At 37.0% G+C, this 144,179-nt stretch overlaps 4 protein-coding genes across 5 annotated transcripts in view; 3 read left to right on the top strand and 1 right to left on the bottom strand.

Annotated features, from left to right (window-relative positions):
- Window positions 1-13,290: 13,290 nt before the first annotated feature.
- On the top strand, window positions 13,291-23,379 carry LOC143549019 (pathogenesis-related thaumatin-like protein 3.5). Its single transcript, XM_077040035.1, has 3 exons — window positions 13,291-13,376; window positions 13,796-14,459; window positions 23,206-23,379. Exons 1-3 carry the CDS (start codon window positions 13,313-13,315, stop codon window positions 23,318-23,320), a joined length of 843 nt encoding a protein of 280 aa, XP_076896150.1. The 5' UTR covers window positions 13,291-13,312; the 3' UTR covers window positions 23,321-23,379.
- A 2,697-nt stretch (window positions 23,380-26,076) lies between these two features.
- On the top strand, window positions 26,077-86,401 carry LOC143549015 (replication protein A 70 kDa DNA-binding subunit B-like). Its single transcript, XM_077040032.1, has 11 exons — window positions 26,077-26,124; window positions 26,223-26,490; window positions 26,588-26,678; window positions 29,470-29,612; window positions 29,707-29,791; window positions 29,899-30,034; window positions 30,148-30,323; window positions 30,419-30,539; window positions 30,649-30,717; window positions 86,153-86,230; window positions 86,339-86,401. Exons 1-11 carry the CDS (start codon window positions 26,077-26,079, stop codon window positions 86,399-86,401), a joined length of 1,278 nt encoding a protein of 425 aa, XP_076896147.1.
- Window positions 86,402-108,596: 22,195 nt separating this feature from the next.
- LOC143549014 (uncharacterized) lies at window positions 108,597-111,873 on the bottom strand. The gene is made up of 4 exons (XM_077040031.1): window positions 110,837-111,873; window positions 110,006-110,295; window positions 109,575-109,633; window positions 108,597-109,469 (listed from the first exon to the last, which is right to left on the bottom strand). Exons 1-4 carry the CDS (start codon window positions 111,871-111,873, stop codon window positions 108,597-108,599), a joined length of 2,259 nt encoding a protein of 752 aa, XP_076896146.1.
- A 31,232-nt stretch (window positions 111,874-143,105) lies between these two features.
- Window positions 143,106-144,179, top strand: part of LOC143549018 (uncharacterized) — a 1,880-nt gene continuing 806 nt past the window's right edge. Inside the window, exons 1-2 of one of the 2 annotated variants that reach the window (XR_013138062.1) lie at window positions 143,106-143,919; window positions 144,007-144,179. The exon at window positions 144,007-144,179 is cut by the window's right edge and continues 806 nt beyond it. Coding sequence is in view for 1 of the 2 variants with exons in the window: in XM_077040034.1 (XP_076896149.1) it covers window positions 143,837-143,919; window positions 144,041-144,179 (222 nt within the window). In the remaining variant the exon portion in view is untranslated. The remainder of the gene's footprint in view (window positions 143,920-144,006) is intronic. The other variant, XM_077040034.1, reaches the window with a different exon arrangement.

The following is a 144,179-nucleotide window of genomic DNA, read 5'->3' as shown; positions in this document are numbered from 1 at the left end:
CAAGATTGAAGATATTAGGACCTTAGGATATTTATTCAAACAATAAATACGATGTAATTGTTTTGATTATTATAATTGTGTACTTGTTTTGATATTAATGAATTAAATAATTATTGTCACTTTAATTAGTGTCTTTTGAGCTACTGTCCAATCAATACGTTACGCCCCGGCATGTTCCGCCTTTGGTCAGGGTGTGACAGCGCGTAACCCGGTGCAACCAACTAAGCTTTGTACTTGTTTATCGTTTCATTCGCATTTCGTTTGATTTTGAACACCCACTTCAAGCCGATACATTTTGCATCCGTTGGAAGTTCGTCTAACTTCCAAGTTTCATTATCGTTTATCAAATCGATTTCGGTATTCATAGCACGAAACCATTTTTGGTTCAACTTAGCCTCAAAAGAGCTACTCGGTTCGCCAGGTGCAGTTAGGATTAATTAATTTCTCATAATCGAATTAACCTGTAGCAGATAATCTTCTTGTAATCTTTTTGGTAAAACTGAGACCCGAGTTGATCGTCTTAGAGCCGTTTGGGCCACATTTTCACTCGTATAAGCATGTGACCCATTACTCGTTGACTGGACTTGCGAGTGGGTCGAGGAATTAGGTCCGTAATGACTCTGTTCTGCTGAACCGCTGGACTCAGGTTGACCTGATGATGCAGGTTCGGAGCTTGGGATGCCCGGGTTGATACTAGACGTTTCTTCAATATTGGGCTCAATTTGACCTGCTCCATTGTCAACCGCACCCCTAAACCATATAAAACATACCCAGCTCGTAGTCATTTGTCACAACTTTCTTTACCCAGTTCAACCTTTTATTTTCTTCAAACACACCGTCCCGACTAATAACTATTTTTCGGGTATTTGGATTGAAAAGAAGATATGCTTTTGAACTCGTGTCTAACCCGAGATACACGAGTTGTCTCGGCCTGTCATAAAGCTTCTTTAGATTTATACTATCAACTTTAGCATACACCATGCACCCAAATACTCGAACGTGTTCAATAATCGTTTTTTTTTCTTGAACCGTTATACGGTGTTTTACCAACCAAAGCCTGGGTTAGGACCCAATTGATCAAAATGTCGAATGTCGGACCGCTTCTCCCCATATATAATTCGTTAATTCATCGCCTTTAGAATACTCCACACCCTCCCCATTAAAATTTGGTTTCATCTTTCTACCACCCCATTTTTGTGGCGTGTACGGGGCGTTAAATGCCGAATAATTCCACTATCATCGCTGAACATATTAAAATCACGTGAATTGATTTCTCCTCCCCTATAGGTTCAGAGAGTTTTCATTGGTAAGCTCGCCTTCGTGTCTATTAGGGCTTTAAACCTCTAAAAACTGTTACCGAAGACAGTGGATAAGGTTATTGGACCGCACAAATTGCCATGAACCAACTCCAAAGGTTGGGTTGCTCTAAACGAGGATGTGGCCTGAAACGAACGCCTCACTTTTTTACCCACCAAACACGATTCACACAACTGATTTTTGTGATCAGCATGTGGTAAAGGACGAAGTAGATCCTTTTTAGACATCAATTTCATTAACTCAAAATTGATGTGTGATGTGCGAATATATGTATATATATATATATATATATATATATATATAATCACGAATCACAACTAAGTTTTAAAAACCAAACAACATATCCTAGTTCAGACAAACGGCGAGTGAACCGGTCACGTATAGTAAAGAAAAGGAAAATCCGGATATCGAACTCGAAGACACGTGAAAACGACTCAAATTATAAACCCTAATCCAAGTCCTACCTTAATATTTAATTGATTTTATTTAATTAATTTAAACTAACTTAACTTATCTTAACGAAACTAACTAGAAAAATTAACGAGGTTTTAATGAATATTGGTAAACGACTACCTAGGCAATAATCCTATTGACAGTTCAATGGCTAACGGAATTAATTAATCACAAAACACCGGGTTCTTAAAGAAAATCAACTAAGGCTCATTAAAGTTCGCTAGATTACCTCTCGGTCTCACCAACTAACCCTCACAAATCTAAGAAGATTGAATAAATGCACCGGGAAAATGATTACTAAGGTACCATAATGACGCATCTCCTCTCGGACTCAACGATACAAAACCCGCTTAAAATTGGTACTAGCAATTCTATGGATAAAGGGGTGACAATATTTAACTCGATCTAAGACACATATTTGCACGCAAAAGTAAACCGGACAAGACCAAAACTCGTTCTCGCGCAATTCTAACCTAACCGAATAAAGACGCGAGACAAACCGACTCCCTACTAACTCTCGGTCACAAGGAAGGTGAACCTATTGAATTTTAATAATTAATTACACTCAAAATTCCTATGGTAGTACTAACCACAAATATATTAAAAACACCAAGTCTATTACCTAAACGTAGGACCCTAACCGAATGACACACAATCAATCAATCAAAGTAATACGTGGAATCACAAACAATAATTATATAAAAACAATATTTTAACACATCAAAGATCGAATTATATAAAACTTTTCAATAATAATACGTCATGTGATCAATTAAAACCAAATAAACCGTCAAACAAAATCAATATTCGTCTCAACCTAGGTAGTTTAAATAGTTTAGCTACACATAATAACAAAAGAATCAATATAACTTGTAGCAAAACTCATCTCTGGAAATTCTTGAATGAAGAAAATAATGTTTAATATGTAAAACCAAACGACAAACGAACCTCTTGACTTTCTTCTTCCTCCTTAACTCTCACAAAACCCCCCCAAAACACTTTTCTGTCCATACCTTGCTGCTTCGATCGGAACCCTTGATAAGGGTTTTATATTTATTTATTTTATTGTTGCTTTTTGCTAACCAACAACATTGACCATCCAACAAGAGTTGGTGTATATATTTTTTTCTTTACTTCTTGGGTGTTGTTTTCACCGATCGGACCAAAGACACCCACTTGGGTTTTTATATTATCTTTTGCTTCTTTTTGATGATGCTGTCGCACATAATTAATTCCCAAGCCCATGGTTTTTTTTTATTTATGTTATTATATATAATAATACATGAAAGGCTTTTCATAAGTGGGCTTAGATCGAGTTTCAACTTAGTTCTTCAAGATTTGATCAAAAATGCCCTTTAAGTCTTGCAAAAACTTGGTTGTTTTTCTCTTTAAAACCCGCAACCTACGAAAGATACATAACTTTGTAAGATCGTGTCAAAACAAGTTAATAAACATTAAATATTAGATATAAAAGTGACTAAAACAATGATAAAAGGTGTGGAAAATATGTGTGTTTTACAACACATCAAGCATCCCCAAACTTAAGACTTTTTCGTCCCTGAAAAAGCAATCAACACAGGTTCATAACTAAGTGAAAACAACAAACCCCCAGATTATTTAACATTATCAAAACAATAGAAACAGCTCGACATATTGACCACGATTGCCGGTGTATTTGTCCACTTTAAACCCAGCCACTAACCAATCAAGCCCCCCCATTGCATTAAGTGTTTAAAGTTCAAAATCCATGGCTACACCTACCCCATCTCAGATAATGAGAGCTAGAAAATCTAGAGTTGAAGCAGACTAGTTCGACAAATCACCATAAGCCAATGACTCATTGATTGTACTAAGTAGATGCACTCGGTGAAATTTTGATCGATGAATGGTCATGTGGAGGCTGTCACACCCCAACCTAGGCGGAAATGTCGGGGCGCGAACTGATTGTCACAGCTCTCAAGGTTACTTTAATGCACAATATTTAAATGACAATATCTATTAATTGAATTCAATTATCAAATAAATCAAATATAAACAAGTACATAATTCATACAACAATACAAATTTTATATTCCTTGATTAAAATATTCTTCTAGCTAAATTCTTCACTAAGTCTTCACCAACCTGCATATGCGTATAAAATAAAGTTTTGTCAACAACACATGTTGAGTGAGCAACACACCAGGTTAGTTGTACATATAGTATGTAACATCCTAAATATTATAATGTTAAATAAAGAAAGTTACGTTTAGTGATTTCGCGTTATTAATTAAATTAATATCGAGTAAAGAACGGATCATGGACTTAGATTAATTAAGATGGGTTAAATGAGAATGGGCCTTAGGTCCATGGGCTTTAAGGGATATAAATATCCCCTAAACCACCATAAAACCCTAAACCTCATTTCATTCCATCTTAATCTCTGCACACTCAAAAACACACACATCCTCCACCTCACACGGCCGCGAGAGAGAGAGCAGGATCCGAGACCAAAATCAAGCCAAACATTATTAGATCTTCGATATACGAGATAGCCACGCAAACCGAACATATAAAGGTAAGATTTCGATCTTAAAGTTCATGTTTTTATAGACGGCTTGCCATGAAACTTGAAACGATGATAGATCAGGTATAAACGAAATGTAAAGTAGTGAAATTGATTCTAGGACGAACCTAATAAACCCATAAACATGTACGGTTCGTTTAAGATAAACCGTAGATCTTGTATTGAACGTTCATGAAATTAAAGGTCCAAACTTTACGTGTTTTCGGGTCAAATCTTATCCAAAAACGACCATAGGAATGATCGCGGGCTAGTCAAATACCATACCCATGGATTTCTCAGTAAAACGATGATGATTTTGGGGGATTAAGATTGAACAGAGGCGCAGCTGGGCAACTTCGCCTGCAAGCTTAACTTCGCCTGCAAGCTAAGTTCGCCAAGCCATAACTTCGCCTAAAGTAAGTTCGCCTAATTGATAACTTCGCCTAAAGCAAGTTCGCCTAATTGATAACTTCGCCTAAAGCAAGTTCGCCTAATTGATAACTTCGCCTATTGCAAGTTCGCCTAATTGATAACTTCGCCTAAAACTAAGTTCGCCGAGCCTTAACTTCGCCTGGTGATAAGTTCGCTCAATGCTTAACTTCGCTTAATGTTAAGTTCGCTTATTGTTAAGTTCGCTTAATGATAAGTTCGCTGGAGTTAGAAAATTAGAAAATAAATTAAAAACCTAATGAAAAACGTGTTAAGACGGTTATTGGAAATAAAATTTTTCCAAGCTGACCTGGCAGCTCGACCCCAGCCAGGGGCTCTGCCTATCGGACCCTGCTAGGGGCTGCCACCCCTAGACCCCGCTGCCATGGGCGCTGCCCCCGGACCCCAGTTCGTTGTGGGTTATTTAAAGATAGAAATACAACATGAGTAGTAGTAGTTAATTGATACATGTAAATATTATACAGTTAGCCGTGCACAACTCAAGAAGGGAATAACGATTAACGGAGAGCGTAACAGGATTCAGGTGAGTTTCTAGCCCCATTTATGTGTTATGTTTTCGGGGCTGTGTGCATACTCAATATGTTTGTTAATACGCTTATCCTAAGAGATAAGTGTATGCCTTATGTGAATAATGTGAAATGTATGGATGATTGCTTGCTGGTACGTGAACGATCTTCGGATATTGCACGTACTGTCAGGTTGTAACGCTATGTATAAGGTAAAGTATGATATGTATGCTTATGTGTATGAATGTGATAAAGTTAATAATAGAAGGAAAGGATGGTTGTATGGTTGTATGGTTACGAAGAGGGTACCGAGCCCTAATAATACTCGAGGTATGATGTATGGTTGTATGGTAACGAAGAGGGAATCGAAACCTACTAATATTCGATAACTAGGGAACCGAACCCTACTAATATTCGAGGAAAGAAGGTACCGAGCCCTAATAATACTCGAGGAAAGAGGGTACCGAGCCCTAATAATACTCGAGGAAGGAGGGTACCGAGCCCTAATAATACTCGAGGAATGTAGGGCGTAATGCTCTTTATAACGTAAGATATGAAAGCAAGTTAATACAAAAGAAAGTATGAAAGTATGAAAATATGAAAGTATGAATGAAAGAATATAAGTTTGTGTGTACTGTATAATGTATGATTAACTAGAACTCACTCAGCGTAGCTGACTTTTAGTATGCACGCAGGTGAGTAGAATGAGGCAGCTCGTTTGAGGAGACACGTGGCACTGAATAAGAGGCTGGCATCGGAAGACTCAAGACGTTTAAGTTTAATGTTTCGTTTATTTTGAAAGACAAAATGATATTTTAAGACAAGACGTGTTTTGTTATGAAATGTTTTATGAAAGCTTTTATATTCCGCGAATGTTTTAATTAACTCTGATATTTAGAACTGCGTTTATGAGTAAATCCAACACGAAAGTAGGGCTACCGGTAACGGGGCCTTACATAGTATTTATATAACAAAATACGTAGCTGCAACAAGTCATATGAGAATAACAAAATAACCAAATGAGCAAGTATAACTGAGATGTCGAGAAGCACAAAGGCTAACGACTGGCGTTTGATCATACTAGACTGAGATTATGTTGGACCTCTCCGAATGCGAAAGAATACAAAGCAAGTAAGCACATAAACAAGTAAGGTATAAGTTGTTAACACATAAGACAAAGTTGCAGTTTTGTGTATAAGTATACATGAAAAGTATATTTACGCATATGTCCCCAAAACATTGAAAGCGATAAAATAGGGGAATGTAGTACTCACCTCGATAGACGAACAAAAGATGATTAAAATAATGAGAAGGCGGGATCAGTCAAACGTGAACGTTAAAGCCTAACGAGAAATAAGAGCAAACGGATACACTAAGTATAGTACGATATTTATTACAACAACTAGTTAAATAATATATAAAAATATATATAAGGTTTTATTATACAAAATAATTATTTTAGTTTATAAAAACACAACTTAATAAATATTATTTGTAGTTTTATAAAATTAGTTTACTTGATTTATATATTCATTAAAACATTAGTTTTTAAGTTATAATATATACACACACCTTTATGTATATATATGAATGAAAACGTGAATTAACGAGTATTACAAAGCCGGTTTTTAATAAAGTAATTTATTTAATAATAATAATAATTATTATTATACAAAAAAATGATTTTAATAAACATTTATCAAAAATAAAAGGAAACGGGATGACAGAGGTTCTAACCCGTGACCTCTTCCCCCATAGCCAACATGTTTAACCAACTGGGCTACCAGCTTCAAGTGATTAAGAAATAGTTTCCATAAATTAAAAACATCAACAGATTATAACAGTTTGATTGAGCAAAACCCTAGAATCTGAATTAATCAAATCGATTATATTGAATCAAATTAACTATGGGGTTAAGATAGAACGTGATGTCACGATCAAAACCATAACAAGAATTACCTCGAATGATGAACATACGCGGTTAATCAGACAGAAAACAGGGCCGACTTAGCGAGGTCAAGAACACGATTAAAACAACAGTGTTAATCTAATTCGTTGGGGGATTCAAAGGACGCTGGTATAAGGATCGTAACTGCAGGTTTAATTGAATTATCGAGAACGTTTGCATGTATAATTGAATCCATATGATGTCGGCTATACATAATAAGGAAAACGAACCAGAATTGATCAAGTTAACTAAATTAAATTGTCGGTAGAGCCGAAGATGGAAGGTATAACGCGTTGCTTGATTAAATTTCCAAAATAGATGCGTGATTTAAGGTCCAAGTAAGCAGATTTGTTAATTCGGGTTCAAGAAATATAAAGTGGATCCGGGTTTGGTTTATGGATCTCCAGATAAAGAATATGGGTTATATTGGTATTTACAATCTGGACCCTGGGGTTTGAGTATGGATACAAATGAGATAAAATTATATAGTTTGGGCTAAAAGTGTTAAAACAAAAAGATATATTTATAAATAAATAAATAAATAATAAGTTAATAATAATACATTAATATTTAAACAAATTTAAACTAGATAAATGCAATATATTAAATAAAATAACCCGAACATGAAAACGGATCGTGTAGTATAGATTTGGAAAACCCGAGTTGTTACAGAGGCCGTACGAGTTATTCCTAAATATTATTGGACTTTGTCCTATATATCCCTAATTCGATATTTATTGACTAAGAACCTTGAGCCCCAATAGCGATAACCTCAGAGTCACTATCCCTTTAGCAACGCGTAAACTATCAGTCCCGTCTAGTATGTGCATCTTTGGCCCCTTTTACTAACTTTGGATGTTTTTTTTGCATCTTTTATTTTTTTATTTTTATTTATTTTTTCATGCTTTTGCAAAAAAAATTTTGCACCTAAATAAATATAACTATTTTCTAAGCTCGTAAAAAGATGGACATGTGGTGGTGTGCGGGTTTGAGTGCATCTAAATCTTACCATCTCAAAGTTTTTAAATTATGGTAATCCTCCCTAAGCATCGAAATTTGGTTTCACCGTTTTTCAAATTATTAGATATATAAAATTTGCTAAAGAGAACTATCAAAGCTAGTTGGGCCTACCGACACATCCCAAATCAGATATGCAAACCATCTCTTCTTTTATTATTATTATTATTATTATTATTATTATTATTATTATTATTATTAATAATATTATTATTATTATTATATTTTTCAAAACCTCCGAGAGTTTGCTAACACAACGGTAATAATATCATTTCCTGCTTAACGTAGAAGAAAAACAATTTTCAAGGGACATTTTTCTTTAAAACTTTTTTACTTTTGTTTTTCAAATTCAGTCGCCCCAGTCACTTTCAGTTTTTGGGTCAATGGTTATCCCGTATGTCTACAGGTAGATAACGGGACCAAACATATACAAGTATATGTCCCTCGAACTTAAGTAGCCGACATAATTTTCAACGAAAGAACAAAACACACAACAGTCGCCCCAGTCACTTTCAGTTTTCAGGTAAATGGTTATCCCATATGTCTACAAGTAGATAACAAGACCAAACATATACAAGTATATGTCCCTCAAACTTGAGTAACCGACATAATTTTCAGCGAAAGAGTGCAAAAATGTTATTATTACAAAAAAAAAATTTGAATATATTTTTTTCTTCTACAACTAAGTAAAATAAACTCTCACCCCACACTTAGAACGAAATCGTCCTCGATGAGAACAAGGAAAAGAAATAAAATAAAACTAAAACTTAAAATATTCAAGAGTAAAACAGAGAACAGGTTACTCCCCTGGTTTATATGCAGAATCTTCACCAACTGTGTATCTATCGAGCGACCATATAACATTTCATTCGCGGCCGCAACCTCAGAAGAACCAGTTCCAAAACGCCATCAGAGCTATTATGCGCATAACAATACTTGCAATAACTCAAAATCGCTCGCATGTAGCGGCGTACAAAATAGAAAACAAAAACATAAGAAATAAACATATTTTTGTGATTTTGTAAATTTTTTATTTTTTATATTTTTTTATATGTTTATATTTTTATTTATTTATTTTTAAATTTTTTTAATTTATAATAACTAAATAAATAAAACAAGTAATAATGAAAATCATAATACACACTCTACAACTCGGGCCGTCTGCCGAGTGATGCATCCAACACGACTACGCCTCGGTGAGTTGGTCAAGGTAGATAACCCCAACTGTCTGATCAGCAACAGGCTCGCCTATATAGTGCTTCAACCCGTGACCGTTTACCTTAAATTTACCGCTCTTATCCTGTATTTCAATAGTGCCATACGGGAATACCTCTGTGACTGTGAACGGTCCCGACCATCGGGAATTCAGCTTCACCGGAAATAACCGTAATCGGGAATTGTATAGCAATACCCGATCCCCACACTTGAACTGCTTATTTCACTTCAACTTACGATCATGCAGTTCCTTTGTCCGCTGCTTATAACTATATGAATGTGCATATGCATGATCCCGCTACTCTTCTAACTCATGTAACTGATGGAAACGATTCTCGCCTGTGGATGAAAGTTCGAGGTTAACTGTTTGAAGCATCCAAGAAGCACGGTGCTCCAACTCAATAGGTAGATGACAGGTTTTCCCATAATCATCCGAAATGGTGTGGAACCGGTCGGAGTTTTGTACGCTGTACGGAAAGCCCACAAAGCATCATCTAATTTTTCGGATCAATCCTTTCGGTTTAGCCCAACCGTCTTATCAAGAATGCGTTTGATGCCCCGATTACTCACCTCTACCTGTACACTAGTCTGTGGGTGGTAGGCAGTCGCAAGCCGATGGGTGAACCCATAGATTTGCAATGCATTCTCCATCTGCGCGTTGCAGAAGTGAGTACCTTGATCGCTGATTAAGGCTTTTGGTACACGAAAACGAGATAAAAGATTTTCAGAAATCTCACTACAACTCGGGCGTCGTTAGTGGGCAATGCTCTGGCCTTGATCCACTTGGAGACGTAATCAACTGCCACAAGTATGTACTTGTTCCCTCTAGACGACAGGAACGGGCCCATAAAATCAATACCCTAAATGCCAAAAAGCTCGCAAACCTGAATAGCATTTTGGGGCATCTCATTTCGGGATGAGATGTTACCGAAACGCTGGCATCAGTCACAACTTTTAACGAACATATGAGCATCTTTGAAAATCGAAGGCCAATAGAATCCTGAATCGAATACCTTTTAGCAGTAAGAACAACACCATGGTGACCTCATGTCGGTCACTCATGACAGTGGCTCAAAATCCGCCACCCCTCTTCAACATCTACGCATCTCCTCACCGCTGATCAGCACCTATATGAAAAAAACGAGTCATCCTAGATGTAGAACTTTACGTCAGCAAAGAATTTCTTCTTTTGCTGGTGAGACATCCTCCTAGGGAGGGAACCATCAACGAGGAAGTTTGCGATATTGGCAAACCACGGGTAGCCGTAATCTTGGGCTTTGACAAATATGAGATTCTCTATCGTGAAATGGTCACTGACGTTGACCCCAACATATCCAATCTCGGCTCTCTCAAGACGTGACAAGTGATCGGCAGCTACATTCTCAACCCCCTTTTTATCACGGATTTTGATATCAAACTCCTGAAGCAGCAGGATCCATCGGATGAGACGAGGTTTAGCGTCCTGCTTGCTGAAAAGATAACGAATGGCAGCATGATCCGTGTAGACGACTGTTTTGGAATATAATAAACCATTATAGAAAGTCTTGTTCACCCGATTTTCGTAGGAAAAAAATTGAGCCTTCTGCCTTGATTTAAACAAATGACTCATCTCCGAAACTTAATCCTCCCGGTTATGCTCTAGTTTAATTCCAAAAAATATAACCGGTTTCCCGTCACATGATTACTAGTCCCATTACCCAAATACCGTACATCGTACAGTCTTGTATTTCTTTGGTATTAGGTTTTGTTCATTTAAGAATACAACTTGATGTATATACAATGAATCATCAAAAATTTCACGGGCTTCGGTTTTATTTACTTCTTGACCCTTTTGAACTCGGTCCGAGCGATCGAATGCAAAGTGACCAAACTGGTCACATCGGTAACATAAAATCTTTGACTGATATTTCTTCACCTTTTTCTTTCCCCCGACTTGATGACCTTTGTTCGATACTAGGGAATATGTCTTGGCCATTAAAATGGGCTCGATCGTAATCTCGACCTCCTCATCCTCACCCCTTATTAGATCAAAATTTCCATGACTTGATGAATCATATTTATCGAATAAAAGTTTACCTTGGTCACCCTTTTGTATTTCATCTTTTCGGATTCGTTCCTCATAAGCCCGGAGGCGGCCTACAACATCTTCAAATCACGTTTATTGAGATCCAAGACTTGCTCAAGCGAAGCAACCATCTGAATATACTTCGATCTTGGGAGACTTTTAATAAACTTCTTTACCAACCTCACTTCAACTATAACTTCGTCGAGAACCGCAGATTTTGAGGCAATGCTCGATAGCTTTCCCGCAAAGTTACATGTGGATTCCGACTCGTTTATAGTTACCTATGGAATCTGACCCAATCAGCATCATATTATCAAATGGAATCTGACAAGGTTTGGAGACATGCTTCCCTAACCTGTTCGGTACTTAAGTGTCTGGGTTTAATCGAATCCCACATAGCATTAGCGGTTTTTTGATCTCCAATTTGCATAAACAATGTTTCGGGTACATATTGAAACAAGGCCATAGCCATGTCATTTTGGTCTTCATTAGAGACACCTGGGTTAATGGTGTCCCAAACTTTGGATCTCTTAAGACTACTTTCATCCTCATAGCCCACACGTTATAGTTCGTTGTAGTTAACATTGGGCATTGAACGGAAGACGACCCGTTCTCTTTCCCCTTTTGAGGCGGTGGTGGAGTCAAGTCGCCCATGGCTACTCAAACCCAATTTGTTTAAACAAGGTAGCAATTGAATGAACCAAAATTAAAAAAAAAAATTAACCCCACTCAAAGAGCTTTAGTAACTTTTAAGCAAACTGATTTCGGAGATCGAACCAACTTGTTCGATCAACAACGGCAACAACTTCTTTGGGAAATCAAACCAACTGGCAACTTGTTCAATCGAAACACCTTCTTTGTTGGCTGAATCGTTAATTATTGCATTCTTGAACCGAGCTCTTATACCATTCAAGATTGATAAATGATAATTAACAAACAACTTAGAAATAATCAACTTATATTATAACCAGAAAAATACAACTCAAAAACTGATTACAACAACTTTGGTTGTGATGGTGGTGATTGTTGTGATATATATGTAACACTAACTCTCCATATGTATTTATAGTAGTCACCCAACTTTGTCACCAATCATTATTTCTCAACCACTCAACTTAGTCAACTTGGTCATCAAGGAAATGAAAGAAAGTTTCATAATACCTCTTAGACTTTAACCGGCTTGTCAAAATCTTTTGAGCCCAGTTCACCGACTTATAACCCGAAATAGAAATTAACCCAACGGCTAGACTCAAAAGCTTTTTCGTCCATTACCTTGAAAAGTAACTAGTCTTTTAAAAATGATTATAAACAAAAATTTCATTAACATAATATTTCAACTTTAGTTAACAAAAAGAGTTATAGTTAGGTTCCTATGTATTTGAATATCAAACAACACTTTTATAAGTTTACATTTTTATCCGTGAACTTTATAACAGAGTTAGAATATGACCATGAATTTAGTAATACAATACTGAAAAATTATTTACTATAAGCAATTAACATTTCTATCTCTAAACGTTAATAGAGTTACATTTTTCTTTGACTAAAAAATTTGCAAGAGTATTGGAGGTGTGGAAAACAGTAACGAATATCTCATGCTTGGGACAAAGGGTTAGAATTGGAATCTAATTAACGTTGTTTTACAACCTAAAATATGGTGATTGCTTTCTGATTTAGGTTTACTCCAGACACACGTATTCCATTTTTACTACCCCAAGCCAAACCACATGCATGCATTTTACCCTCTTATCATATTCATCGTGCCTAATCGTCCCACGTACCATCCCAAAATTAACATGGCCATGGCACCACCGTCTTTGTTGTGTGCCTTCTTCCTTTGGTTCTTGCTTATTTCTTCAGGTACAATCACCGATCACGACAGACCTTGATCATTTGTATTTAAATGATTAATACGGTTGTTTCCAGTGACGAACCCAAGATTTATTTATTTTTTTACCATTGGGGTCGGTCTTTGTCTTTCGGTACTTGGATGTTTCTTAAGTCGAAGTCCAAATTTTCAGTTTGGGTGGTCATATAAATTAATACTTGTAAAACTGATAGTTGCAATTAGGTTTTTTAGTTGATAATGTAACACGTACACGGTACAACACTCAATAACCATTTTGAAAATATTACGGTAGTACCTCAAACTGATTATATACTTGTTTCACTTTTCACTTTTCATTCTAAATCAATTCAAAAATGTTATATATACCAGGTCCATCTATTTATAGTTTTAATCGATCAGTTTCTAACATAATAAAACAAATTAATTACAGGACATATACTCTCCGAATGTGCAAGGGTTTTCACCATAATCAACGACTGCGAGGAGACGATCTGGCCAGCGATCACACCTGGTGAGAGCTTCGGCGGTGGAGGATACGCATTACGCGCCGAAGAATCAAGAGTCCACACCGCCCCCGTCGGTTGGTCAGGTCGGATATGGGGCCGAACCAAGTGCAAGTTCGACAGCAATGGCAACGGAACATGTCTAACTGGAAGATGCGGCTCGTCCCTTCAGTGTTCAGCCTCCGGAGAAACCCCATCAACCCTTGCCGAATTTACCCTCACAACGCAGGAATTTTACGATGTTAGCCTTGTTGATGGGTTTAACTTGCCAATGTCCGTTCGACCGGTTAATGGTAAGGGAAACTGCAGTGTTGCGGGTTGCGTGGGTGATTTACGACAGAATTGTCCTTCGGAACTGGCTGTTAAGGCCGGTGGTAAGACAGTGGCTTGTCGGAGTGCTTGCGACGTGTTCAATACTGATGAATATTGTTGTCGGGGTGTTTATGGGAATGCTGCAACGTGCCAACCGACATATTACTCGAAGAAGTTTAAGGATGCATGTCCGACCTCGTATAGTTATGCTTATGATGATCCAACGAGTATTTTTACTTGTTATGGGGCTGATTACACCATCACCTTCTGTGCATCCAAGTAATTTACTAACCCTTTTTATGTGTTTTTTTTATATTTTGGAATTTGGTTTCTAAGTTTAGGATATACTCAAAAGGTTTAAGTCAAAAGCGTCTTTTATTCAACTTTTTGTTGGTTTTTAAGATGTTAATACATAGTTACAGGGTAAAATTAAAATAAATATAAACGAAGAATATATGAGAAGGATTTGGGATTATCTATAAAAAATTTAAAAATAAATTATAAAAATAATAATAGATAAATTATAACTTAAAATATATATAAAAAACGAAAGAATTTAAAAAACTAAAATGTTTCTGCCATCATTTCCGTAAAAAAAATTGACGAAAAGTCACAATGACGAAAATAAACAAAAGACACAGTTATAACTTAAAAAAGACACAATAAATCGAAAATAATAACACAATGCTGAATAAAATATAGCACAATGTTGAGTAATATAATAAAATATAAGGAAAAAAAGATACAATGTCAATGAAAAAAGACACAATCAATGACGAAAATAAACATAAAATACAGTGGCAAACAAAAAGACACAATGATCTTTTTCACTTACCATTGTGTCTTTTTTTTTATTTTTTTTTAGAACGAGAAACACGGTGAAAACATTTTTGTGTTTTTATTTTTTTTTTGTTTTTTTATTAAATTTTGAGTTATGATTTTTTTATTATTTAAGGAGGTTTTTTTTTGCTACAAATCTTTCTAATTTTGTTCCCACATATAAAATAATTTGACCCAATAGTTACATACTAGATTTTTTATTAAAAGAAAAAAATTGTACTTAGAAGACGATAGTTAAAAGGTAAAATTCTCAAAATAGTCGTTTATGAATACGTTTTTCAGGTTTTATGTGTCATTACCAACAAAATCCCAAAATATGTAGTATAAACTAGTCGTGACGAATAATTTATGATTAACCACGAGTAGTTTGTATAACCAATTAAAACTTGCCACATGTCTATATACTAACCGTAACGACCAGTTTCACTAATCATCTACTCGTGAAGATTAAATAAGTTTAAAGCCACGTAATCAACGCCCACGAGTAAATAAGATATCATTTAGTAGCGACGAGCATATTCTAAAACCTTAAGAGTCGCGATTAGTTTATCAAACTAACCACGACGATGAGTTTGATTACCAAATGCATCTAACTGGTTTGTTTTACGAAACACTAAACGGAATAGTTAGTTTGTTTGGTCAACTAGTCGTTACGAGTAGATATTGGTCAACGACTACTTTATATTCATTATACGAGTATTTAGTGGTAATTAACTCGTATCGATAAGTTTACATGGTAAACATTACGCATACGAGTAGTTCATATGTAGTTAACTCGTCGTGACTAGTTTACATTCCCGATACGAGTATTTTATTAGTAATTAACTCGTTCTGATAAGTTTACTTGATTTACATTACCTATGCGAGTAATTTATTTGTAGTTAACTCGTCGTGTCTAGTTTACATTGTTAACATTCCTATACGAGTAGTTAATTAGTAACTAACTCGTCTTGGCTAGTTTAACATAACAATCTACTCGTCTCCTTACTTTATAGTCTAAACTAGTCGTTACAATGTTGTTTTGAAGTTGTTGGGTTTATATAAATGTCATGTTCTTGTTGTTTTGAACCCGCACATCAATGAAGGAGAAAATTGATAATATTGTAGTTTGTTACGGTGGAAACTGGGAAGAAACAAAAGGAGCTACTGAGTACATTCTCAGTAGCTCCTTTTGTTTCTTCCCACTTTCCGCCGTAACAAACTACAATATTATCAATTTCCTCCTCCATTGATGTGAGGGTTTAAAACAACAAGAACATGACCCCCAACAACTTCAAAACAACATTGTAACGACTAGTTTAGACTATAAAATATGTAGACGAGTAGATTGATATGTTAAACTAGCCAAGACGAGTTAGTTACTAATTAAATACTCGTATAGGAATGCTAACAAGGTAAACTAGACACGACGAGTTAACTACAAATAAATTACTCGTATGGGTAATGTAAATCAGGTAAACTTATCAGAACGAGTTAATTACTAATAAAATACTCGTATCGGGAATGTAAACTAGTCACAACGAGTTAACTATATATGAACTACTCGTATGCGTAATGTTTACCAGGTAAGCTTATCAAGACGAGTAAATTACCACTAAAATACTCGTATAATGAATGTAAAGTAGTCGTTGACCAATATCTACTCGTAACGACTAGTTGACCAAACAAACTAACCATTCCGGTTAGTGTTTTGTAAAACACACCAGTTAGATGCATTTGGTAATCAAACTCATCGTCGTGGTTAGTTTGATAAACTACTTGCGACTCTTAAGGTTTTAGAATCTGCTCGTCGCGACTGAAGGATATCTTATTTACTCGTGGGCGTTGTTTACGAGGCTTTAAACTTATTTAATCTTCACGAGTAGATGATTAGTGAAACTGGTCGTTACGGTTAGTTTATAAACACGTGACGAGTTTTAATTGGTTATACAAACTACTTGTGGTTAATCATAAACTATTCGTCACGACTAGTTTATAATACATATTTTGGGAATTTGTTAGAAATGACACTTAAAACCTGAAAAAAGTGTTTATAAACGCCTATTTTAGGAATTTTCCCTAGTTAAAATCATAGCAATTTTTTTCAGCTTCAACTGTCACAAAACAATTTTCTATCATTATGTTTTAAGTAATGTAAAACGCAAATTACAGAAGTCGATATGTTGGATTACGGTTAACTGAAATTTAGAAAGAAAAAATATTAGTATCCTCTTTAATTTGTCATTAAGGTTATTTTAATAATTCATTTGTTAAAATACTATTTAGAGGTGGGTCAACGAGTTCTAAGATGTGCCAGAAGTAGTTGTTTTTTAGTGGTCGCTTTTTTTCGAAAAGTAAACTTTTATAAATAAACGAGAATACCAAGAAAACCGCTACCTCCACGACAGAAGCGCAGCCACCAACAAAACAAAACAAGAAACTATATGATCAAAAATTTACACCACATGGACCAATTCATATATCTATTTTTTGGTCTATTTTTGTACCAAAGAAACCCGTTTGACTTTATATCTCCAATTAAATCTTCGATCTTCACCTGTTTACCTTCAAACATATAATCATTTCTAGCTTTCCATAATCTCCAACAAGTAATTATAACAATACCATGAAATACCTCCTTCTCACGTTTGCTCAACTTAACCGATTTATGGAGATCTAACAAATCTCTAACCGTAAACCCATAAATAGGGAAAACTTTACACCAACGACTTATATGCTCCCACACAACCGTTACGATTAAACATCCTGTGGTAATATGGTCAGCGGACTCATCACCTGACTCACATAAAGGGCACCAAATATTCTCGACCGGGATATTCCTTCATTCAAGGGCCACTTTTAATATGCAGATTTGTTTTCTTAACCATTATTATATATAGAAAAGGTTTGAATAAAATTAAATTAATGTACGAGAATCAAGTAGTTAATTATATATACAACATAATAAGCATACGCAGTACAAAAAAAACTATTTTTTTACATTAAACTACATATAATAATAGATCGTATTAATAGCCTACAATTGTAAAATTTCCACAAACACAGTGTCCTACATAATAGATGAATCTATGTATGTAATACATGAATCTGCGTGTGCAATACATTATTCAAGTATTTAACGCATATGAAAAAATATGATTAAAGTAATTAATATGTTATTTGAATAAAATAATATTTATTTAACATTACCTTGTTTAAAAGGATGAATTAAAATAATAATTAAAAATGTTTGTGTGTAACTTTGAATTAGTTAGCCAAAGTTATACATAAATACTATTAGTTACTTAAGTTTCACTTAAAAAACTCTACAAATGTAGATCAAGTTGCCCTTTTCATTAAATCTTTGTACATTAATCTCTTTCAAAATTACAAGTTTGCCACAACTAATACAATCCATTGATTATACATAATTAATGGCTTAGATTAATTTCTCGTGCTTCTCACTTTAATTTCCTTTCTCGCATGATACATCTCATATATATCTAGAATATATATAAACGAAACATTTAAAAGCTCTCTAGTTGCTCCTTACATTTTTTCGAGCCACTAGATTGCTTATTTGTAAATGGAGTCTTCTCATTCATTTGTCCCGAATTCACGGGTATAAGTTTCACCAAACCCAAATATTTCTTAAACGGGTTATAAATCTCATTAAATTAAAAATTAATCTCACCAAATATTTGATGTGAAAATCTTATAAAACAGGGGTATACTAAAAATTAATATATGATTTCTTTATATATATAATAATGGTTCAAATAAGAATACGGAGTTTTAATAATGAATGGTAAGAACCAACAAAATTTTAACATTTGGCATTACAAATGATGGTGAAAGAATAATTCTAGGAAACTATGTCGGTTATTGGTAATTTTAAATCTAAACCATTGATTAACATGGTCCAATGACTATGATTTGTTCCTAGTCTTTCTAAGAAACTACTTATTTTTAGGATAACCCTCCCATATATATATATATATATATTATTTATAATTAAAAAACCATTTTATAAGCGGATAATGAGTCTCCTCAAACCCAAATAAATTTTAAACCGGGTTATAACATCTCATTTATACGTGAAACTCTTTCATCAATAAATAATAAGTATATTATTATCTTCTGTATAATAAATAAATAAAAATTCCAAAAAATATATAAATATTATAAACGATGTAAAACAACCTCGTATATAATAGGAATATACTAAAAATTAATATCTTATTTCTGTAAAAAAAGATATATATTATTTATAATTAAAAAATAATTTTATAGTAAAAAAATAAGCGGGTCATGGGTCTCACCAAATCTATATAGCTTTTAAACCAAGTTTTAGCATTCCATTTATTTGTGAAATACTTTCATTATCAATATTAAGTATATTATTAACTTTTGTAAAATAAATAAAATTAAAATCCAAAAAATATATAAATGTTATAAACGAATAATGTAAAACAACCACCATAATACGGGAGATAAAAGCTAATGTGTGTGTGTGTATATATATATATATAAGATTAGGATCTCTATATATATATATAGGGTTAATGTATAAAACAAAAGTTTTGTGAGAAAGATAAGAATGAATGTACACCATTGGATTTAGGATCTAGTGGTTGAGATTGTGTAAGGCCCCGTTACCGGTATCCTACTTTGAATGTTGGATTTACTCATTAGCATAGTTCTAAACATCAGAGTTAATTAAAACTTTCGCGGAATAATATAAAGTCAACCATTCATTACAAACACCCACAACTTGTCTTTTAGAAACATAACATAAGACATAGTATTTCAAACATCACGACAAATCTTCAGATGCCAGCCTCTTCAATCTTGCCATGTGTCCCACTCAAACCATCTGCCTCAGTCTGTTAACCTGCGTACATACTAAAAGTCAGCTACGCTGAGTGAGTTCTAGTTAATCAGATGACATACAATACATTCACATACTTACATATGCACCCGAAAGTACATACCTTCATATTTACTTACATACTTACATTCATACGTACTTTCATTCTTCCATTCATACATACATACATACTTTCATTCATACACATATGTTTTAAAGAGTATTCCGCCATATAACCTTCGCCGATATTATTAGGGTCGGTTCCCTACATTCGCCGATACTATTAAGTTCGGTTCCCTACATTCGCCGATACTATTAGGGTCGGTTCCCTACATTCGGCGATACTATTAGGGTCGGTTCCCTACATTCGCCGATACTATTAGGGTCGGTTCCCTACATTCGCCGATACTATTAGGTTCGGTTCCCTACATTCGCCGATACTATTAGGTTCGGTTCCCTACATTCGCCGATACTATTAGGGTCGGTTCCCTACATTCGGCGATACTATTAGGGTCGGTTCCCTACATTCGCCGATACTATTAGGGTCGGTTACCTACATTCGCCGATACTATTAGGGTCGGTTCCCTTTTCTAACTATACCTTTCGAACCTTTCAGTACATTCATAAATATAACTTCCATACGTCCATACATCATTTATACATCATATATCTGACAATCATATCTTTACACTATCCCTTGACGTTACATGCAATATCCGAAGATCGTTCATGCATCGTCAAGTATTCATTCATACATAAATCATATAAGACATAAACTTACCACTTAAGGTAAGTGTATTAACTAATCACATCGAGTATGCACACAGCCTCGAAAACATAACAAGGAATGGGGCTAGAAACTCACCTGAACGCGATTACGTTCACCGTTTATAGTTAATCCTTTCTTGAGCTGTGCACGACTAACTGTAATATAATTCCATACATTGAACACAGATCTAGCTCTTCTCATCGTTTACTTAATTAATCTTACGTATCTAAGCCGATTTTACTTCATTGAACCTTTATCGGTTCGTTAATCGTTACTTGTTAACCTTTAAAGGTATCGTTCATAAACTATTAAAGTCCAAAGGTCATTTTGTAATTATATAATTCTTCTTTAAGTCCAAGGGTTGTTCTGTCATTTCATTAAACTTCTAGTTCGTTACTTATTCTTAACGAATTGACTTATCATAGCGAACTGGTTCTTGTAACGAATTGAACCCTTTAACGAATTGATTATTAAACGAATTGGACCTTTTAACGAACTGGTCCTTTTGACGAATCAGTCCATATAACGAATCAGTCCGCCTAACGAATTGGTCCTTCTAATTCGTTATCTCTTTTAACGAATGACTATAACGAATCAAGGGTAATTCGTTATCTTTTCCCCTTAACGAATTGAACACAAACTTAGTCTAGTTCATTAGGTTTCCTTTAACGAACCACCAGGCGAATCACCCCTAGTTCGTTAACTCCCCATTAACGAATTAGGGTTAGGTCAGAGAATGTCAGGAACATTCTCTGACATTCCCTCTTACCTCGTACATACGTCCGGCGCCGCCGCCGAAAAAACGCGGCTTCGCCGGAAAAAACGAGATATGGCTCGTATTTCCACCGTTTTCTCCGTTTTTCGTCCCGTTCAATCCAGATCTGAGCTAGGGTGACTCCTAAGCTCATCTTAGGTTCGGTTTATACCCGATTACACCCGGATCTCGTGACTCTAACGGTTTAACGGTGTCGGCTCGTCGTTTCGTGACTAAATCTAATGGGTATTAGTTCATACAACATCATACTATCATTACCTCGGATCGGCATCGGTTTTCTATCTTGGATCGACTAGAGAAAGGAGAGAAACTAGAGAGAGAGAGAGAGAGAGAGAGTTAGAGCTTAAGTGTGTGTTTTGGTGGTGTATGGAATGTGTGGGAAATGAAATTAAATGGGTAATTATGACTTATATAATTATGGATCATGGGCTTAGGCCCATGGTCTTTCCTTCCTTCATAACCCAAGTCCATAACCCATATCCATTTAACCCAACACTAGCCCATTATTTATGCTTTATTATATAGATAGAAGATATATATATAGGGGATGGTTCAAGAGAGAAATGAAATTACTGCGAGAAATAAATATGGGTCACTAGTTTTATTTTAGGTTTTAAAAGCTTCAAGATTAATTAAGAAACTATATATGCATCTCTCTTCAATTAATATATATATTAAATTAATATAACTAATTAAATTACTATAATTGAAAAATATTAAGAATTCATTTATTTTCTATCCGAATTTTTATCCTACACAAGTACAATTTATCCTACACAAGTACAATTTATTCATACGTTAAAATTTCTTTCTATCCAACTCAATATATAAATATCCATCAACACGTAGTTATATTGTGATAAATAATTTAAAAAACTATTTTACATGTGTTAGCATTAAATATCAACAAAAAAACATACAATATACACAATAATATATAGCTTACACTTGTTCTGAGAATAAGAAAATATATAAACACACAAAATTCATCATCAATAAAATACACATGCACACGAAAACATATAACCTACACATGAAAACTTTATCCTACACAAATACAATTTATTTATACATTAAAAAAATTTTCTATTTAAAACCAATTTCTTCCAACTCAACTTATCAATATCCATCAATACGTAGTTACATTGTGATGAATAATAGAAAAACCTATCTTACATATGTTTTGCATTAAATGTGAAATATACAACCTACACAATAACATATAACCCACACTTGTTCTAAGAATAAGAAAACATAACCTACACACGAAAAACATATAACCTACACACGTGTAGGATATGTGTGTATTTGTGTAGTTTATATAATTGTTGATGTCGAATTTAATATGTAAGTTGCATGCTTTTTTGTATATTGTACGTTTTTATTGCTCAAAACAAGTGTAAGTTATATAATTTTGTGTAGGTTGTATATTTATTGTTTATATTTAATGGACACAATTGTATGACATTTTTTTATTATTTATGAAAACTAAATTAATGTTTTTATCTTTTTAATTATTTTAGTAAAATTATGTAGATATATTAATTAGAGAGAGTTTATCATGTTTATATTAGTTGTATTAATTGGAGAGAGAGTGTGCATTTATTGTTACATTTATATCCTTTTCATTTATATTTAAACTTTTAAAACCTAAAATAAAACTAGTATTCATTTCTCGTATTTCTCACAGTAATTTCATTTCTTTCTTGAACTTAAACATATATATATATATATATATATATATATATATATATATATATATTATATTTACATATAAGATTTTCTCTTTTAGGAACCGTCCTCAATGCTCATATCATAACAATAAGTTGCCTTGCATCGGTTCCACTATAGGGTTCTCTAAGAGTTTGATGCTGGCTTTAATGCTTCTTTTTTTACCGTTGTTATAAATAAATCAATTATACGTACTTGTTATATCTTTGTAAAAGCAACTTTTTCGATTGCTTTTTATGACCTGTTTAATCTACATTTTCAAAAATGATGTTGTTTCGAATTGTTGGAAAACTAAGGGTTTAAGCAATTTTAGTGGGTTACTTGGTTTGTGTTGTCTTTCAAGATATTTTACTTTTTTTTTTACCTCGGTTGAGTTGTGAAATTTATAAACGAGTAATTTAACTTGTGGTTTTCAATATCGATCCTTTTGTTAAACATCTTATAAGATTTGTTAAACATGTGATAAGAAAGAAAATTCTAATATGCATTAAACATAAGAGAGTAGTTATTGTTAAGACTTAAAATATTAACGTAAAAATCAAAACTTTGGTAGCTTATTAATAATTCCGTTAATTGACTACCTCCGAATCTTTGAGAGTTATAGAGTGTGTTTGGTTCATTAAAAAGACACATTTTAATGGTTCACGGGGTTATGGGTAAATTCTATCAATTCAGATGCTACCTCTTAATTAGTGAACTCTCTTAATGACTTAACACAATATTGACAAACACTCTCTAACTTATAAACTAGAAACAATGAAGCCGAGGCAGTTAAAATTCACTATACAAACTTTTTTTTACAAGAAATAAAGATATAACACTTTTTATTTAACCATCATGAAAAACTATGTTATTTTCATTAAAAACCACTAGGTGTGTTCCGTTTGTGTGTTGCGCGAGAAACTCGGTAACAGCCTCGAATTTTTAAATGCAAATACATACACACACATCATAACGACTATTACTTCGATACAAAAATGATTAAAATTTATCTTTTCTCTAGTTATCCAAAAAAACATGGTATTGGTTCGGCTGATTACGATATCGACGCGGTACTGTACTCAATCTATAGCTTACAATACAAAAAAAAAATATATTCTATTGTGAATATAATTTCGTTGTCAACGAAACGTATATACTTTATTGCGAATACACCTTCGTTTTAACAGTGTGACATGTATAAAATAAACATGTCATAACGACATACTAAAAAATGTAAAAAACTTCGTATGGTGGTCATTAAAAACATGTCGTAACGGCAACTTAAAAATCTAAAAAAACTTCGTATGGTGGTCATTAAAAAAGATGAGTAACTTAAATATAAATATCTTTAAATACTATTAAAGCAAAACCATTGCTCCACATGGCCTTCTACTAGGCTGTCCACATAGGCAATCCAGTCTGCAAATTTTCATTCTCAGATTCTCTATTATGCTGTCTCGTGTCCTCTCTATTATGCTGCCACGTTACTTGTTCACCAAACACCCAAAAAACAAAACCCGGTCTAATTTTCATAACCCATAACCAATTCCAGACCTCATTTTTCTCTCTAACCTCTTCACGAATATACGGACCCTAATTCCGCCGCTCAGATCCAACATCCAACATCGGTCCATGGTTGCACATAGATTTATTAAAGATTATAATATCCGATGAATATATTTCGGCCAATTTGTTATAAGGATATTTTGTGTTTTCTGAGATTTACCGGCCAATTTGTTATTGATTTGTTTAGTGAGTATTAAGAAGTGAAGATCCGTCCAATTTCTGAATTTATTTCCGCCCAATATTTTATTGTTTTCTCTGTCCAATTCTTAAATTTTCCGGCCAATCTGTTCTTATTGTTTTGTTTACTAAATATTAAGAATTGAATTTCCGTCCGATTTCTGAAATTTTTTTCCGTCCATTTTGTTATTGTTTTCTTTACTACATATTAACATGCCATTTTCAGCCATTTTTTTAATATTTTTCCGGCCAATTTTGATACATTTTTTTTCGACCAACTTTTATCCATCCAGATTTTTGTTTGGTGGCATACTAATTATAATTTACTAAGTTTTTAGTAATATTTACTAAATTATAAATTTACTAAATTATAATATTGATTTTTTTAAATATTTATTAAAGTATAATATTGATCTTCCAAAGATAATTTATTCTAGAATTTTTTTAAAATATAGATATACATTAACTTAATCCGTTATTAGTTGATCTTTTGAATATAATTTGAAATTCAAATTATATTTAAGGCTTTGACTATAAAAACGATAATTAAGGAAATAATTTATGTTTTTATTATTGTTATTATTTTATTCCTAAATTAGTCAATGTATTATTATTAAATATTAACTTATTGTTTTTGGAAAACCTTAAACATGATAATATTAAAAGTTATTATACAATAATACATTCTAATAATATTTTTTTATAATCAATTTGTTATTTTTAGATATTATTATTTGAATATAAATTACTTTTTTAATTTATAATATACAATGTATAATTATTCTAATATTCTAATAATAGTATTTTTTATAATCAATATGTTATTTTTGGAGATAATAATTTACAATAAACCTGTTTATTATATTCAAACTTAAGTTTAGAAAGTTTCTATACATAATACGTTTAACAAAATTAATATTGTAAAAATCCTACTATATAATATCTAATCACATAATCATTTTTCATAATTTTCATAATCGTAGCTCTTTTATTCCATTCATATCATCTGCAATGTAAGCTCCTACACTATTAATAATTGTGTTTTTTTATCCGCCACTTTATTTAACTGTTTTATATTTTCATTGTAAGCATATTTCAATGGAAGCTCAAACCTTTACCATGCTAAATGACATCGATGTTCTGAAAACATTAACATCAACTCTTAAGGTTAGAGTTCTGAGGCTTTTGAGTATCAAATATAACAAAAATGTCAACGAGGGTTTTTTTGATTGAGATGGTTTTAATGGATGAAGATGTAAGTATCTATTTGTTAATATGTATATATGTTACACTTCTACAGTTAATTATTGATTCAGTTTTAATTCTCATAAATATTTATATCTTTAATGACAGGAGAATCGAATTCAATCCACCATTTACAAACATGGTATATTTCGTTTCATAAGATTCTTGAAGGAAAGCTCTACTCTAACTATTGTCAATTCTAGCGTTGGTCTAAATGGATCAAACCATAGAGTCATTGACTGTGCCAACAAATTAGTGTTGGGACTAAACACTCATGTGAATCCATGTCAAGAGTTTGAAGGTCGCATGTTTGGATTCAAAATGATTTCATTTGAATCAATAATCAATAAACAAATTTCTTTGAAATCCACAATTGGTATAATACTATTTGTATTCAAATAAATTATTTATTAATTTTAGCCTAAGATTTCCAATAGATCGGTTATATATATTTTTTATTTTGTTTGTGTTAGATATCATTGATCACGTCGTTCATGTCTTCAAGAGCAATGTTTCAAACGTCAAAGACAAAAACAAGCGTACTATGGAGTTATGTGATTTAAGGTACGACTATTTACACTACATTTGGTGACAGAATATAACATCCCGTTTTCTCGTTTCGGTTATGAAATAAAATATGAGTTACTATGACTTGGGCTTGTGTTGGGTTAAATAGATATGAGTTATGGACTTGGGTTAGAAGGAAATTAATAAGGACCATGGGCTTAAGCCCATGACCCGTTATATATAAACCACAATTACTCCATAATCCATTCATTTTCACATATTCCATACACCACCCAAACATACACTTAAGCTCTCTCTCTAGTTCTCTCTCTATCTTAGCCAAACCCAAGAGGAAAACCGAACATCGACCGGAGGTAATGATAGTATGATATTGTATGGATCCAAACCAGCTAGATCTAGTCGCGAAACGACGAGCCGACACCCTAAATTGTTAAAGTCACGAGATCCGGATGGAATCTGGTATAAACCGATCAAAAGATGAGCTTAGGGGTCACCCTAACTCAGATTTGGATCGAACGGGACGAAAAACGTTGAAAAACGGTGTAAAATGGGGTAAAATACATTTTTCCGGCACGGCGGCGCTGGAAAGGCGGCGTACGAGGAATAAGATGTCAGAGAATGTTTCTGACATTCTCTGACCTAACTCTAGTTCGTTAGCGGTGACATAACGAATTAGCAAGCAATTCGTTATTCCCATTCGTTAAGACGAGATAACGAATTAGAAACAGTTCGTTAAGCCATTCGTTAAGTAATTCGTTAACGGAGAACTGGCGAATGAACCCCCAGTTTGTTATAAAGGTTCAATTCCTTATACAGACCAGTTTGTTATAAAGGTTCAATTCGTTATACAGACTAGTTCGTTATAAAGGTTCAATTCGTTATACAGACCAGTTCGTTATAAGGTTCATTTCGTTATAAAGGTTCAATTCGTTATGAAGTCAAGAAGTAACGAATGAGCCTCATTCGTTAAAGAACTGGCTAACGAATTAAAGTTTAAAAGAATGACAGAAAGGTCCCTGGACTTGTAATAAAATGGATTATTTACAAAGAAGCCCTCGAACTTTTGAGTTAGCTAATAAAATAATAATTTAGAATTCTAATGGAAGCAATTCGTTATGCCCATTCGTTAAGACGAGATAATGAATTAGAAGCAGTTCGTTAAGCCATTCGTTAAATAATTCGTTAACGGAGAACTGACGAATGAACCCCCACTTCGTTATAAAGGTTCAATTCGTTATACAGACCAGTTCGTCATAAAGGTTCAATTCGTTATACAGACCAGTTCATTATAAAGGTTCAATTCGTTATACAGACCAATTTGTTATAAGGTTCAGTTCGTTATAAAGGTTCAATTCGTTATGAAGTCAAGAAGTAACGAATGAGCCTCATTCGTTAAAGAACTGGCTAACGAATTAAAGTTTAAAAGAATGACAGAAAGGTCCCTGGACTTGTATTAAACTGGATTATTTACAAAGAAGCCCTCGAACTTTTGAGTTAGCTAATAAAATAATAAATTAGAATTCTAATGGAAAATGTGTTACGATAGTTAATGAAAATAAAATTTTTCCAAGCTGACCTGGCAGCTTGACCCCAGCCAGGGGCTCTGCCCCTTGGATTCTGCTAGGGGCTGCCGCCCCTAGACCTCTCTGCCAGGGGCGCTGCCCCCGGACCCCCGTTCATTGAGGGTTATAGTTAAACTAGAAATACGACATGGGTAGTGATAGTTAATTGATGCGTGTAATTTTTATACAGTTAGTCGTGCTCAACTAAAAGAAAGGTATAACCATTAACGGTGAGCGTAACTGAGTTCAGGTGAGTTTCTAGCCCACTTCCTTGTTATGTTTTCGGGGCTTTGTGCATAAGCGATGCGATAGTTAATACACTTACCTTAAGTGGTAAGTGTATGACTTGTATGATCCATGTATGAATGAATGCTTGAAGGTGCTGTGAACGATATTCGGATATTGCATGTACCGCTAGGTGGTAGTTTAAAAATATGATTGCTATATATGATGTATGAATGATCCATGTATGTTATATTATATATGAATGATTGATAGTACGTGAACGATCTTCGGATATTGCACGTATTGTTAAGGAAAGTATGGAAAGAAATGTATGGTATGGTTGAACGGAACAAAGAGACCAGACCCTAATAATATCTGTGAGGATAGGGACCAGACCCTAATAACATCTGTGAGGATAGGGACCAGACCCTAATAATATCTGTGAGGATAGAGACCATACCCTAATAATATATGTGATGTTGGGGACCGGACCCTTATAATATCTGTGAGATTATAGGGCAGAAGGCTCTTTAAGTAGTATGGATAGTTTTACATGTACTATGAAGGTAAAGAAAGTATGAAGAATGAATGTATGAACGTATGTAAGAAAGTAATGTGAACAGGTTAAGTATGAATGGTGTACACACCTTCGGGAATCTGTGTAGGTATGTGAACTAATTGTACGTTGTATGATTAACTAGAACTCACTCAGCGTAGCTGACTTTTAGTATGCACGCAGGTGAGTAGGATGAGACAGCTGGCTTGAGCGGGGACACATGGCAGAAGATAAGAGTTGGGCATCTGAAGACTCATGATGTATTACATTTAATGTTTTAATTTTGAAAGACAAGAATGTTTTAAGACATGTTATGAATTATTATGTAATGTTTAATATTCTGCGAATGTTTAATTCTAACTCTGATATTTAGAACTATGTTTATGGATAAATCCAACGTCCAGTGTAGGGCACCGGTAACGGGGCCTTACACATAATTTAGTTAATATACTTTATACTGTATTTAACACTTCTCTTATTTCAGTGGCAATTATGTATATCTTACATTATGTGATCATTATGCCTCTGAGCTCTCTAAATATGTCGTTGATCATTTTGATGAAGCGCAGACCATTATTGTACTACAGTTTGGTAGGGTTAAGTATTACACCGGTTCTGATGGTAAAGGTTACCATGTCTATTGTTTTAAAATTAATTGAGCTTTAAAAATATCATGTTAAACAAAATTTTCATTTAATAATATTAATTTTTGTTGAGAAAGTTTATGTGTCCAATTATTTTGGATCCAATGTTAGCCGTTTGTTCATAAACGACTTTTTATTTGAGATAGAAGAATACAAAAACAGGTATATTATTAAATCATTTTCTATTATTGTGTTTAGTACATATATTTTGTTATACAAATATTAGATTATCTTACTTTTGCTTAAATTTGTAAATTTTAAATTTGTAGTTTGTTGGGTTTGCTAAATGGCAATGATGTCGGTGTTCGTAAACCTATTCCAGTGAAGATACTTTCATCTGTTGATGATGAGTTTTTGAAAGCCACAAATTTGTTTAACATTTGTGATATTTGTACCATTATATTTGTAAGTTAATTATTAAATTCTCTATTGTATACTATTTATGTATGAATATTTATTGAATATTGAGGCCATTTGTCCAGATACAAAGTGATTAAGTGATTTTTGCCTATTTGCAGCCTAAGAATATCATTATCCTTGGTACAATTAAGGCCATTTGTCCAGATACAGAGTGGTATTACAGTGGATGTAATACTTGTAACCGTAAACTCATGGAAAATAACGGTGAAGGGGGAAGGCTATATGAATGTAAAACCGAAAGATGCAATGTCTTAGGTGTTCTTCCTACACCTAGGTACTTATCAATTAATAAATTCAAATGTGTACATTGAATCCAATAGATAATTATATGTTTTTCTTGCTATTAACATATTTTTAAAACTTATTTAGGTTCAAGATCAAGATAAGGGTTCAAGAACCGACTGGAGTTGTGGCATTGACTCTCTTTGATAGAGATGCTAAAATGTTGATCAACAAAACATCAACTGAATTGATTGATTCTCAAAAGGAGGTTTGTTTTCAATTACTATATTTTATTGATTATATATCAATTATTATATTATATTGTTTGTTTAACAATGATTAATATTTAATTTTTGTTTCATCTTATTTTATTATAGAATGTGGTTGAAAACGATGGTTTCCCTGCTGAGTTGGATTGTCTTTTAGAAAAGAAATTCGCTTTTAAGGTCGATGTTGCGGACTTCAGTTTCAGAAACAATGTTCAAGACTATGGTATAAACAAGCTGATGTGCTAAAAGTAGTCAAATAATTATTAACTTAAAATAATAATCTAGACACTAAGTAATAATTCTAGACTCTTAAACTTAACTTAAACTACTAACCGGCAAGTGTACCGGTCGACTCTAGTACAACTAAGTAAGTTCGGATATCGAATACACGAGACTCTATAAATTACGTATACTAGCTAATTGGACTCAACTACAAGACATGACTATTTAATAATAATGTTTGTAGAGGGTTTTTAAACTAATTATTAATAAACTAAACCTAACCCTAATTGATTAAAATATAATAAACCATAATCATTACTTAAAACCTAATTAATTAAATATTATAAACTTAACCCTAATTAAGTAAAGTATAATAAACTATTAAAACACTTAGATTAACTCAGATGATGAATATAACTACCTATGCTAGAATCCCCAATGTTACGGCAATCAATCAAATGGGAAACTTAAGTTATGGAACTGGGATCGTAAATCAATCAAAGATAGTTAAGAAGACTCAATTGACTTAATAGACTAATCTAACAATCAAACCTAGACGGAATCCTTACGAAGAACTAAATCTAGCATTGCTGACCAACAAAGATCTCTCAATAACCTATCACCTTATAGCTTTCTAGGCTAGCAGCTCACTTTTATCTATTTAATTAGTTTTATTGTTTCTATAATCTTAATGCATATCAATCATAAACTAGTCAGAACACACAGTAACTGACCTAACAAAACCCTATCCTATGAAACAATCACCAAGGGTAATGTGAAACAATAAATCCAAGTAAACAAAACCAAGCAATCATACGCATCAATTAATTCAAACTCAACAATTTACTTAAAACATAATATCCATAACGAACAAAAATCCCAAACAAAATCAAACCGAACAAAGGTTCATCACGACCTAGGTAATTTATGAAGTTTAGCCAAGCATCGTATAATCTAAATCAAACAAAACAATTAAAACTGAAAACATGATGAAATAATGAGAAACGAAAGATTAATGGTGATAAAACTCATAGTCTTCGATCTTGAACGTCCAACTCTTCACCGGCTATTCTCGTGCTTTCAAAATCACCACAAGACTCGAAAGTATGCTCTTTCAAACTCCAAATTCTTCTGGTGGCAGCATGTATGTTCAGGTTAAGTTAGAATGTTTTTATACTGAAAATAGGGCCCAAAACCTAATAAAAAAGTCCAAAAATAACATCAGCACCCTCTAGGTGCCGCGCGACGCGGCGTGTCACAATAATGGGGCCGGTCAGACCGGCCCAGTCTGACCGGTTCTCTGTCTGGTTCCTTCCTGACGCGTTCCGGATCTCCGTTTTGGCTCTTTTTAACTCGTTTTTCGCCCTTTTCGATCACGATCAACTTCCATTGCCTACAAAACAAAAAAGTGTTAGTAGTATACAAATTTCGACTAAAAACGAATAGAAACTATTATAATACTAAATAAATTATACACGGGAAATATAAACATTTAGCATTATATCAAATATCCCCACACTTATTTTTTTTTCGTCACTGAAAAAGTTTGATGCAGTTGGATCATAATCGGAAAATACAGTCTTAAAAACATATAGGTTAATTTAAAGCTCATATAAACGCAAAAACCGCGATCACCGATATTGTTGTTCACTTAAACCCATACCTTAATCTTTACCGGGACAAATAAGATCCGACAATAAAATTACTCAGTGGTTTACATAAATAAGACCCGCTTATTTTCAGCTTTTACCAGATCAGACCCCCCCCCCCAACTTGACTTAAACCTCTAAATTAGCAGATTTAAAACGTTTGTTGCTCTTTTTTTTAATTGAATAGTTAAGACGATCAAGGGTATTGTTTATCCACCTAAGCTTAAGCATCAAAGTCTACCAAGCAGCCATTAGATATGATTACGGTACAATTAATTAATAGCTAGTGTTCCCCACAACATGACATACCCCCGTTATCAAGCAATACCTCGAACCATCTCCATAGGGGAGCATGAAAAATTTCATCTGTAGGGCTTACATGTAGCGTGTCCCTTGTGGTCCGTTTCTTAATGGTAAAGAGACGCGAGCAAGGGGACCCCACATGGCTAACTACGTGGATGATCAAGTCAGTAGTGTATTTGTACTTTTTGTACGTAGTGATCATGGTTTATTGACTTATAAGGGTTTGCTCTTTTTAGCTTTATTTAAATATCCACAACCCCACTTAGGAATTGTGAATACCCAGATGAATAGATTGCATACAGACTCATGGTCTCCAGACCCGAGGCATCCCATCAATACAAGAATTAAGGTTATAAAACCATACGCCAATGAAGTGTAAAACACTAAAACTAAGCAGTTTAAGATTTATATCACATGCTACACGGCATACTCTAACGTTAAACCTACACAAGCATCATATGATAACGTATTCAGATTTTTAAAATTTTATAATATTTCCACTTTTCATACCAATAATTGAGGCTTGAGTATGGCCCAACCTTTCATTACTTATCTTCCATGGAAAAAACGCTTTACCCACAAAATATTTCCGTTTTAACCATTTTATCAAATTGCCCTTTCATTCTCAAGCCTGAGCCTACCGACACATCCCAAGTTAAGTGCGTTTTCTTTCATATTATCTCATATTATTAGTAGTTTGAAAAACCGATTTCCGATAAATATCATCATCTCCCACTTTTACGCAAAAAACTAAATTCAAGGGACATTTTAAAAACATTTTTCATTTTTTTTTAAATTAACTACGACTGATAGAAGACTACGACTCAAATATCCTATCCCCACACTTAAATTTTGAATTGTCCTCAATGCAAGGATAATGACGACTGAAATAAAAATAAAGTTGGACTACAAAAAACTAAAGACATAAAAAATAAAAACTAAAGCAAAATAAAAAGTTAATAAGCTAGATAATGGAAAAGACTTAGTTGGTGATATGCGCATGAAACATGATGGCAAGGGTCTTCTTCCATGAATGCCCTCCATCTACGAACGTGCACAATAAATGGTAACTCTTTCTCTCATCCACGAACGTAAGCGGCAAAACAAAACAAACATATCTAAAAATGTATCTTATCAAACTAATAGATATTATGCACTTAAAGTACTTCACCAACCCACAAATATATAAATCATGAATAATCAGGAGCAAATAAATAAATATAAAGTATACGGCTCAGCTGCTCCAACCCCACACTTGTCCTTTTCATTAAATTTTTCTTTGGGGATCGTCTCTCTAGCTCATACAATCTTCAAACTAGCAAAACTTAAAAACACAAAACAAAGAAAAACTACAAAAACTACGTTAGTGACGCGATGAATTAAACAAGACTCGGACAACTAGACCTTAAAAAATGACTCAAAATACCAAACTAAACACAAGGAATCACACCGGAATGATAACATAGGGAATTTGTGAAAAATTGGTGGAATTGGTGAAGAATGGGGGTAGGGTTCGTGGCTTTTGGGTGAGGGTGAAAGGGAGATTTGAAAAATTAGTGAAAAGGTGATATAATATGGGTTAAAAAAACAAAAAAAATCTGCTTATGACCCTAGGCGCCGCGCGACCAGGGGATGGGTGCCTGGCCGCGCGGCGCGACGCCCAATTTTTTCCCATATCTGCCGCGTTGCGCGGCTTGGGTCATGTATCCCCTTCGCGTGGCGCGTCGGGGTGTTTCAACAAAAACTTTTGACGTTTTTTGAAGCCTTTTTTCCTTAGAAAATATTTTTATAAAATTACCAACTCTTTGTTCTGCCCATTTTATGTCATTTTTAAGTGTGAAACTTACCTGACATCTCTTCAATTCTCGTAAATTCCTCTCTCCATGATGGTGATGATTCCTTGAAACGACTCAACAATGCAACACAAAACTAAGAAAAACTAACGTTAGTGACTCAAAGAAAATAAGAATAAAATCAAGGAAAATCTACAAACTCTACACTTGAGTTTTCACTAAAGAACCCATGTTATGCGAATCATGTGGCGGACCAAGTGGATTGTAAGGCCCCGTTACCGGTGCTCTACTTTGTACGTTGGATTTACTCATAAACACAATTCTAAATATCAGAGTTAATTAAAACTTTCGCGAAATTGTAATATTAGTCAACCATTTATTAAAAACATTCATAACTTGTCTTTTAATCATAACATAAACGATAATATCAAAACATCATGACGAATCTTCAGATGACAGCCTCTTCAATCTTGCAAGGTGTCCTGCTCAAACTAGCTGTCTCAATCTGTTAACCTGCGTGCATACTAAAAGTCAGCTACGCTGAGTGATTTCTAGTTAATCAGACGACATACAATACATTCACACACTTACGTATGTACCCGAAGGTACATACCTTCATACTTACTTACGTACTTACATTCATACGTACTTTCATTCTTCCTTTCATACTTACATACATACTTTCATTCATACACATATGTTTTAAAGAGCATTCAACCCTATACACTTCGCCGATATTATTAGGGTCGGTTCCCTACATTCGCCTATATTATTAGGGTTGGTTGTCTACATTCGCCGATACTATTAGGGTCGATTCCCTACATTCGCTGATACTATTAGGGTCGGTTCCCTTTTCTAACTATACCTTTCGTACCTTTCTATACATTCATAAATATAACTTCCATACGTCTATACATCATTCATACATCATATATATGACAATCATATCTTTACACTATCCCTTGGCGGTATATGCAATATCCGAAAATCGTTCATGCATCGTCAAGCATTCATTCATACATAAATCATATAAGACATACCCTTATCACTTATGGTAAGTGTATTAACTAATCACATCGAGTATGTACACAGCTCCGAAAACATAACAAGGAATGGGGCTAGAAACTCACCTGAACGCGATTACATTCACCGTTTATAGTTAATCCTTTCTTGAGCTGAGCACGACTAACTGTATAATCATACATATATTAAATATGGTTCTAGCTCTTCTTATCATCTGCTTAATTTATCATACGTATCTAAGTCGGTTTTACTTCATTGGATCATTAACGGTTAGTTAAGCGTTACTCATTAACCTTTAAAGGTGTCTTTCATTAACCATCAAAGTGCAAGGACTATTATGTAATTATCTCATTCTTTTCTAAGTCCAGGGACTGTTCTGTCATTATGTTAAACTTCTAGTTCGTTACTTGGCTCTTAACGAATTGGGTTATCATAACGATGTGGTTCTTGTAACGAATTGAACCCTTTAACAAACTGGTTATTAAACGAATTGGACCTTATAATGAACTGGTCCTTTGACGAATTAGTCCATATAACGAATCGGTCCGTGTAACTAATTGGGCCTTCTAGTTCGTTATTTCCTTTAACGAATGACCATAATGAATCAAGGGCAATTCGTTATCTTTTTCCCTTAACGAATTGAATACGGACTAGAGCTAGTTCGTTATGCTTCCCTTAACGAATTACTGGCGAATCACCCCTAATTCATTAATTCCCCGTTAACGAATTAGGGTTAGGTCAGAGAATGTCAGAAACCGGGGCCATATTCCGGCACCGCCTTTCCGAAAAACCGGGATCACCCCTATCCTTTACCTCGTACCCATATTCCGGCGCCGCCTTGCCGGAAAACCGGGATCTCGCCGGAAAAGCGAGATCTCGATTATTTCACCACTGTTTTCACCGTTTTTCATCCCATTCGATCCAGATCTGAGCTAAGGTGACCCCTAAGCTCATCTTAGATTCGGTTTATAGCCGATTCCACCCGGATTTCGTGACTTAAACGGTTTAACGGTGTCGGCTCGTCGTTTTGTGACCATATCTGACGGGTTTAAGCTCATACAACATCATACTATCATTACCTTGAATCGGGATCGGTTTTCTATCTTGGATCGGCTAGAGAAAGGAGAGAAATTAGTGAGAGAAAGAGAGAGAGAGAGCTTAAGTGTGTGCTTTGGTGGTGTATGGAATATGTGTGAAATGAAATTAAATGGGTAATTATGACTTATATAATTATGGATGTGGGCTTAAGCCCATGGTCCTTCCTTCTTTCCTTCACAACCCAAGTCCGTAACCCATATCCATTTAACCCAACACTAGCCCGACTCATAATAACTCATATTTCATTTTATTAACCGAAACTCGAAAACGGTATGTTACAAGTCTTCCCTCCTTAAAGAGGTTTCGTCCCTGAAACCTAACTATTACATAAATAAATTTGGATACAACTTGCGCATCTCATCCTCAGCTTCCCATGTAGCGTCCGATCCCTTGCGATGCTTCTATATCACTTTCACTAGTGGAATTATTTTACGATGAAGATGTCTTTCCTTGCAGTCAACTATCTCGATTGGTTGCTCAATGTAGTTTAACTGTTCATCAACCTCAATGTTATCGGCTAGACATTTTCTCATATGAGAGACATGAAACATGGAATGAATTCCTTCCAACTCTTCTGGTAAATCTATCTTGTAAGCCACTTCACCTACTCGATCCAAAATTTTGAACGGTCCAATGTACCTCGGACTCAGTTTTCCTCTCTTTTCTAAAACGAATAATTCCCTTCCGAGACCTTGAGCATCGTATTGTCACCAACGTTAAACTCAATTGGACGTCGCCGCTTATCAACATACGACTTCTGTTGGTCTTGAGCAGCCTTCATTCTTGCTTTGATCTGATCAAATTTTGAAGAAGTTTCTTGCACAACTTCTAAGCTTCCCATCTCTTTCTGACCAATCTCACCCCAACATACCGGGGTTCTACATCGTCTACCGTAAAGCATCTCGAACGGTGGCATACCAATACTTGAATGGTAGCTATTGTTATAAGAGTAATCTACCAGATGCAGATGATCATCCTAACTCCCTTCAAAGTCTAAAACACAAGCACGTAGCATATCCTCAAGGGTTTGGATCGTTCTTTCAGACTGTCCATCTGAATGAGGATGATACGCCCTACTGATGTTCCATCTCGTTCCCATGGCTTCTTGGAACTTCTTCCAAAACCTCGAAGTAAATCGAGTATCTCTGTCTGACACGATTGATAACGACACTCCATGTTTGGATACAACCTCTTTGATGAACAAACTTGCTAACGTTTCTAACGAGATGGCCTCTCGTATAGGCAGAAAGTGAGCACTTTTGGTCAAACAGTCCACTATCACCTAAATGGTACCATGATGCTTAGCTGTACGAGGTAGCTTAGTTATGAAATCCATAGTGATGTGTTCCCATTTCCATTCTGGTACCTCCAAAGGTTGCATCTTTCCATAAGGCTTATGATGTTCGGCTTTGACTTGTTAACAAGTTAAGCACTTACTAAAATAATCCACCACATCATTCTTCATTTCTGTCCACCAGTAGTCTCTCTTCAAATCCAGATACATCTTAGTAGTTCCTGGATGAATCGAATACCTTGACTTATGGGCTTCATCTAAGATTCGACCTCTGAGATCTCCATGACGTGGGATCCACATACGGTCAAACCTAGTCTTAACACCATGAGTGTTTTCCATCAACTCATCTTGCTGACCGAAAATCCTTTCCTTCATCACTAGTCCTCCATCTACCAGCACTTCTGACTGCACTTTGATGATTTCTTCAAAATGACTTGAATTCATAATCAGCTGATATGACTTCACTGCTGCTAGGACTTCCTCATTCTTACGACTTAGCGCGTCGGCAACCACATTAGCTTTACCAGGGTAGTACTTAATGTCGCAATCGTAATCCTTTATCAGTTCTAACCATATTCTCTGCCTCATGTTCAGCTCTTTCTGTTCGAAGAAGTACTTTAGGCTTTTATGATCTGTATAAATAGTACACTTAGTACCGTACAGATAATGTCTCCATATCTTGAGAGCATGCACTACTGCTGCTAGCTCTAAATCATGTGTCGGATAAGTACTTTCATGGACCTTCAACTATCTAGACGCGTAAGCTATCACCTTTCCTCGTTGCATCAACACACAACCTAACCCACGATACAAAGCATCAGTACGAACAACCAAATCCTCATCACCATCGGGTAAAACAAGGATTGGAGCTTGCGTGAGCCTTTTCTTTAATTCCTCAAAGGCTTCTTCTTAAAACTTACCCCAACTGAATACTATCGACTTTAGGGTCATACTAGTCAGTGGTGCGACTATCTTAGAGAAACCTTCGATAATCTCCTATAGTAGCCAGCTAACCCTAAGAAGCTTCGTATATCAGTCGGATTCTGCGGAGTCTTCCAATTTTTTATCGCCTCAATCTTAGCTGGGTCCACTGAAATCCCTTCTGGATTAATCACGTGGCCTAGAAATTGCACTTCTCGTAACCAGAACGCGCACTTCAAAAACTTGGCATACAACTTCTCTCTCTTCAGAGTCTCCAATACCTCCCTCAGATGTTCGGCATGATCCGATTCGCTCCTTGAATAGATTAGTATATCGTCAATGAAGACGATAACTGACTTATCCAACATCAGCCGACACACCCTATTCATCATATCCATAAATGATGAAGGAGCATTTGTTAGGCCGAATGACATTACGAGGAACTCGTAGTGTCCATACCGCGTCCGAAACGCTGTCTTGGGGATGTCTGCCTCCTTTACCTTCAGCTGATGATACCCTGATCTAAGATCTATTCGTGAGAACCAACTTGAACCTTACAGTTGGTCAAACAGATCATCAGTCCTGGGCAAAGGATATCTATTCTTCACTGTAAGCTTGTTCAACTCGCGATAGTCTATGCACATCCTCGTACTTCCATCTTTCTTCTTCACGAACAACACTGGCGCGCCCCAAGGGGAAACACTTGGTCTTATGGAACCTTTGTCGAGGATTTCTTGCAGTTGGGACATCAATTCTTTCATCTTAGACGGCGCTAGACGGTAAAGTGCTTTCGCGACGGGCTGGGCTCCTGGTATTAAGTCTATCTGGAATTCTATCTTACACTCCGGTGGCAACCCCGAAAGATCCTCAGGGAATACTTTTGGATAGTCGCACACGATAGGAACATCTTTCATTTTTTCGTCTCGCCCATAGCGTTGACAACATACGCCAGGTTGGCACCACACCCTCGTCTTAATAACCCTGCGGCTTTTATCATTGAAATAACATTAAGCCTTGAACTTTCCTTATCACCGTAAACCGTCACCGCACTACCATCCAAGGAATTTAGCTTTATTATCCTACTCTTACATACTATTTGAGCTTCGTATTCGGACAACCAGTCCATTTCCAAAACTACATCGAACCCTCCTAAGGTCATAACATACAAAGTAACAGGGAACTCATGTTCCTCTAATTCTATCTTACAATTCTTAACCATTTTCATTATTTTCATCGAGGTGTCACTAGCGATTTCTACTATGAAGGTTTCAGACACTCGATAACATTTAATTTTAGCTAGTTTACTAAATGTCGTAGCTACAAAACTTCTATTCGCACCCGAATCAAACAATACTGAAGCAGAAATACCGTTTACTAAAAATGTATCGGTCACAACATCAGGAATCTGTCGGGCTTGTTCTTGGGTCAGCATATAGGCCCTAGTCCTTGGTCTCCCTTGTTCAGCATCTTTCTTCTCACTCCCTCCAGCTTGACCCCTCGTACAAGTCCTCGCCAAGAGACATGTCTGTCCGCACTTATAACATGTGGGCTTTTCATGGCAATCCTGAGTAAAGTGCCCCATCTTACCACATTTGTAACAAGCATTTGACCTTAATCTGCATTCCCCACCATGGGACTTTCCATACTTATGGCACACATCAGAACCAGTGCCCCACTTGCACTCTCCAGCGTGCATCTTCCCGCACGTCCTACATGACCTCTTCTCCCACACTCTTGGCTGCTTGTTCTTAGGGTTCCACATTTGAGTACCCGGTCATTTAGCAGGAGCGACCCATTTCTTATCTTTCTTCTCTTCTACCACCACGTCATCCGCCGAAAAGTCATCGTAAACCATTTTTGTGAGCCCCACAGGAGAATCAAAAGTATCTGGTCTAACAGCCTTGACCAAGACGCGAACTTTCTGCGGTAGTCTCCTAAGGTAGTACTTGACAGGCGGTTGAATTCAGTGGTGTATTCACGGTGTGTCATCTCACCTGCCTTTAGACTCAAGAACTTCATTTCACCCCTTTCAACCTCTGTATCCGCACAAAACTTCTTCATCACCAATTCCTTCAGATCGTCCTCTGCTCAACCGACTCCCAACAGTACATTGCCTCCTCACCAAATTATTGGGTAGCATACCCCACAGCTTGATTAGGATGGCATTCGCTAATTCGGATAACCTTGTCCATCGTGGCTATCCATTGGAGAGTAGCGATTGCGTCTCCCAAGCCAGTTAGCTTTGGTGGATCACAACCTATGAAAGACTTATAGTGGCATCCACCTCGGCCCCTTTTCCTATCATCAACCTTCACCGATTTAACCACGCTTAATTCTTCCCTCTCCCCTTCATCATCCTTCTTACCATCTCCTTCCGCCCTTTCAGCGGTTCTTTCACGGCCCCCAGCAGACTTTTTGGGATTCATGTTTTTCATAGCAGCTACTACCGCTTGAGCAATGGCAGTTTAAATTGCGGGATCCAGTTGAACTTCCTCGTTGTTACTCGGATTTCGACCAGCTGCACTTCCTTTGCCTTCATTGTTAGTGGCTGCCTCTACTGACGGTTCTCGGACAACGCGTGGTCTACCACGACGTCCCATACGTCCTTCTCTTCCAGCAGCTTTCTTAGCTCCAGCCATTCGTATTCTATAAGGAAACACAAACATCATCACTTAAGGAACCATTTAGTACAAGGATAGTAAGGCTAACAGGTAATAACAGTGGCCAGCTGTGATTAGCTGTTGTGTCCTATAGACTTCCTCTTATGAGTCTATTTGTGCTAGTTCTACTTCTAACTGTTAGACAATTAAACAGTTCATATCATCATACGCTCCTATCCCTAGCAATCAAGCTAGCATTCATACATTATTCTACTTTACATGTGAAATTAATCACATACTTTACTTTTACTTAACTTGTTTGAGTGACACATGGCATTCTTGAACTGTCATCTTCTTTCTCTTCTTACTTAAATCCCATTCTCTGTTCGAGTCTAAGCATGTAGGATGCTTAAATCTCTCAAACTTTGCTCTGATACCAACTTGTAAGGCCCCGTTACCGGTGCTCTACTTTGTACGTTGGATTTACTCATAAACGCAGTTCTAAATATCAGAGTTAATTAAAACTTTCACGGTATTGTAATATTAGTCAACCATTCAATACAAACATTCGTAACTTGTCTTTTAATCATAACATAAACAATAATATCAAAACATCATGACGAATCTTCAGATGCCAGCCTTTTCAATCTTGCCAGGTGTCCTGCTTAAACTAGCTGTCTCAATCTGTTAACCTGCGTGCATACTAAAATTCAGCTACTCTGAGTGAGTTCTAGTTAATCAGACGACATACAATACATTCACACACTTACGTATGTACCCGAAGGTACATACCTTCATACTTACTTACGTACTTACATTCATACGTACTTTCATTATTCCTTTCATACTTACATACATACTTTCATTCATAAACATATGTTTTAAAGATCATTCAACCCGATACCCTTCGCCGATATTATTAGGGTCGGTTCCCTACATTCGCCGATACTATTAGGGTCGGTTCCCTACATTCGCTGATACTATTAGGGTCGGTTCCCTTTTCTAACTATACCTTTCGTACCTTTCTATACATTCATAAATATAACTTCCATACGTCCATACATCATTCATACATCACATATATGACAATCATATCTTTACACTATCCCTTAACGGTACATGCAATATCCGAAGATCGTTCATGCATCGTCAAACATTCATTCATACATAAATCATATAAGACATACACTTACCACAAGGAATGGGGCTAGAAACTCACCTGAATGCGATTACGTTCACCGTTTATAGTTAATCCTTTCTTGAGCTGAGCACAACTAACTGTATAATCATACATATATTAAATAAAGTTCTAGCTCTTCTTATCATCTGCTTAATTTATCATACGTATCTAAGTCGGTTTTACTTCATTAAATCATTACCGGTTAGTTAAGCGTTACTCATTAACCCTTAAAGGTGTCTTTCATAAATCATCAAAGTCCAAGGACTCTTATATATTTATCTCATTCTTTCTAAGTCCAGGGACTGTTCTGTCATTATGTTAAACTTCTAGTTCGTTACTTGGCTCTTAAAGAATTGGGTTATCATAACGAATTGGTTCTTGTAATGAATTGAACCCTTTAACGAACTGGTTGTTAAAGGAATTGGAACATATAACGAACTGGTCATTTTACGAATTAGTCCATATAACGAATCGGTCCGTGTAACGAATTGGACCTTCTAGTTCGTTATCTCCTTTAACGAATGACCATAACGAATCAAGGGCAATTCGTTATCTTTTTCCCTTAACGAATTGAATACGAACTAGAGCTAGTTCGTTATGCTTCCCATAACGAATTACTGGCGAATCACCCCTAATTCGTTAATTCCCCGTTAAGGGATTAGGGTTAGGTCAGAGAATGTTAAAAACATTCTATAACATTCCTTTACCTCGTACCCATATTCCGGCGCCGCCTTTCCAGCGCCGCATTTCCGGAAAACCGGGATCTCTCCGGAAAAGCGAGATCTCGATTATTTCACCACCATTTTCACCGTTTTTCGTCCCGTTCGATCCATATCTGAGCTAGGGTGACCGCTAAGCTCATCTTAGATTCGTTTTATACCCGATTCCACCCGGATCTCGTGACTTAAACGGGTTAACGGTGTCGGCTCTTCGTTTCGTGACCATATCTAACGGGTTTAAGCTCATACAACATCGTACTATCATTACCTTGAATCGACATCAGTTTTCTATCTTGGATCGGCTAGAGAAAGGAGAGAAATTAGAGAGAGGGAGAGAGCTTAAGTGTGTTTTTTGGTGGTGTATGGAATATGTGTGAAATGAAATTAAATTGGTAACTATGACTTATATAATTATGGATCATGGGCTTAAGCCCATGATCCTTCCTTCTTTCCTTCATAACCCAAGTCCGTAACCCATATCCATTTAACCCAACACTAGCCCGATTCATAATAACTCATATTTAATTTTATTAACCGAAACTCGAAAAACGGGATGTTACATGGAGCTTCCTCCACCACGGTAAAACTCCAATGCCCTCACGGATACCGAATTAGGATCTGACCATTCGTCAACCTTACTTTTCTTCTTTCTAACTCCAAAAACCTTTCAACCTTTTGCTTACCACCATAACATTATCTAACACACTTTACCATTCTCGAGAACTCCAACCTTCTCGCTCCTTCTCCACACCAATTCTCATCGAACGGGAATCGTCAAGACGTGAATCCATGCCCGAGATAAATGATTCTATCTAGTAAAATGGATGACATGGATCAATAAGACCTTCTTGACCACTCGGTTGTCTCATGGATTTAGCCATATAAGTAGCACTATCATCGCCGGCTCTAAGAGTGATCTTGCCTTAATAAAAGTCAATGATTGCCCTAACAGTATGTGACACTCGTCAATTTCAGGTTAACTCCGTTAACTCAAACTCTGTCAATTCAAACTTAAGATCACTTGATCTATAACGCACATCTCATTACATTTAAACTAGGGTTTAAATAACGCTTGACAATTACTACATGTGTAGTCTTTCTGGATTGCACCGAAACGCAAACGAGTTGACGCAAACCATTGGTGAATAAACGAAAAACAACCAAATAATAATTATGTGATAATTATGTGTTAGGCTTATGTGCTATTTGATAATATTGTTTAAAACACTAACTCAAAATGCTAACAAGTTACTTTAGGCTAGAAAAGTAATACTTAAAAGTTGAGGGACCTATGTGTAACATATTATTATTAATAATAATAAAACCCTAACTCTCTTCCCTCTCCCTCACACCCGATCGGCAGCCCCCCTCCCCTCTCTCTTGCGATCGGCAGCCACACCCACACCCATATCACCTTCGTTTTGATCTTGTTCTTCATAATCGGAGCATCCCACACTCGTTTCTAAGCATCTCTCACCTTTCTCTTGGTTGTTTCTGCGTTTTTAAGGTATAAACTTGAAACCCTAACTTTGTAAATTATGTATTAAGTGTTTATATGCTTGATTTTGATTTGAGGATGATTGATTATGCGTTGGTTATTGGTTTAGATAATCATATGTGATTTTGAACGGTGAAAGATTGTTAAATGATTGATTGTTTGTAAACCCTAGAGGGTTACTACTGATTTTTATGGTTAATGATGTTTATTTCATGTTGGATATATGTCGTATGCTTAGGATGCATGTTAGACGATTGTTTGTGCTTGCTGAGTTTTGACAGCAGAGATTGTTAAACTTGAACAACATGTAACATGCTAAATATAAAAACAAACTGAGCTATTTATGAGTCTAAAAGGTAGTACTCTGAGTCTAGTTTCCAGAAAACCCAACCACGCCTAATTTGGAGGTGTTTTGGTTGTTCAAAAGATTTAAATGTGATTAAAGGTCTAAACTGGTACTGGACAGATTGTAAGTTATGTTTAGACAACTGTAACTAAATGTTATTGTGGAAATTGGTCGAGTTTGTTAACACTACAGGGTACTATGTTGAGTCTAGTTTCTATGAAGTCCAAAATAGTAATTTTTGGACGAGTAAAAGTTAACTTTTATTATTTTACAAAACTGAAGTAAAATCTGAATTGTGAGACCTGCTGTTAGGTTGTTTTGTAATTATCATATCTCATGAACTACAAGACCAAATGGGTTGGTTCCACTTCTGGAAGTTAACTTGTTGAGTTAAGAACCTAACCCAATTGGTCTTGCATTAGTTAGATTTTTCATTTAACGGGAATAACAAATAACATTCTGTTGCGCATGATTTTGACTGCTGTGAGTTTGCTGTAATGTTTTGGTCTTTGTGAGAAATCCATGTGGAATAAAAATACAATACAATATGTTCTGGAAACCTAACTCATGTATGATTTTGTCGATTTTTGGTGAATTATTTGATATGTTATGATCTATTGAATATAGTAATCTTTCAAGTAGGATTCTGTCTTGATAAAACTAGCTGCTGAACTATGTGAAAATACATGAAACATGCTTGTTGTTAAATAATTGCTAGGTTTATGACCAAATTGCCCTTGTGGGGATAATTGCTAGTAATGTACAATATTAATACATGATATGTAAATAGTTGTTCACACATGTAACGTATCATCAATGTGCTTGTTGAGACACACACAATTCACAAACGAAACACGAAACGTATTTTATGCATAGGAATTATGTGCCGAGTCTAGAGACTCGATAATAGTTCCAATACTTAGAAAATCTCCTTGTTGTTTTAGAACGCTAGTGAGGGTTTTCTGTGACGCGCGTCACTTGGGTGACTTGTTTTTGGAATTCTTCGCAAACAGTGAGTTTCACGTTTCCCCTTTTAACTCTTTTAAACGCTTTTCACTTGGGGGAGAATACATACTCCGAAACGCTTTTAGATTTTGTTATTAGATTATATATCACTTGTAAAGGCTAAGTGGCAAACGAAACAACTGAAGTCCTACACATCGAACCGTTTAGTATTGGATAATAGCGAGTCACTGTTGAGTAGTACTACTGGGTTTGACAAACCCCACCCAACGCTAAGCTCGACTGGAGGTCGAGTGGGTGTAATTTTGGCTAACACATTACCATGGTCGGGATAGACCTGGTGGCAAGGCACATGATAAACAGTCAGCTTCGGTGTCGAACACTTAGTAATACTTGCTTTATAGGCTAGCTACCTATAGATATATAATTGATTTAACACTATCTGGTAACGCAAACCGCTAAACGCAAAACGCTAAACGCAAACGTAAACGCAAACGCTTTATTGTATATGCACTTGTGAACTCACCAACCCCGTGTTGACACTTTTAGTATGTTATTCTCAGGTAGCCGAGGCGGCGCGTGGTATAGGATCATGCATTACTTTGAACGTTACCGTTTATCCAAACTTGTTTTAAACTATTATTATTGGGTTTTTAAGTCGTCCTGCCTGATGCAACACTTGGTTTATGGTTTTACGTTTCCGCACTTATTTACACTTAAACGTTTTCGTGGTTTGAAAACTTTATTTATGGTTTGATTGTAACTAATGATTCCGATCCTGTTAGTTCACACCCTCTGACGATAAAACTCCGTTAGTGGATTTTGAGGGTGTGACAGATTGGTATCAAAGCCAGGTTATAACGAACTAGAAATTGCATGCATACTAGACTATAACCGCAACAACCCATTAGTTATAATTATACGCACTGCATATATAGTTTGTGTAGTCTTTCGTTATCATATCTCCTTACCTCATTCACTCATACGCGCGCATACACGACTTACATGTAGGGATGTCGACGCTACCATCATCATCATCCGACCAGATGACTCATGCTCGTGGAAAGGAACCGCAGTTACCTACCTCATCGCCACCCCGAGTAGTCCCGGAACTGGAAGCCCCTGCACCGAAGAGGTATCGCCTGTCTGGAGGCATGTACGACGACGACGTTAGCTGGGATTGGTACCCGAGTCTGATCAGGCGTATGGTTTATCGCGAACAAGTTCCCCCGCTACCCCACCCGAGTGGTCCTGCTTACCCCAACACTCTACCACCCTTAACCGAACCAACGGAGCGAGTTCTCGCGGCTGTTGTCTCTTGTTTAGAGCGTGACGTGGGTTTTATGCGCTCGGCGAGAGCGGACATTCCCGGATTGATAAGAGATGGAACCGAGGCTAGGGAGAAAATTTCCCGCCTGAAAACGACTATGAAACGAATGCAAGATGCTAATGATCAGCAAATGAAGATTATGAGGAAAATGCAAGCAGAGATGATAGACTTGCAAGAGCAACTCCAAGTGGCAAGAACCCGGACAGAGATAGCACTAGAACGCTGCGATATCTTACAGATGCAAATTGCTCAGAACGCAGCAGAACCTGAGGCAGAACCCGCGGAAGAACCCGAGGAAGATCCCAAAGAGGAACCTGAGGAGGATCCTGAGGAAGACCCCAAGGAGGAACCCGAAGAGGAACCGGAGGAAGAACCGGCTGAGCCAGAGGCACATTCAGAGGTGTCCTCAGACGATGACATCTAAGGAAGATAACACCTAGATGGAAGGGTTGTCTCCATCCGAACTATTATTTTCTATGATTTTAAGGATTGATTTTAATTACTTTGTAGCGAATACAATGGTTTTAATCATGAATTATTATTTGGATTATTATATGGTTGTGATGTGATGTTTGTTTCTTTCATTTTCTTTCTTACCTATCTTTTTATTACATGTGTGGGGTGTTACATATGAAACCGAGAATTCATGTCTGACATTTTATGCTGTGATTCTAGGAAATGGCTGGAAGAAACGCTGGGCACGGTCGCGGTAACATCAACTTAACCGCAGCAGAACTCCAAACCCTGCTGAATGACCATGCGGCGGCAGCTCTAGCTGCACATGTTCAGAATCAAGCTGGAGGTCCAACTGGAACGTGTACTTTCAAGAACTACCTGGATTGCAAGTGTAACGCCCTGAAATTCGATTGGTAAACTAGGATCGTGAAATCATCGGAAACTATAGACTTTGGGATTCTGGACGATAAGTTCGGAACCCATATCATTGGAAAAATCTGCTTTTATCATTTAAAATGTTTATTTTATAAAACGACATTTACGCCTGAAAAATATTAATTTTTATGCTTTCGAAAAATTAAATGTTCTTATTTAAAAAGATTTCAAATAATTATTCGGAAAATGGTTTTATAAAAGTTTTGCTGAAAAAGTTTTAGTTTGTTTAAAAACTTATGAACTCGACTAGTCTTGACCCGTCGGTAGCCTAAACCCGAACCCGAGTCACCCGAGTATTTAAGCGGAAAATCAAGTATTCTTACACCATCTCTTTCATTTCCACCAACACTTCCCACCCAAACACTCTCATTCTAGAGAGAGAAACTAGAGAGAGAAAGTCTTCAAACTTCAAATCCGAGTCCACAAATCTGTTTGTTGTTATTCTTGGTAAGATCTTCTTGAAAATCATCCATTTTCATAACCATTTTCGGCCTCAAATCGAGCAAAAACACCCACTTTCGTTTCTAGAGTTTTCGGGTCAAAAACCGTCTTGTTTTGGTGTCAAAATGCAGGCTTTTGTGTTTAAAATCACTAGGAATCGATAGCCCTTTCAATCCCGAGCATTTCCATGTCAAAAACTTCGATTTTGGGTCAAAAATCTGGAAAATCTGAAAAACCCGTAGGTTTCTCCGTCGCCCAGCTTGAAGGAGTCGAATCAGACTCATTCGATCGAACCAGTCGATCGAATCAGTCCAGTCGATCGAATCAGTTCAGTCGATCGAATAGGAAAGCAACCGAATGGTCTCCAACTCATTCGACCGAATGAGTTTCGTATTCGATCGAACGAGTGTCTATTCGATCGAACAAGTTCCATGTTCGACCGAACGAGTTTTTCCAACTGGTTCGACCAAATGTGTTTCTAGTTCGATCGAGTGTGCCACAGATTCGATCGAATGTGTGTCTATTCGATCGAACGTGTTCCTATTCGATCGAATCAAGCCAGAACCAAGCTGTTTCGTCTTTAAAACCCAGTTTTTGCTCGAGGCCGCGTAAGCTCGTTTTCTTAGACTTATAGCACGTTGTTAACCTTATATTTATGTTCAACTCTAGGCTAAGGAGATCTATTGTAGCACCATCCTAACCCGAGATCAAGGTGAGTTCATAGCCCCTATTTAAGCTTTTCAAAACTATGGGGTGGAAACATGGTAACTTTACACGTTTGGATAAAATCATTTATGCAAACCCTCTTTAAACTATAAACTTTTGGATTTCTACACACGTGCGGAAATCCACAAGCTTTTTAAGAATCTATAAACTTTGGAAATCTATGAACATGGGGAAAACCCATCAACTTATGGAGATCTAAGAACATTGGAAATCAATGAGTATGGGAAATTCTATGAACATTGACATCATGGGAATGGGAATCATATTCATATCATCATAGTCATTGTGTCAGCATGGAAATCTAGAGATCAAAGCATCATGAGTTGAATTGGACGCGAGAGTCTATTCTACTCTCGGTAGAACTCGCGACCATGAGTGGCATTCTATTCTCGGTGGCACTCGTAACTCATGGGATTTCATACTAGTCTCGGTGAAATCCATAACTCTTGAGGACCTATACTAGTCTCGGTAGGGACCAAGGGAACCCAGGATTCTTTGGGGAACCTATCCTACTCTCGGTAGAACCTAGCTGAGTCCTGGATGACAAGAACGAGGTAGTCTTGGTTTAAGCCTTGCGTAGGATCAATCAAGTCTTGTGTGATCATTGAGTTTCATCATCATTCATCATCATCATCATTTATTCACCATCATCTTGGATACTAGTAAACAGTGGGATCTTGGTGTTGGTTTATCTAGTAAACTTAGCATGCTCAAATCTATATGTCCTTATTTATGCTTAACTGCTATGTGCTACATGTACCGTTGGGGGACCACAAATCTTTGAGTAATCTTATCACAAACGACTCTAATGGGAGAATAATAAGCCCGCCGAGAGTCCAGGAGAACATTTCATGTTTTACTTACTACAAAAACCTCTTTGGGAAAACCAAGAGACCTTTTCTTACAAACCATCTTAAAACCGGGTATTATATCCAAACATAGTAGTATAAGTTGTAGGAGTGGTGGGTTAGCCGCAGGTACACCCTATATATAAACCCCTACAACCTATACTAGTATGTTTGTGTATAAACTCTTTTTCTTTAAACCTATGAATTCACTCATCTACTTTATGTAGTTGACAGTTTGTTACATGTTTTCAGGAAATAATGCAGCAAGAAATCCCTAGCAAGTTTAGAGGCCTTAGAGTGATGAAGGCTAGTCTAGGAGTTGTTTGGAAACTTGATATTTTGTATTAAAACAGTTTGTTTCATGTTACCTGGATGGTGTAATATTTGACATTTTGGTTATGTTTATGCATTTAGACTTTTATACTATTGTGCTCAACAATCACGACTTAGTCGCCGCGCCTCGATTATTCCGCCATCACGATCGGGGTGTGACAGATTGGTATCAGAGCCAGTGGTTATAGGGAATTAGGAAACCGACCTAGACTATAACCTAGGATCCTTGACTCTAGATAGCTCATGCATCACAATCACATGTCTACACTTATATACGTGCTGCGTGCTTATGTGTTGCATATTAACTGTTAATCTCTTGAGCCATGTCATTCTGTGTTCTTGGTATAATCTATGTCCTCTATTCTTAATCTTTGGCGTGTCATTGATTCTATTTAACGCTCGTTTCTTTTTTCGTTTTGTCAAGAATGCCTCCCAGACGTGCACCCGCCCCCTTGGACTCCGCTGATCTAGCCAACCTTATAGCCCAGCAGATCGCGGCTGTGTTACCAGGCATGGTAACAGCCATCAGCCAGGGGCTGAGGCAAGAAGGAACCTCTGGGGCCAACCAAATTCCAGCTCAGAACGCAAATGAACCAGCAAATAAGCCATACAAGGACTTCATGGCTACCAAACCCACCAGCTTCAGCGGTTCAGAAGGCGCCGTTGGTCTCCTCCAGTGGATCGAAAAGATGGAGGCTGCCTTTGTTATTAGCTCGTGCCCTGAGACACTGAAAGTCACGCACGCGGCAAGCATGTTGTCTAAACGCGCGCTGACCTGGTGGAACAACGAGATAAGAACCCGCGGGCGTGAGGCTGCCTTGGCCATGACCTGGTCGGAATTTGTAGCTTTGGTTACCCGCGAGTTCGTACCTCGCAGTGAGGTGCAGAAACTTGAAGCTGAGTTTTGGGTGCACAGAATGAAGGGCGCTGATCACCAAGGGTACACGGAGCGTTTTCACGAGCTCTCCCTTCTCGTACCACACTTGGTCACCCCTCCCTCCCGGGCTATTGAGCTTTACATCAATGGCCTACCTGACACTGTCCGTGGAATCGTTATCGGGGCTGACCCATCAACCCTACAAGCGGCCATTGAACTAGCTGCCCGACTGACCCAGGACCAGGTTAAGACTGGGGTCCTAGCCAAAGGTACGGGCAAGGCCGCTGAGGGCTCATCCAAAAAGATCAACCGCATCAAAAAGCGTAAGGCTAGCAGTTACGCGATGGTTACTCCCGCAACCCCAATCAGCTCTGTCGCTCCTGCTCCCACCCCTTCCGGAAGGCCAAAGAGGGAGTACACTGGGGTTCACCCCAAGTGCGGCACTTGCCAATTTCATCACCCTGCCGGAACCCCGTGCTGGAAATGCACGAACTGTGGACGTTTGGGGCACCTAGCGGAACGCTGCAGATTTCAAGGTAATCAACTGGCAATACAGAGCAGCAGTTCCCAACCCAGCAACACTCGAGGCTGTTTCGAGTGTGGAGCCACGGACCACTTCAAGAGCAGGTGTCCTCGTCTTGCAAATCTTCCTCCGGCCCGAGGCCGAGCCTTTACTATTGGCGCTGCTGAAGCTCGCCAAAATCCTGACGTCATTACTGGTACGTTCATCCTTAACAATCTCTGGGTTTCTATTCTATTTGACACGGGTGCAGATAGGAGTTTTATTTCTAGCGAGTTGGTCCCATTGCTTAATCTAGGAACCTCTGTCTTAGACCCCGCTTTCTCTGTCGAAATGGCAAACGGAGAGTCTACCCAAGTGAACAAAATCGTTCGCAATTGCACGCTTACGTTTGATCAGACGTCTCTTAACATTGACCTCATCCCTATGCAATTGGGAAGTTTCGATGTAATTGTTGGGATGGATTGGTTGTCCATCAACCACGCGGAAGTGGTGTGTGCTGAGAAGCTCATTCGCGTTCCTTGTTCTTCTGGCGAGTCCATAATTATTCAAGGAGAAAGATCAGGTAGATGTCTGAAATTAATCTCCTGCTTTAAAGCTCGGCGATGCATTCGAAAGAAGTGTCTCGCCTTCCTAGCTCATGTCTCCATCAAGAAATCTTTGGGGAAGAAGCTCTCTGATGTCCCCGTTGTGCGTGAATTTCCAGACGTTTTTCCTAAAGACTTACCCGGACTACCTCCTAGCCGACAAGTCGAATTCCACATCGAATTAGTTCCCGGTGCAACCCCCGTGGCAAAATCTCCGTATCGTTTGGCTCCGTCAGAAATGCAGGAATTGTCGAGCCAGCTACAGGAACTACTAGACAAGGGTTTTATTCGCCCTAGTTCATCTCCATGGGGAGCTCCAGTCCTCTTCGTCAAGAAGAAGGACGGATCTTTCCGGATGTGCATAGACTATCGTGAGCTTAACAAACTCACGGTCAAGAATCGGTATCCATTACCAAGGATTGACGATCTTTTCGACCAGCTGCAAGGAGCCACTTACTTTTCCAAGATCGACCTACGCTCAGGTTATCACCAAGTACGCGTCATGGAGGACGACATCGCGAAAACCGCTTTCAGAACTCGTTATGGACACTACGAGTTCCTAGTCATGCCTTTTGGTTTGACGAATGCCCCTGCGGTGTTCATGGATCTCATGAATCGCGTTTGTCGTCCATACCTGGACCAGTTTGTTATCGTCTTCATTGACGATATTCTCGTTTATTCCCGCTCTAAAGCCGACCATGAGCTTCATCTCAGGCTTACCTTGGATCTGCTGAGGAAAGAGCAACTCTACGCCAAATTCTCCAAATGCGAATTCTGGCTAAGGGAAGTTCAATTCTTAGGTCACATCATTAACAAGGAAGGCATTCATGTCGACCCTGCCAAGATTGAAGCCATCAAAAATTGGGGAGCGCCTACAACGCCAACCGAAATTCGTTCATTTCTTGGTTTAGCTGGGTACTACCGTCGATTCATCTCGAACTTTTCAAAGATCGTATTGCCTCTCACAATGTTAACTCAAAAAGGGGAACCGTTCATTTGGAGCCAAGAGCAGGATGAGGCTTTCCAAACATTGAAACATAAACTCTGTCATGCACCAATCCTGTCACTTCCTGAGGGTAACGATGATTTTGTTGTTTATTGCGACGCCTCGAGCCAAGGTCTAGGCTGCGTCTTAATGCAACGCGGTAAGGTCATCGCTTACGCCTCGCGTCAACTCAAGAGTCATGAGAGGAATTATGTCACTCATGACTTGGAATTGGGTGCTGTGGTCTTTGCCTTAAAAATATGGAGACACTACCTATACGGTACGAAATGTGTCATCTTCACCGATCACAAGAGCCTACAACACATCCTCAACCAGAGGGAGCTAAACATGCGACAACGTCGATGGGTTGAACTCCTAAGTGACTACGACTGCGAAATCCGCTACCACCCTGGAAAGGCTAACGTAGTGGCTGACGCGTTAAGTCGCAAGGAAAGGACCCAGTTGCATGCGATCCGTATTCAGTCCAATCTTCCCTCCTTGGTTCTTGAAGCTCAAAAGCAAGCGATTGCTGGTGGTGATCTCAAAAATATGCTATCTTGCGGTGCCGAACGGAAGTTTGAAACCAAGTCTGATGGTATACTTTACTACTTAAATCGCATGTGGATTCCAAACTCTGAACCACTTCGAGAACTCATCCTAAACGAAGCGCACAAATCCAGATACTCTATTCACCCAGGCAGTGATAAAATGTATCAGAATCTCAAGACTCATTTCTGGTGGCCGGGTATGAAGAAAGTCATAGCTTTGTACGTCGGTAGATGTCTAACATGCTCGCGGATCAAGACTGAACATCAGAGACCATCTGGCCTGCTACAGCAACCGATCATACCGCAGTGGAAGTGGGACGAAGTCGCTATGGACTTCATTACCAAACTCCCGCGGACACCCAGCGGTTATGACACGATTTGGGTTATCGTGGATTACTTGACCAAGTCTGCCCATTTTCTCCCTGTCCGCGAGGACTACACTACGGAGAAGCTGGCGCGGATTTACATTCGTGAGATCGTAACCCGTCACGGTGTGCCTAAGGGCATCACGTCAGACCGTGACCCCTCTTTTGCGTCAAGGTTCTGGAAGTCATTTCAGAAAGCCTTTGGGACAAGTGTGAAACTTAGCTCTGCCTATCATCCTGAAACGGACGGACAGAGCGAAAGGACCATACAAACCCTGGAGGATATGCTCAGAGCCTGTATCCTTGAATTCGGTAGTAGCTGGGAGACTCACCTTCCTCTTGCAGAGTTCTCATACAATAACAGCTATCATGCTACCATCAAATGCGCACCATTCGAGGCACTCTATGGCAGGAAATGTCGTTCTCCACTGTGTTGGTCCGAGACCGGAGATTCTCAAATCCTCGGCCCGGAACTGATACAGGAAACCACTGACAGTATCGCCATCATCCAGCAAAGACTTAAGGACGCCCGCTGTCGACACAAGTATTACGCTGACAAACGCCGCAAACCTCTGGAGTTCCAAATAGGCGATCACGTAATGCTCAAAGTTTCCCCCTGGAAGGGCATTGTTCGCTTCGGGAAAAAGGGAAAGTTTGCTCCAAGGTACGTAGGACCTTTCAAGATCATCGAAAAGGTCGGACCCGTAGCCTATCGCTTGGAATTGCCTCCAGAACTCAGCCGTGTTCACAACGTTTTTCATGTGTCGCAACTCAAAAAGTGCCTCGTTGACGAGACCGCTCAAATCCCGATCGACACGGTTCGCATCGACGACAAACTACACTTTGTTGAGGAACCTGTCGAGATCCTAGATCGAGAAGTCAAAAGGACTAAGCGAAGCCGGATACCCATAGTCAAGGTACGTTGGAACAACCATCGTGGACCCGAGTTCACATGGGAGCGAGAGGATAAGATGAAGGAGGAATACCCTCATCTGTTCGCATAGTCATCATCTTTGTAATTCTAGAAATCTTGGAGTCTATGTAATCGTAATCATGTAATCAGGGACCAATATCAATCAATGAAGTATCATGTTGTTCCTATTTGCTTATAAATATTCTCTTATTTGCATAACACCAAGTTTGGCTACCCATGACTCGTGCTGGAAAACACAAGTTGTGCATACTTAATCATGTAAACATTGGGGTAAACTATGTATCATTGAGCCAAAATTTGTCATCATTCTAGCATTCATGAAGCATGGTTGTGTGTGTGTGTGTGGTGTCGTGTCGATTTTTTCTAGCCGCACACAATGGAGTTTATACATTGATACAAGGTGAACTCGTAATTATAGTCCGGAATATAATTACATCAAGTTCACAGGTGTATACGTGTATAAACAATATGCTATTGTGTAACTATGAGTCATGAACTCAAGCTTCGTGTAGGGAATTAATCAATGAATGTTGAAGGAGTGGTGGGTTAGCCGCTGGTACACCCTATACATAAACCCCTTCGGCACAAGTTGATTATGTCTGAAGCGAGACTTGGAATTAGGGACTCATAGTTAGCGTGGCAGCTGTGAGGCGTTAAATTCAAGAGTTATTGAGGGAATTATTCATTGGAGATTGAAGGAGTGGTGGGTTAGCCGCTGGTACACCCTATATATAAACCCCTTCAATCCGAAATGAATATGTCTGATGTAAAGCTTGAAGGTGATGCCTTGTAGTGGAAAATAGTGTGTCGTCCTGTGTGTCATTGAACTAATAGGAGTCGAAAGAAACACCCAAGTGGAGTTGAGGGAGTGGTGGGTTAGCCGCTGGTACACCCTATATATAAACCCCTTCAACTTGATTTGGGTGGTATCCAAGACGAAAATTAGGGGTAGTGGCGCATAGTGGTCATCATGGGATCATTTGATCTAAAACATCATTGCATCAACTATACTAAGTTCTAAATTTCGGGACGAAATTCCTCTAAATTGGGGAGAATGTAACGCCCTGAAATTCGATTGGTAAACTAGGATCGTGAAATCATCGGAAACTATAGACTTTGGGATTCTGGACGATAAGTTCGGAACCCATATCATTGGAAAAATCTGCTTTTATCATTTAAAATGTTTATTTTATAAAACGACATTTACGCCTGAAAAATATTAATTTTTATGCTTTCGAAAAATTAAATGTTCTTATTTAAAAAGATTTCAAATAATTATTCGGAAAATGGTTTTATAAAAGTTTTGCTGAAAAAGTTTTAGTTTGTTTAAAAACTTATGAACTCGACTAGTCTTGACCCGTCGGTAGCCTAAACCCGAACCCGAGTCACCCGAGTATTTAAGCGGAAAATCAAGTATTCTTACACCATCTCTTTCATTTCCACCAACACTTCCCACCCAAACACTCTCATTCTAGAGAGAGAAACTAGAGAGAGAAAGTCTTCAAACTTCAAATCCGAGTCCACAAATCTGTTTGTTGTTATTCTTGGTAAGATCTTCTTGAAAATCATCCATTTTCATAACCATTTTCGGCCTCAAATCGAGCAAAAACACCCACTTTCGTTTCTAGAGTTTTCGGGTCAAAAACCGTCTTGTTTTGGTGTCAAAATGCAGGCTTTTGTGTTTAAAATCACTAGGAATCGATAGCCCTTTCAATCCCGAGCATTTCCATGTCAAAAACTTCGATTTTGGGTCAAAAATCTGGAAAATCTGAAAAACCCGTAGGTTTCTCCGTCGCCCAGCTTGAAGGAGTCGAATCAGACTCATTCGATCGAACCAGTCGATCGAATCAGTCCAGTCGATCGAATCAGTTCAGTCGATCGAATAGGAAAGCAACCGAATGGTCTCCAACTCATTCGACCGAATGAGTTTCGTATTCGATCGAACGAGTGTCTATTCGATCGAACAAGTTCCATGTTCGACCGAACGAGTTTTTCCAACTGGTTCGACCAAATGTGTTTCTAGTTCGATCGAGTGTGCCACAGATTCGATCGAATGTGTGTCTATTCGATCGAACGTGTTCCTATTCGATCGAATCAAGCCAGAACCAAGCTGTTTCGTCTTTAAAACCCAGTTTTTGCTCGAGGCCGCGTAAGCTCGTTTTCTTAGACTTATAGCACGTTGTTAACCTTATATTTATGTTCAACTCTAGGCTAAGGAGATCTATTGTAGCACCATCCTAACCCGAGATCAAGGTGAGTTCATAGCCCCTATTTAAGCTTTTCAAAACTATGGGGTGGAAACATGGTAACTTTACACGTTTGGATAAAATCATTTATGCAAACCCTCTTTAAACTATAAACTTTTGGATTTCTACACACGTGCGGAAATCCACAAGCTTTTTAAGAATCTATAAACTTTGGAAATCTATGAACATGGGGAAAACCCATCAACTTATGGAGATCTAAGAACATTGGAAATCAATGAGTATGGGAAATTCTATGAACATTGACATCATGGGAATGGGAATCATATTCATATCATCATAGTCATTGTGTCAGCATGGAAATCTAGAGATCAAAGCATCATGAGTTGAATTGGACGCGAGAGTCTATTCTACTCTCGGTAGAACTCGCGACCATGAGTGGCATTCTATTCTCGGTGGCACTCGTAACTCATGGGATTTCATACTAGTCTCGGTGAAATCCATAACTCTTGAGGACCTATACTAGTCTCGGTAGGGACCAAGGGAACCCAGGATTCTTTGGGGAACCTATCCTACTCTCGGTAGAACCTAGCTGAGTCCTGGATGACAAGAACGAGGTAGTCTTGGTTTAAGCCTTGCGTAGGATCAATCAAGTCTTGTGTGATCATTGAGTTTCATCATCATTCATCATCATCATCATTTATTCACCATCATCTTGGATACTAGTAAACAGTGGGATCTTGGTGTTGGTTTATCTAGTAAACTTAGCATGCTCAAATCTATATGTCCTTATTTATGCTTAACTGCTATGTGCTACATGTACCGTTGGGGGACCACAAATCTTTGAGTAATCTTATCACAAACGACTCTAATGGGAGAATAATAAGCCCGCCGAGAGTCCAGGAGAACATTTCATGTTTTACTTACTACAAAAACCTCTTTGGGAAAACCAAGAGACCTTTTCTTACAAACCATCTTAAAACCGGGTATTATATCCAAACATAGTAGTATAAGTTGTAGGAGTGGTGGGTTAGCCGCAGGTACACCCTATATATAAACCCCTACAACCTATACTAGTATGTTTGTGTATAAACTCTTTTTCTTTAAACCTATGAATTCACTCATCTACTTTATGTAGTTGACAGTTTGTTACATGTTTTCAGGAAATAATGCAGCAAGAAATCCCTAGCAAGTTTAGAGGCCTTAGAGTGATGAAGGCTAGTCTAGGAGTTGTTTGGAAACTTGATATTTTGTATTAAAACAGTTTGTTTCATGTTACCTGGATGGTGTAATATTTGACATTTTGGTTATGTTTATGCATTTAGACTTTTATACTATTGTGCTCAACAATCACGACTTAGTCGCCGCGCCTCGATTATTCCGCCATCACGATCGGGGTGTGACAGCAAGCCCAATTCGTTTAAGGGCACTGAGGGAGCCATAGGTTTTCTACGTTGGGCTGAGAAGGCCGAATCAGCTTTTGAGATGTGTAACTGTCCACCTGCCAGTAGGGTCAAATTTGCTGCTGGAACACTGGAAGATTCTGCTCTCACTTGGTGGAATTCGAATGTGCAAATTCTTGGATTAGAATTGGCAAACGCTATGAACTGGGAAGAGTTCAAGAATATGATGCGGGAAGAGTATTGTCTTAGAGAGGAAACCGCGAAGCTGGAATCTGAGTTTTGGTCGTTGAAAATGGTGGGTTCTGAGATTGAAGCCTACACCACTCGTTCTCATGAGCTAGCAGTGATGTGTCCACGGATGGTAGACCCGCCAAGTAAGAGGATCGAGATGTACATCGATGGGTTGGTACCGCAAATTCAGGGTATGGTGACGTCTTCTAAACCGGCTACAATTCAACAAGCGATCCGGTTAGCTCACAAACTGACAGATCAAGTAGTGACCCAAGGTGCGTTACCACCTAGAGGTTCAACCTCTAAAACCCGTGATAACCCGAGCACTGACAACAGCAACAACAACCCGAGCAATGGAAAGAGAAAATTTGACAACACCAGGTCCTCATCATCGAACCCCCCACAGCAACAACACTACCGTAAGCCCGAACTCACTCGGAGCTTCAACAATCAGGGTCCCAACAATAACAACAACGGTAGCAGGCAGGGTTCGAGCGGCTATGCTGGGAAACACCCAAAATGCAACAGGTGCAACTATCACCATGCTGGCCCGTGTGACCGTGTCAAGTGTCTGAGATGCGGAAAAATGGGCCATCAGGCCAAAGAATGTAGGGGAGACCTAGCGGCAAAGGGTGCTCCTAAACCACCCATGGCGACTAAAGGGTGCTAGAGGGTCATTTCAGGAAGGATTGCCCCAAAATAAAGCAGAACGAGAACAATGGAGGCAACAGCAGTGGCGGAAGCAATGGTAAAGGTAGAGCTTTCGTCATTGGGTCGGGCCAAGCCCGCAGCGACCCGTATGTGGTGACCGGTAAGTTTCCTGTGAACGACTGTTTTGCTTCTGTTTTGTTTGACACTGGAGCTGATAGGAGTTTTGTGTCGATAGCCTTTAGTAAACTCTTATACTTAATTCCAACCCCGTTAGATGCTAAGTTTCCTGTTGAATTAGCTGACGGTAAGTCTATAGAAACAACTCACGTACTTGCGGGATGTAAGTTGAAACTGTCAGGTCATACTTTTGATATCGACCTCATACCTTTTACACTTGGTAGTTTCGATGTCGTTGTCGGCATGGACTGGTTATCTGAGAACCGAGCAGAGATTATATGTCACGACAAGATAGTCCACATCACTACCCCTTCCGACGAGATCATTTCGGTCCAGGGCGAGAAGCGCGGCATGACCACCAGCGTCATCACCCTCATGAAGGCACAGAAGTATCTACGAAAGGGTCATCCGGCAATTCTAGCCCATATTGTTGAGAAACCCGCGGAGGAGAAACGAATCGAAGATATACCGATTGTGCGAGATTTTCCGGAAGTTTTCCCGGAGGATTTGCCTGGACTCCCTCCTATTCGACAAGTCGAGTTCCAAATCGAATTGACCCCCGGTGCGGCACCCATAGCACGAGCCCCGTATCAGCTCGCACCGGCGGAGCTTCAAGAGTTGTCCACTCAACTGCAAGATTTGTTGGATAAAGGTGTTATCCGACCTAGCTCATCACCATGGGGGGCCCCTATCTTATTTGTCCGAAAGAAGGATGGGACTTTCCGCATGTGCATCGACTACCGAGAGCTGAACAAGGTGACGATCAAGAACCGTTATCCCTTACCCCGAATTGATGATCTGTTCGACCAGCTTCAAGGATCGAGTTACTACTCGAAGATCGATCTGAGATCTGGTTACCATCAATTAAGAGTGCGCGAAGAAGATATTTCAAATACGGCTTTCAGAATTCGGAATGGTCACTACGAGTTTTCGGTTATGCCTTTTGGCTTAACCAACGCACCAGCCGTATTTATGGATCTCATGAATCGAGTATTCAAGGCGTACCTCGACAAGTTTGTGATCGTTTTTATTGATGATATCCTCGTCTACTCCAAGAACAAGGCCGACCATGAAGAACACTTGAGGTTAATTCTAGAATTACTAAAGAAGGAACAACTGTACGCTAAACTCTCGAAATGCGAATTTTGGCTTCTCGAGGTTCACTTCTTAGGACATGTGATTAACGAGAATGGTATCCATGTCGATCCCGGTAAGGTAGAGGCCATCAAAAACTGGGAAGCACCTAAGACTCCGACTGAGGTGCGACAATTCCTAGGACTGGCCGGCTACTACCGACGTTTCATCGAGGGATTTTCAAAGATTGCTCAACCCCTCACCGCTTTGACTCACAAGGGTACTAAGTACAATTGGGGTGACGCGCAAGAGTCCGCTTTCCAACTGTTGAAAACCAAACTCTGTAGCGCCCCTATTCTATCCCTTCCCGAGGGAACAAAAATTTTTGAGGTACATTGTGACGTATCGATACAAGGTCTCGGTTGCGTGCTGATGCAACTCGAGAAGGTTATAGCCTATGCCTCTCGACAACTACGGATTCACGAGAAGAACTACACGACCCATGACTTGGAACTCGGAGCTGTGGTGTTTGCCCTTAAGATATGGAGGCATTACTTGTACGGTACCAAGTTTACCATTTACACCGACCACAAGAGTCTCCAACATATCTACGATCAGAAGGAGCTGAACATGCGACAGCGTCGTTGGGTCGAGCTGCTTAAGGATTATGATTGTGCCATCAAGTACCACCCTGGCAAGGCCAATGTAGTGGCCGACGCTCTCAGCAGAAAAGAAACGATAAACCCAGATGAGTTCGAGCATTACAACTCACGATCCACGCCAACTTACCCGATCAGATTCGCGATGCGCAACTCGAAGCCTTGAAAGATGATAATCTCCCATCAGAACTCATGCGGGGCATGAACAAGCAACTTGAAACCAAATCGGACGGGGTCCGATATTTCGAAAACCGGATTTGGGTTCCACGATACGGAGAGTTGAGAACTCTAGTGATGGACGAAGCACACAAGTCCCGATATTCCATCCATCCTGGCTCAGATAAAATGTACCATGACCTAAAGGCACTTTACTGGTGGCCAAACATGAAAGCCGACATTGCCACCTACGTGAGCAAATGCTTGACTTGCGCGAGAGTCAAAATAGAATATCAGAAACCATCTGGTCTGCTACAGCAACCGGAACTTCCAACGTGGAAATGGGAACACATTTCAATGGATTTTATCACAGGATTACCCAAAACACCGACAGGATGCGATACCATCTGGGTGATCGTTGACCGGTTGACTAAGTCTGCACACTTCTTAGCAATCAAAGAATCGGACAAAATGGAAAGACTGACTCGCATATATATGAAGGAAGTAGTGTCTAGACACGGAGTGCCTGTCTCAATCATTTCTGATTGAGATTCCCGTTTCACTTCGCTTTTTTGGAAGTCACTACAAAGTGCACTAGGCACCCGCCTTGATATGAGCACAGCATACCATCCTCAGACGGATGGGCAAAGTGAGCGCACCATTCAGACCTTGGAGGACATGTTGCGTGCATGCGTGTTGGATTTCGGAAAAAGTTGGGAACCTCACTTGCCTTTGGTAGAGTTTTCGTATAATAACAGCTACCACGCAAGTATTAAAGTAGCGCCGTTTGAAGCGTTGTACGGACGTAAGTGTCGATCACCTCTCTGCTGGGCAGAGGTGGGTGATAGCCAAATCACTGGTCCGGAACTAGTACTCGAAACCTCTGAAAAGATTGTTCAAATCCGCAACCGTATGGCAGCAACACGAGATCGCCAAAAGAGTTACGCTGACAAGCGTCGAAAGCCTCTTGAATTTCAAGTAAACGACCAAGTATTACTCAAAGTCTCACCTTGGAAAGGTGTGGTTCGCTTCGAGAAGCGAAACAAACTCAATCCACGATACGTTGGTCCTTACCGGATAACTGAGCGCATTGGTCCGGTGGCGTACCGACTGGATCTACCAACGGAACTCAGTAGTGTATACAATGTATTCCATGTATCCAATTTAAAGAAATGCCTATCCGATGAAACCCAAGCAGTCCCTTTGGACGAATTGCAAGTTCATGAACTGCTATGCTTCATCGAATAACCAGTCGAAGTTTTGGATTGGGAAACCAAAACACTCAAGCATAGCAAAATTCCAATCGTTAAGGTTCGTTGGAACTCGAGACGTGGACCGGAGTTCACGTGGGAACGCGAGGATCAAATGATGAAAAAGTATCCTCACCTTTTTGAAGGGTTGACCAAACACAGAAAACCGCGAAACCCGTCAAACCGTCAGAAATCACCGGAGGTATGAATTAAATTTCGGGACGAAATTTCTTTCTACTAGGGGATGATATGACAAACTGAAAATTTTTCTTGCTTTTTCAGACACCCATCGCGACTTGACTCAAATTTTCGGGACGAAAATTCTTTAACATGGGAATGATGTGACACTCGTCAATTTCAGGTTAACTCCGTTAACTCAAACTCCGTCAATTCAAACTTAAGATCACTTGATCTATAACGCACATCTCATTACATTTAAACTAGGGTTTAAATGACGCTTGACAATTACTACATGTGTAGTCTTTCGGGATTGCACCGAAACACAAACGAGTTGACGCAAACCATTGGTGAATAAACGAAAAACAACCAAACAATAATTATGTGATAATTATGTGTTAGGCTTATGTGCTATTTGATAATATTGTTTAATACACTAACTCAAGATGCAAACAAGTTACTTTAGGCTAGAAAAGTAATACTTAAAAGTTGAGGGACCTATGTGTAACATATTATTATTATTATTAATAATAAAACCCTAACTCTCTTCCCTCTCCCTCACACCCGATCGGCAGCCCCCCCTCCCCTCTCTCTTGTGATCGGCAGCCACACCCACATCCATATCACCTTCGTTTTGATCTTGTTTTTCATAATCAGAGCATCCCACACTCGTTTCTAAGCATCTCTCACCTTTCTCTTGGTTGTTTCTGCGTTTTTAAGGTATAAACATGAAACCCTAACTTTGTAAATTATGTATTAAGTGTTTATATGCTTGATTTTGATTTGAGGATGATTGATTATGCGTTGGTTATTGGTTTAGATAATCATATGTGATTTTGAACGGTGAAAGATTGTTAAATCATTGATTGTTTGTAAACCCTAGAGGGTTACTACTAATTTTTATGGTTAATGATGTTTATTGCATGTTGCATATATGTCGTATGCTTAGGATGCATGTTAGACGATTGTTTGTGCTTACTGAGTTTTGACAGCAGAGATTGTTAAAATTGAACGACATGTAACTTGCTAAATATAAAAACAAACTGAGCTATTTATGAGTCTAAAAGGTAGTACTCTGAGTCTAGTTTCAAGAAAACCCAACCACGCCTAATTTGGAGGTGTTTTGGTTGTTCAAACGATTTAAATGTGATTAAAGGTCTAAACTGGCACTGGACAGATTGTAAGTTATGTTTAGACAACTATAACTAAATGTTAATGTGGAAATTGGTCGAGGTTGTTAACACTACAGGATACTATGTTGAGTCTAGTTTCTATGAAGTCCAAAATAGTAATTTTTGGACGAGTAAAAGTTAACTTTTATTATTTTACAAAACTGAAGTGCAAATCTGAATTGTGAGACCTGCTGTTAGGTTGTTTTGTAATTATCATATCTCATGAACTACAAGACCAAATGGGTTGGTTCCACTTCTGGAAGTTAACTTGTTGAGTTAAGAACCTAACTCAATTGGTCTTGCATTAGTTGGATTTTACATTTAACGGGAATAACAAATAACATTCTGTTGCGCATGATTTTGACTGCTGTGAGTTTGCTGTAATGTTTTGGTCTTTGTGAGAAATCCCTGTGGAATAAAAATACAATAAAATATGTTCTGGAAACCTAACTCATGTATGTTTTTGTGACAATTTTTGGTGAATTATTTGATATGTTGTGATCTATTGAATATAGTAATCTTTCAAGTAGGATTCTATCTTGATAAAACTAGCTGCTGAACTATGTGAAAATACATGAGACATGCTTGTTGTTAAATAATTGCTACGTTTATGACCAAATTGCCCTTCTGGGGATAATTTCTAGTAATGTACAATATTAATACATGATATGTAAATAGTTGTTCACACATGTAACGTATCATCAATGTGCTTGTTGAGACACACACAATTCACAAACGAAACATGAAACGTATTTTATGCATGAATTATGTGCCGAGTCTAGAGACTCGATAATAGTTCCAACAATTAGAAAATCTCCTTGTTGTTTTAGAACGCTAGTGAGGGTTTTCTGTGACGCGCGTCACTTGGGTGACATGTTTTTGGAATTCTTTGCAAACAGTGAGTTTCACGTTTCCCCTTTTAACTCTTTTAAACGCTTTTCACTTGGGGGAGAATACATACTCTGAAACGCTTTTAGATTTTGTTATTAGATTATATATCACTTGTAAAGGCTAAGTGGCAAACGAAACAACTGAAGTCCTACACAACGAACCGTTTAGTATTGGATAATAGCGAGTCACTGTTGAGTAGTACTACTGGGTTTGACAAACCCCACCCAACGCTAAGCTCGACTGGAGGTCGAGTGGGTGTAATTTTGGCTAACATATTACCATGTTCGGGATAGACCTGGTGGCAAGGCACATGATAAACAGTCAGCTTCGGTGTCGAACACTTAGTAATACTTGCTTTATAGGCTAGCTACCTATAGATATATAATTGATTTAACACTATCTGGTAACGCAAACCGCTAAACGCAAAACGCTAAACGTAAACGTAAACGCAAACGCTTTATTGTATATGCACTTGTGAACTCACCAACCCCGTGTTGACACTTTTAGTATGTTATTCTCAGGTAGCCGAGGCGGGCGCGCAGTATAGGATCATGCATTACTTTGAACGTTACCTTTTATGCAAACTTGTTTTAAACTATTATTATTGGGTTTTTAAGTCGTCCTGCGTGACGCAACACTTGGTTTATGGTTTTACGCTTCCGCACTTATTTACACTTAAACGTTTTCGTGGTTTGAAAACTTTATTTATGGTTTGATTGTAACTAATGATTCCAATCCTATTAGTTCACACCCTCTGACGGTAAAACTCCGTTAGTGGATTTTGAGGGTGTGACACAGTACGTAAAAACGGACGACCCAAAAGGATAGGAACTCTCTCGTCGGCCTCCATATCCAAAACAACAAAATCTGCGGGAAAAACCAACTTATCAACCTTAACGATTAAATTCTCCACGACACCCCTCGGATACTTAACGGAACGATCGGCTAAAGACAACGTCATACTAGTAGGTGTGAGCTCTCCTAGGCCTAGCTTTTCATATAGAGAATATGGCATGAGGTTTATGCTAGCTCCTAGATCAGCCAAAGCTTGACACGTCGTGTCACTTCCGAAAAGGCATGGAATGGTAAAAACGCTGGGGTCGGGTAACTTCTCCGGTACTTTATTAAGAACCACTGCAGAACACTCTCCATTTAGTGGAACAGTCGTAATCTCCTCCAAATTATCCTTTCTTTTAAGAAGATCTTTCAAAAATATGGCATATTTAGGCATATGCTGGAGGAATTCAATGAACAGAATATTGATATTCATTTGGCTAAATATATTGAGAAAATGCCCATAATCTTTCGTAGGCAAGGTCAATGATGTGTGGTGGCCGGGCTTCAACCGGTTTTGTTTTGATGCTTTTCTCTACTTGCGGCTCAATAATTGGTGTGTTACCTCGTGTTTTTCCCGAAACCTCCATCTCTATCTCCTCATCCACCAACTTGTCTTCCCCATCTTTCTCAACTTCTCTACTAACTCTCTCCGGACCAAAAACCCTACCACTTCTAGTGGAGATGGCTTTCAATTGAGCAGCCGGATTAGTTTGAGGAATACCCGAAAAATGACCCGGAGGCCTCTCCCCTAAACGACGAGCAATATCACCACCGGCCCTTTGAATATCAAGAATAGCAGATTGTTGATTCTTGAAGAGTAAGTCATGCTCGGCGAACTTCTGTGTAGCTTGGTCTCTCTCCAGGATTTGCTTCATCATCTCTTCTAAACGTCCAATTCCATCATTCGAATCCTGCACATTATTTTGAACATTAGTACCATTGGTATTATTATTATTGAATAACTGACCTTGTCCTTGATTATAAGAAGTTTGAAATCCCGGTGGTGCGCCCGACGGACGTCAATTAGAATTATTCTGATTCGGGATTTTGTAACTGTTCCAACTCAAATTGTTGCTACTATTAAAAGCATTTGGAAACCTATTTTGACCAGCAATAAAATCGACCTCTTGATTCATCAACGGTCACTCCAAAGTGTCATGTCCACCCCTACAAACCTCACACTTATCAACCTTTGCCTTCAGCTCCTTAATCTCTCTAGCTAGTGATTCCAAAGAAGCAGCCACACTTGTATCCATATTAACCTGGTGTACACCTCGAGCAGATGAGGATGTATTGTTGACGGGAGTGGAGTTCACGCGATGTGGTCCTTTGGCAAAATGAGATTGAGCAAAGATTTTAAATATCTCGTTGCATTCGGTGACATTCTTCCTTGCCATTAGATTTCCCCCCGCAGCCGTGTCGAAACTAACTTGGGTTTCGTAGTTCAGCCCATTGAAAATTTCTCCACGAGAGCCCATGGTGTGAGACCATTCTGTGAGAAACGAGCTAGCATGTTCTGGAAATGCTCCCAAGCATGACAATACTGTTCATCTGGCTCCATGTGAAACGAGTGAATCTGATCACAAAGAATAGCCGCTTTAGCAGGTGGGAAGTATCTTTTGATAAAAGCTGAGCGCAGTGCTTCCCAAGTAATGAACGTGCCAGGTGGCTCAGTGTCAAGCCAACGAGCCGTTTTCCCTGCAAGTGAAAAAGGAAAAAGATGTAAGAAAATGGCATCGTCAGTTGCACCTTGTAAATTAACAGTTTTCAAAACGCCGTAGAGTCGGTTAATGTGTGCCGGTGCATCCTCGTCATCACGCCCATGAAACCGATTAGTTTGAACGATATTGTTCATGACGTATGACGGAATCTGCCACAAGTTGGGATTGTTGATCTCGGGGGTGACGATGCATGATTGATTTCCGGTTAAGCCATCGAAGGCGAGAGCAGCAACTGTTCTATTGTCGGCCATTTGGACGTCTGGTTAACTTCTCGGACTTTCTGGTGGTGAACTGTTTGGTGACGACTTTGGTGTTGAATCAACTTCTGACTGTTGTTTCTCTGCTGACGAACTAACCTTGGTCTTTAATGGAGAAAAATCTAGATCCTCCAGCGGTGGTCCTTGCGAACGAAGATGTGGCATAAACCTGAAAAAATGCAACCGATCAAGTGAGTAGACTAAAAATAAAAACTAAAACAAAAGTAAACTAAAATTTAATTAGACTCTTACGACTCAAACGAAAATTAAACAAATAGCATGTATGTAACAAATAAGTCCAATTGAAGCTAATTACGCAATCGCCAAGAAGTCCCCGGCACGACGCCAAATACTTGATGTGCTAAAAGTAGTCAAATAATTATTAACTAAAAATAAGCTAATATAGACACCAAGTAATAATTCTAGACTCTTAAACTTAACTTAAACTACTAACCAACAAGTGTACCGGTCGATTCTAGTACAGCTAAGTAAGTCCGGATATCGAACACACGAGACTTTATAAATTACGTATACTAGCTAATTAGACTCAACTACAAAACATGACTACTTAATAATAATGTTTGAAGAGGGTTTTTAAACTAATTATTAATCAACTAAACCTAACCCTAATTGATTAAAATATAATAAAACATAATCATTACTTAAAATCTAATTAATTAAATATTATAAACGTAACCCTAATTAAATAAAATATAATAAACTATTAAAACACTTAGATTAACTCAGATGATGAAAATAACTACCTAGGCTAGAATCCCCAATGTGACGAAAATCAATCAAATGGGAAACTTAAGTTATGGATTTGGGATCATAAAATAGACCCTTGACAGAAAACACGAACATGACCCTTGACCTTCAAGAAGACACCTATCGATTTCTAACAAGTTTTAAGACTCACCAGTTTTATGAATTAAACTTCCTTATGTTTATTTAATAGTTTATGTCTAAGTATCTTTATGACGAAATCCTACCTTACAGCGTGGAAATCAAAGATAGTTAAGAAGACTCAATTGACTTAACAGACTAAGCTGACAATCAGACGTAGACGAACTCCTTACGAAGAACTAAATCTAGCAATCCTGACCAAAAAAGATCTATCAATAACCTATCACCTTACATCTTTCTAGGCTAGCAGCTCACTTTTATCTATTTAATTAGTTTTATTGTTTCTATGATCTTAATGCATATCAATCATAAACTAGTTAAGAACACACAATAAATGACCTAACAAAACCCTATCCTATGAAACAATCACCAAGGGTAATGTGAAACAATAAATCCAAGTAAACAAAACCAAGCAATAATACGCATCAATTAATTCAACCTCAACAATTTACTTAAAACATAAAATCCATAACGAACAAAAATCCCAAACAAAATCAAACCGAACAAAGGTTCATCACGACCTAGGTAGTTTATGAAGTTTAGCCTAGCATCGTATAATCTAAATCAAGCAAAACAATTAAAACTGAAAACATGGTGAAATAATGAGAAACGAAATATTAAAGGTGATAAAACCCGTAGTCTTCGATCTTGAACGTCCAACTCTTCACTTGTTGTTCTCGTGCCTTAAAAATCACCACAAGACTCGAAAGTATGCTCTTTCAAACTCCAAATTCGTCTGGTGGCAGTAGGTATGTTCAGGTTTAGGTTAGGGATGTTTTTATTCTGAAAACAGGGCCCAAAACCTAATAAAAACGTCCAAAAACATCAGCACCCTCTAGGGGCCGCGCTGTATCATCCTTGAAATTTCGATCCAAATTTGACAACTAATTAAAGATGAAGGATCAAAATTATTCCCTAAAATAAGTGTTGGGAAAATTTAAAGAAAACAAGATCATTCTATATGGAAATAAAATATCCCATAAATAAAGTCATATTATGTTAAGGATATGGAATAAAGAAATTCCATCCCACATTGAAAGATGTAAGAAAGTGGAAGCATTCCACATGGGTATAATTAAGGAACTTAAAACCCATCCCACATGGAAAGTGGTAAAGAAATGGAAGCTCTTTATAAGAAAGAGATTTTCCATAATAATATTCATATATGCCTAGCATGCATCCAGTGGTCCTAGCGGAGGGTGCAAAGCACCCGACGCGCACGCGCACGGGCTCGGGCGAAGGGCGCAATGTGGCGCTTTGATGGCGCACTTTGCACTTCGCAACGCCGCGAGCCGCTTGAGAGCCGCCTTAGTATTTTTGGACAATGGGAGTTAGGCCTAGAAGTGACAAGCTATCAAAGACAAAGGACCAAAAGCGAAAATTTGAGTTCAGGGACCCATCGCGCTACGCGACGAACCCAGGGGTCCCTGAACTTAGGTCATCGCGTATCGCGATGGACCTTGATGAGTCAGCGGACACGTGGCAGCCTCTAGTATGGCGGCGTAATTATTGCGGCGCCGCGATACGCGACGGGGTTACCAAGACCCATCGCGTACCGCGACGGAGTCCAGAATCAACCTATAAAAGGGGGGCTCACGGCTCTTTCCCATTTCACACCATAATCTTTCTCTCTCTAGAATTATTCTCTCACTACCTCGATTTCCGTGCCCCGACCCGACAATCATTACCTCGTGATTCGTGCAATACACCGACGATACCTCGAAGTGTGTGCCACCCAAAATAACCCTACATTATATCTCGAAGTACGTGCACGACACGACAACCATATGTCGCCTCGTTTTGCGTCCCAAGATTTGTTTTGCGTGCCAAGCTCTGCGGTTCCAACAGTTTAAGCTCTAGAACACGATAGAGAGTGGAAGTGCTGCTTGATCAATCTTAGTAATAGAATTTCGAATACCCTTTTAAGGTAGGGATTCTGCCTAAGTCATTATTTTATTATTATATGGCTTAGACCACAGTCAGGGGTATAGCCCAAACCCTGATCATAATTATGTTTACATAAGCTTTAAACATACAAAGGATTATAATAATGTTTCTTTACAACTAAGAAACATCAGTTTTACATTCATAAGGAAGTATAGTTTCTTCACGATTAAGAAACATAGCATTCGTATACAAAGAATATAGTTAAAACATTGTTTCTTCATGTGTAAGAAACATAAGATTTTACATGCATAGCAGTCAATGAATGTTTCTTCTTAAAGAAGAAACAGATTATAGATGTTTCTTCATGAAGAAGAAACTCATCATATGATTTGGTAAATAAACAGAAAGACTACGGGTCTAAATATTTTATACAAACAAATGATCAATCAAGGTTTAAAGCTATTTAAACCAGACTAAGAGTCTATATGTGACAATCGTCAATTTCAGGTTAACTCCGTTAACGCAACTCCGTCAATTCAAACTTTAGATTTATTGAATCTAAACGCAAACCTCATTACATTTAAACTAGGGTTTAAATGACGCTTAACACTTACTACATGTGTAGTAGTCTTTCGGGATTTGCACCGAAACGCAAACGATTGAGGAATAAACGAAACACACTAAAACACTAATTATGTGATAATTATGTGTTAGGATTATGTGTTATGTGATAATATTATTGTCATGTTAATTTAATGTGCAAGTTATGATAGAATGTTCTAGAAAAAGTAGTACTTAATGTTAACTTAATGTGCAAGTTATGATAGAATGTTCTAGAAAAAGTAATACTTAATGTTAACTTAATGTGCAAGTTATGATAGAATGTTCTAGAAAAAGTAATACTTAGGAGTTGAGGGGCCAATGTGTAACATATTAGTCTATAAATACATGATAACCCAAACCCTAACTTCTATTCTTTCTTCCTCACAAAGTTCCGATCGGAACCTAATCCTAACCCTAACCTTGCGATCGGAACCTATACACACACACACACTCAAGATTTTTCAAGTTTGATTGAAGATTAAGGTGCTAGGAAGAACGCTAGAGAGTTTTCTACGACGCGCATCACTCGGTGATCTAGATCGGATATTCTTCGCAAACAGTGAGTTCACTTACCCCACTCTTAAACTGTTTTCAAACGTTTTTCACTTGGGGAGATAACATACTCCGATAAACATATTTTCTGAGATAAACGCATATGAAAGATTTTGTTATAAATTATATATCACTTGTAAAGGCTAAGCGGCATACGTAACATTTGAAGTCCCACACATCGGACCGGTTAATATTTGGAATAGCGAGTCACTTTTGGGTAGTACTACTGGGTTTGACAAACCCCACCCGACGCTAAGCTCAACTGGAGGTTGAGTGGGTGTTAATTTTGGCTAACACTTACCATGGTCTGGAGGACCTGGTGACGGGCGCTTGATAAACAGTCAGCTTCGGTCGCGAACCACTTAGCGATACTTGTTGTATAGATTAGCTACCTATCGATATATAATTTGACATAACACTATCTGGTAATGCAAAACACTTAAACGCTGTAACGTGGTTACACACTCAAACGCTGTAACGTGGTTACACACTCAAACGCTGTAACGTGGTTACACACTCAAACGCTGTAACGTGGTTACACACTCAAACGCTGTAACGTGGTTACACACTCAAACGCTGTAACGTGGTTACACACTCAAACGCTGTAACGTGGTTACACACTCAAACGCTGTAACGTGGTTACACACTCAAACGCTGTAACGTGGTTACACACTCAAACGCTGTAACGTGGTTACACACTCAAACGCTGTAACGTGGTTACACACTCAAACGCTGTAACGTGGTTACACACTCAAACGCTGTAACGTGGTTACACACTCAAACGCTGTAACGTGGTTACACACTCAAACGTCGTAACGGGGTTACGCAACATTTAAACGTCGTAACGAGGTTACGCAAAACGCTAAACGATTTATCTTATTTTACTTGTGAACTCACCAACCTTGTGTTGACACTTTTAGTATGTTATTCTCAGGTAGCCGAGGCGGGCGCGCGGTTTAGGAGCATGCATTAATGAAAACACTTTTATTCTGCAAACTTAATTTTAACAGTTACATTTGGTTTTAAGTCGTCCTGCGTGACGCAACTTTTGAATTAAGGTTTTACGCTTCCGCACTTACTTTCATTTAAACGTTTTTCTTTGGTTTGGTTATAACTAATGATTCCGATCCTGCCAGTTCACACCCTCTGACGGTAAAACTCCGTTAGTGGATTTTGAGGGTGTGACAGATTGGTATCAGAGCCATTGGTTATAGCGAACTAGAAGCTGCATGCATACTAGACTATAACCGCGACGACCCATTAGTTATAATGATTCGCATTGCATAGTTTTGTGTACTCTTTGTTATCTTATCTCTCTACCCCTTCTCACTACGCGCGCATACACGGCTTACCTGTAGAGATGTCGACGCCATCCTCATCATCGTTCGATCCGATGACTCATGCTCACGGGAAGGAACCGCAGTTACCTACCGCATCGCCACCCCGAGTAGTCCCGGAACTCGAAGCTCCCGCACCGAAGAGGTATCGCTTATCCGGAGGCATGTACGAAAACGAAGTTAGCTGGGATTGGTACCCTAATATGATCCGACGTATGATCTATCGTGAGCAAGTTCCCCCATTACCACCCCCGAACCATCCTGCCTTCCCCAACACCCTACCACCCATAACCGAACCTGTAGAGCGAGTTCTCGCAGCTGTTGTTACGTGCTTGGAGCGTGACGTGGGTTACATGCGCTATACGAGAGCTAACGTTTCCGGACTGTTGAAGGAAGGAACGGAAACTAAGGAAGAAATTGCTCGCATGGCAGCGACCATGAAGGAGATGCAAGAGGCTAGTGACCAACAGATGAAGATTATGAGGAAGATGCAAGCAGAGATGATAGACTTGCAAGAGCAACTCCAAGTAGCAAGGACCCGAACCGAGATAGCTTTAGAGCGCTGCGATGTCTTGCAAATGCAGATTGCTCAGAACGCAGCCGAACCCGAGGCAGAGCCTAAGGCCGAGCCTGAGGCAGAGCCTGAAGAGGAACCTGAAGAAGATCCCGAAGAGGAACCTGAGGAGGATCCTGAGGAAGATCCCGAGGAGGAACCTGAAGAAGAACCGGAGGATGGAACTGGCTAACGCGATGGACTGGGAGGAGTTCAAGAACATGATGCGAGAAGAGTATTGTCCGAGGGAGGAGATTTCAAAGTTGGAGTCGGAATTTTGGTCATTGAAGATGGTGGGTTCGGAAATCGAAGCTTACACTACCCGTTCTCACGAGTTAGCGGTGATGTGTCCACGGATGGTAGATCCGCCGAGTAAGAGGATTGAAATGTACATTGATGGGTTAGCACCACAGATTCAGGGCATGGTGACGTCTTCCAGACCAGCCACGATACAGCAAGCGATCCGGTTAGCTCACAAACTGACGGATCAGGCAGTGGCCCAAGGTGCGTTACCACCTAGGGGTTCAACCACTAAAGCCCGTGACAACCCGAGTACTGACAGCAACAACAACAGCAACCCGAGCAGCGGAAAGAGAAAGTTCGACAACATCAGATCCTCATTCTCGAACCTCCCACCGCAACACCACTACCGTAAGCCCGAATTTACTCGGAGTTTCAATACTCAGAATCACAACAACAACAACAACAACAACGGTAGCGGGCAGGTTTTGAGCGGATATGCTGGGAAATATCCAAAGTGCAACAGGTGCAACTTTCATCATGTTGGTCAGTGTGACCGTGTCAAGTGTCAAAGATGCGGAAAGATAGGTCACCAAGCGAAGGAATGTAGAGTTGACCTTGCGGCGAAGGGTGTTCCTAAGCCACCGATGACGACTAAGGGATGTTTTGAATGTGGACAGGAAGGTCATTTCCGGAAGGATTGCCCCAAGCTGAAACAGAACGACAATAATGGGGGTAATGGAAGTGGCAGTAATGGTGGAGGAAATGGCAAAGGAAGAGCGTTTGTGTTTGGATCGGGTCAAGCCCGCAATGATCCGCATGTGGTGTCTGGTAAGTTCCCTGTAAACGATTGTTTTGCTTCTGTTTTGTTTGACGCTGGAGCTGATAGGAGTTTTGTGTCAAAAGCTTTTAGCCAACTTTTAAACCTTACTCCAACCCCGTTAGACGCTAAGTTTCCTGTTGAATTAGCTAACGGTAAAACTGTAGTAACAACTCATATACTTGCGGGATGTAAGTTGAAACTGTCAGGTCATGTCTTTGACATCGACCTTATTCCTTTTACGCTTAGTAGTTTCAATGTCGTTGTCGGCATGGACTGGTTATCCGAGAACCGAGCGGAGATTATATGCCATGATAAGATAGTCCATATTACCACCCCTTCCGGCGAGATCATTTCGGTCCGAGGCGAGAGAAGCGGCATGACCACCAGCGTTATTACCCTTTTGAAGGCACAGAAGTATTTACGAAAGGGTCATCCGGCAATTTTGGCGCAGATTGTTGAGAAACCCGCGGAGGAGAAACGAATTGAGGACATACCGGTTGTGCGAGACTTTCCGGAAGTTTTCCCGGAGGATTTGCCCGGACTCCCTCCTATTCGTCAAGTCGAATTTCAGATCGAGTTGACACCCGGTGCAGCACCCATAGCACGAGCCCCGTATCGGCTCGCACCGGCGGAACTTCAGGAGTTGTCCACCCAGTTGCAAGATTTGTTGGATAAAGGTTTTATCCGACCTAGCTCATCGCCATGGGGAGCCCCTGTCTTGTTTATCCGAAAGAAAGACGGGACTTTCCGAATGTGCATCGACTACCGGGAGTTGAACAAGATGACGGTCAAGAACCGTTATCCTTTACCCCGAATTGATGATTTGTTTGACCAGCTTCAGGGATCGAGTTACTACTCGAAGATCGATCTACGATCCGGTTACCACCAGCTGAGAGTGCGCGAAGAAGATATTTCAAAGACGGCTTTCAGAACACGGTATGGTCACTACGAGTTTTCGGTTATGCCTTTTTGGCCTAACCAACGCACCAGCCGTATTTATGGATCTCATGAATCGAGTATGCTAGGCGTACCTCGACAAGTTTGTGATTGTTTTCATTGATGATATACTCGTCTACTCCAAGAACGAGACTGACCACGAAGAGCACTTAAGGATAATTCTGGAACTACTGAAGAAGGAACAACTGTATGCTAAACTCTCGAAATGTGAATTTTGGCTTCGCGAGGTTCACTTTTTAGGACATGTGATCAACGAGAATGGTATCCATGTCGATCCCGGTAAGGTAGGGGCCATCAAAAACTGGGAAGCACCTAAGACTCCGACTGAGGTGCGACAATTCCTAGGACTGGCCGGCTACTACCGGCGTTTCATCGAGGGATTTTCAAAGATTGCTCAACCCCTCACCGCTTTGACTCACAAGGGCACTAAGTACAACTGGGGTGACGCGCAAGAATCCGCTTTTCAACTGTTGAAAACCAAGCTTTGTAGCGCCCCTATTTTAGCCCTCCCCGAGGGAACGGAAAATTTTGAGGTACACTGTGACGCATCTATACAAGGTCTCGGTTGTGTGCTGATGCAACTCGAGAAGGTTATAGCCTACGCCTCTAGACAACTACGGATTCACGAGAAGAACTACACGACCAACGATTTGGAACTCGGAGCTGTAGTGTTTGCTCTTAAGATATGGAGGCATTACTTGTACGGTACCAAGTTTACCATATACACCGACTACAAGAGTCTCCAGCATATCTTCGATCAAAGGGAGCTGAACATGCGACAGCGTCGTTGGGTCGAGTTGCTTAAGGATTACGATTGTGCTATCAAGTACCACCCTGGCAAGGCCAATGTAGTGGCCGACGCCCTCAGTAGAAAGGAAACCGATAAACCCAGACGAGTGCGAGCATTGCAACTCACAATTCATGCCAGCTTACTCGACCATATTCGCGATGCACAACTTGAAGCTTTGAAAGATGATAATCTCCCATCAGAACTCATGCGGGGCATGGACAAACAACTTGAAACCAAATCGGACGGGGTCCGATATTTTGAGAACCGGATTTGGGTTCCACGATACGGAGAGTTGAGAACTCTAGTGATGGACGAAGCACACAAGTCTCGATATTCTATCCACCCCGGCTCAGATAAAATGTATCATGATTTAAAGGAACTTTACTGGTGGCCGAACATGAAAGCCGACATTGCCACCTACGTGAGCAAATGCTTGACTTGTGCCAGAGTCAAGATAGAATACCAGAAACCATCTGGTCTACTGCAACAACCGGAACTCCCAATGTGGAAATGGGAACACATCTCAATGGACTTTATTACGGGTTTGCCTAAAACACCAACGGGATGCGATACCATCTGGGTGATCGTTGACCGGTTGACTAAATCGGCGCACTTCCTAGCGATTAAGGAAACAGATAAAATGGAAAGACTGACTCGTGTCTACATGAAGGAAGTAGTGTCGAGACACGGAGTGCCTGTCTCGATCATTTCCGATCGAGATTCTCGTTTTACCTCACACTTTTGGAAGTCGCTGCAAAGCGCACTGGGCACACGTCTCGATATGAGTACCGCATACCATCCTCAGACGGATGGGCAAAGTGAACGAACTATTCAGACCTTAGAGGACATGTTGCGTGCATGTGTGTTGGATTTCGGAAAAAGTTGGGAACCCCACTTACCTTTGGTAGAGTTTTCGTATAACAACAGCTACCACGCAAGTATTAACGCAGCACCGTTTGAAGCACTATACGGACGGAAGTGTCGATCACCGCTCTGTTGGGCAGAGGTGGGTGACAGCCAAATCACTGGTCCAGAACTGGTACTCGAAACTTCGGAAAAGATTGTTCAAATCCGAAACCGCATGGCAGCAGCACGTGATCGCCAAAAGAGTTACGCTGACAAGCGCCGAAAACCTCTCGAATTTCAAGTAAACGATCGAGTGTTACTCAAAGTCTCACCTTGGAAAGGTGTGGTTCGCTTTGGAAAGCGAAACAAACTCAACCCACGATATGTTGGTCCTTACCGGATAACGGAACGCGTTGGTCCCGTGGCGTACCGACTGGACTTACCAGCAGAACTCAGCAGTGTACACAACGTTTTTCACGTATCGAATTTAAAGAAATGTCTATCCGATGAAACTCAAGTAGTCCCTTTGAAGGAACTGCAAGTTGATGAACAATTACGCTTCGTTGAAGAACCAGTTGAGGTTTTGGATTGGGAAACCAAAACGCTCAAGCACAGCAAAATTCCAATTGTTAAAGTTCGTTGGAACTCGAGACGTGGACCGGAGTTCACGTGGGAACGCGAGGATCAAATGATGAAAAAGTATCCTCACCTTTTTGAAGGGCTGACCAAACACAGAAAACCGTGAAACCCGGCAAACCGTCAGAAATCACCGAGGGTATGAATTAAATTTCGGGACGAAATTTCTTTCTACTAGGGGATGATATGACAAACTGAAAATTTTTCTTACTTTTTCAGACACTCATCACGACTTGACTCAAATTTTCGGGACGAAAATTCTTTAACATGGGAATGATGTGACAATCGTCAATTTCAGGTTAACTCCGTTAACGCAACTCCGTCAATTCAAACTTTAGATTTATTGAATCTAAACGCAAACCTCATTACATTTAAACTAGGGTTTAAATGACGCTTAACACTTACTACATGTGTAGTAGTCTTTCGGGATTTGCACCGAAACGCAAACGATTGAGGAATAAACGAAACACACTAAAACACTAATTATGTGATAATTATGTGTTAGGATTATGTGTTATGTGATAATATTATTGTCATGTTAATTTAATGTGCAAGTTATGATAGAATGTTCTAGAAAAAGTAGTACTTAATGTTAACTTAATGTGCAAGTTATGATAGAATGTTCTAGAAAAAGTAATACTTAATGTTAACTTAATGTGCAAGTTATGATAGAATGTTCTAGAAAAAGTAATACTTAGGAGTTGAGGGGCCAATGTGTAACATATTAGTCTATAAATACATGATAACCCAAACCCTAACTTCTATTCTTTCTTCCTCACAAAGTTCCGATCGGAACCTAATCCTAACCCTAACCTTGCGATCGGAACCTATACACACACACACACTCAAGATTTTTCAAGTTTGATTGAAGATTAAGGTGCTAGGAAGAACGCTAGAGAGTTTTCTACGACGCGCATCACTCGGTGATCTAGATCGGATATTCTTCGCAAACAGTGAGTTCACTTACCCCACTCTTAAACTGTTTTCAAACGTTTTTCACTTGGGGAGATAACATACTCCGATAAACATATTTTCTGAGATAAACGCATATGAAAGATTTTGTTATAAATTATATATCACTTGTAAAGGCTAAGCGGCATACGTAACATTTGAAGTCCCACACATCGGACCGGTTAATATTTGGAATAGCGAGTCACTTTTGGGTAGTACTACTGGGTTTGACAAACCCCACCCGACGCTAAGCTCAACTGGAGGTTGAGTGGGTGTTAATTTTGGCTAACACTTACCATGGTCTGGAGGACCTGGTGACGGGCGCTTGATAAACAGTCAGCTTCGGTCGCGAACCACTTAGCGATACTTGTTGTATAGATTAGCTACCTATCGATATATAATTTGACATAACACTATCTGGTAATGCAAAACACTTAAACGCTGTAACGTAGTTACACACTCAAACGCTGTAACGTGGTTACACACTTAAACGTTGTAACGTGGTTACACACTCAAACGCTGTAACGTGGTTACACACTCAAACGCTGTAACGTGGTTACACACTCAAACGCTGTAACGTGGTTACACACTCAAACGCTGTAACGTGGTTACACACTCAAACGCTGTAACGTGGTTACACACTCAAACGCTGTAACGTGGTTACACACTCAAACGCTGTAACGTGGTTACACACTTAAACGCTGCAACGTGGTTACACACTCAAACGCTGTAACGTGGTTACACACTCAAACGCTGTAACGTGGTTACACACTCAAACGCTGTAACGTGGTTACACACTCAAACGCTGTAACGTGGTTACACACTCAAACGTCGTAACGGGGTTACGCAACATTTAAACGTCGTAACGAGGTTACGCAAAACGCTAAACGATTTATCTTATTTTACTTGTGAACTCACCAACCTTGTGTTGACACTTTTAGTATGTTATTCTCAGGTAGCCGAGGCGGGCGCGCGGTTTAGGAGCATGCATTAATGAAAACACTTTTATTCTGCAAACTTAATTTTAACAGTTACATTTGGTTTTAAGTCGTCCTGCGTGACGCAACTTTTGAATTAAGGTTTTACGCTTCCGCACTTACTTTCATTTAAACGTTTTTCTTTGGTTTGGTTATAACTAATGATTCCGATCCTGCCAGTTCACACCCTCTGACGGTAAAACTCCGTTAGTGGATTTTGAGGGTGTGACACTATAGCCGGATCAAGAGACGATCTGGGTATTTATATACCCATTTTATTATAGGTCAATCATTCAATCAATCAATCAGTCAATCAATCATTCATTCACAGTCAAGGTTTCAAACGAAATCACCATATCATTCAGAACAGACAATCACAGGTGAATACGTTCAAACCTTTAATAACGTGAATACATTAACCTTTTTAATCAGTCAAAACATATTTATACTCATTAAGACAAATGGTTGTTTGTCTTAACGAGTCATCAAATGTCTATATGATATCGAGTAATCTCTAAAACTTTATAATACAAAGTAGAAAATAAAGTCAACTCAGACCGAATACACACGTGTCTGGATCCAAACATAACCATTCAGCCTAATCATTCTAAGGCTACGTTGTCGCGGGTTGATGGTCATAACTAGTCTCCTAGTAAGGGCTACGTGGCTCAGGAACAATTGTGTGTGTAGGGCTGTGGTACATAGACCAGAAGTAGAAATGCTTCTGCTAAGCTTGTAGAGAAAACTATGTTTATATTATAATGTCATTAAAATGTTTTATAGAGTCATACGTGTTCACCAGCATATAGCTGACGTATTTTTCCCCACATTTTAGGGAATACAAATTAGTACAGGTATCAAGACATTCATGGAGTTAGATGCTCGCAAGGTAATGATGGCTTAGTTTTTAATTATTAAAATATTGCAAACGGTATTTCAACAAGCTTTATAAATCAAACACCGGGTATTTATTATCCGAGAAGTTTTCAAATAAATTAATATTCTATTCAACCTAAGTCTTCCGCTAAAATAACCCGCAACTCTGATGTATTTACAAACAGGTACCAACTATTGGTCATACGCCTAGGCCCTAAGCCGGGGTGTCACAGGTTGGTATCAGAGCCATTGATCTTAGCTAATTAGGTATAAATTATACCTAGGCTTTGATCTTAGATAAATATCAATCATATTACAGAGCCATCAGTTTCAACAAATTAGGTATTAATATATTAGTACCTAAGTTGTAACTTCTTGTGAAATAAGTAGGGATAAGCAAAGACTGAAAGTTTATATATCCCTAAACATAATCTGTAGCAATGTCTTATACAAACTACTTTAGGCATATACGCTAAATAGCAAGACATTCAATCACTGCATTCGAATCTGAGCCATCAGATATGGCCAATAATAACAACTATTATACAATCTTTATCAGTCAAGAACAATTAACGGTTCCAAATTTGCCGTATAGAGGGCAAACAAAGAATCTTCCTGACAATCAATAAATAGAAAGAGCAATATTATTACATAATCACCAGTCATGATAAATTAGATATTTAACAGAAAAATATCTAAACATTCAAATATTACGGATAAGGTATATTGGACAAATAAGAGAGGAACGCATTCCTAATTTCAATCAAATCTCACACAGATTTCCAATCACAATAGTTATACCATTCAAAACTCAATCCGGTTAAGGAAAGAGATATATTGGAACATCTCTACTCCCAATTTCTATGTCCAGTAATGAAGACTCATATCAAACGACAATAGAAGAAAATTCAGATTCATATGACACTGAGACTCCATTTGTTCTGATAAGCATAAATCAGAATATACAAGGAGCAGGATCCAATGTTGTCAAAAGGAAAAAGAGTAATGGCTAATCCAAAAGACAATTATTGGGAACAACAATATCCAACATTTCAAAATCCTTATTTTGGTCACACACAAGGCGAATGTTTGAATACGGATCAAAATTCCTTAGAAAGAATATATGACATTGAAGGTAATTCTACTAAGTATGAAATCAATTTCATCAAATTAGCAGAAGTAATGCTTAAGAAAGAAATGGAAAACAAGGAAAGACAAAACGAAGAGGAGATAAGTAAAAACACCAAGAAGGAAAACAAGAACAAGAAATCAATCATCTGCTGAAAGAAGTAGACAATAAGTTGTAATCAGTATAGCAATAATAGTTTTGTACATTCTTGCTACTAAAACATAACATATGTTTTACTTTCTTCGAAATACTAAACTTATCTTTAAATTATGTCATGGAATAGAAAGCATAAACTCTTAGAGTTATTTTTCCAGCAAGTCTGGAAGAAAACATCAGCTTAAAGGAAAAAGTACAGGTGGACAAAATTCAGAGAATAAATAACTCCAAATCAATGCCAAAGAAGTATTTAGCAAAAGAGACTTAAACAAACCTTGAAAGAGAATTAGAAATTCTCATGGGTTATTTGTACACAAGGTATGTACTAGTCATTTCAAGAGCATACAATAAAGGACAAACTAGTAATATCTAAGTAGAACCCTATCAACAATCATTAAGATATTCTGAAAGAGTTATGGTAATTAAGAGATATATGGATATATCATCTTATAAAAGTTCTCTAATATCATTCTCAGTCAAAAGAGCAAAACATATGGATTGTGCCCAACACAAAACAAATAACCTTAAGGAAAAGTTTGTTAGGTCCGAGAAAAGTTAGAAAGGAAATTCCTCTAAGGATATGACAAATCTATGAAACGATTTCTTGTAGCATTAAGTTCACATGTCACGCAGTTTATCATCAGTATCTAAGTTTCTTTCATACTGATGCAATTCCATTTATAGAATGTTGAACCTAAACAGTCAAAATGCAAGAGAGAATTCATGACACGATGATTTCTCTTATCGATATAATGGGAGATATACAAAATTAAACATTCAAATAAGATTATTAGAACTCACCCATGCCGAAATTCTTATCATCATGGAAAAACCATTATAATTTCAATATGGATAGTAAGAACTTCAAGAATCATTTAGTAACTTAAGGTTGTAGTTTTAAGAACTTCAAAACTTACAAACCAAAAGAATTCTCTGGCAATCAAAGTGTTATACCAACTTTACGATGACTTGAAGAGATCGAGTCCATCATTATCATTAGTCAATGTACTAAGATTCAAAGGACTTAGTACACATCTTTGAAATTCGAAGGTGAAGCTCTAGAATAGTGGAACATTCTAATTATGAGGAAGGGCAGAGAAACCTTGTATCAAATAAAATGGGAAGTATTTAAAGAACTCGTATTATAGAAGTTTTTCCCCATACATGAAGACAATCATATTCAAACCAAGTCTCTAAACCATAAGATGGATGCTACAAATCTCATAGATTATAATACTAAGTTTCTTGAAAATTATCAAACAACTCCATGCCTAAACAACTCAGAATACAACAAAGTTATTTAAGTACATGCATAGATTACCCAAAGAGATAGTAGATATAGTGAGAACCTGTATACCACAAACTATCTCCTCGGCCATGGAATTGGCCAGATATTTGATCAATAGTATGGTAATAAATACGGAGGTTAATGAGAAAAATAGTGTGTGAAAGAAGGAAAAGGCAACAAACAAACAAGAGAATAACATCAACAAGGAGAAACCATTTAAAATTCAAAAGACCAATCTGTCAGAACTGTGATAAACGACATGATGGAAAGTGTCGAAAACAGAACAAGAACAATACATCAGTCACGTGTACATTCTATAACAAAACCGGTCATTCTGAATACAACAGTAAAAGGAAAGCAATTGCATGTTTCATCTTTGGAGAAAAAGGACATTTTAAAGAGAATGTTCAAAGACGCAATTAAAGGATCAACAATTGGAAGGAATGAAACACAAGGAACATCTAGCAATCAAGAATAGAAACAAACAAGAGTAGTCTGAGACTCAAAGGCATAAGAAAGAATTAGTTAACTCTTACAAACTACTTGTGTATAAACAAAAAGTTTTAGGGTAAGTTAAATCCCTTAGCATACAGATCGTGATAAAGAATACTTATAAGAAAAAAGAGATAGTTAAATTTCGAAATTCTCGAAATATAAGAAACTATGTTATTTAATAATCATCATCTATAGAAATATGAAATAAATAGAATAATGAATTTAACTAGACATAAAAGTATGTCTTTTCAAAGGAAAATTAGTTAGCAGACATTTGAAAGTTCAAAGGTATAATCAATGGAAATAAACGTAAGGAATCTGTCAAGATCATGAAGTAAAGGATTACATGATTCAAGAAGGGATATCTTGAAAGTTGTCAAGATAAATAAAGGACTCGATGGACTGAATTCAAGATACCATCGAGTTAACATCAGTAAATGTTTAGAATACACAAAGTAAAGTAAATAGTTAAACACAACTGGCCACTGTGCTTAGCAATTTACAATTAATTGTGACCTTCGGAACTATCAACTGAATGCATCATCCAAAGATGTGAGTTAACAACAAATCAAGAATTCAAATCATTCACAAGAAACAAATACGATAGAATCTGATCATAAATCGAGAAGAAAGAAATCATTCACAACGAATCTCGAGGACAAGATTCATTCCAAGGTGGGGAGGATGTAACATCCCCAAAATTTCGATCCAATTTTGACAACTAATTAAAGATGAAGGATCAAAATTATTCCCTAAAATAAGTGTTGAGAAATTTAAAGAAAACAAGATCATTCTATAAGGAAATAAAATATCCCATAAATAAAGTCACATTATGTTAAAAATATGGAATAAAGAAATTCCATCCCACATTGAAAGATGTAAAAAAGTGGAAGCATTCCACATGGGTATAAATAAGGAAATTAAAACCCATCCCACATGGAAAGTGGTAAAGAAATGGAAGCTCTTTATAAGAAAGAGATTTTCCATAATAATATTCTTATATGCCTAGCATGCACCTAGTGGTCCTAGCGGGGGGTGTGAAGCACCCGACGCGCACGTGCACGGGCTCGGGCTCGGGCCAAGGGCGTTGGGCGATGGGCGCAATGTGGCGCTTTAATGGCGCACTTTACACTTCGCATCGCCGCGAGCCGCTTGAGAGCCGCCTTAGTATTTTTGGACAATGGGAGTTAGGCCTAGAAGTGACAAACTATCAAAGACAAAGGACTAAAAGCAAAAATTTGAGTTCAGGGACCCATCGCGCTACGCGACGAACCCGGAACTCAGGTCATCGCGTATCGCGATGGACCTTGATGAGTCAGCGGACACGTGGCAGCCTCTAGTATGGCGGCGTAATTATTGCGGCGCCGCGATACGCGACGGGGTTACCAAGACCCATCGCGTACCGCTACGGAGTCCAGAACCAGCCTATAAAAGGGGGGCTCACGGCTCATTCCCATTTCACACCAAACTCTTTCTCTCTCTACGGATGTTACAATTTAATACTACCATTATTTTTTAGTTAATGTTATTTTGTAATTATTTTAATTAATAGATTTTATGGTTTCAATTTGTATATTCAGCAATCCGATTCTAATTTTGTTTCATTGGGAGCATCTATTTCATAATTCCATTCATACGGTTCGGTTTCCGTTAAGGTATATATATTTGTTTAATATAATAATTGAAGCTTATAAATATATGTAACAGAAAGATGTCTAACATGATTTTGTGTTGTTGATTACTTTGTTTAAAACAGATTTATGATATTGGAGATAATCAAACTCCAAGTTCAAATGTTGATGCCGTGGTTCATTACCCTAATCTTAAATATCTTGTAAGTAACGGTGTTGTTTTTTATTAAATATTGAACAATCGGTTTTGTAAAATTTAAAGTGTTTTTTTAAGTTGTATTAATTTATTTTGTTTTTTTAATTTATTATAGCCATTGAGAGGTGATCAAATTAAAAGCTACTTTAGTTTAGAGCCAGGAAATTTGACGAAATAATTGCTCAATCTGTTGATGGATAGTTGTGGAATCTATACATCTAGTGCGTTAAACTGACTACTCCGAGATTTGCTTTTACTGGTATGTGGGAAGACATGTCCGCGCATTGTAAACTTGTTGTCAATGATTATTTGGTGTTTCAACGTCATCAAGGTACGTGGACATTCAGAATGTATGTTTTTGATAGCCGTGGTATTGAACGTGTCAATTTTAATGATGAGTTGGTATACACCGGTCCAACCAATCATCCCGAGCTCGGTTATGTTCCAATGGTTATAGAGATTGAAAGTGATGACGAATCTGAACAACACTACCAACTAGAAGGTTATTTTTTTTTCATTTTGTTTTATCTTCTAAATTTTGTTACAGTTTATATTAGTAATAGCTTTATAAGTTAAATATATATGTATAGGATTTGATGTTGATATCGAAGATGTTGATGACCTGATTTTGGATATTATTGTTCCTCATTTTCAAGAATACAACATTTTGGAAGTGGTTATAAGGGATAGACTGGTAAGTAAACTCATATTATACAATCTTTTTAATTTCATATGATGTATGGTCACACAAATAACTTTATAATTGTATTTTTCTTTATAGCATTTGCCGGTTGAGTTTGCACAGAACAATAACTTGGATGTGGAAACAGATTTGGTTTTAGTAAATCCAAATGGTGTTGACATATCCACTGAAATTGCTATTGAACTCAATGGTATTAATGAAAGGTATCGGGTTAGACATTGGCTAAGTTTTGTTCGGTCGAATGATCTTCAAATTGGAACATTGGCTGCTTTCGAGTACAACGCTGCTACTCATTCGTTGATACTCACTGATGTTGTTGATTAATTTTCAACATTTCTATCATGGGTTGTTTTTTATTTTGATACATTGAGGTTTAAATCGTACACTTTGCTATCTGGTTCTATTTTATGTTGTTAGGTTTAGTTATGTAAGTAATGACTAATTTTGGTAGATTAAACAATTATAGGTTGTACTAAAAATTATGACTTTATGACATCTTATTTTGTTATAAGGTTAACTTTAATGCCATTAGTTGTGTTGTATTTATGTTATTTAAGTATATATATTTATCGATTAGAACTATTTCGTCTAATATTTGTTGACTGGCTACAATAGGAAACAAATATATAAAAGGTTAACTTGATTTCCATAAATTATTTCTTCTATAAATTAATCAGTATATTATTACTTATGCCATAAATTATTTCTTCCTAAAAAGCTTATATTATTATTATTATTATTATTATTTTATACAAATACTTATATCTTAATTATTTAAAAATAGTCAGAATTCAATTAACAATAATATTATAAAAGATTCTCATATATTAAGATCATAAATTTTGTTTATTTTCGTCTCTATAATATATATAGTATAATATTTATTTATAATGTTGACCATATTACCTACTAAAATAAATTATCCTATATATATGCCTTATATTATTGTTTCTTTTTAAGTAAATATAAATTACATTATTTGTCTATATATACACATATAAATCATTCTTATCTCCAACAATCAAACATATTACTTTTTTTTCCTTTGGATTATTGTTATACATTTCTTCCTCTCCTCAAGACCATAAGTTAAGCATCGTTCCTTTATACCTGTTCTTATAAAATTTTTCATTCATTTTTAAATTTATAAGTGTTTTTCACAATCTATGTTTTTTTTTATCGAAAATCTAATTTTTTTATACAAACCATGTCATTAGTTTAAGTTTTGCAGAATTATAAAATGATTATCTTTAACAATCATTTTCTGAAAATTTTAATTTTTTCACAAATACAGATTTAACAGTTTTGTTTTTTACAATTTAATCATTATAAATAAATATAGCCGACAGTGAAGTTTATCAAAATCCATATATGTATAGAGATAAAATTATTTTTTAACACAATAGATGTTAAAATTTTTTCGTTCGTCAAATTTGTATTTGCCTTTTATTTTAATATAGTTGATTCCGGCATTCCTAAATGACATTGATTTACATTTTGACTGATGTTATCTAATCGTGTTTCGAGTGTTTAATCTATACGACTCCATGTTTCTATCGTAGGGTTCGGTCACGTAGGCTTAACTCACGTCTAAGGTTTGCCTGCTATATTTTTTGAAGATGTCTACATCCAAAAAGAAACGAAAAAAGAAAGGATCTTCATCTTCTCAAAATAATCTAATTAAGAGTGGTATGTACTAAAAATTAAGTTGATTCTACCCACTTATGAATACTTTTATGGTTTATATTTTATTTAACTGAGCAATAACGTTAATTTTGTAATTTTTAATATGTTTAAATGTAGGCCAAAGTCAACGTTTACCATTGTCTACCATTTTCAATAATACAAAGTACAAGGATTATCAAGCAACACCGATTGTCACTCTACCATATCATTTAAACGGAGACCACTTCGCAACTTCAAATGTCTACTCTTCGAATGTAGTAAATAGTGGTTAGTATTTTAAAATATCTAACACAAAAAATAAACTATTTTTATTTTTTTGAAATCGTTTTTAAAACATTTACACCATTTTGTGAACTTTGTAATTTCAAGACCCTCAAACATGTACACCATTTGTGAACTCTGTTGCGTCCAAAAGAAAAGAAAGACAATAAATTTTAGATGCCAAAAGAAGTGCTTTAGTTGATAGGAAAAAACTGGTCTACAAAATAACTCTTCAGGTTTGTTGCCTTTTCCTTATAAGTATTATTTTCTATTTTTAGAGGTTTTATTTAAAAAATGAAACACTTATATATATATATACTTATATGGTTTATAATTTTGTAATTTTTAATATGGTTAAATGTAGCCCAAAGTCAACATTTACCATTGTCTACCATTTCCAATAACACAAACTACATGGATTATCAAGCAACACCGATTGTCACTCTACCATATGATTTAAACGGAAACCACTTTACAACTTCAAATGTCTAATCTTCGAATGTAGTAAACAACAGTTAGTATTTAAAAATATTTCACACAAAAAAAAGATACTCTTTTTATTTTTTACAAATCGTTTTTAAAATATTTACTTAGCCTTAAATATCGATATTATTACCTTTGTAATTTCAAGACCCTCAAACATGTACACCATTTGTGAACTCTGCTGCGTCCAAAAGGAAAGAAAGACGATTAATTTTTTATGTTAAAATAACTGCTTCAGTTTACAGGAAGAAAACTGGTCAACAAAATAGCTCTTCAGGTATTTTTCCTTTTCCTTATAATTATTATCTTCATTTTTAGTGGTTTATTTTAAATAAATGAAACACTTACAACAGAAACCACTTCCCAAGTATGTAAACTTTATTATATTAACAACTTTTATTAAAAAATTAATTTTGATATGAAAATTAATGTTGACTTTGTTTAATTCAGGTGGTTCTAATATACCGGTTATTGGTTATGAATATAATATCCATGGTATGTCTAATCATCCAAAATTTTTATCCGCATACAACATATTCCTCCTTTAATCCTTGTGTCCCTGGTATGTTAGTAAAATGTTGTTGACTATACATTTTGGTTATCAATTTTTCTCTCTCCTTTTATGTGTAATATGTAAAATGATACAGTTAATCGGATCTTCGACACTTTGCAAAATATTCCCTCATCAACACAAGTAACGCGTTTACAATCTAATAAGGAGAACGTGTCTCCATCAACAATTTCAAATGTCTACTCTTCGAATGTAGTAAACAACGGTTAGTATTTAAAAATATTTAACACAAAAATATATTCTTTTTATTTTTTACAAATCGTTTTTAAAACATTTACTTAGCCTTAAATATTGATATTATTACCTTTGTAATTTCAAGACCCTCAAACATGTACACCATTTGTGATCTCTGCTGCGTCCAAAAGGAAAGAAAGACGATCAATTTTAGATGCGAAAAGAACTTCTTCAGTTGACATGAACAAAATTGTTCTACAAAATACCTCTTCAGGTATTTTGCCTTTTCCTTATATGTATTATTTAATTTTTTTGGAGGTTTTTAAATAAATAAAGTTACATCAAAATGGAAGAATATAAAATGGAATAATAATTTCATTATAATAACCAGCCTTATATTTAAAAAATCTTCTATTATTTACACTTTGAAGTTTCCTCAATATTTTTAATCAATAAATAATATTAACTATTGTATAAGCAACCGTATCATAATTTGTTTATTATAAATGTTACAATTTAACACAAAATAAGATTTCTTTTAATATAATAATTAATCTTAAATATAATTTACAATTTTTCATGTAAAATATCATATGTGTAGTTGTCGATATTTTTTTGACAACCTTTATAATACTTTTATTTGTTTAATTTTTAACAGGCCGTCTAATTAAATATAATGGAAAGAAGTAGCGAACGCGTCTTGTGTTGTTGATGACATTCCGGAGTCATCCACAAACTTTCGTAGAAGGTCAAGAAAAAGAACCCCTATACTACCTATACCTATGACTGATTTAAATGAACATGCTACAATTGTTGGTGATCAAAATGTGGTAGACGTTTATAAAGGTATATCATCAGGTATAATATATATTTCAAAATTTATTTTCAATCACTTATTGTATATTTATCTGTACAAAGTAACTCCAGATGATGATATTTTAATTTTTGTAGAATATGTTGATCATGGTAATCAATCCGTTATGTGTCCAAGTTGCAATGCATTGTTGTGGAAAGCAGATGTTAACAAACCACGTATTAGTAATGTAGAAGGAGCTTTTTCTCTTTGTTATTATAATGGCAAAGTCAAACTTCCGGATGTTAGACAACCCGATGAGAGTTATCTTGAATTATTTCATGGTAAAGCGCCATCAACAAGTATTTCTTGAAAAAATTCAGACGTTTCAATTCAATGTTTTCGTTTACGTCTATGGGTGAAAAGATTGATCATTCCATAAATAGAGGGAATGCGCCTTATACGTTTCGACTTAGCGGTGAAAATTATCATTGTTTGGGAAGTCTTTTACCATTAGATGGCCGTAAACCATAGTTTTTTCAACTTTACATTTACGACACGGAAAACGAGATTTCAAACAGTCAAGGTGTTTTTGGGTAAATACTTTAACAATATTATTCAAGTTTGGTTATGATATTATTTTTTAGTATACGTTTTATTTTATTTAATCAAAGAAAATATATTTTTTTGTGGGCAGTGACAATAAAGAAATGGTCGATGAGCAAGAGAAGTATATTATTAATTATTTGAAGACGATGTTAGATTCAAATAATCATTTGGTCCTAGCTTATCCAATGATACGAGATTGTTTTGATGACAACCTACAAATCGATTTGAAGTTGCGTATTATTGGAACAAGACAGCATGATGCAAGACAATATAAGTTACCATCCAGTTCTGAAGTTGCTGCTTTAATCGTTGGTGATATTGGTGACGCTATTGATAACCGAGATATAATTGTTACCAAGACATCTGGTTCGTTAAAGCGTATCAGTGAACTTCATCCATCGTATACACCTCTACAATACCCGTTGTTTCATAAGAATGTTTCTTCTTCATCAACAGGACCACGCAAGAAGGTTACAATGCGTGACTTTTTTGCTTATCGTATTCAAGATAGGCCAAATACGTTTTCAACCATGTTAAATAGTAGGCGTTTGTTTCAGCAAATTTAGTTGACAAACATACTATGAATGAGGCTCAAAGATTACATTTTATACGCGGTAAACAACATGAACTTAGGTGTGATACTTACCAAATTTTACGCGGTATGCAATATGTTGGAAATACTGATGTTTCAACGGCTGGTCAACGTGTTATTCTACCATCTTCATTTACTGGCGGAACAAGATATATGATGCAAAATTATCTAGACGCTACGTGTCTTTGTAGATGGTTTGGTTATCCAGATTTTTTCATAACCATAACATGTAATCCCAATTGGCCTGAAGTTAAAAGATTTCTTAAGGATACAACGTTAAAGTCGGAGGATAGACCTGATATATTATGTCGGTTTTTTAAGCTCAAGCTTGATGCAATGATTAAGTTGGTGAAGGATAAGTCTTTGTTTGGAAGTGTAAGGCCCTGTTACCGGTGCCCTACTGCCAGCGGGGTCTAGAGGCGGCAGCCCCTAGCAGGGTCCGAGGGGCAGAGCCCCTGGCTGGGGTTGAGCTGCCAGGTCAGCTTGGAAAAATTTTATTTCCATTAACTGTCTCAACGCATTTTGCATTAGAATTCTAATTTATTATTTTGTTTGCTAATTCATAAAGTTCGAGGGCTCTTTGTAATTATTCCATTTTATCTTAAGTCTATGGACCTTTCTGTCATTCTTTCAAAGTTTAATTCGTTATCCAGTTCCTTAACGAATGGGGCTCATTCGTTACTTCTTGACGAATGGACTTTATAATGAATTGAACCTTTATAACGAACTGAACCTTATAACGAATAGGTCTGTATAACGATTTGATCCTTTATAACGAACTGGCCCTTATAACGAACTGGGGGTTCATTCGTCAGTTCTCCGTTAACGACTTACTTAACGAATGGCTTAACGAATTAAAGCTTATTCGTTACTTCTCCTTAACGAAGGGGCATAACGAATTACTGTCAATTCGTTATTCCTCCCTTAACTAATTAGAGTTAGGTCAGAGAATTTCATAAACATTCTCTGACATCCTTTGCCTCGTACGCCATTTTCCGGCGCCGCCTCTCCGGCGCCATCTTCGCCAGATGTAACAACTCGGGTTTTGCGAATTAATATTTATTAATTGCCCGACTCGTTTTGACATTCGGGTTATTTAATCGCGTTTATCGAGAAAAGTAATTTTTATTATATTATTATTTAATTTTATATAAAACATACACATATATTCTTACCTTGGCAAAAATCACCCAAACTCAAACTTTTACCCTTATTGTTTCCATCTTCATACCCCAAGGACTAGAATGCAAATTCCTATTATAACCCATCCTGGACCCGTCTACCCAAGATGTGATTCAAATCCTTGCCCGTTTAACGAAACCCGATCTCAATTGATTTGCCTTGGATCACAGTTTACGCTACAAACATGGTAATTGAATCACGGATCATATTGCACATACCTGATACGACCTAACCGACAATCTAATTATACAAAGTCAACCAACACTGATCTGTTCTTCCTATTATAGTAGCCGACAATAACGCGAGCTCGTTATACTATTAAACGACCTTATGTACTCAATTAATCATACATACACAATCCTCTTAGTCTCGCAATCAAAACCCCTATAATTAATTGGATGATATCGGGCCTCTGGTTGGTGTTCTTGACTGCTTCTAGCCGTCTTCCCCATCACAACTGTTCTTATCGTGTTCATCTTTGATTCACAATCTTAACAGGTAATTGTTTGTATAGTTATGATCGTCTTAACCTGTATTAAAATAACCCTAACATAATTGGATCAAACAGTAAGCGGATTTACGAATTTGTAAATTAGGGCTCATGTGGTTTTGGGGGTTAATGTGTGTTCTTGTATATAATAAATGATTTTCGTTTATCAACCAATTGACTGCGTAGCTCAGTTGGTCCTGTGTATGGTTATGTGAAGATTAAGCGATGGGGGACGCGGGTTCGAATCCCCCCAGCCCCATTTTTGATCTTTGTTTTTCCTTTTATTTCATATATTAATTATTTTAAACAATTAAAGTGTATTATAAATCAATATTTTATTAAAACCGACTTTTCTTTTTACCTAGCCACTTTCCGAATCATGGTTAAGTCATATATATGTATGTTATAAATAGTTATTAAGGTTTGTTAAAGGTTTTAGCTATAAATATTTAAAAAGGGTTTTAATTTAATATATATAATTAAACTTTGTTGTTAATTTACATATATACAAGAGCAAGTATTTTGTAAAAAGATGATATTTTTATATAAACACTATTATTATTTATGACCTATTTTTATTTAAAGGAAATCTTTATTAATAATGAAATATATATATATAAATACATAAAAATGTATTTCTAGCGTAAAATGAACATTTAAAAGAAATCTCTTTATATGATCTATAAAAATCTTTATAAACATTTACTTAAGTATTTTTGAGTAATTTATATAATTAAGTCATACTATTTATGTAAATTTTGGTAATGAAGTTTATAATAAAATAATGAAATACATAGCCTTTGTAAGATTACACTCGATCATTGAACCCGGACTTCTCTCTAATTTTAGATTATTTATTCAACTCGTATTTATTCCGTAACTATTTGTTACTTAGGATTCTCGTTGGTATTTTTCCCGAAGCGCGTGATTTCCGTGAATCATCATTCCTAATAATTCTCCTTTCACTTTTGTTCATTTATCGAGGTGAGTAATCACTCCCCTATTTTACTTGTTTTCAAACGCTTTGGGGACACTTGCGTACCATTTATCATACCATTTATCATATTATTTATCTTATTATTTCTCAAACGCAAACTGTGATCTTTGTGCTGTGTATCAATTGAATGATTGCATGTTACTTGCTATTTGCTTACTTGCTTACTTGAATCGCATTCGGAGAGGTCCAACATAATCTCATTATAGTATGATCATACGACCGTCGTAGTGGCAGGAGCCCGATCGCATTGGTAATGGTTTCGCCGACATCTCATTTTTGGTAACCAATGCCCATTCGCATGGCAATGGTTTAGCCATTTCTTTATGGTTGATTGTTTATGTATGTGCTATGGTTTAATTGGTTTTACTCACAGATAACAGTTTTCCCTATTTTTATTCACTTATATCATTATATATTATTACTATTTTTGTTTGTGTCAAAACTGGTGATCTACTCACTCAACATGTGTTGTTGATAAACATATATTTTGTACGCATTTGCAGGTTATAGATTTGGATTGCTTATCAAACTGAAGCTCACATATAGATGACTTTAGGATAAAACATATACAAGAATAGTTGGTTTTGTATTTGTAATTTTCTTTATTTTTTTTGTTTTGTTTTCTAGGATACTTGAAACCCGATTAACCCAACCTGAAAATACTCGAACCCGAATTAACCGAACCAAAAAACCCGTGAGAGATTCGAGTTGGGTTTCGGGTCAAGATTTAAAACTTTAAAACCCGAAAAACGAACCCGCAAAACACCCCTAAAGCAACACTTGACATATACTAATGAAAGGGGAAGAGGTATTAATGAAAAGGAGAAAAAGGAAGCTGCATGGATAAAAACGTCAACATATCTTTTCACATGAGCTAGGTATGCATGTATGAAAGTTGTACTGTAGCAGCACAGTTTGCTTTAATATAGGTTAATGTTATTTTTATATGAAATACCCATTTTAGTTATAAATATAAAAAAAATTGAAGCACACTATCAATCTCTCTCACCTTTATTTTTCTTCTTCGTATCCCCAAATTAAGTTTTGAATCACCACTAAGGCTCATAAGTTTTGATACATTAGTAATACAAACAAAGATCGAAAGTGTTCCTCATGATGGTCTGGTGCATGGGTTATCGTTTAGAGATCGGCTTGTCATGGTGTTAACAACTTTAGTGGTGTGGCAATTGTGAAACAATAAATGTTGTCACTAATTTTGTAAGGCATAGTGGTTGAACAACAGGGCATGAAGATATAGCTTGTATACCAAAGACCTTTTCTCTCAAAGGTTCGAAATGTGGAGCCAGAAAGTAGCGGAAGGGACATTTTAGCATGTTTGGACTCATAGTAGGAAAGATAAGCTTGAAATAGAAACATACTTGTTGCTGATCAAATCTTGTAGTTGTGAATTAAAACTAAGACTGTTTTAGGTATAATCGAATCAATCACACATGAGTTCCAGTGATAGATGGAGATTCTAGGCAATGACAATAGGGAATGGAAAGTGGCAGGTCCAGGTTGTGGTTTATGTATGAAGTTAACAAAAAAGTTTAAATGGTTGCAATGATAAGTCGTGGAAAAAAAGTATGTGCTATAGAATATGGTGAACATAAAAAAGAGAAATTGTAGACATGTCACACCCGACCAACAGCGGATTAAAAATGGGGGGCATGAGTGATTTTTCATAGCATATGACACTAATTAAAATTGTAATATATTTGTAACACTCGGATTTTTCGTTTACAATATATACATATTACCCGACCCGTTTTTGTTTTCGGGTAATTTAATCAATAAAATAATTAAAAACTATTTACATTATATTATTTCTCTTTTTCATTATCTATTACTATATCTTTCAATGAAATACAAATTTAACCCAAAACTGAAGGTTTAACCTTTAATGTATCCACACATATAGTTCATGGACCAATCTGCAAATATTCAAAAGATTATATTATAATCTTTAAACCAAACCCGTATCCAAACCCGTATCCATATCCTAATTGTGACCCGAATTTTTTCTTGTTCCTTAATCTACGGATTTTAACCAAAATTGATTCTTGCGATTCGTTTATATAATAATAACCGTCTAAATCCCCAATATAATTAGGTAATAGAATCATATACTGATTGTGTTTACGAATTTAACGAAACCTTCTATAGCCGCTTTGTATTTAACTATCTAGAATAAATCATAATCCAATTATACTCGTCTGCACTTGCTCCTTAACCCTGCGACGTAAGCTCCTAACCTTAATTGCACTAATGTTCGTCTACATTTTCTGTTACGATCCCATCGTATTGTCGTCGTTGTGTGATTAAGTTAACCATCAATCAATCATTGTTTAAGGTTGTTAGTTGGTGAATTAAGGTCGTTTTTAATCAGTGATCATAAACCTTAACATTAATTAAACAAACATTGAACGGATTAATCAATTGTGAATTCTACGGTTATTTATCAAAACTGGTTCTATTTAGTTAATGTTTTTAGTTATCCGTTTTCATAAGTTAACCAACTAATTTTACGTGTATGCATGACTTATATGCTAAAGAACTTACACGCCAATAAGGGCTTATTCGCCAGATGTACTAATGCGTTAGAAGGAAGAACTTACACACCTAAACTACTTATACGCAAGATTAAACTTATACGCGTAACATAGCTTATCCGCTAGCTTAAATTATTTCATAAAATAAACGAAAGATAGACAGCGCATATGAACGTAAACGATAGACATGGACTTATACGATATAAAGATATGTAAATAATTAATAATGAAAGGTAACTTTAAAATGAAGATTTGATTTGATAAAATAATTAAACTTCAGTTTTCAGCCCCTTGGACCCGGCTAGGGGCTTCCACCCCTAGAATCCCGCTGCAAGGGGCGTTGCCCCCGGACCCCGTAGCTAGGGGTTACAATAAGTTAGAAGTATGGTATAATTGATACTATGATTAACACATAGTTAGCCGTGCACATCTCAAGAAGGGCACAACCGTAAATTCAAAAAGGAATCGTTTACAGGTGAGTTTCTAGCCCCATCTCTTTGTTATGTTTCGGGGTTGTGTGCATACCCGATGTGTATAGTTAATACACTTACCTTAAGTGTTAAGTGTATGCCATGTATGATTTATGTGATAATTTTTTATGATAAGAATGAATGCTTGTCGGTGCGTGAAAGATCTTCGAATACTGCACATACCATCAGGGAAGATGACTGTTATAAGCTGAGATTGTATATATCTATATGATGTATGAATGATATATGTTTATTATCTGAAATATTGAGAGTATGCTTGAAAGTTTATAAAAATAAATGTAAAGAAAGAAATGGTAAGTTACAGGTAGAAAGGAACCAAGCCCTAATAATACTCTAGGAAGCAGGGACCAGACCCTAATAACATCCGAGGAAGAAAGGGACCGAGCCCTAATAATACTCAAGGAAGAAGGGACCGGACACTAATAATATCCGAGGAAGAAAAGGGACCGATCCCTAATAATACTCGAGGAAGTAGGGCCTAATGCTCTTTAAAATGTGTGAATATATAAAGTAAAATTAAATATAAAAGTATGAAAGAAAGAAAAAAATAAAAGAATGAAGGTATATACTTATGTATATACGAAGGAAAGATAAGCAGGCTAAGTAAGAAATATGTATCTACGGGTACGTACGAGTAAGTATATGTATCTACGGATATATGTATATATATATATATATAAGTGTGTGAATGTATTGTGTGTTACCTATATTAACTAGAACTCACTCAGCGTAGCTAACTTTTAGTATGCATGCATGTAAATAGGTTGAAGCAGCTGACTTAAGAGAGACACATACCATGATTTGACGGGACTGGCATCCAATAAAGATTTTTCATGATGTTATAATAAGACATGTTATGTTAAGTTTTCGAAAATAAGCTTAATATTTTGTTTTGAATGATTTAAGTTTTATTTAATTCACGAAAGTTTTAATTAACTCTTATATTTAGAACTGTGTTTATGAGTAAATCCAACGTCAAAGTAGGGCACCGGGAACAAGGCATTACAAGTTGGTATCAGAGCATAGTTCGAGAGAATTAAGCATCCTATATGCTTAAACTCGAACATAGATTTGGACGTAAGTAAGAAAATAAAGAGGATGCCAGTTCAAGAAAGTCATGTGTCACTCAAGCAAGCTAAGTAAATGTAAAGTATATGATTAATTTCATGAATAAGACTAAGAATGTGTAAGACTAAGCGTACTCGAGGCTTTATTGCGTCATTTTGGGGTATAACGCCGGGGGCACACCCCCCCCCCGGCGTTTTGAGTTATTTCTTTTGTTCTTGCGTTTTAAACATAACAGTAAAAAAATAAAAAAAATTCAAACTCTTTCTCCCAACGGTCAATGATCGTTCAAAAAAAAACTTATTTTCTATACATTAACCAACTTCATCTCCAATCCAAACTCACCAAATTTATAAATCTTTCTTTCTACTCTGTATTTTCTTCACACCAAGTTCTCTATAAATGGATTCTTCCAATTCTATATATAATTAGTTTTTCAGGCCCGACCGACAAGCCGAAGACGACGTGGAGGAAGAGCGGTTATGAGTGCGATTGTGCTCGCGAAAACTTATATGAGTTCTGTTAGCTCTCCTCCACTCCCCATTTCAAAAAGAGCATATATCGAACGAGATCGTACCGAAGCCAACAACTAGTTGATGGCGGATTACTTCGACAACTTGCCGAGATACAAGAACCCGAAAACCTTTAGTCGTCGCTTTAGAATATCTAAAAATTTATTTATGCGCATCACCAATGATTTGGAGCGTGAGCTTGATTACTTTAAGCAAAAGCCGGACGGTCGAAGGACGCTAGGATTCACGGTTATTCAGAAGGTTACGTCAGCCATACGCGTGTTCGCCTACGGAAACACGGTCGGTATCAACGACGAGTATTTTAAGATGGCCGATAAAACAACTCGGGACACCTTGGAGTATTTTTGTTACGGTACGTTTCATTTTTTTAAATCATTCTATCACTTGTATACTTTAATCAATTATTTTATAAAAGTTGTGTAAAATATAGGAATACTGAAACTATATGGACCACATTATCTGAGAGAGCCCAACTGGAACAAAAATTATAACGTCTTTACGAGGCACATACAAGGGTGCACGGTTTACCCGACATGATAGGGAGTGTAGATTGCATGCATTGGGAATGGGCTAATTGTCCAACTGCATGGCGAGGTCAATACACACGAGGTGACCAAAAGGGACCAATGGTCAGCCTTCAAGGCGATTGCTTCATACAACCTTTGGATTTGGTCGGCATTCTTTGGTGTTCGCGGTTCCAACAATGACATAACGTCTTAAAACAGTCGCCTGTGATGGAGAGTTACATATCTGGGACTGTTCCCGTCGCTTCGTTTTGGGCTAAAGATAACTTCTACCATCATGAGTACTATCTGGGTGATGGAATATATCCAGAGTATGTGATAGCCGTGAAAACATTCAGAGACCCGTTGGATGAAAAAAGATAGTATTTTAAGAAAGTGCAAGAGTCTGTGAGAAAGTATATCGAGAGGTGTTTTGGTGTTCTTCAACAACGATGGAATTTTGTTAAAAATCCTTACCGTCTATGGTCTTTAGAAAAAATGAAATGTGTTATGTATGCCTGTATCATAATGCATAACATGATCATCGAGGACGAGGGAAGAGCAATATGTCCAACTTTCATACCGGACTCGGATCCACCACGAACTCCAGCAAGTATGGAGCAAAAACTCGAAAACTCGGATTTCGTGTGGTCAAGAGAATACATAACGCACTAAAGGAGGATTTGGTCCAATATCTTTGGAAGAATCGGCCTTTGCCTGGGAAAAGCGAGAATCAAAACGAGGGCAACAATAAAGACAATGATGAAGACGACGACGACGACGATGGGGGCGGAGACGATGAAGACGACGAGGGTGAAGACGATGAAGACAGCGACAAGTAGTTTTTTTGTGTAATATTTATTTAATAAACTATTATTGTTATTTGATTATTCTTAATAAAAAATAAAAACAAAACAAAAAAGTGTAAAAGTGACTGGGCGCCACATCGCGCATAACGCCTAAGGGTGGGGCTTTATGACTACACCCTGTTTTTGTAAAAAACCATAACTCTGACTGGGCACCACGTGGCGCATAATGCCCATGGGTGGGGCTTTATGTTTTCAAAGACAAGATTAATGTTTTGTATTGAATGATTTAAGTTTTGCTTATTCCGCGAAAGTTTTAATTAACTCTGATATTTAGAACTGTGTTTATGAGTAAATCCAACGTCAAAGTAGGGCACCGAGAACGAGGCATTACAAGTTGGTATCAGAGCATAAGTTCGAGAGAATTAAGCATCCTATAAGCTTAAACTCGAACAGAGAATGAGACGTAATTAAGAAAAGAAAGAATATGTCAGTTCAAGAAAGCCATGCGTCACTCAAGCAAGCTAAGTAAAGGTAAAGTATATGATTAATTTCATGAATAACGTAAGAATGCGTAAGAAAGCTAGCTTAATTGCTAGGGATAAAAGTGTATGATTAAATGAACTATTTGATTGCCTAACTGTTTAGAAGTAGAACCAGCACAAATAGACTGACAAAGGGGAACTGTATAGGACACGGAAAGTAACGTGATAAGCTAATCACAGCTGGCCATTGTTATTACCTGTTAAACGCCTTACTATCCTTGTACTGAATAGTTCCTTGAGTGATGACATTTGTGTTTCCTTATAGAATACGAATGGCTGGAGCAAGAGAAGATGTTGGCCGAGGAGGCCGTACTAAACGTCGCGGTAGGCTACGTACAGTTCGAGAACCTTCGGTAGATTCAGTTACTAACACAAGAGAAGAAGGAAGTGCAGCTGGACAAAACCCAAGTAACAATGAAGGGTATCAACTTGACCCCGCCGTTCAAGCTACCATTGCCTAGGCTGTAGTTGCTGCAATGAAGGAATTACATCCTGGCAAGTCTGATGCAAGCCATGCGAGAACCACTGAGAGAGCAGGGGATGATGGAAAAAAAGCTGATGAAGAGGAAGCCGATTCGAGTGAAGTCTGATATGTGAAGGTTGATGAGAGGAAGCGAGGACGTGGTGGGTGTAACTATAAGTCATTCCAAGGTCGCGGCCCACCGAAGATGACTGGTTTAGGCAATGCAATTGTTACTCTTCAGTGGATAGTTGCCATGGATAAGATTATCCGAATTAGCGAATGTCGTCCCGACCAAGCAGTGGGTTATGCCACTCAGTCGTTTGGTGATGAGGCTATGTATTGGCGGGAGACCGTGGAGCAGAGGAAGAGTCAAGAAGAGATTAAGGCTATGAGATGGGATGATCTAAAGGAGTTGGTGAGGAAGCGTTTCTGTGTTGATGCTGAAGTTGAGAGGGTTGAGATGAAATTTCTGAATATGAAGGCGGGAAAGATGACACACGCGAGTACACTACTGAATTCAACTGCATGTCTAGGTTGGTGCCTGACATGGTGAATACTGAAGCCAAAAGGATCAAGTGTTACATAAGAGGTTTACCCCAGAACGTCCGCACTTTGGTCAAGACAAGTAAACCTTCTACCTTCGACTATGCTGTTGAACTCGTAGAGATGGTTTACGATGATCTAGTTGTGGATGAGGTGGTGGTAGAGGATAAAAAGGAGAAGAGATGGGTTGCTCCTGCCAAGCGACCCGGTACTCAATTGTGGAACCCCAGAGATAATAAGCAGAAGGTGTGGGAGAAAAAGTCTAGTAAGACTTGTGGCAAGTTGCATGGTGGTAAGGGTAGATGGAGTAAGGGCACTGACGTTTGCTACAAGTGTGGCAAGATTCATGGTGGGGAGTGCAAGCTTGGTTCGAATGCTTGCTAAAAGTGTGGAAAGGTGGGGCACTATGCCAATGAATGTGACGCAAAACCCGCATGTCATAAGTGTGGTAAGCCGGGCCACGTAGCAAGGGAGTGCACTGAGGGTGAAGCTCGAGGAAGTGGAAGAGGGATGCTGACCAAGCTAGGCGAAGGACCAGGGCCTTCATGCTGAGTCAGGAGCAGGCGAAACAAATCCCTAATATTGTGACAGGCACGTTTCTAGTAAACGGAGTTTCCGCTTCTGTGTTTTTTGATTCAGGTGCGAATAGGAGTTTTGTAGCTACGGCATTTAGTAAGCTAGCCAAAATGAAATGTTGCCGTGTGCCTTAAATTCTTATTGTAGAATCTGCTAGTTAAACTTCGGTTAATATTATGAGAATGGTGAAGGATTGTAAGATAGAGTTAGAAAGATGTGAATTCCCTGTTATCCTATATGTTATGACTTTAGGAGGGTTCGATGTAGTTTTGGGAATGGTCTGGCTATCCAAGTTCGAAACTCAGATAGTGTGTAAGAGTTGGATAATAAGGTAAAAATTCTTGGATGGTAGTACAGTGATGGTTTATGGTGATAAAGAAAGTTCAGGGCTTAATGTCATTTCGATGGTAAAAGCTGATGGATTGTTAAGGAGAGGGTGCAGTGCCAACCTGGCGTATATTATCAAAACTATGGCCAAGACGAAAGAAGGAAAGATGTTCCTGTTGTACGCGACTAACTAGAAGTGTTCCCTAAGGATCTTCCGGGGTTGCCACCGCAGCGAGAGGTAGAATTTCAGATAGACTTAATCCCAGGAGCACAACCCGTCTCCAAAGCACCTTATCGCTTGGCGCCGTCCGAGATAAAAGAGTTGATATCCTAACTGCAAGAACTCCTCGATAAAGGTTTTATAAGACCGAGTGTTTCCTCGTAAGGAGGATCGCTGTTGTTTGTGAAGAAGAAGGATGGGGGTATGAGAATATGTATAGACTATCGCGAGTTGAATAAGCTTACGGTGAAGAACAGATATCCATTGCCACGGAATGATGATTTGTTTGACCAACTACAAGGTTCGAGTTGGTTCTCACGAGTAGATCTTAGATCAGGCTACCATCAGCTGAAAGTGAGAGAGGCAAACATCCCTAAGACAACGTTTCAGACGCGATATGGACACTATGAGTTCCTCGTGATGTCGTTCGGTCTAACGAATGCTCCAGCAGCATTTATGGACATGATGAATAGGGTATGTCATCCAATGTTAGACAAACCAGTTATCGTGTTCAATGATGATATATTTACTTATTCAAAAAGCGAGTCTGACCACGTGGAGCATCTACGAGAAGTGTTAGAGATTCTGAAGAAGGAAAATTTGTACGCTAAATTTTCGAAGTGCACCTTCTAGTTATGTGAAGTGCAGTTTCTAGATCACGTAATAATTCCAGAAGGGATTACCGTGGACCCAACTAAGAATGAGGAGATAACGAATTGAAAGACTCCACAGAATCCGACTGATATACACAGATTCTTAGGGTTGGCTGGCTAATATAGGAGATTCATCGAAGGCTTTTCCAAGATAGCCGTACCGTTGATCGGAATGATTCGGAAGACTGCGGTATTCAATTGAGGTAAGTTTCAACAGGAAGCTTTTGAAGAACTAAAGAAAAGACTTACGCAAGCTCCAATCCTTAATCTACCAAAGGGTAATGAGGATTTGGTTGTTTGTACTGATGCCTTGCATCGTGGGTTAGGTTGCGTGTTAATGCAACGAGAAAAGGTTATAGCTTATGCATCTAGACAGTTGAAGGTTCACGAGAGTACCTACCCAACACATGATTTGGAGCTAGCAGCAGTAGTGAAAGCTCTCAAGATATGGAGACGTTATATGTATGGTACTAAGTGTACTATTTATACAGATCATAGGATTTTAAAGTACTTCTTCGAGCATAAGGAGTTGAACATGAGGCGGAGAAGATGGTTAGAGTTGATTAAGGACTATGACTGTGATATCAAATACTATCCGGGTAAGCCTAATGTGGTTGCCGACGTGTTAAGCCGGAAGAATGAAGAAGTCATTGCAACGGTGAAGTCGTACAAGTTGATCATTAACTCAGATCTCTTTGAAGAGATCTTCAAGGTGCAGTCTGAGGTGCTTACGGACGAAGGGCTAAGGAAGAAAGAGAGAATCTTTGAACCGCAAGACGAACTGATGGACAACACTCATGGTGTGAAGACAAGGTTTGACAGTATGTGGATTCCACGCCATGGAAATCTTGGAGGTCGAATCTTAGATGAAGCTCACAAGTCAAGATACTCGATTCATCCGGGATCCACCAAGACGTATCAAGATCTTAAGAGAGACTACTGGTGGCCAAGTATTAAGAATGACGTAGTAGATTATGTCAGTATGTGCTTAAGTTGCTTAAACGTCAAAGCAGAGCACCAGAAACCCTATGGGAAGATGCAGCCACTAGAGATGCCAGAATGGAAATGGGAACACATCACCATGAATTTCATAACTAAGCTACCCCGTACAGCTAAACATCATGATACCATCTAGGTGATTGTGGACCGTTTGACGAAAAGTGCTCACTTTCTGCCTATACGAGACGCCATGTCATCAGAAACTTTAGCAAATGTATTCATCAAAGAGGTTATGGCTAAACATGGAACTCCGTCGTCAATCTTGTCTGATAGAGATGCGCGCTTCACCTCGAGATTTTGGAAGAAGTTCCATGAAGCTATGTGAATAAGGTTAAACATCAGTACGATGTATCATCCTCAAATATATGGGCAATATGAATGGACTATCCAAATCCTTGAGGATATGCTACAAGCTTATGTTTTGGATTTTGGAGGAAGTTGGGATGATCATCTGCATATGGCAGAGTTTTCTGATAACAACAGCTACCATTCCAGCATTGGTATGCCACCGTTTGAAATGTTGTATGGTAGACATTGTAGAAACCCAGTATGTTGGGAGAGATCAGCCAGAAGGAGATTGGATGTCTAGAAGTTGTGCAAGAAACCTCTTCAAAGTTCGATCAGATCAAGGGAAGGATTAAAGTTTCTCAAGACCGTCAGAAGTTATATGCGGATAAGCGGCGATGACCAATCGAGTTTAGCGTTGGTGACAATGTGATGCTCAATGTCTCGCCCTTGAAGGGAATTATTCATTTTAGAAAAAGAGGAAAGTTGAGTCCAAGGTACATTAGACCATTTAAGATTGTCGATCGTGTTGGTGAATTAGCTTACAGACTGGAATTGCCTGAAGAGTTTGAAGTAATTCACTCAAATTTTCATGTTTCTCACTTAAGGAAATGTCTAGCTGATGACACGTCCCACGTGCAATTAGTGGACATCAAGGTAGATGAACAGTTGAACTACATCGAATAGACTATTGAGATAGTGGACCGTAAGGAGAAGCAACTTCGTCAAAAAGTTATTCCTTTAGTAAAGGTGATATGGATGCATCGGAAAGGATCGGATGCTACTTGGGAAGTTGAGGAAGAGATGCGCAAGTTTTACCCAGACTTGTTTAGTTAAGAGTTAGGTTTCGTGGACGAAACCTCTTTTAAGGAGGGTACACTTATAACATCCTGAAATTTCTAGAATAATAATAAAATATATTATTTGCGTTGGAAAAACTAAATTTAGTTACTAGAATAATAATAAATTATAATAAAGATAGAACATGGTAGGCTAATTAAATGAAATGGATTATGGACTAAAAAGGAAAGATATGCCTAAGGTCCATGGGCTTAATGGAGTATAAATACCCCTTAAACCATAATCCTTTCCATTTCCATCCATTCTACACCTTAGCCTACACAATCAAAAACACACACTTAAGCCAAACATTCTCTCCTCTATGATATTCAACGATCCGAGACCAACCGAAGGTAAGAAATCATTTATCTCCGCTGACCCACAATATTAGAACCCGACACAGCAGCCCCGTGATGCCGTATGAGCCGTTTGGATCTAGATCTAGCTTTATCCAAATGTTTAATCAACCAAAAAGAGCTTAAAGGCCACCAAAGCTCAGATCTGGACACCCTGAAGCTACCCAGACCATAAACGATTAAACCCCAACCAACCATGGTGGTTAACAACGGCTAATGGTGCCGGAATCAAAGAAAAACCTTAAAAACGCGTGAAAAAGGGCTGACCTGCACTTATACGCCGCATAAGTATACATGCCGTATAAGTTGCGGCGTATAAGTCCAAGTAGCATATATGTATGACACGACCATATAAGTATAAGTAGCGTATAAGCATTTACGCCGTGTATGTATGAGTAACGTATAAGTGTGATCAACGAGTATGTATGAGAACGTATAAGTGTAACCTGCTTGTATGTATGCATGCATCGTATAAGAAGGCATGTAACGTGTATGTATATGGACATGTATGTATGACTTATACGCTAAAGAACTTACACGCCAATAAGGACTTATACGCCAGATGTACTTATGCGCTGGAAGGAAGAACTTACACGCCAAAATTACTTATACAGCAGATTAAACTTATACGCCTAACATAACTTATGTAGGAAACGTTCGGTATAAAATAAATAAAACACTTTTAATACGATTACAATACAAAGAATGAACAAAAAACACCTATCTAGAAAGCATTAAATTACAGTACAATTACAACTGAAATAAATCAAAGTACAAAGAATTGGGTAGAAGTAGAAGTTGGTGACCGAGGATCGTGTTGAACACGAGGCCCTTAAAACAAATTGCGAGTCTCTTCTCGTTTTGTTTCCCAGGGTACAACGGCCGGAGCATTATGTACTGCCGGAGTTGACTATGCACCCGAATTGGATCGGTTTGTACCTTCTTGGTTGTGTAGGAGAAGATGTAAAAAGGTTGGAGAATTTGCAAGCTCTTCAAGTTGCAAATTGGTGTGTCAAACCCCAAGCCTTGCCTTGGTATTTATAGTGGAGCTAGGATCAAAGACTCAAAACTACACAATAAATTGCATTAAACGTCTTTAATGCTTTTTATTATGATTTTGAATTCAATCCATAACTCCCGTTGAATAATAAATTACATTAAACGTCTTTAATGCTTTTTATTATGATTTTGATTTTCCAACCACTCATCTTTGAGCTTCGATATCTCATTCATCTTTAGCTCGGTTTTGGACATGGTTTGACTCGTTATGATGCTCTCACATAAAGGATAACAAACCCGTAAATAATTATTTATAATATGCAAATATAAATATAATTATTAATGTCCAAAATTAGCAAACTCATTTTTTGCTAACATTTTTCCAATAATCCCCCACATGAATGGAAATCGATCCGCTCATGCAAGTTTCAAACGATGCAATTCAATGGTTGAATGTTGCAGGAAAGGTAGGTGTTACCCTTTGAACCCTCCTTTGTGAAGTATACTTAGCCTCCTGGCGGTGTGTAGACACGATGTCTTTGAACATACCCCCGATAGTGTAGACGACAATCCACTTCACACAACATTGGCCCTGGTTTAGTCAACCCCTCACTGTTGTGTCCTATTATGGTCCTGGAACACTAGCCTGGTTCCGCGAGAGCTCTAGGATTTTTGCCCCAAAATCCATTCGAAGCGACCCTACTTCTCTCTCACGTAGGTGATTCCCGCTCGGATCTTTTAAAGCCATATGTTATTCTTTATTTCGACAAGTCATTAACCTTTGTTATGCTTATCCTCGTTTCATGTCACTGATTAGAATGGACTAGGACGCACGCATGCGCAACGCCCTTTAAGTTAGGTTTGGGGTACTCCCTCACAGTGACTACCCTTGGTTTCATGATTAAGTTTTCCTATTGAACTTAGATATTGGGATCTCCAGTCAACTAAGTTAGGTTTCCCTCATGTCCCCTTTTTCCATGGGCTTCAGTCCCATTCCTCTTGATGACTTATAAACTAACTCTTTGCTTAAGCCTTTGGTTAACGGGTCCGCAATGTTATCTTTTGACTTCACATAGTCAATTGTGATAACACCCGTTGAGAGTAGGAATATGCCTTGATTTGACATTGTACATTACGCTATGGGCTCTACCAATTGCTGATTGACTGTCACAATGTATGCAAATAGCCGACAAAGGCTGTGGCCATATTGGAATATATTCCATAAATTGACGAAGCCATTCCCCCTCTTCGCCACACTTATCTAAGGCGATAAACTCCGATTCCATCGTGGATCTAGCTATTACAGTTTGCTTAGATGACTTCCAAGAAATAGCCGCACCACCAAGTGTGAACACGTACCCACTTGTTGATTTGGAATCTTTTATATCCGAAATCCAATTCGAATCACTGTATCCTTCGATTACAGCCGGATCACGGTTATAATGGATTCCATAGTCTCTCGTGTATCTCAAGTATCTTAGCAACCGCGTGATACTTTTCCAATGTTCCTCGCTTGGATTACTAGTGTATTTACTTAGCCGACTCACGGCATAAGCTAGATCGGGTCTAGTACATGTCATAAGATACATTAGACTACCAATTATTCTTGAGTACTCACGTTGAGAAACCCCCTCGCCTCTATTTTTAAATAGATGGTGGGTCGTATCAATTGGTGTTGACGCAACACGCGGGTCATCCTTATTGAATTTCTCAAGAATCTTGTCCACGTAGTGAGATTGACTCAAAACAAGACCGTTTTGGGTTCTAGTGATTTGTACCCCAAGAATCACATCCGCGAGACCCAAGTTCATGTCAAACCTCGCTTTCAACATGTCTTTTGTTGATCTGATCATGTTATCATTACTCCCAATGATAAGCATATCGTCTACATAAAGACATAATATCACATATCCTCCCGGTGTCTCTTTTACATAGACACATTTGTCACACTCATTTATTTTGAAACCATTGTCAAGCATGACATGATCAAACTTTAAGTGCCATTGTTTTGGAGCTTTCTTCAAACCATATAAGGACTTGACAAGTTTACATACCTTGCCCTCTTTTCCTGGGGAAGAGAAACCCTCGGGCTGCTCCATGTAAATCTCTTCATCTAAATCACCATTTAGAAATGAGGTTTTTACATCCATTTGGTGAACTTCCAAATTGCGTAAAGTCGCGATAGCAAGAACCAATCTTATGGAAGTTATTCGCGTGACAGGCGAGTAAGTGTCAAAGTAATCTAGAACCTCCTTTTGTCTATACCCTTTGATTACTAATCTTGCCTTGTACTTATCAATACTTCCATCAGTTTTCATCTTCCTTTTGAATATCCAACGATATCCAAGTGGTTTACAACCTGGTGGAAGATCTACTAACTCCCAAGTATGATTTTGCAATATAGAATCTATCTCGTTCTTAATTGCTTCTTTCCATTGAGGTGCTTCCGAGGATGTTACCGCCTCGCGGTAGGTATTGGGCTCACCCTCCACCATATAGCTCATGAAATCCGAACCAAAAGACTTTTCAATCCTTGGTCGTTTACTTCGTCTAAGCTCACCCTCGTTTTCCTCGGGTTTTTCATGTCTATCATGAACCATATCATCAAACGCTCTTGATGTACTTGCTTCATCAACCGATTTTAATGAAGTTGGGTGTGTTTGTCTTAAACAAGGAAACACACTTTCAAAGAAGTCAGCGGTCCTCCATTCCACGATAGTGCCTTCATGTACATTGGGATTCTTGGACTCATGTACAATAAACCGATGCACATTACTATGGTGTGCATATCCAATGAATATTCAATCCACAGTTTTGGGTCCTATTGTCAATGCCTTTGGTGATGGGACTGTCACCTTGGCTAGGCACCCCCACACTTTCAAGTATTTATATGATGGTTTCTTACCCATACATAACTCATACAGAGTCTCGCTTATTTTCTTGCGGGGTATCATATTCAAGACATAGTTGGCCGAGAGAATAGCCTCCACCCACAGGTCATATCTCATTCCCGAGCTAATCAACATGGCGTTCATCATCTCTTTCAAAGTGTGATTCTTACGTTCAGCAACGCCATTTGATTGTGGAGAATATGGTGGCGTTCGCTCATGTATTATGCCACTTTGCGCACATAATTCCGCGAAAGGTGAAACATATTCACCGCCCCTATCACTACGCACAACTTTTATTCTCCTTCTAAGTTGATTCTCAACTTCATTTTTTATACAAGGTGAACTTGTCTATTGCTTCATCCTTACTTTTAAGTAAGTATACATGACAATATCGAGTAGAATCATCAATAAACGTGATAAAGTACTTGTTCCCACCTCTTGTGGGAGTGGCTTTTAAATCATACACATCGGTGTGAATTAAATCAAGGGGTTCGGTTATTCGTTCTACCGATTTGAAAGGCTTTTTCGTTATTTTGGATTCAACACATGTTTCGCATTTGGATTTTGAATCGATTTTCAACTTTGGAATGCTATTTAAATTGATTAAGCGACGAATTGAATTAAAATTTACATGTCCTAGTCTACCATGCCAAACATAGGAATTTGAAGACTCAAGCATATAAACAGAAGTAGTAGTTTTATTCATTGAATTCTTAACAACAGTTACATTCAATTTAAACATAGCATTGTCAGCATAGCCCTTGCCAACATACATTCCTTTTTTAGACAAAATAACTTTGTCCGATTCAATCACCAAACGAAATCCAAACTTGTTGAGCATCCATCCCGAGACAAGATTCTTACGAATATCGGGAACATAGAGGGTGTTGGACAGTGTGAGCTCCTTCCCAGAAGTCCACTTCAAGACCACATCACCTTCCCCCATGATATCCGCAGTCACATTATTTCCCATATAAAGCTTTTGGTCACCCACCGCCTCTTTAAAATTCTTAAAGAATTGTTTGTCGCCGCAAACATGGCGGGTTGCGCCGGTGTCAACATACCACCCTTTGGGAGCGCCCCCCCCCCCCCCCACAATTTTGACTTCCTCGATGAACGCTGCGTCCTCGGTTATCATCGCCACGAGAGGAGTGCCATCCTCGTCTACCATATGCGCGTGCGAGCGCTTTGGTTCCTTGCATTGGTTGGCACGGTGCACCACGCCATTGCAGTTGTAACATGTCCCTTGGAAAGGTGGAGGCTTATTTTTCATAGCCCCTTTCTTTATGCCAAGGTCCATTTTTGCTTTCCCTTTACCGCCATAACCTTTACCATGTTTACCCCCTTTGGAGGATTGTCCATGCTCAACTAAGTTTGCCTTAGCGGAAGCATCCACCATGGTAACTTTTTGAGCCACCTTATTGTCCTCCTTAATACGAAGACGAACAATAAGATCCTCCATGGACATCTCCTTTCGTTTGTGTTTAAGATAATTCTTAAACTCAATCCAACTTGGGGGTAATTTCTCAATCACCGCTGCCACTTAAAATGTCTCACTAAGTGTCATTCCCTCGGCATGGATATCGTGAAGTATAAATTGCAACTCTTGGACTTGGTTTATCACAGTCTTGGAGTCAACCATTTTGTAATCCAAGAAACGAGCGACAACAAATTTCTTTGTTCCCACATCCTCCGTTTTGTACTTCTTCTCTAAAGACTCCCATAATTCTTTGGCGGTCTTTATTGAAGCGTACACGTTATACAACGAATCCATAAGGCCGTTAAACACGTAGTTACGACATAAGAATTCCGAATGCTTCCACGCATCTACCGCGCTCAATGCTTGAACGTCGGTCTCCCCTTCGACATTCGTAGCCGGGGGAGCGGATTCTTTCAAGAACCGTGCTAGGTTCAAGGTGGTCAAATAGAAAAACATCTTTTGTTGCCACCGTTTAAAGTGCATACCCGAGAACTTCTCGGGTTTTTCAGCGTGATTAGCCAATGTGGACGCTCCCACCACGGTGTTCAAAGGGGTACCGGTAACGGTTTCGCTTGACAGTGTTACCATTTTTCCTGAGAAAAATAAACTTCGCCCCGTTAATAATTCAGAAAATATATAGTGGACGCTCCCACTTTAATTAAAAGTTACTCAAAACTTTTATTACAATTCTTGAATTACTCAAACGAAGGTGTTCTAAGTCCAACTTTGAAGGGACCAGCGATGAGTTTTCCTTGAAAAGAATAAAGTTAATTGTAACCGGATTTTGGGTTTACCAAAGTACTCTTTTGAATAAAACCGAAAAAAAAATGTTTTTTAACCGAACGGTGTTTTAAAGAATTTGTTTTAAGATTGTAGGAATAGTTCGGTATAAAATAAATAAAACACTTTTAATATGATTACAATACAAAGAATGAACAAAAAACACCTGTCTAGAAAGCATTAAATTACAGTACAATTACAACTGAAATAAATCAAAGTACAAAGAATTGGGTAGAAGTAGAAGTTGGTGACCGAGGATCGTGTTGAACACTGGGCCCTTCAAACAAATTGCGAGTCTCTTCTCATTTTGTTTCCCAGGGTACAACGGCCGGAGCAGTATGTACTGCCGGAGTTGACTATGCACCCGAATTGGATCGGTTCGTACCTTCTTGGTTGTGTAGGAGAAGATGAAAAAAGGTTGGAGAATTTGCAAGCTCTTCAAGTTGCAAATTGGTGTGTCAAACCCCAAGCCTTGCCTTGGTATTTATAGTGGAACTAGGATCAAAGACTCAAAACTACACAATAAATTGCATTAACGTCCTTAATGCTTTTTATTATTATTTTGAATTCAATCCATAACTCCCGTTGAATAATAAATTACATTAAACGTCTTTAATGCTTTTTATTATGATTTTGATTTTCCAACCACTCATCTTTGAGCTTCGATATCTCATTCATCTTTAGCTCGGTTTTGGACATGGTTTGACTCGTTATGATGCTCTCACATAAAGGATAACAAACCCGTAAATAATTATTTATAATACGCAAATATAAATATAATTATTAATGTCCAAAATTAGCAAACTCATTTTTTGCTAACATTATTCCAACAACTTATACGCTAGCTTAAATTATTTCATAAAATAAACGAAAGATAGACAGCGTATATGAACGTAAACGATAGACATGGACTTATACGATACATGAGCTAAAGATAAGTAAATAATTAATAATGAAAGGTAACTTTAAAATGAAGATTTGATTTGATTAAATAATTGAACTTCAGTTTTCAGCCCCTTGGACCCTGCTAGTGGCTTCCGCCCCTAGAATCCTGCTGCCAGGGACGTTACCCCCGACCCCCGTAACTAGGGGTTACAATAAGTTAGAAGTATGGTATAATTGATACTATGATTAACACACAGTTAGCCATGCACAGCTCAAGAAGGCACAACCGTAAATTCATAAAGGAATCATTTACAAGTGAGTTTCTAGCCCAATTTCCTTGTTATGTTTTCGGGGTTGTGTGCATACTCGATGTGTATAGTTAATACACTTACCTTAAATTGTAAGTGTATGCCATGTATGATTTATGTGATAATTTTTGAAGATAAGAATGAATGCTTGTCATTGCGTGAACGATCTTCGGATATTGCACGTACCGTCAGGGAATATGAATGTTATAAGATGAGATTGTGTATATATATACATATATATATGATACATGAATGATATATGTTTGTTATATGAAATATTGAGAGTATGAGTGAAAGTTTATAAAAATAAATGTAACGAAAAAATTGTATGTTACAGGTAGAAAGGGACCGAGCCCTGATAATTCTCAAGGAAGCAGGGACCGGACCCTAATAACATCCGAGGAAGAAAGGGACCGGCCCCTAATAATACGCGAGGAAGAATGGACCGGACCTAATAATATCCGAGGAAGAAAAGGGACCGAGCCCTAATAATACTCGAGGAAGTAGGGCATAATGCTCTTTAAAATGTATGAATATATAAAGTAGAATTAAATATAAAAGTATGAAAGAAAGAAAACTAAAAGAAAGAATGAAGGTATATACTTATGTACGTACGAATGAAAGATAAGCAGGCTAATTAAGAAATATGTATCTACGGGTACGTACAAGTAAGTGATATGTATCTACGGATATGCATATATATTAAGTGTGTGAATGTATTGTATGTTACCTGCATTAACTAGAACTCACTTAGCGTATCTAACTTCTAGTATGCACACAGTTAAATAGGTTGAAACAGCTGACTTAAAGGAGACACATGACATGATTTGAAGGTACTGGCATCCAATGAAGATTTGTCATGATGTTATAATAAGACACGTTATGTTATGATTTCAAAGACAAGTTTAATGTTTTGTTTTGAATGATTAAAGTTTTATTTATTCCACGAAAGTTTTAGTTAACTCTGATATTTAGAACTATGTTTATGAGTAAATATAACGTCAAAGTTGGGCACCGAGAACGGGGCCTTACATATATATATATATATATATATATATGTGTGTGTGTGTGTGTGTGTGTGTGTGTGTGTGTGTGTGTATGATGCAGTTACTGGACGCTAATGCTAAACGTACGGTAGGTACGCGAGACGCTCAAAGGCAAAAACCTAAAACGCTCACAAAACTTAAATGCTCAGCAAACACTCAACAAATGCTCAAAAAACGGTCTTCGTAAAAAAATGAAAAATTGAACGATTAACGATCCAAAACTGTTTTTTTCGGTGAACAAATGATTGATTGGATATGCATTGACAATTCCGAGATGTTTGGATGTGATTTCGTGGATCGATTCGTGAAAAAATGGATTCGCGTACGTAATGTACGTTAAGGCATTAGTGTATTGGATCATTTCACTATATATATATATATAATGCATGTACTTATAATGCATATATATATATGTATGTTATTTTTAAACAAAAACATAATAAAGGTGTTAACTATATCTTTACCATTAATCTACCGTTAAAGATTCCAAAATATACATTTTATAAAAATTACATATTTGAACATTTATTATTATAGCATATTCCAACACGTATATATTTATTTAAACTAACTGGATTGTTTTTCCAAATACAATAACCGTAGAGATCAATCGCTTAATTAATAACATACTAATCACAAACATAATGTAAATCACATTGAAATCTTAGATTCATTGTACTTGTTATGTAATTTATAATTAACTCATAATATTATATCATTTAATGAGTAAATCTTGACGGTAAATCCCGAAGGGTTCAACATTCTCACATCCTCACTTGCGTTTTGTTCAACTCCTCAGGTGAGTAATCACTCCCCTATTTTTACCTCTTTCCCCCTAAAAGTGAGGGAGTGTGACAATATTCCCGCCAAAGAATAAATTTTCATACAACTGACACTTTAAGTGTTTAACGTAATCGGCTAAATAGTTACATTTTTTTATTATGTTTTATTGCTTTTAAAATGTCTAGTCGGGTGGAAAACCATGGGACGCCATGGACACGCCAATTGTTCATTTGCACAATTCGTTTTAGTAGTGATATTTTGTTGGAGCATTATCATCCGTGGTGATACACGAGATGCTTCAACTACTCATGTTTACATTCATTTATTCTCTATTTAGCTGGTTAATATGCCATGTAACACTCATGGGAAGACAAACTCAATTATATTGTTGATATGTTATTTAGCCGGGCCAATAAAATGCCATGGAAAAGCTCATGGGAAGCCCAAGTCACACATTTGTTTTGTTTTGGTATGCTAACAAGTTGGGAAAATAAAATTGAATTGTGAGCTCATGGGAAACCCAACACATCGAAGAATTGTTTATTTGTTTGTTTACTTGATTTCCTTGGAACAACAATTTCTAATTTAGTTTATTTACTCATTTACTTAAGTTAAATTGAATCGAGATTTATTAATCATAACTATTCACATAATAAAAAACATTTTAATTTCCATGATTGAGCACAATCATTCGCTCATCAAGACTCAATTATCACAAGTTGATTGAGGAAATTAACATTTTATCATTGAATTGGTTTTTCTCATATTCATCTTATCACTTTCACAAGTTATCAAGGAACAACTAACATATTATTTTGGTTTGTCTCATACACATCTCATCCTATTATTAGACTATCAAATAATTCAATATCATTATTTACACAGTTTATAAAAAAAATGGTTTATTTTTTCATACTCATGATATCACATATTCAATTATCAAACATATTTTAAATAACTCATAAATATTATAAAACTGTCAAATATATTTCAATTTATCATCTTCAAACTCTTAGTTGTTAATATCTTGATTTGTTATGTCTTGATAAAACTCATTCACTTATCAAATTATCTCATTGATCAATTCATTTTAATTCTAACTTATCCTTAAGTTATGAATGAACACTAGCATAACATATTTAAATCTCATTTTTTCAATAACTCATGAAATCTACACAAACATATCAATCCTCTCATTAAATCTTATATTTATTTGTCTTAGAATGTTTTCTCAACATCAACCATTTATTTTCTATAAACACCTTAGGGCCATATCTATAGTTAAGGAGATAGCTCATGCGATCTCTAAAATATAAACTCAATTTTCAAAACATAAATGCCATCAATTCAATCTTGTTTATTACTTTCTTGCCGATAATTTCAGTTCGTTTACCCCTACTTATGCTTATAACAACAATAACAAGCTCAAGTTTACCAAACCTACCCTAACTAGACTTTGTATTTACAAACTGTTCAAGTAACCTAGTCAAGCAATCTCATTAACCTCAATTATTCAAGTTTTTATAAATTTAACCAATCGAGGTGTTTTTAATAACGCGATCAAATCAATCGTAATTAAGTTCCTCAAAGAAGATTTTATTGGTTTCGTCATCCTTACCTAAACATTTTGTCTTTTCAGCCATACACTATAGCAACCCTAGATTTGATTTTTTAGTTTGGGAGCAAATTCAATTTAAATAATCATTTTAAGTGTTTATCTCGTACAATAAAATTAACCTTATATTTCCCAAGACAACTATTTTTGATACCTTACTTATTCGTTTATTCTCGTTCATCCCAATCCATCCCAATATCAAAGAATCCTTTCCTTTTCAACTTTCAAGATTTATGACCTATTATCAAAAGATATTTTAGAAATTTTAATTTTTTATTAACACAACTCAAGAGTTCAACTCATTTTTAGCATTATTTTATACAAATATGATCTTCTAGTTTACAATTAAAGTATATTAAAACTTTTGTCACAATATTAGGTCTTTCAAATATTTTGTAACCCACCCTATGAGACGAGTTATGTGGACCATCCGACGATAAAAGTAATTATGGTCCGGAAGATAATTATAAAAATCCTCGCATGGAATTCATGGTACGTACAATCATGTGTCATAATCTAGAACTAAAAGTAGTTTTGGAATAATGGTACAAATGTTAAGATGATATGGATATGGTGGATACGCCACTGGTACATCCTATATATAAATGCCCTTATCGGATTACCATTTGTAGCGTTGCACCGACTACTCGAAGTTCCACGTTATGATATATTTTAAATTTTATCTGTGATTTTTATTTTTTTTTTTCAAAAGGTTATCTATTCCAATACTAAATTTGTTTTGGTATTCTTTAATTTCGGGACAAAATTCTCAAAAGTAAGGGATACTATAACAACTCAGATTTTTCGTTTACAATATATACATATACCCGACCCGTTTTCGTTTTCGGGTAATTTAATCAATAAAATAATTAAAAACTATTTACATTATAATATTTCTCTTTTTCTTTACCTATTATTATATCTTTGAATGAAATATAAATTTAACCCAAAACTTAAGTTTCAACCGTTAATGTATCCACACATATAGTTCATGGAACAATCTACAATTATTCAAAAGATAATATTATACTCTTTAAACCAAAAGCATACCCAATCTCGTATCCATATCCTAATCGTGAACCGAATGTTTTCTTGTTCCTTAATTACGGATTTTAACCAAAATTGATTCTTGCGAATCGTTTATATGATAATAACCGTCTAAATCCCCAATATAATTAGGTAATAGAATTATATACTGATTGTGTTTAAGAATTTAATAAAACCGTGTAACATCCTACTTTTGATTATAATAAATAAATGAAATTTCGTTTATTCAATAAAGTGTCGTGTTTCGGTTTAAATATATAAACTATATGATGATGGGTTGGGACCTTAAAGATAGAATAAAAGATGGAATGGGCCTTAGGTCCATGGGCTTAAGGGAGCATAAATACCCCTTAAACCCTAAACCTTTCCATTTTTATCCATCTCTACACCATAGCCTACACCATCAAAAACACACACAAACACTATCATATAACCCGAGTCAAGATCCGAAGGCGAAAACACGAGATTATTGGCACAAGAACGTTGTGACGAACCGAACCTACATCAAAGACCAGCTCGTGTTCATAATTCGACTCGTTTAAGGTACGTTTATAACTAGAAATCGTTCATTTAGGTCCAGATTCATTTATATAATCCCATATCTGTATACATATGGTAAAAACGAATCTGATGCAACAAACCTCACTGCAATTCGTTGATATTTGATGGATTAATTGATTGTTTAGTGATCCGGACCTATGTACCTCAATCGCACCATTTAAAACACGATATTCAGATGATTAGATAGTTGGGGTTTGTTGGCGCTGGATTTACGAGCTCAATGATACCAGATTCGTGTCGATTCTTCATGATATGAGGATTTAATTAGAAATCTAATACCTGTTGACTGTTTACTGTTCTTGATAATTTTGACCTTGACCCCGAGTCAAAGTCAGGATAATATAAGTGTAGTTCGTTAGGATGAGGTAACGAATTAATTAACCCAATTCGTTAAGGCAAAATAACGAATCAGTTTGCCAATTCGTTATGTCCAAACAACGAATCAGTTCACCCATTCGTTATGCCCAAATAACGAACTAGACAACGAACCATATAACGAATCAGGTGATTCGTTACTCGCCAAATCATTAAGAATAAGGTAACAAATCAGGGCTTGTTCAGATAACGAACTGGGATGACGAATCAGATAATGATCAGATGACGAATCAGTTAACGAACTAGATTATGAAAGTTACGAATTAGTTAACGAATTAGGCTTAATTCATTATGGAGAATGAGTTATCGAATTAGAAAATAAATTAAAATCCTAATGGAAAATGTGTTAAGACAGCTTAACCCCAGCCAGGGGCTCTGCCCCTTGGACCTCGCTAGGGGCTGCCGCCCCTAGAACCCCTCTGCCAGGGGCGCTGCCCCCAGACCCCCGTTCGTTGTGGGTTATATGAAGATAGAAATACGACATGAGTAGTAATAGTTAATTGATACATGTAATTATTATACAGTTAACCGTGCACAGCTCAATAAATGAATAACTATTAACGGTGAACGTAACCGCATTCAGGTGAGTTTCTAGCCCCATTACCTTGTTATGTTTTCGGGGCTGTGTGCATACTCGATGTGATAGTTAATACACTTACCTTAAATGGTAAGTGTATTCCATGTATGAATTATGTGACAGATATTATGTTATTTATGTGAATGAAAGCTTATCGGTACGTGAACGATGTTCGGGTATTGCACGTATTGACAAGGGAGGTATGTATGTGAAAGATGGATTTGTATGATATATATATGTATGTATATATATATACATGTACAACATATGAATATGTATGAATGATTAAAGAAAGTATATGTACGTTACGGGTATGTAAAGACAGAATGTACGAAGATGAAGAAGTAAGGGATCAGACCCTGATAATATCTGAGATAGACAAAAAAGTGATCAGACCCTAATAATATCTGAGATATAGAAGTAAAGAGGGATCAGACCCTACAAATATCTGAGATAGACAAGAAAGGGATCAGACCTTAATAATATCTGAGATAGACAAAGGAAAAAGGGATCAGACCCTAATATTATCTGAGATAGAAAAGAAAGGAATCAGACCCTAATAATATCTGAGATAGAATGGATAGTAAACATAAAGTATGAAAGTAATAAAGTATGAATGTATGTATGAAAGTATGAAATGAAAGTAAATTAATAAAGTAATTATTATGTATCTTCGGATGCATGAATGAAGGTAAGTGTATGTATTGTATGCTGTATGATTAACTAGAACTCACTCAGCATAGCTGACTTTTAGTAACCACGCAGGTAAGTAGAATGAGACAGCTGACTTGAGCAGGGACACATGGCAGAATGATAAGGGTCTGACATCTGAAGACCTGTTATGTTTTATAAGTTATGTTTTGATTTTGAAAGACAAGAAGAATGTTTTAAGACATGTGATTCTGCGTAAAGTTTTAATTAAATCTGATATTTAGAACGGTGTTTATGAGTAAATCCAACGTCAAAAATAAGGCACCGGTAATAGGGCCTTACAAACCGTCTATAGCTGCTTTGTATTTATCTATCTTGACTAAATCATAATCCAATTAAACTCATCTGCACCTGCTTCTTAACCTTACGATGTAAACCCCTAACCTTAATTGGACTGAGGTTCGTCTTCACCTTCTGCTCTGATCCCATCATATTTTTGTCGCCGTGTGATCAAGTTAACCATAAATCAATCATTATTTAAGGTAATTAATTGGTTCATTCAGGTCGTTTTTAATCAGTAATCATAAACCATAACATTAATTAAACGAACATTGAACGATTTAATTAATTGTGAATTCTAGGGTTCTTTATCAAAACTGGTTCTATTTAGTTAATGTTTTTAGTTACAGGTTTTCATAAGTTAACCAACTGACACACACCAGCCTAGTTAGCTGGTGTATGTGTGTGTGTTAATCCATGAGCCAGCCGTCCACACAAGTTTGAGTTCCGGCCACGGCCAATTTTTTTTCCTTTCTATTTCTCAATTATATTAGTTGATTTAATGGTTAATAAATTAGTTATAATTAATATTATTTTATTAAACCAACATCATTAAGTTGTCGTTTCCCGGCAATGAATCTCACATACTAGTTCTTCGTGTGTATATATATATATATATATATATAAAGCCCGCGCGATGCGGCGGAAGCCGCGTAAATTTATAAACCAAGTATTCATTTCTCCTACTTTACAAAACTTTCTTATCAATTCATAGTATATTATAGCTTTTAAAACAGATAAAATGAAAGAAGGCTTTATACAGGGTAAGTTAAAACAAATGCATATATAGGTCCTAAGAACTGGTCAAATTATTGATGGTTATATTGACATGGATAGCTGGTAGCCTAGTAATATATATATATATATATATATATATATATAAAAGTTAAAAATAACAACTGGGTACCAATAAAACATAAAGTTATGTTAGATATACCAAATCACACCTTTAAAAATCGGTAAACAAAAAATCTAATTCGTTATTCCCAGCAATACCATAAATATTACTAAATTTTCTCATTAAGTCCTTATAGTTGATATACATAGTTCTTATTCTTCTCTCTTTTCGTCTCTTACACATTATACAACTCATTTCTGAGTATCACTATAAGACTGTGTGTAACGCATGGAACCCATATGGGGGCACCACATCATCATAGGGCGTTTTGACAAAAATTGACTTAGTAGATGGAACCTCTACCAATCATTACCTTATTATTATTTATCAACAAACAAAAACAAATAAAAGAACCACCAATTACCTTCCATCAATCCCCCATCCCCCTTCCGTCGCTTTGTGTGAAGCCCCCCCCCCCCCCCTCTCTCTCTCTCTCCAAAGCACCATAGAGACGGTGTTCTCGGTGCTTTGAGAGCGCCTTGGGGGTGGGAAGCGCCTCACTACGCATGATCTAATTGACTCTAACAAACATACCTACTATGCTAAATAAAACAAAGTTTTTTACATGCATGTTGCGACACGTTTTTTTTTACGTCTATAGACCAAATCTGTAGCAATAGAGACAATCAGACAATGTCTAAGCATGACCCTTTACCTACTAAATTAATCACATGATACACACAAAATTTGGTCAACTCATGAATATACACCGCCTTTTCTGCCAATCAAAGCAGCCCTAAAACTGAACTCTATTTTGGTATGTTCTACGTTCTAACTTTAATGGGTTGATCTCGGGTGTGTCCAATCATATTCAACTCTTATGTTTATATTATGTCTACATTTAAAATGTAAATTGCAGAAGCCAAAATATTTTTAAGCAATTGCATAATGCATCCGTGTTGGTTTTCCATAAACTTGGTAATTTTAACTCATTCGTGTTGCATAATGCGCCAAGTTCTCAATAAACTCAACAAACCTAGATCTTGGGTTCTTTGGTAAGCCTGTCGATGTCCAATGACATAAGACGAGGGGGGGTCTTGCTTGTCGTTGTCAATGGCATCTGACATATGGTGTAACAACACATATAAGATCAACTGTCAGGTGGCAAATTTCAAAAACACATTTTAGTAATTGTTCAGTTGAAGCCTCACATATACATCTTTGTTGACATCAAATTCACCACAACTTCGGGAATAAAATATGGTAACAATCTGCAACATATAACAAAAGTATAAGAATCTTTAACGACACTCTGGAAACATGAAAACACATCTATAGAGCATGAAGAAAATGCTTCAGATCTCAAGTGCACATCTCAAGATAAAAACACAAATTATAATAATTGTATGATGTATTCTAGCATTAAGTTGTATTTTCAATATATACAAAATGACAAATAGTCCTATTTACCAACAAGCTGGAACAGGAGGCTAATGGCAGGGCAAATATAATATGATATGTGAAGAATTATTCCATACAAAACATTTCAGCATTTGTTACAAAATTAGCTCATTCTTCATACAGAAAACATGAGCAATAAGTCAATTAGCACAAACAACAATTTCAACAGCACAAAATCACAAAAACAAACTCAATTCCAATTTAATAACATATGCATAAACGACAAAATTTAAAATCAAACAAGTAGTCAAAATAGTGTTTGGTTAAAACAAACAAACACGGGCCCGCTTCATTTCTTTACAAATAAAAACCGTTTGTTTAGTGTTCTGTTAAAGTGAAATGACCCAACATGAACTCGTTTATTTTCTTATCGAACAGACTCGGTTATTTGCGTAATGGTTGAACACGAAACCGTTTATGTTCTGAACATACATACACAAACACGCTTATTACTTAACAAACAAACACGTTTATTTTTTAACAATCGAACACGAACACCTTTATTTTCTTGGCAAAAAAAACAAGAACATAAAATCCATTTGTTTAAGTCTTTGTGTTAGTTCGTGTGTTTGGTTAAAGTTTGACAAACCAACACGTAAATTTTCATAACTAATGAACAAGAACAAGACAATATGTTCGTTTAAGAGTGCATGTCCGTTCACTTGTTCGGTTAAATTTAAACAAACGTACACAAAAAACGCGTGCTCTTTTTACAACATCTGCTGCAACTTTTCATACCTCGCCTGCGTTCAAACGGGACAATGTGCACGGGCTGATTTTACAGCTGCCGAGTACTTTTTCTTAATACGCACGTCCACTGTCTTCTTCCAAGTGAGCTAACCGCCCCGTCGGGTGGGATCAAATCAAACTGCAAAAAAAAAAAAGATTATTTATAAGAGATTGCTAGTAATATTTAACTGAATATTGTATTTATTATGGAGGAGCACGTGTTAGGTTCTCTTCTGTTATATTATAAGTTTTTAAAACTGTTTGATTTTGGTTTGTGTTCGCTTCTACTATATGCAGCTTTTTGGTTTTACTGTTTTAATCCACTAATTAGTTTCTTAAGAGTGGACAAATGCATCAAGTCAAACCCAACTGCACTGGTTTTGAGCCCGACGCATCTCATATGACCCACCCATCTCGCAACTTCTAAATTTGGTCATTCAACTTTCTAAAGCCTTTTAAATTGGCTTTACAGCTAAAATTAAGAAAGTGAAATTATGGAAAATTAACCTGGAAAGTAGCGCAACTTCGGGTTTTTGATAAACTACCAGGTTATATGTACACCAGCGGCGATGGTGAAAGGATGTGATTGTCGATTGGGCCTTGTGACACCGCCTGTTTGAGAGAGAGAAAGAGAATGAAGGAAGGGATTGAAAGCTTTAGACTTGTAATGTATGCAATCAATGTTGTATAATAAGAGTTTTTAGTAAAAGATGGTGTGTGTATATATATATATATATATATATGTATTTAACCGTCAATCAATCATTGTTTAAGGTAATTAACTGGTGCATTCAGGTCGTTTTTAATCAGTGATCATAAACCCTAACATTAATTTAACGAACATTGAACGGATTAATCAATTGTGAATTCAAGGGTTATTTATCAAAATTGGTTCTATTAAGTTAAGGTTTTAGTTATCCGTTTTCATAAGTTAACCAACTGACACACAGGCCAGTTAGCTGGTGTGTGTATGTTAAACGGCCTTAAGCCGGTCGTCCGCGCGAGTTTGAATTTCGGCCATGACCAGTTTTTGTTTGTTTTTTATTTCTCAATTGTTTAATTGATTTGATGATTAATAAATTAGTTATAATTATTATTATTATTATTATTATTTATCAAAGAAATGTTATTTTATTAAACCAACATCATTAAGTTGTTTCTCGGAAATTAATCTCGCATACTAGTTTTTCGTATACACACACATATATGTATTATAAGTATATATTAATATAAACCAACACCATTTTATTAAAACCCGATATCAATATTGATGTTTCTCGTCGTTGAACGTGTCTATAAAATTCTTATATATATATATACTATATTAAAATACATATAGGAAGGGTAAAAAGGTTTTTTCAACTAAAACTTTTAAAAATAAGAGTTTTACATATTAATAAGCACAAGGTACAAGATGTTGAAGCAACAAGATTATTCTCCTGTAGTCTTGTCATTGAACCTCCAATCACAGGATTTTTCAATCGATTCACGTTCAATTTATAGATGAAACCCTAATAGACCTCAACTCCAATAAAAAAATTTATAGATTGTAAGTTCATCTTCTTCTTTACATCTCACACTGATACAGCTTGTCAGTTAATCCATTACAATTCATACTTATTTTGGAGGCCATTTCAACAAAATTGCTCTATTTGAATTCTAACAGCAGCGATGGTTGCTCGATTTGCAGTCTTGGTCACTGTATCAGAGGTAATTTCGAATCATTTTCCACTTATAGTTGTTTGGGTTCATTAATTGAACTTTCTTCAAAGTTTTGGTGCAGATGATTTGTGACAATTGATGCTCTGAAAGAGAAGGTAGGTTTAAATGCATCAGCTATTTCAAACCATATCGAGTCAACTTGTCTGATGCCTTGAGATTGAGTTTGATGTCTAGATCTTACTTTTAGTTCTTGCATATTTAATAAAATTAATATGAAAAGGTAAAGTATGCTTTAATCATGACCGATTAATATTTAGTGCCAATTTCAATTTTTATTTCGGTGATCCCGTGATAATCATGACCAAATAATTCCAGGTGCTGAAAATTTGGAACTGCTTGCGTTGTTAATACAGGTGACGGCTCTCGAAAGTGCTGAAAATATATAATATTTAACTTATATTGTTTTCTATTTTGTTTGAACACAAATGTATTGAACTGCTGAAACACAGCGGAACTATGATTTTTCTATGTGAAGTTTTCGTTTATTTTTTTTATTACATGTAGGTGTCAACTAAATTTGATACATTACTTGTTTATAAAATTTGATAAAATCTGTTATAAGTTAAAATATTACAAATGTGTAGTTGTATTTTGCTTTACCAAATGGTGTTGCTTCTATGGTTTCAAATGTTGGTGGAACCGAAAACAATCGTGGAGCATTTCTAAAGGGTATTACATTTTGCATCTTTAACTATTTTGTGTCAAATTATTTATATTTTAGGTATTTATTTATTCAACTTTTATATATGATTTGGGTATTAATTATTTATATGATTGATTAATTTCCTTGATAGTTTTTTAGGACCACTTCATTAGTCATAAGTTTTAGAATTGAGTTATTGAAATACTATAATGTTATTGAAGATTAAAATAACGTTAGGTCGAGGCAAAGAAGGATACTCCTAGAGACCGGAACACAATTGTAGAATTATAGTAGCATTTAAAGTCCACCCAGTCTGAACCGAACATGGAAGTTATTTGTAAGCAATTTAGCATCAACATGCATTGGAAATGATTTCAAAAGGTACTTCGAACAATTTGGTACAATTACAGATGTTGTGGTTTATAGTTAAAAGAAATATTTGTTTTGTTTTATTTAACTTTTATAGTTAATAAAAGTGTTTTACAAGCCAATGTAACATTTTGATTTGGGGATGTTTTGAATTTGCAAAAGTGTGCAAACAGAAACAGGTCAAGTTACGGGTTGTTTTTGGAACTTAAAAGTGGTTTTGGGAACTTAAAAGTTGTTTTAAGACAGTTTGTCAACGGGTCAGATTCGTCTGCTAAGATGCTTTTGGTCAAAATAGATTGATCTTCGGTAAGTCGGTTGATAAATTGTCATGTTTTTAAAAGTTATAAACTGTTAAACTGGTAATTCGCTTAAAGTCAAGCTGTAAATTTTTTAAGTCAAGCGGTTAATTTTGCGATTTGGTTAAAGTCAAACTGCCAATTTGAAATTAGAATAGCAGTTGACATCATTACTTGGTATTTTGATGGCTACAATGAAACTATGAAAGTAATATTGTATGGAATGAAATGTGTATCAAAATTGCCTAGAGTGATATTTTTATACTTATCTTTTTTATGTTATTCTTTTTTTCATTTATGATTCGGGTGCATATTAAGTTTTGATTTTAGGCTTTGCAGTGCACATTTTATATAGTTATAGCAACATATTCTGTGATTTAGTGATTCTGAATTCTAAAGGTGTTAATTTTGATTCATTGATGTGCACGAGAGATGAGGAAATATGAACACGTGTGGTTTGTTTTCCAAATTTGAAATTTGTTGTCACACTTGCTGATATAAACCCTTCCACAGGTTCATGGTTCTCATTATTGATCATAAACAGTGAACATAGTATATTGATTTTTTTTAATATTAGAACTTATTATAAATTCATATTGGTTTTGTGAACTAGACAATCTTAATTACATTATAATGTTTTTTTATAATGGTTCATGTGAACTAGAAAATCTTATTTACATTTTAATGCTTCTTTTTATGTTTATGCATCATTATATCTTCTATATGATGTGATTTTTATGGCTTTTTGAAATGACAGGTTTCATGAGCAATTGACTAGCATTATAGTAGTGGATGTGCCTCATACTTTTACTATTCACCCTTGGGTGCTAGCCCGAAGAGGAAAAGCTGCAGATTTGACTACATTTCCGCATGAAAAAAGCATGCTTTCGACTATTGAGTGTGTGAACCGGCTGGAACTTTGACTACACTACATGTACAAGTTTTGCAGCAATGTTGCTGCATTTATGGGCTGCTTTTGCTATTGTTTCAGTTTGAAAATGTATACATTCCGATTTGTAAACCGGTTATCGAGTAGAAATTTTTGTGACGCTTAGCTAGCTGTTTTGTTGCTATTGTGGCAACCAATTTTAGAGGATCACTTTTTGTAACAAAAACGAGTACCACTTTGCAAACGCGCATCAATTTGGTGTTAGGTTCTGTTTTTTTTTTCAATATTAATTCTTTTGAAGTGGTAAAATGATGCACCTTCTATTTTCAATATTACTTTATTTTATTTTGTTTACAAATAGGGGTTTTATGCATTTAAACTTAGTTTTGTTTTAAATCTTTTTATGAATAGCACCTGAACATGAATGTAATTCGCTAAATTATTATAGAAAATTATGAATAATCAATGTAAGTAATTATCTAAACATGAACGTAGCAGTTATCTATTATAATACATATAATGATATATATACTACTTTTCATCCCCCGTATTACCGGGGGGGGGGGTGTTTTATATTATTTATTTCTAATATTTATTTGTTTTTTGAAATTTTTTTTATTGTATGAAAGTTAATAATATACTTATGGTTTGATGATAAATTGTTTCACAAATAAATGAGATGTTATAACCCGGTTTAAAAGATTTATAACCCAGTTTTCAATATTAATTCTTTTGAAGTGGTAAAATGACGCACCTTCTATTTTCAATATTACTTTATTTTATTTTGTTTACAAATAGGGGTTTTATGCATTTAAACTTAGTTTTGTTTTAAATCTTTTTGTGAATAGCACCTGAACATGAATGTAATTCGCTAAATTATTATAAAAAATTATGAATAATCAATGTAAGTAATTATCTAAACATGAACGTAGCAGTTATCTATTATAATACATATAATGATATATATACTACTTTTCATCCCCCGTATTACCGGGGGGGGGGGGGGGTTATATTATTTATTTCTAATATATATTTGTTTTTTGAAATTTTTTTTATTGTATGAAAGTTAATAATATACTTATGGTTTGATGATAAATTGTTTCATAAATAAATGAGATGTTATAACCCGGTTTAAAAGCTATATGGGTTTGATGAGACCCAAGACACGTTTATTTTTTTTACTATAAAATTGGTTTTTTAATTATGAATTATATATATATGTATATATATCTATATATATACATATATATATATATATATATTTAAATAAATCATATATTAATTTTTAGTATATTTCTACTTTATAGGATTTTTATATCAAATATTTGGTGATATTAGTTTTTAATTTAATGAGATGTTATAACCCGTTTAAGAAGTATTTGGGTTTGATAAGACCCATATTCGTGAATTTAGGTCAAATGCATGAGAAGACTCGATTTAAAAATTAAGCATATCTGGTGACTCCAAAAAAAGGGGGAGGGATCACATCGCAACACGTAGGATTTTTATGCTTTCGTTCATATATATTATAGATATATCTTATTTAAACTAGCATGTGTATATATATATATATATCTTATCACTAGGATCTCGTTTTACATATAAGCCTAAAACGAAATATTAACAAGCCCAAAAATAAAGTACAAACCCAACTAGTATAGGCCCAACAGTCTCCCCCTTGGTTTGTATCTTTGTCTTCAATCATGCTCCAGAATGTTAGCATCTGCTTCTCTGTATCCTCCAAACCACAAGCCCGTTCTTATAATTGATCCCACCATTCTTGTGTACTCTTTAGCGGCTCAAACAATGGTTCAGCCACAATCTGAAATTTGCCTAGAGTCTTGATGTCTCATTCATGGAATTTCAGTAAATCACGTGGATCGAAGAACCTAAACTGTCCCTTTCGTAGACGAATGACAATTGTAGCAGTTTCACTGTCATACATCCAGAACTGCATCTCATCAAGTGATCCCTCTGGGATAGAAATGGATAGAGGAATGTGAGATGCTTTGTTGGTTGCAGGCCACATCACGTTGACCATCGTCTTTCCGGTCTTTGGGTCTCTAACTCCCTTGGCCTTTTTCAAAAACGACTCAGCTGTTGACATGTCTGGGAATCCCTTATCAACTTGTTTCCTCAAGAAGTTCCAAAAATCGATAGCCCTCTTGTCGTTGTTTGGATTATGAAATGGAACATTGATGAGGTCACTAATATCCACCTTCGTCCAAGATCCAAAGTCCTTCATCTTCTTATAATACTCAGTGTTCCCGGACTTTCGCTTTACCCACCACATGGACTTGTCAACATCGAACCCCCATTACATAACTCCAGACCTATCACCATACTTGTCAGAGAACCCTTTCTTGAACTCAACGATAAACTTTTCTGGATGATCAAGAGATTCAACATTTTGGTTTGAGTTCTTCATGATAAGGATCTTCTTTTGAAGTCTGTCGGATTGCTCAGCAGTTCTTGAAGGTGCATATAGATACTATTCTAGTGGATCAGATGCATTTATATTTGAAGTTGTGCGTCCACTAGAACTACCACCTTTATCATCAACAGGCATCTTTGAGGAAATGCCTTCACTGCTTTTGAATTCATCTCCAAACTTTTGAACAAGTTTCTGTTATAGGTCCAGGTACATAGCAGTAAGACCACCCATATTAGACTGAAGCTCTTTGATCTTTGAATCTTTATCTATGTTGCTGGCTTCAAGTTCTTGGATGTGCACATCCTTTACAACCGAATCTTGTTCGAGTTCAAAGACTCAACGTTTTAAGGCTTGTACATCCACGGGTTCAACATCAAGTGTAATTCCCTTGCTGTTATCCAGCATAATTTGTCTTGCATAGCAAGGATGTGAGCAATTTTCTCAGCAGCGCTTGAGCTAGACTGGTCAATTGGGTTAGATGATCCCGATGGCTCGTCAACGAATGGAATATCAGGCTCAAAATCGAATTCATGTTCTATATAATCAAAAATCTGTTCTTGTGATTGAGGTTCCGCAATTAGTGAGCTTGTATCAACGTGAGTCTCAGCAGTTTCCGACTCACGTTTTGGTTGCTGGCTTGTTGTTGTTATTGTAGCTTCAGTAACCAGCACGCCGGGTCTTGGATCTTTCTTTCTTCGCTTTCGTGAATAAGATCGGCGGCTGGTTCTTCAGGAATCTCTTCATCTTGTGTCTTAGTGACTGATTGAGGAGGTTTCAATGCAGTCGACTGGAGCTGTTCTTTGAATTTCTCTAAATCCTTTAATTGATCAGCAGTAGGAGCAGTTTCAATTTCATTATCATCTGAAATGGTTTCAAACGAAGCAATGAACCTTTGAGCAGGTGTCACATGTTTCTCAGCAATCAAAACACTAGCAGAAGTAGCCTCTGTCTCAACAAACTTCCCGAATTTGACCAATTCATGAAGGCCTTTGTATACGAACTTTAATCCCAAACAGCAGCACCTCGCGAATAATGGCCTCTGAGACGACGACCGGATTTTTTTGAATCTTGGAGTCAATGGTAACAACTCCCCCGACACCCTGTTGATTAATAGAGGCGTTGTTCCAGAACTTCGTCACCATTTTCTTGCATATAATAGGAGTTTCTCGTATAGCGTGAGAAATCCTGCATGTGTTAAGCCCCACAATCAAGTATTTGAATTCTTTATGCACCAAGGGTGGATCATACAAGCATCCAGCTATATTATGAGTGTCTACAAACTTTAAAGGTGCTTGATCGGTCATTTCTGCAACAAACGAGTCAAGTTAATAAACCCATTTACTTAATTTAATAATAATTCAATGCTATAAGGAAAAATATCTATTTTTCCAAACTGCATGGACCAAAAATGATAAACTCAAACAAAGTTGGTCACTAAAGTAAAATAAAGTTAATTTAATATTGGTTTCGGTCATTGGGAGAGTTCTCTGTCCAAAGATTTAGTTTTCGGTCCAAGATAGGTGTTTTCTGTCCAGATCCACCGAGAACATAAGTTCTCTGTCACACAAGGGGGTTCTCGGTCAACAAAGGGAATTCTCGGTCAACAGTCAACCGAGAACTCTTTGTTTGACCAAACGTTTTCGGTCAAATGACCCGAAAAACCTAGATCTGATGATACACGATGATCTCGGTTCAAAGTCCTTTGAGTTTCTCCTCGAGAAATGGGTCATCAAGGGGTTTCTTTCTCATTGATAACCAACCCTGCAACTTCAATAACCTCTCCATACATTACAATACAATTCACAGTTGAATCAATCACTAATTCTAAACAATATCTAGCACCAATCAGGCCTCAACACCACTCATAGTGGACCGGACATGCTTTCTTTCTCATTCATTTACCTGTAATTAAGCAAAGATCATGAAATAGTTTGAGATATAAGATCTTGTTTGTCTTGATTAGCAAGGAAGATCAAGGGGTTTTTGGCTGGAGAGATAAACTAGTTTGAAATTATGAAAACAATAATAATCAGAAAACTTTTTATACATCAAAATCTTCAAGATTGGCCGTAAACCCTGATGGGCCGAGAACTAGATAGTGATCAGGCCCAAATTAACAAGTCCAGAGTAACAGTTAAAGGGTTACAAGGGCATAGAGATTTTTTAAGGCCCAATACGAATGAGATCCATGGATTTAAAAACAGATTCCTTATAGCAATCTTTTCGACGAGAGTAATTAAAAGGTAAAATAAAAATAAGGATTAAAAAATAAATAAATAAAACAAAATTTAATCACTCGGTCTTCATGTAATTTTGATAAACCTTTTTGGGATCAGATTGATTAAGATGTGTTGAGTCAAGAATTGACACAAAACTGATTATATTTGAAGATTGAAATCTTCTCAACCTCCTCAGAAATGACTAAGTATGGAACCAGGCACACCTAAGATATCCGAGCAAGATTTTACTTAGTGGGGCATGATATTTTGCCCTTCGGGCAAGGTTATCTTCTAGAAGTCTTCTTTAGTGGATATCCGGGCAGGGTTCACTCTTTGTGTATACCCGGGCAAGGTTCACTATATCAAGCAGGTTTGTTCTTCATAGCTGAGTAAGGTTTACTTCAGAGTAAGCTCTTGGCTAACCAAGCTCTTGAAGCCAAGTAATTGAAAGATCGAGCAAGGTATTCTTTAATAATACGGTGGTCCAAGTAAGCTTGATGTGTAAAGAAATATCTCAAAGAACATCGGGGGAGGTTCAACTCAAGCAGGGTACAGTGCTTCCAAGCACACTTTGCTAATAAGCTAATTCCAAGCAAGGAGTTGATGGGCCATTGAAGAACAAGGTTGCTCATTGGATTATGTCGGGCAAAGTCTGATATAATCAAGAAGATTGAAGTCTGCTTGGTTTGGAAAATACTCCAAGTAAAGCATACCCGGGGAACTGTTCCCAGGCACACTTCAAGGTTACCAAGCCTAACAAGGTAGGCAGAGCACAAAGTCTACTCGGAGAAGTTTACTTCTACAAAGCCTACCCGGAAGACTTGTTTTACACTTAGGATTATTTTGAATATGTAATTTGGATTTGTACGAAATATTTAGAGTTTCTAGAAGGAATGACAGCTGTCCTATAAAAGGAATATTTAGGTCACACCTCAAGACACGGAAAAAGCGGCTGAATACGATATTAAGTGAGAATATTTATTGAGCGACAACCGTTCTTAGTATTGTACGGACAAACTTTCCTCTCAAGAAACCCTAGATAGATTATCATTTGTATGATTAACTTTATATGAATGAAATCTTTTGAGTGAAACTTGTGTGTGTTAGTTAACTTTGATTGATTACTCAGCAACCAAGTCGTTTGTTATTGATTCTGCCTTTAACAAACGGTTTTCTTTCTAAATATAGCAACCCGTCATTAACTATCTTGTCAACACATCATTGTGTGAGTTATGACATAATTTGTTAACGATCTACCTACAATCCGGGGACCTGACAAGTGGTATCAGAGCCGGTCACTGCTATTTTAGTAAGAATTCGTTGCTGATTGAAGATTTGAAGAACAATGACATCATCATAACACTGTTCCATAAAAGAGTGACGGCATCGGCTCTGTTCTTCATTTCTTTCCAGATCTACATCTTTCCGGTGTTTTCTCTTCCTTATTTCAATTAAAGTTTGAATTTTTACTTTCCTTTCTTGTTCTATTCGCACCAGATTCATCATATCCGAATAACCAGTTTTTCAGATCTGATTGTTTTAAAACTTGTCTTTTACAAATCTACTGATTTTGTTTTTCAAAAATGTCTGGTTACGAAGAACAAAAAGTCTCTACTAATAAGATTCCTAGACTCTATGGACAGGAAAACTTCACAAAATGGAAAGTCTTATTTGAAGCAGTCGTTTGCTATAATGATGTGGATATATGGAATTCAATCAAGAATGGTCCGCAAGACACTACTAATGGTGCTAATTCAACTGCTGCTGTAAGAGACAGAATGAGAAAAGTAGATGGCAGGGCCTTAGCCATGATAAAGCTAGGTCTGTCATGGGAAATATTGACCAAGGTTGCAGATCACACCACAGCTAAGGCTATGTATGATGCAATCCTTGAAATATTTGAGGGAAACACTGAATTGAAGAACATCAAGAAGCAAAGACTCAAACAATAGCTATAGAGGTTCAAATATAAGGAAGGAGAAAGATTTAAAGTCAATCCTGGAAAGATTCTTGGCAATTGTGAATGAGCTAAGAACCACTGATTATGTTATGACTGACTTTGACTTGAATACCAAGCTGCTTAACTCAATGCCTAAGGAGTGGTACACTGCCTGCAAATTCATCCTTCAAAAGCCAAATTTCAATGATCTGAAGGTGGATGATGTAGTGGGTTTCCTTCAGGATGCAGAGATAGAAATGATTGAAAATGAAATAATCAAAGAAGAGAAGCCATGTTTTCAGGTCACTAATGCTCTCATTGCACCCATGGGCAACTTGTCAACCAAGAATCAACAACAGATTCCCATCATTGAAGAACCAGTAGAGCATGGTGTTGATACAAATAAATCTTTTGTTGGTGGTAGTACAACTCATCATGGAAACCAGCAAAGGTTCAATGTCCAACTCTTGGAAGAGAATGATTCAGCCTCAATGGCTAGTGGACATGCACCCTATGTTGGTGGTAATGGAAGTCATGGATCAGATTATCATGGATTGCTCTCAATGTTCACTGAGTCTTATAATGCTTTTGTTGCAAAGAATATGGTTCATACAAGCATTGTACAAGATGATCTAGAACATATAGATGCTGATTATTTGGAGAACATGGATTTGGAATGGCAAGCTGCCATGTTGGCACTCAGAAGCAAGAGGCTGTATAACAGAACTGGTAGATCACTCCTATCATGGCCAAATGAAAGGATTGGGTTTGACAAGTCAAGGGCCATCTGGTATAATTTCCAACAGCCAGGTCATTTTGCTAGAGAATGCAACATGCCAAGGAACTTTCAAGTGAACCAATTTCAAAACCAACCAAGAAACCAACAAAATCATCAACAGTATCAACAGACTCAGCCAAGGAAAAACAACTTCAATAACAACAACTCCAACAATTATAACCCCAACTTCAACAACTTCCAATAGCCTCCAATGAACAATAATCAACAAGTTGTGCCTCGTAATCAAAACTTTCAAAGAAATAACAATCAAAACCTTCAAACTATGCCAAACAACTCAGTCCCAACTAATCAAAATCAACCCAGAAATCAAGGAAATGTGGCTGTCACCACACAGCATGAGGGTGGTTTTGATTGGAGCAATCATGAAGAAGACATTGCAGATGACATCAAGAGGGCAAATGTGGCATTTATGGCATTAATTAAGAAAGGAGCTGAATCATCATCTTAGGAACAGTCCACTCCAATGAATGACATATGGTACATGGACAGTGGATGTTCTAGGCACATGACTTGTGACAAGAGGTCACTTGTGGATTATGAAGAGAAGTTTGAAGGTCTTGTGGCATTTGGAAGTGATGAGAATGGTGGAAAGATTGTTGGAAAAGGAATATTAACCAATGGAAAGGTTTCATTTGACAATGTGTTTCATGTTGAAGGACTCCAGTATAATCTGCTTAGCATATCACAAATGTGTGATAAGGGTTACAAAGTTGGTTTTGATGACTCACACTGTTTCATCTTAAAACTTGAATTTGTAATCCCGCCTGAAATAATTATGATGATGGCCCCAAGAAATGGAAACCTATATGAGCTTAATATGAAAGAAGCTGTTTCAAGGGGTGGTACATGTTTTGTTTTTCCAATGCCACTGAAAATGAGTCAAAATTGTGGCACAGGAAACTATGTCATGTGAATCTGAAGAATATGAATAGACTTGTTAAGGGTGAGCATGTCATTGGCTTACCTACAAGAGAGTTCAAACTGGAAGATCATTGCAGTTCATGCCAAAAGGACAAACAACACAAGTCAACTCATAAGTCAAAGCTCATCAATTCAATTGATCAAGCACTTGAGCTACTTCACATGGATCTTTTTGGTCCTGTGAGTGTGCCAAGTATAGGAAAGAAATGATATTGTCTTGTGATCATTGATGACTACTCAAGATATACTTGGGTTTATTTCCTAAGTACAAAGGATGAGACCGCAGAATTTATAAAGGGTTGTGTGACAATGATTGAAAACAAACTGAATAAGAAAGTTAAAACAATGAGAAGTGACAATGGTACAGAGTTCAAAAATGGAGTCATGGAAGAATTTTGCACAGAAAAAGGAATATTTCGGCAATTCTCAGCTCCTAGAACTCCTGAACAAAATGGTGTTGCAGAAAGAAGAAACAGAACACTTATTGAAGTTGCAAGAACCATGATAGCAGATGCAAATCTACTAGTTACATTTTGGGCTGAAGCCATTAATACTGCCTGCTATGTTCAGAACAGGGTACTTGTCAACAAAAGGCATAACAAGACACCATATGAAATTTTCTACAATAGAAGCCTTATATAAAGTTTTTCAAGCCCTTTGGATGCAAGTGTTTTCTGCTAAACACCAGGGATTATTTGAACAAGTTTCAAACAAAATCCTTGGATTGCTAATTTGTTGGTTATTCTACACACTCAAAAGCATACAGAGTATATGTGAAAGATCATATGCGTGTAATTGAATCATCAGACATTATCTTTAATGAAAATCAGTTCAACACAGTTGATGGTGCAGCATGGATGTTTGATTATGAGAAATTGATAAGATCCTTCAAGATTTATCCTGAAGACTTTGATGATTCATTCTTCAAGACCAGTGTGTTTGAAGTGAATAAGAATAAAACATTGGACTTAGTAAAGTTATGGAAGAAGGTTGCTAATAAAGAAAATGAATATACATTTGTAAAGGGTTCCTCAAGTGATACTATTGAATAAGTTCAAGACAATGATCAAGGAAACAATCACAGTCCAGAACAAGATCATGCAGATGGTAATCAAGACAATCAAAAAGTGCAGAATGATCAAGTTCAGAATGAGAGAAACCCAAGCAACCAGACCATTCACTACAAAAAAAGGCCATTTAGTGGCACATTTTTTTATGGCATTTAGCGATTGTGCCACTATTTTAGGTTTTAATGACACTTTACATATGTCACATTTGTTTGACACGCATTTTTAATGGCATTTAGCATTTATGCCACTAAATGTAGGTTTTAGTGGCACTTATTTATGCCACACTTGCTTCGCACACATTTTAAGTGGCATTTAGTATTTGTGTCACTATAATTTACGTATTTAGTGGCACCTTGCGTATGCCATATTTTCTTGGAAACATTTATAGTGGCATTTAACATTTGTTTTACATGAGTTAGGTTTATAATGTCACTTTGTGTGTGCCATATTTCTTGACACACATTTTTAAAGGTTTTGTAATTCAATGAAAATCACAAAAAATAATTAGTTATCATGTTCGTTTATATTATGGGTGTTCACGGTTCGGTTTTCGCAGTTTTTAAGGCAAACCGTGAACCAAACCGTTAGTAACAGTTTTTGATATTCGTAAACCAAAACCACACCGTTGAACTCTTAAACCGAACCAAACCGAACCGTTAGCTACGGTTTGATTTCACGATTTAAGCTTTTATACAAAATGTCCATAATAATGCATGATATTATATTGTAAAGCTCTCAAAAAGATTTTTACAAGCATAAACACTAACTGATTTTGAGTATTCATTTAAAAATTTAAAAGACCGATTAAAGGTTTGTGTATTTCGGAATTGGGCTAGCCCATTTTTTTAATTTATTGTGCGTCTGTGAGTATATACCATATAGTAATATATAGTAATGTATATTATATGCACAAGTAGTTTTTTTTATTTGTCTAATAATGTATTTGTTATACACAAATATAATAAAATATTTAAAAAATTAAATATAGTTATATTACTAGGTCCAGTTAGGTTTTATACGGTTGGTTTATGGTACAAACCGAACCGTTCAGTAAGGTTTGAAAATTTACAAACCAACCGTCCAAAAGTTAAGAAAGAAACCAACCGTGAAACCAAACTGATGACACCAAAAGCCACGGTTTGGTAAAAGTGGCAAAACTGACTTTAATATGATATATATATATCATATGTGTATGTGTGTGTTGAATACTTGAATAATAAAAAAGTATAAAAAAAAGAAAGAAAACCGGAATCCCTGGGATTTGATCCCAGGGACATTGTCTAGGATAACAATGGACCTAACCATCAGACCACAAGCCACAGTTTAATGTAGAAAACAAAAGCAATTATAATACCATCTACAACAGCGAGATTTCATGCTCACCTGCTACACAAAGCTGCCAAAACCTTTTGATCCACAATAATCATAAACCGAATAATATGTGTAACAGCGGGCTGTTTAGTTTTTTGTTGAAGGCCTTGAATCATTTGACCTAATAAATATTGTGCTCTGGAGGATAATCAATTTAACACTACATATTTCAATCGATCAGGAGATTAAGACTACCGATTGCCAATAGATCACCAGGTTTGTTTTAAATCATTTGATTGTGAACAAAATTCATTTGAGACTTTCTCAAACATTTGGCGTGCACGTAAAAAAACTAGTGCAGACAACTTTATTCATTAGTTTTTGATTGATGTTGTGTTTCCTATAATTACAAGTGATTTTGATTTAATTAGAATCTTGTTATTGCCAATAGATAAGGGCCTTTTGTAAAAATTGTGTCGTGTAAATGTGTAATGCATTGATGTTGGAAGCTTTAAAAAAATTAGCGATTATGAATAGCCTTGAAATAATACCCACAAATTTCTGTTTATTTTTCATTGTGAATAGTCATGGACAGATCATGGATGTATCTTGCACCAAGATCAAGTCAAACTTTTGTTAGTGGGGTGAAAAACTTCTTGAATTTTGCATTTGAGAGAGCATGTGTTAATGGGGGGTTGATAAAGTGTCTATGTACAAATTGTGTAAATATGAAATATCAGAGTAGACAAACTGTTTTGGATCACCTCATATGTTCAGGATTCCGGCCATAATACTTTAAATGGGTATATCATGGAGAAGGTACAACGAATGCATCAACGAGCACAACCCTTAACGAGGATGAAGAGACATATAACCATGAAATGCATGAAATTTTGAACGATATATTTGAAATAGAGGGTGGAAGTGGAGTTGAGATACCTGAAAATGCATCAAATAATAGTAAGGAGACGAACAATAAAAGATGCAAATTTGATGACCTTGTCAAGGAAGCTGAAGAAAAGGTGTACCCGTATTGCAAGTACAAAAAATTATCATGTGTGATGCATTTGTACCATATAAAATGCCTCAATGGATGGAGCAACAAATCTCTCTCAATGTTGTTAGAGTTTCTAAAGGAACTGTTACCCGAAGGAAATTTGTTACCTAAAACAACACAACAGATGAAGAAAATAATGGCTAAAATGGGATTAGGATATGAAAAAATTCATTCTTGTCCTAATGGTTGCATGTTGTTTTGGGATGACAAGGAGAAAGATGAAGTTTGTTCTTTTAGTGGATCTTCTAGAAGGAAGGTTCATGAATCTAGTCTAGAAGACGAAGTGAGTATGCCCAAGCAGTAGGCTTCAAAGATATTACGTTGGTTTCCTTTAAAGCCTAGACTTCAAAGATTGTTTATGTCATCAAATACGTCTAACCTTATGAAGTGGCATCATATAGAGCATTTGAAAGATGGAAAATTAAGGCATCCGGCAGATGCATTAGTTTGGAAAAATTTTGATGAAAAATTTCCAGAATTTGCAAGTGATCCCCTTAACGTCCGGTTAGCTCTATCAAGTGATGGCTTCAACCCGTTTAGGACAATGAATGTGGCACATAGTATCTGGCCAGTTTTCGTTATTCCATACAACTTGCCACCTTGGTTAGTTATGAAGCAACCAAATATTATTCTTTCTTTAATTATCCCAGGTCTTAAAGGTCCTGGAAACAAGAGAGATGTGTATATGCAACCTTTGATAAAAGAATTGAAGGAATTGTGGGAAGATGGAATTAACACATTTGATGCCTCAACTAAACAATACTTCCAGTTAAAGGCTGCTGTTATTTCTTGTCACACCCTCAAAATCCACTAACGGAGTTTTACCGTCAGAGGGTGTGAACTAACAGGATCGGAATCATCAGTTATAATCAAACCATAAAATAAAGTTTCAAACCATGAATACGTTTACGAGTAATTAAATGCGGAAGCGTAAAAACCTTTAATCTAAAGTTGCGTCACGCAGGACGACTTAAAACCAATGATAACCGTTAAAAATAAGTTTGCATAATAAAAGCGTTTTCAAGCAATACATGTCCTAAACCGCGAGTCCGCCTCGGCTACCTGAGAATAACATACTAAAAGTGTCAACACAAGGTTGGTGAGTTCACAAGTTATGTAAAAATAAATGTTTAGCGTTTGCGTTCAGCGTTTTGCGTTACAGATAGTGTTACGTCAATTATATATCTATAAGTAGCTAGCCTATAAAGCAAGTATTACTAAGTGTTCGACACCGAAGCTGACTCGTTTATTAAGTGCCTTGTCACCAGGTCCTCCAGACCATGGTACGTGTTAGCCAAAATTACACCCGCTCGACCTCCAGTCGAGTTTAGCGTTGGGTGGGGTTTGTCAAACCCAGTAGTACTACTCAACAGTGACTCGCTATTCTAAATATTAACCGGTTCGATGTGTAGGACTTCAAATGTTTCGTTTGCCACTTAGCCTTTACAAGTGATATATAATTTATAACAAAATCTTAAATGCGTTGTGGAGTATGTTATCTCCCCCAAGTGAAAAGCGTTTGAAAACAGTTTAAAGAGGGGAAAGTGAAACTCACTGTTTGCGAAGAATTTCCCAAATTAAATCACCAAGATGCGCGTCACAGAAAAACTCTCTCTAGCGTTCTAAAATAACAAAGAGATTTTTTTCTAAGTGTCGGAATATTATCGAGTCTCTAGACCCGGCACATAATACCTATGCACATAACATGTTTCGTGTTTCGTTTGTGAATCGTGTGTGACTTTAACAATGTATTTGTGATACGTTACATGTGTAAGCAATCATTTACGTGTCACGTATTCATAAAGTACATCACTAGCAATTACTTCCCGTAAGGGCAATTTGGTCAACACATAACAATTAACTAGCAACTATTCCCCATAAGAGCAATTTGGTCAAATTATGACAATCAATTAGCAGTTATTCCCTGCAAGGGTATTTTGGTCAAAACATAACAATTATATAGCAAGTATCATGTTTCATGCATTTTCACACAACTCAGCAGCTAGTTTCACCGAGACAGAAATCCTACTAGAAAGATTGTACTATTTCACCGATCATAGCATCTCAATTAATTTACCAAAAATCATCACAGAAGCATATATGTCTTAGGTTTCTAGAACATATTTTATTATATTTTTATTCCACATAGTTTTCTCACAATCATTAAATCATTACAGCAAACTCATAACAGTCAAATTCATGCGCAACAGAATGTTATTTGCAATTCCCGTTAAACGAAAAATCCAATAAATGCAAGACCACTTGGGTTAGGTTCCTAACTCAATGAGTCAACTTCTAGAAGTGGAACCAACCCAATTGGTCTCGTAGTTCATGAGATATAACATTTACAAAACAACCTAACAGCGGGTCTAACAGCTCAGCTTTGCACAACGTTTTTGTAAAATCATAAAAGTTAACCTTTACTTGTCCAAAAATTACAAATTTATACTCTATAGAAACTAGACTCAACCTAGTTTACTGTAGTACCAATAATCCCAACCAATTTTCACATTTACACTTCGTTATAGTCACTTAAACATCAAATACACATTCTGTCCAGAAACTGTTTGCATCCAAACTCAATATATTAACAACCTATGAACTATCATGCATTCATATAACACTCTAAACTCCATAAACACCATCCATGCACATCAATTACCCATTACATACATGATTAGGGTTTTTGTTTGAACTCCAATCATAGACACAACAATTAACATGCAACAACATTCAATCTAGTTATCAAATCGTTATCCAATCAACAACAAATCATATTAACTATACATAAATGAAATCGGTCAAGCTAGGGTTTTCAATTAACCCATTAAACATCAAAATCAAGCAATAAGGATGTAAAGGATGATCAATTATACCTTCCTAGCACCTAGTTCTTCAATCAAAAGCTTGAATTGAGGGTTGTATGTGTGTGTAAAGTCGACGGCAGCCAAGGGTTTGGGGTTAGAGGTTCCGATCGGGACTTGGGAGAATAATAATAATAGTTAGGGTTAAGTTATTAAGGATATATTTATAAACATAACAAGTTACACTCAAGTCCCTCCACTTTCAATTGTTGTTTCTCTAACTCAACTAACTTAGTTCTTGTTTCTTGTCTAGCATTACACACAATATAATCAAGTAACACATATGTTAACACATAATTATCACATAATTATTATGTTGACGTTTTTCGTTTATTCATCAACCGTTTGCGTCAACTCGTTTGCGTTTCGGTGCAAATCCCGAAAGACTACACATGTAGTAAGTGTTAAGCGTCATTTAAACCCTAGTTTAAATGTAATGAAGTGTGCGTTATAGATTCAATGATCTTTAAGTTTGAATTGACGGAGTTGAGTTAACGGAGTTAACCTGAAATTGACGATTGTCACATTTCTACCATATCAGACTTTCCAGGCTATGCTAATTTGTCGGGGTGGAGCACTAAAGGAGAGCTTGCATGTCCTGTATGTGGTTTTGGTACTGATTCCAAATGGCTAACTTATGGAAGAAAATGGTGTTACATGTGTCATAGGAGGTGGATTCCATCTGACCATCCTTGGCGTTCAGACATTAGATCCTATGTGGTCACAATGAATTTAGAATTGCCCCTATTCCTCCTTCTGGAAATGAGGTTCTACAACAACTAGATGGCATGGAATTTCTTGTAGACAACGATGTTCGTGGTCCATGGAAAAAGAAAAGCATTTTTTTTATGTTGCCGTATTGGGAGCATTTGTTGTTGCGTCACAATCTTGATGTGATGCACATCGAAAAGAATGTTTGTGACAACATAGTGGGCACTATATTGGGACAAAAAGGAAAGCAAAAAGATAACTACAAAACAAGACTTGACTTACAGGAAATGGGTATAAGTAAGGAATTACATCCAAAGAAGCGACCTAGAAGTAATATCACTTACATGCCCAAAGCTTGCTATCAAATGACTCGGGATGAAAAGGCTGAATTTTTAAAAACCCTCAAGTCAATCAAGCCTCCTAATGAATTTTCATCTAATATCTCTCGATGTGTACACCTGAATGAGCGTAAGCTAATTGGGATGAAAAGTTATGATTGTCACATGCTGATGCATGAGTATTTGCCGATTGCATTACGTGGAACTTTGCTAGACCAAGTAAGCTTTGTTATAATCGAGTTATGTGATTTTTTAAGGTCATTTGCTACAAGGATTTGTCTGAAGTTGATCTAAATTTTCTGGAGTCTAAAGTTGCTCTCACTTTATGCAAACTAGAGAAGATATTTCCTCCATCATTCTTTACTGTAATGGTGCACTTGGTGATCCATTTAACGAGAGAGGTTAAATTTGGAGGTCCTGTTGCATTTCGGTGGATGTACCCTATTGAAAGGTAAATAACATTACAATAAATTTATCCATTATTTGCTACATTTTAAGTTTTTAAAGTATTAGTGACTTGTAACTATGACTTCAACAGGCACCTTCTAAAACTTAAGTCATGTTCATAATAGAGCTCATCCTGAAGGATCAATTGCTGAAGGTTATTTAGCTGAGGAAAGTATAACATTTTGTTCTAGATATCTATCAAAAGTAGAAACCGTCTTCACTAGAGCAATTAGGAATGATGATCAGGGTCACCAAAATCACATT

The sequence above is a fragment of the Bidens hawaiensis genome, unplaced genomic scaffold (genome assembly GCF_021521415.1).
Source record: "Bidens hawaiensis isolate Kalapana, Puna unplaced genomic scaffold, B.hawaiensis_p1.1 tig00015383_1, whole genome shotgun sequence".
Lineage (NCBI taxonomy): Eukaryota > Viridiplantae > Streptophyta > Magnoliopsida > Asterales > Asteraceae > Bidens > Bidens hawaiensis.
This window is presented reverse-complemented; position numbering and strand designations above follow the sequence as displayed.

Excerpts from the sequence above, each read along its gene's own strand:
- LOC143549019 (XM_077040035.1), top strand. The coding sequence starts at position 13,313 with ATGGCCATGGCACCACCGTCTTTGTTGTGTGCCTTCTTCCTTTGGTTC. Across the intron at positions 13,377-13,795 it reads GTTCTTGCTTATTTCTTCAG|GACATATACTCTCCGAATGT; the intron begins GTACAATCACCG and ends AATTAATTACAG. Across the intron at positions 14,460-23,205 it reads ATCACCTTCTGTGCATCCAA|GAACCGTCCTCAATGCTCAT; the intron begins GTAATTTACTAA and ends TTTCTCTTTTAG.
- LOC143549015 (XM_077040032.1), top strand. The coding sequence starts at position 26,077 with ATGTCAACGAGGGTTTTTTTGATTGAGATGGTTTTAATGGATGAAGAT. Across the intron at positions 30,718-86,152 it reads AAAAGAAATTCGCTTTTAAG|ATTTATGATATTGGAGATAA; the intron begins GTCGATGTTGCG and ends TGTTTAAAACAG. Across the intron at positions 86,231-86,338 it reads ACCCTAATCTTAAATATCTT|CCATTGAGAGGTGATCAAAT; the intron begins GTAAGTAACGGT and ends AATTTATTATAG.
- LOC143549014 (XM_077040031.1), bottom strand. The coding sequence starts at position 111,873 with ATGGAGGATCTTATTGTTCGTCTTCGTATTAAGGAGGACAATAAGGTG. Across the intron at positions 110,296-110,836 it reads CCCACAAGAGGTGGGAACAA|TAATGTGCATCGGTTTATTG; the intron begins GTACTTTATCAC and ends TGCACACCATAG. Across the intron at positions 109,634-110,005 it reads CATGAGCTATATGGTGGAGG|ATGAAGAGATTTACATGGAG; the intron begins GTGAGCCCAATA and ends ATGGTGATTTAG.